General features: G+C 39.3%; 3 protein-coding genes across 4 annotated transcripts; 2 read left to right on the top strand and 1 right to left on the bottom strand.

Moving 5' to 3' along the window:
• Nucleotides 1–24,143: 24,143 nt before the first annotated feature.
• ca8 (carbonic anhydrase VIII) lies at nucleotides 24,144–36,486 on the bottom strand. The gene is made up of 9 exons (XM_081373869.1): nucleotides 35,926–36,486; nucleotides 34,829–35,020; nucleotides 32,091–32,215; nucleotides 31,426–31,521; nucleotides 31,174–31,236; nucleotides 31,045–31,093; nucleotides 30,528–30,640; nucleotides 27,440–27,610; nucleotides 24,144–24,951 (listed from the first exon to the last, which is right to left on the bottom strand). Exons 1-8 carry the CDS (start codon nucleotides 35,996–35,998, stop codon nucleotides 27,476–27,478), a joined length of 846 nt encoding a protein of 281 aa, XP_081229995.1. The 5' UTR covers nucleotides 35,999–36,486; the 3' UTR covers nucleotides 24,144–24,951; nucleotides 27,440–27,475.
• Nucleotides 36,487–44,932: 8,446 nt separating this feature from the next.
• On the top strand, nucleotides 44,933–58,881 carry rab2a (RAB2A, member RAS oncogene family). Its single transcript, XM_081374026.1, has 8 exons — nucleotides 44,933–45,291; nucleotides 49,403–49,474; nucleotides 51,504–51,571; nucleotides 54,063–54,145; nucleotides 54,273–54,365; nucleotides 54,901–55,012; nucleotides 55,928–55,996; nucleotides 57,417–58,881. The coding sequence occupies exons 1-8, from the start codon at nucleotides 45,246–45,248 to the stop codon at nucleotides 57,510–57,512; spliced, it is 639 nt and encodes a 212-aa protein (XP_081230152.1). The 5' UTR covers nucleotides 44,933–45,245; the 3' UTR covers nucleotides 57,513–58,881.
• Nucleotides 58,882–59,720: 839 nt separating this feature from the next.
• chd7 (chromodomain helicase DNA binding protein 7) lies at nucleotides 59,721–128,483 on the top strand. Of its 2 annotated transcripts, none has more exons than XM_081375277.1 (38): nucleotides 59,721–60,014; nucleotides 86,746–88,727; nucleotides 98,605–99,023; nucleotides 103,414–103,549; nucleotides 103,871–103,996; nucleotides 104,102–104,167; nucleotides 104,952–105,007; nucleotides 105,337–105,451; nucleotides 105,989–106,072; nucleotides 106,238–106,375; nucleotides 106,503–106,624; nucleotides 106,765–107,008; nucleotides 108,783–108,959; nucleotides 109,967–110,110; nucleotides 110,210–110,486; nucleotides 110,985–111,195; nucleotides 111,348–111,543; nucleotides 111,714–111,881; nucleotides 112,097–112,276; nucleotides 112,482–112,592; nucleotides 113,235–113,440; nucleotides 114,567–114,766; nucleotides 114,865–115,024; nucleotides 116,640–116,729; nucleotides 117,167–117,270; nucleotides 118,719–118,848; nucleotides 118,997–119,054; nucleotides 119,155–119,215; nucleotides 119,307–119,643; nucleotides 119,733–119,941; nucleotides 120,754–121,542; nucleotides 122,022–122,179; nucleotides 122,544–122,771; nucleotides 122,923–123,327; nucleotides 123,404–123,601; nucleotides 123,711–123,851; nucleotides 123,944–124,048; nucleotides 124,909–128,483. In XM_081375277.1, exons 2-38 carry the CDS (start codon nucleotides 86,922–86,924, stop codon nucleotides 125,959–125,961), a joined length of 9,408 nt encoding a protein of 3,135 aa, XP_081231403.1. In that variant the 5' UTR covers nucleotides 59,721–60,014; nucleotides 86,746–86,921; the 3' UTR covers nucleotides 125,962–128,483. The 2 variants fall into 2 exon arrangements, with proteins under 2 accessions (XP_081231403.1, XP_081231404.1); XM_081375278.1 differs by having other exon boundaries at nucleotides 123,714–123,851; nucleotides 124,909–128,262.
• The last annotated feature ends 15,696 nt before the right edge of the window (nucleotides 128,484–144,179 follow it).

Genomic DNA, 144,179 nt, shown 5'->3' with positions numbered 1-144,179 from the left:
AAAGTCGGATTGTGCCTCTTCTTGGCGCTATAATAGAACAAAACATAAAATTGCCATTGACTTCAATACAGTATTGTTATATAAAATGTTATAATTTATGAACACATTAGCATGCCTTGAAAAAAAAAAAGTGATAACGAAATTTCCAAAAATTCAAATAGCTTTTGAATAAATTTTCCTATTGTAATGAAACTGGTCTTAATATATTCCCTGGGTTATGCCGAAACCATAGATATCAATTTTGCCATAGTCAGCCAAACTTCCTGTCCACCATCTTTATTTTCTTTAAAACCTACTTTTTCTAACTCCTCCTAGACCGTTTGTCCGATTTCCAGCAAAAAAAAAAAAAAAAAAAAAATCTCCAGACTGTGCCGACTAAAAGTTATGGATTTCGTGATGATAGACTAACTGTTTTCGGATACTGCAGCATCAAAGTTTAGGCATGCTGCCAAAATGACTATTCAGGCTTTATCTCTGCAATGCCTTGACATATTGACACCAAACTTTGTATGTGTCATATTATTGTCACCTCACTCTGACCACACCACAACAATTTCGTAACTGCGCCACCTATTGTTCGAAAATGGTAATCCATTAAATCATATTTTTCTTTACTGTTTATATGATTTTTCAGCCATTTCGCCTAAGATTCTCTTTAAATGTCTTTAATTGCTCATTGTTGCAGTTGGTCTGACACTCCCAGCCATGCTGGCATGATTTATTGTCTGCTTCCGTTGGCCCTGATGATTGCTGCTTGCAGCTATATTTATATTTTTATTTTATAACTGTATTCTTTTTATATTATTCTACATATCCCAACTGTATCATTGTGCTCTAAAACAAAAAATATTTGTAAAATATTTTTAAAAAATGCTTCAAGAGTTATAACCCAGTCTGTCTTTTTACAAATAGTCAAAGTACTAAAGTTCTAGCACAGGAGGAGAGGAAATATACTGTCCAACACATCCTAAACGTCCTGCAGATCATTCTGAAATATCTCAGGTCTTTATTTATATTGAAAGGCCTTCACAGTTTTTCAAGTACTTTGTACCTTTCCAATCAGAGAATTGTAATCCTAATGCTTTCTCTTTTTAAAACAGACAGAAAGAGAAACTGTGTGGTTTCACATTCCTCCAGCATTTTTAATAGCACAGTGCACTGCCAAAACCAAAATTGGTGCTTTACTTACATGCCATTGGGTTCAACTCAAATGATGTCCAAAGGCTGTCCTATATACCTCACTGTATTCTGCAATTACCAAAGATTAATATATGACTTCATTTTCCTCTTTTCTTTCTCAGTAATTCTGGGACCAGAGCCAGCAGCACAGTTTCCTTTTGACTCAAAGACATCATTCAGTCTCTGTTTACACTTGTTTTATAAGGGAAAAAAACCTTCTCAAAGCAACCATCTCTGCATTTTTTCCTGCTCTCTAACATAATTAATAGAAAATTGCCTCTATCTATCATATGAATGTAATCGCATTTGTGAAGGAATTTTTATGAAGATAAATACGGGAATAATTCACAGTTGATCTCAAGGTCAGTCAAAATGACTTGGAGGAAACTTTGTAGGCAGGTGAAATTGTCCTCAATTTGCGTTGAGGGCTTTGTCTCATGGTCATTTTCAGTAGCCATGCTTGTGATATTATTACAGTAGACAGAAACATTATGGCCATGGAGACCTGTAATTGTATACGACAGGGTGTGTTTGTAACACAAGCTTACTTTGCATTAGCCGGAATCAAAGCAGACAGCTAAAGGTGACTTGTTTGTAACCAGTAAGATCGAGACTGTAACTGATTACTGAATTCAATACATTTTTAATTGGGTGAATGTAAAAATATTCAGATATTTGCATATGCAAAACTGCAAGACAAAGTGATGCTATCATTCACTCTACATTAAAGGGGCTATTATAGCCTATATAAATATATGTATAGCCTTTATTCAGAAACCCTTGTTATTTGCGACACTGGTGGCCGTTAAGTGAACTGCAGCCAGCAACTAATTGCTCGTGCTCGCAGTCTCGCACTCGGGCACACGTGACAAGAACATAATTCACAGCGCAGTTCTTTTTCGTTTTTTGCTTAGAAGTAAAAGAAAGTTGGAAATACCTTTGCACCGAAATATCGAGCATCCAGACGACGTCTAGGCTCAGGCTGCTGCGAGCGGTTTTTTAGATGAATGTGTAAATATGGGCCGCGCGCTTTCCCCTTAATAACTATATAAACACACAACAAAAATGACAGCTGTGAGAAAACAGCATGTAAGAAAGCATCTGATCATACCGATGTGGATATGTTTGCATGAGCTCTGCAATTTACCGGCGTCGTGTGTCGACAGATGAGGTAATTACAATTACACCGTTATGGTAATTTGTGACTATAGGCCTAGACCTGGGTGGAACTATAATTTGACTGAATCACTTTTCTGTGCATGGCACATAGGCATTAGCCTACAGTACAGAATAACTATTTTGGCATTATCATGAACATTGTATACAAGCATGCGTTTCATGTGTCATTGAGCGGAAAAGAGGCTCTCGGGAGCTTACATAAACGTCACATCCTTGATCCTTTTGATTTTACCGGCAAAAGCGTCCCGTCTCCCGAGTCCTTCATTCTATCTACAAAAAAAAAAAAAAAAAAAAAAAAAAGCTAATTATATAACCCCATAACTAGTCTGGTGGTACACTACAGTCTTGGACACTGCAAACTGTAAATACAAATGAATAGGCTCTATGCACGAACGCTGCTGACATATTTCCGGTAGGATCTCAGCCGGCGTCTTTACTTCCGCATAGCGCAATTCACTTTAATAAAATTCATTTTCTCAGAAACGGAGACAACGATTTTAGAAACTGATTCGCTAGTCGGATTTCGCGTGATATGAGAGAATACTCACCCTCAAAGTTGTCGATGTAGCTCGAAATTTTTAATTTAAAGAACTTCTCTTTCTTACTCATATTTGTGACAGTTAACTGCCTCACAATATTGTTTACATCATTCACGTTAACCGCTGGAAGTTCTTGTAAACAGAGAGTGTAATTTGCCATTATCTCCACCTAATGCAAAAACGGCTTCTGACGCAGCACCGGATGTAACTGGGCGGGCTGAGACAAAACGCGGAAGCGATCGTGCATAGAGCCTATTACCACGGTAACCAGTTTTAATCGAAATACCATAATTGCTACAATTATCTTTTACTACTGTAAAACAATAATAAATGGATATTCGGATCTCCTTCAAATTTGTGTAAGATGCTTCCATTTTTCAAACTGTGTATTGGAAATCAAATAAAATATAGGCTAGGACTATAGGATGTCAAAATTAACTGAAAACTGCTGTGTAGTGTCTATTGTAAAAAGCGCTATACAAATTAATTTGAATTGAACTCTAAATATATTTCTTAGTGGATAATGTCGGTAGGAAAATGATTAAACTTGATACAAAGTATTTCAGCGTTTACCATATATTTGAATCATTTTGCATTGGGCTCATTACGATAATATAAAATATTAAAAACAATTATTTAATTGTGCAAATAACATCTTGTCTTTATAATATTATTCTGTTTCTCACACAGACTGGTTTTATACTTAAAAAATATAGAGCTTTATATTTGATGAAGATATATTTCCCCTTGGGAAATGTTGGCATAATAATTTATTCCAATTTGCAGGTTTCATTGTGGTTTTATTTTACCAAATGTTCATCAACATCAGCAAAACACTCAAAGGCTCATTCTAATCATGACACAAACTAGAATTTTCTGAAATTTAGGGTAAAATTAGCTTCATATGACAAAAGGCACTCTGTATCTTAATTCATAATATCTGCTCAGCCTAGAATGAGTAGAATATATATAGTTAAGCAGTTTTTGAATGAGGAGCAGAGACTGAAAGGTCATGTGCATATATGTCACCAATTCATTTCAAAATGTCTAGTTTTATTTGCTAGCTCTTACATGTTTTTTATTTTTTTATTAACTGATCATTTAGGACATTATCTGGCATGATGAAGCACAAATTAATAAATACAACTGGTGCATTTCTTTGTTATGATCATCAGCTAATCTAATTGTCCATTATTCTTGAACTCCCTTTATACTGATTGCACAACACCAAAAGCAGTTTTATTTACCAGCACATGGTTAGTGTTCTCAGACTATGACTCAAGTCTTCTGTTTATTGCTCAGTGAAAAATTAATGAATTCAGACTGATTTCAACAAAAAAATATTTTTTACCATTACAATAAAATACAATAAATTAAGAGCCAGCATTCAGACAGCTGTTATTGTGTGCTGTCAAAGGTCCTATTTTCAGTCTCCACTCTCTTAAATTTTCTCTAACTCTGTCTCTCTCTGCCACTCTCTATAAAACTACTGCACACTGATGTACGCGTACATGCATATATCATCTCAGTGTTTGAATAGGCTTAGTCAGAAATGGAAATGAGTGAGTCAGCATTGTGCAAGAAGCTGTTTTTGAATATCAGTGAGGAGCGATATAAAGAACATTAGCATGTTGAGGGAACATTGCAGTTTGTCCGAACGGACTGTGTCTCTTGGAAACAGAGAAGGACAAACTGCAATGCGGCTAGGGTTACGGCTGTTGTAGAGTATATTTTGAGCTCTGTTATTTTTCAAAAAGTGAATATGCTTGTGTTATGATGTATGGAAGTATCTCTATAAAAAAGCTATAGCTGTCAGACTATAAAGCAGACTCGGAAGTGTGCTCTGGTTAAGCTCCAGGGCCTACGTTTTATTAATTATAACTTGATTATTTACACAATGGAAAAATGGCAAGAAAAGAAGTCTTTCAGGCTGGAAGCTAACCTGAGATCAAGGGCCAAAGTTAGCCATTGTTCACTGGGGGATTAAGAGTTAGCTTACATTAGGATGTCAACTTGAAGTTAATTTTGATACATTTGAACCATCAAGTGAGATTGATTTATAGTGAGACAAACCTTTTAGTTGCCATTAACATTTTTGAAGGAACTAATGCAATTATTTAAAATCCACCCCTATGTTCAATTCAAAATGACTTCTAATTTTCAGTGTTCAAATTGTATATAGTAAAATCAAATACAGTAATATATTTTAAAATATAATTAATTTCTCTGATGGTAAAGCTGAATTTCCAGCATCATTACTCCAGTCTTCAGTGTCACATGATCCTTCAGAAATCATTCTAATATGCTGTTTTGCTGCTCAAGAAACATTTCTCAATTATTATCAATGTTGAAAACAGTTGTGCTGTTTAACTCCTTAAAAAAAAAAACTTACAGACCCAGATGAAAATGTGCAGCCAAGATTTTTTTTTTACTATTGGCATGGAGCTAGACAGTGATAGTGGGCCAGAATCGCCTAAAGGAAGTTTGCACATGCTTGCAAGGAACAGAAACCTAAACATGTGAACAAAAGTAAACAGTAGGCTATATAGTTTGTTCAATACGCCTGCTTTCTGTCTGTCAGTGAGGTACTTACAGTAGCTCTTGCTGTATTGTGAAGTGCAGGTGCTGCTGGGCATCTTAAGTGCAGAATGGTCCCATTAACATATTCTAGCAATTGCGTGATGGATTTATAGTGTAAAAACAACAATCACACAATTTTTTATTTTTTTATTTACTAGAAACCATAAATGTTTGGCTATAAACATAGTCCAAAAGTCTGGGTCCAAAAATATATTAGCATACTGTAATTTGAGTAAACATGTCTTTGGTAATGTTTGACTGTTTGAAAATGTACTTAGTTTCTCTTTTGCGTCAATGGCAGCAGCACTCGAACCGCATGAACTCCACAAGTTTGTGTAAAACCTGATGATCATGTTCTCCGGCGTGATTTGAGAACGACCCTAAAAGAATCTTGTGCTTCACTGGACTCAAGAACATCTGACCTTTTGAGTTCACGTCAGTTGACGTCAGTCACAAATTTGCTTAAATTTGCTTAGTGACCTAGAAATAACAATCTTCTTCATTTGACGTCATAGCTTTTCTTTGTTTTGCTTTTTCACTATCCTAAAATGTTCTGTTTATTTCTAGGTTTAAATATGAAATAGTCCCACAATGCGGTCTCAGGCTTTTGGGCCTCGCTGTATATCATTTCTGAACGTCCATGTCCATGGTGATAGAGTTGACAGCTATGAAATTATGAGATCATGCAAAATGACCTATATTGCATTGCTAGTTTGTACCACATTCATTTAGCTCGCATCCATCCTCTTAAAGCTACAGGGAATAAAAGCTACAGCCTCACCTTATTAGAAGTGCCATGTACTGTATATGGCATCTGTTCTGGAATCTGCTTTAAAAAATGAAGTTGAGAGAGTGCTGAGCTGACGGCACTGCGAATCTGTAAACACCAATGTAAATCAATTACAACGGGAAAAACACAGTCCCATGTATAATTTGATCTGATTATGCTGTTGACAGCAGCGGCGTAATGATTACTTCCACACAACAGAAGCAAGGCACGTTGCAGGCTGTGAGATGTGAATGTATTGTATTATCAGGCCAGAAAATCTTTGATTTGATTTGTCAAGTTGTTAGGGCACCACTAGAAATTCAATTTGATATTAATTAAAGGGAAATGGAGAAAGGGGAAAAATGAATGTGGTAATAGCCTGTGACGACTTCAGAAAAAGAGTTCAGGTGCGTGTGCTTTTTATGTTTGAGATCAATATTAGTGTGCTCGTTTTGATGAGAAGAAACAGTGTGATTTGATCAGTGTAGACCTCAATCTCTTCAGCTCTTTATTGCTTCTGGAGTGATTGCACTCCCACTCCACCTGGGCTCACTCTGGCCATGCATCTGATATCCTCTGTTCGGAATGTTATAGAGCAAACAATGTAAGATGAGTTTTTGGATTTCAATTTTTACCTCTTTTTTTTCTCGGTGTGTTTCTGTGATGGAGGGGGTGGGGTGGAGTTGCAATGCGGAGTGCTTGTATAATAGAAAAAAAGAGTAAAGATCAGACTGGCTAAATTTTGATAAAGGAATGATTTGCTGGGATGTTTTGTGCTGCGTTCAGACCAGCTGTCGTGAAACAGCATATTTCACTGATCAACAGTGAGTCTATTATATAAAATGTTTTTAATCTTTTGTCAATTTAATCTTGTGTTGGTGCAGCTCAAACCTAAAAATAAAGAGTAGGCCTATAAACAATGATAAACTAGTCAGGCTATCACCAGACCAAGCTCAATCTTTTAAGATTGAACATTAGTCTGGGGAGTCTGCTCTGTATTTTCTACTGCACAAGAGGTGTGATCAACGGGCATAGTTCAAATGACTCTGTACACAATTGGATAGTCTTTCAACCAATCAGACCAACGATTCAGGTGACGTACTTTGCAGAACGACGCAAAAACTCCAGGCAGGAAACGTGTCAACAAACGTGTTGGTTTGTAGCATTGATCAGCGGTTGCAGAAGCAGCAATGGCATCGAGCGATTTTTGCAGGTTGTGCAAAAAAAAAAACATAAAAGTGAGTGGTATTTACACCCACTCGAGCGATTTGTTTCCTAAACTAAAGAAGCCATTGAGCATCGTCGAGAGGTTAAAAGGAATTGGATTGGATTAAACCCGCCAATAGCGCGCCAGGTGGATAAGCCAGTTTGTGATTGGTCCTCGTAAATTTGTAACGGAAGCAGGATAGAAGAATGTACAGGTTTCCAGCCTGAGCTGCAGGGTGAAATCAAATCGCCGACAGACCCCATTTTATTTGCTTTATTATCAGACTCCTTTGAAACAAATTGTTCGTAGCTTAAGGCCTGTTCACACCGGGACGAATTTCGCGCGCGATATTCGCCGACGTTTATTGCCTCGTAACTAAACAAAGGGCGCCAATGTGAGTGTGCACACCGACGCGAAAAACGGCACGCGTAAAAGCGTCATTTTTTAAAAAACGCCTCAGGTTCGTTTTTTTGGTTTGACGCGCCGCGTCAAAAACTATCCGACCAATGAGATTGGCGCTTTTGCTCACGTGTCTGGAGCTTCTGAAGTTACAGTAAAACACAACTTGGGGGCGCTCAAACACAAAACGGTCTTGCCGATCACACATACGTAACGGCGAAGAAGATATATGCCGAGTAGCGTCTAAACACTGCCGGGAAGAAATAAGACGAGTAAGATGCAAGGCAAGATGAATGTAGAGCTGCTGGTCTCGTTGGTGTCGGAACATAAAGAACTGTGACAAACGCGACAGCGACTACTAAAATCTTGATAAAAGAGAACTGTTATGGAGTGGTATTAAGCGCCATCTAATGTCAGGGAATGAATTTGCATGTTCACTCGGCTCATCGTCAGCGAAAATCGCTTGGGTGTGAACACAAAAAACGCATTGAAAAACGCTGGCGAATAACGCGCGCCGATATTCGTCCCGGTGTGTACGGGCCTTTACTCTGAATAGTTTATTTCTACAATAGCATTGATAACTGAAGATGTTATCTGCTTCTGCTTTTGCTTTTGCTTTGGTGTAATGATATACGCACAACACTAGGCGTCAGTATAAGTTCAAGATAATGCCATATTGGTCTGTGCAACTTTAACAAAAAATACTGGGCTTATACTATTAAAGTCAGCATTTAATGGAAGTTGCGATAGCCTTTTCTTTCTTTATTGTGATGTATTTCAGAGTGAAATGGCTTCTCGAACAAGAACAAATGTAGGGCGGGGCCAGGGATTTGATTTTGTCCATCAGGAATTGATTTGATGGTTGTGGTTTGCTATTACTGTGATGTCGTGAGTGACAGGTTGCCCCGCTCTCAAGCCAGTAAACACGTCATTAGAGAAAAGATAGGATTTTTATTTTAAAGATTTGATGGTGACTTTAAGCTTACTTTCTAAGAAAAATATGGGCTGAATTCAGAATAGCATACTAGCATACAACTATTTCTGACATATGGCAAAAATAGTAAGAGTAGTATGCTAGTATGCTATTACAAATTTAGCCATGGTCTTGAGGCTTCCAAACCCAGACGTGCCTATATCTGAAACATCTTTTCAACAGATGGACATCTAATTATGTGTTCTTTCAACTTCTTTCAAATTTTCTAAGAAGGCTAAGACGGAACATTGTTGGGCACACAGTAGTTTGACCAAACAACATAAACATTCCCTGAATGGATTTGTTTTCATGAACTTTATGACCTAGATTTTGCCAAATCTTATTTCTATCTCAAATATTTATCTTCACTCAGTGAAACCAGCTTGCTGGATTCATTGAAAACTACATTCTTGCATATCACTCAGTTTTCAAACGCCTTATGTTATTGTTACTGAGATAGCATTGGCATTTATAGACTGAGAGAGTGGAGAACAAGCTAACAGTATAATTTTTGATAAATGAGGAAACGTCATACATAACCATTTTTAATGACCATTATTTACAAGCGAACAGAGAGCCAAGACTAAATCCAAACTATGATGAATTGCTGATCAATACACTGATGACAAGCCACCAGAGCCTCGGACCGTAATGGGAGATTGTGTCTGGGCTGAATATGTTCAATCAAGCTGTTGTCTCACAGTAAATGTTACTATACAATGCATGTTATTTGACTTGGCACAGCTAGCTCAGTGTGGCATGTGGTTTGCAAAACACAAGGAGGGTTTTATAAGGGGCAGCTGTGATTACATTCCTCTCTTCCATTCCTTCTCATTATGAATGTGAAACAGAATACAGCCCAAGCATAACTTACAGCACTTACAGGAGGTGTGAAACTCCACTAAGGTACAAACCACACCAAATAAAATATACATAATGCTGGTGGAGTTTCGTAGTCTGGCTCTCCTGTGTCCAAAAGACTTGTGCTGACTTCTCAAAATGAAAGGAGAGTCTGTTACACTGAAGCCATGTAAATAAACATGAAGATTTCACAACATTGACTTTTTCAAGAGGCTGAGAGCTCAGTGAAGGACATGACACAACCTATAGATACATGTGCCCATCATCTATAATATAAAATCATAAAAGGCTGTGTTATATTATAAGGAATGGAAGCCCATTTCTGCCACATAAGAAAAAACATGCTTTGCTAAAATCTAATTATACAATTTAAATTACAGGGATAAAGTCATAATTAGGACATGAAAGTTGAAATTATGGCAAGACATAATTATGACATAAAAAGTAAAAAAGAAAGTCCCATAATCATGGCTTTGTCATCATTTGGATTTTTTGTGTCATAACTATGACTTTTATGTTCTAATTTCTACTTTTTATGTCATAATTTAGACTTCTTATGTCATAATTGTGATTTAACCCAATAAAGCATTGGTTTTCTAATGTAGAAAAGGGCTTCCATAATAAGGAAATTGCCTGAAACAACTATTTTTTTATAACAAATATACAAAGATTATGATTATCAATAGAACAAATGACATAATCAATTGCTAATTTTTCAGTTTGTTACTTTTCCACTTTTTTTTTAAATTGGCATACCTATCCGGTGTTATTTTAATAGCTTTATGATTTACATGAGGTTCGGTTCCATTAACGGTTCTCGCACTTGTATTCTCTTCTTTAGCCGTTGCAGACATAACAATGTACTAATCTGAAAGTGTTCCCATCACCATTCAGCGCAAAACATACTGTTCAGCAACCAATGTCTGATTCTTCACTGAATGACTCCTGTGAGCCGGTTAATTTTAGTGAATCAATAACATACAGCTTCACCAGTGAAGTCCTATCCCGAGCAAAATACTCCTATGAACTGGTTAGTTTAGTGAATCAAAAATATACAGCGCAACTAGTGTATTTCTATCTGCGAACAAATGACTCTTATGAACCAGTTCTTTTTCATGAATCAATACGAGTTTCTCAATTTATGTTAATTACTGAACCCTAGTCATTCATTTCTGCCTACATGAAGCAACTGATACTGTGTTATGTTAGACTTTTGATACCTAACTCAGTGTGGCTAATGACTGGTTCTGGTTGTTTATATAACCCAAAACCTGGATTATCAGTCATATTGTGTATTTGCTTCATGATTCTGTTCGTATGTTTATACTATCTGCCTTTTACAGCATCTTTGAGCTCCGGGAAAGGCGCTATATAAATTAAACATATTATTATTATGTGTAATTAAAATACACATATAATGAGTTTTATACATGAATGAATAAAATATGCCACCACATTTCTTTGTTTTTGTTTATTTGTTTTCATTTATTATTTGTTTACATTTTTCACATGAGATGATCACATAATTTGTCACTTCTTCCTGAATAAAATTAAAAGAATCGTTAATGGAACAATTAAGGACCAAAATCATTAAGAGAAATTGGATTCAGAACAAGAATGGTTTAATTGGGATATTTATTAAGAGCTACTAAGCTATTGTGGTTTTAGTGGATGGATGAATTGTTTTGGGCACAGATCAAAACGGCTTCACCTCAGGCACTTGGCATTTTAGTTCTCTATTTAACGTCTTGAGTCTTGGTGGTCTGACAGTGGACTCCTGATCAGAGGTTGTTATGAGCTAATCAGCAGGTTCAGTGATGCTCGGTGGGTTCTGGAAGCTTCAGCTTCAGGAGAGAGGACACATAGTTCAGGAAAAGTGGAGAATCTTATACCACTCTAATAGTCCTTTGATTCCACTGTCACAGCCCACTTGAGGGGCAACAGACCTAGTTTGCTCTGATGATCTCTTTCTGCTGGGTCATTGCCTCTGTTAGAGTACGGTTTGCAGTGACCCCCTTTAGCAAGGTCTTGTCAAAACCCCATCATTTTCCAGCGCTATATATGTTCAGACGTTTCGAGTTTGAACTTCATTTTAATTTTTAATGTAACATATGCCCAGAAACATCAATTATTCCTGAGTGATGTTTAATCAATGCACTTCTATGACAGTTGAAAAATCAATATTGATTATCCTCTAGTTGTACTTAAATGACCACTCATTGGGTTTAATTATGCCTGACTCGCTTTCCAATGCTTTTCCAAACCGCTTTCCTTCTTTAATGAGGTATGGTAACAAAACGAAGAGTCAGTTGTGACTGCTATCTTATATCATTTATCTAGAGAGGATTCTAATCTGTATGGGAACGTTAACATGAAGCCTGCGAACAAAACCTGAGCCTAAGTAAGTTTAGAGTGTGATGAAATTCCAAACTTGGGAGGCTCCATGCAGCAAATTCCATCGTTTCGAGTCTCTGTCTTTCACATTTCATCATCAACACTTGTGTCACATTCACCAATTGAATGGGACATTGTCCTCCCCTCAGAGCCCAGTCTCAATAACTGCCCATTTTCTGGGTCCCTGCCCTCACACAATCACGTATCAACTCCAATCTGTCCACATAATGCTCTGCTGCCTGCCTGGAATGGCTGCTAAAACCTAGTGCCACTCCATTTGCATCCACTGCTACTGGCCATGCTGGATGCGATTCCTTGCGATAATAAACACCCCCCGTCATGATCGATTTTGTCACCAGAAGAAACTTGCATTTGCAGTATTTAAAAGCAAGGAGCTTGTGTGTCATGTTTTAACTATTGCTTTTAAAAACATGTGATAATACTTAGAGGCAGTGACCATACAGACCATGCAGCATGATCTTTAAATAGAAGTAGCACAAATTTGTATAAATGATGTCTGATCATACGGTAATATAGGACAAATGCTGAAGTATCTTTATGTAAGCTTGTCGTCTAAATAATGTTGCATGATTACACTCATCAAGTGTGCGAAAGTCAGCTGCCTGTATCTAAGCATATATAGCAGTAATATTCGTCTTAATGGCAGTTTTGTTTTCCACAGGCCTGACACTCCAAACAGGATTGCTAACATGACAAAGAGCCTTCTAAAGTAACTTTAGATTTAAAGATTGATAGTAGATAAGTGGTGGATGTCAAGAAAGAAGAAATCTGCTATTTGCTTAAAAGGGTCTTATACTCGTTGTGGAAAAAAAACATTTTTGCATTATACAACAGATAGTTCTGGTCCTTGAATTTGATTGGCCGGGCGTGCTGATATTTAGTTCAGTCAGTCTGACTCTGTTCAGTTCAGTGGTGGGAATTTTTATATTCTTTCTGGTAGTTAAATCATTACACCAGTAAATGATGAGCCTTGTCATCTTCTGTTCAAAACATTGATTCATTCTGGAAATGTATGAATCATTGAATCATTCATTCAACCAATTTTTTTAATAACCCAGATTAATTCAAGAACAAAACAAGTGACTAGGTTTGTTCGACTTGAAGCGGCGCTGCGCAGACCGATCGATCGGTGTATGACATCAAATGCAGCGAGGGAGAATCGAAAGCATACATCGCTCTTTAATCGCTCTCGCTGTAACTTAATGTCCTACACCGATCGGTCTGCGCAGCGCTGCTTCAAGTCGAACACATCTAATGTCTTTGTGAGTCAGTCTAAGTTTTCACAAGCTATTCATTATTTAAAACGTTGATTCATTCAGGAAATAAACAGGTAACTGCTTTTGTAAGTGAGTCATTGAATCATCCACTCAATAGGTTCAGGACGAAAAAACCCTCTACTGTGTGTTGCTCGGAGACGCGTGGTTCATTCTGTTTTGACGTCATTTGGAAATATTTTCCTCAGCGGAGCAAAAAAAAGACAAAGAAACTGGCAAAATTGCGACTAAAATGTTGGCCTAAGTTAATCAATATTTACTTTTTGCATATTAAACTATTGTTACTAAAAGCTGTAGTACTGAATATAAGAGCTCATGAAAAACTGCTTTAAAACAGAAGCGTAATGAATCTCTGTGGAGATTCTCTTTCATGTCTCATCGGTCCAAAACTGCCACCGATGTTCTTAACAGCCTTATTTGCAAACATATCTGATGGAGCCCGCAACTGTTACATTGCAACAGAAAAAATATTGTCTGAAAACATAACACCACTTTGTTTTTGTTTTGCCACTGCTAGATTCTGACAACTGTAAACTGCCCACACAATCTAATTGCACAGCAAACGGCAAAAAATGATTTGAATATTCTCAAACCGAATGTTGTTCTCTTTGGAGCCTGTGGGCAGAATTACAAGGCCATGTTCTTGTGCACCCCCAGCCCTGTGTTGTCAAGCACACTCAATTCCATTTGGGAGTGAGTGATCAATATCTCTCTCGTTCTTCCCTTCCCCCTCTCTTCTTCCATACTGCACATTTATATCTCCCTCATTGGCATAAAGATATGGACGTTATAGCAACCCACAGCTCATTGGTTAGAAATGGTAGTTATTTTTAGAGCAGCTTAATGGAACAATAGTCATTCCCCTCTCTCTCTCTCTCTCTCTCTCTCTCTCTCTCTCTCTCTCTCTCTCTCTCTCTCTCTCTCTCTCCCTCTCTCTCCCTCTCTCTTTCTCTGTTCCCCCGTCTCTCCTTTTCTGTCTCTCTCTCTGCACACATTCTCTCTTTTGGGCACAAAGGTCATGGTGAAATGGATTAGATTTTGTTGTTTGATTTATATCTGTTGTTATTATGTCTCTTTCAGAATCCAATTCCAGTAAAATGCTGATCTGCACCTCATGTAAATTTTCCGCTATATGCAGAATATTATGTCCACAAACAGTACAGAAACTATAGTGGTTTATATCTTATTTCTCTCTGTAGCCTTCTTTCTCATTAAAACACCTTATCATTAAATTCTTTTTTTTTCCATAATACTTCTCCTTCTGAGTGTCTGTGGAGGTGTAGTAGCCTGGGGCATTGGGGACCCTTGGGATTTACTACTCCATCCCAGGAATTTCTCTCTCTCTCTCTCTCTCTCTCTCTCTCTCTCTCTCTCTCTCTCTCTCTCTCTCTCTCTCTCTCTCTCTCTCTCTCTCTCTCTCTCTCTCTCTCTCTCTCTCTCTCTCTCTCTCTCTCTCTCTCTCTCTCTCCTCTCTCTCCCTCGCTCTCTTTTTTTAACTATGGTCCTTCTCTATTCACATGCAAGAAAAAAAAAAGAAACCAGTGATTTGATATCTGTGCTGAGGGAATGTAAAGGGACCCACTGTCTCCATCGTGGCATACAGTATATTTTTGTTGCTAAAATGAGTAGTACTGCGGACGGGAAATGCACCAGCTTTACAAGGGCGTTGAGTTGTCCCTCAACCTATGAAGCAACCATCTGTTTGGGCTTTAAGCTCTTTTGTATTAAAGCTGTAATAGCAAAAGGTCATTCCGGGAATGACATCAATAAACTTGTGAATTAATGCAAAACAAAAGGGAGAAGCGATACCTCTGTACTCGAGGGTACATCTGGGTCCACCTAATCTTCTACTATGGAAACAAATCAATTAAAGCCACTGCAATTATGTCTGATGTGTACAATGAAGAGCTGAATCTTGCCCAGACATGTTTTAATGCATAAACATGTTTAACTGGAACTCATAATGAGGTCAGAACATTCATGTAGCAAGTTGCACATCTTATTGTAGGCTATAGATTAAAAATCAGAAGTGAAACTCTGTGAAAATAGTCCCGTACTTTTCCGGTTCAAAATCTACAAGGTAAAACTTAATCATCCATGTCTGAAATCCAAGCACTATAGTGCTGTTGGCAACAAAAACAACAAATAAACTATCCATGTGAATATTGGAGGAGAATAATAGAAATGTCAAATGGAATAATCCTTTGTCATTGATATTTCCCCTCTGACCATGAAAGGTCATTGCAGATCACTCAATTAGATGGCCTGTGGCCTGAAACCTTTCTATCCTCCATTCGTACATAAAAACTTGCATTCTCAGAGCTCCCCCTGCTGTTTCTTAAAAGCAGCTACAAGTGTGCCATCAGCCCCCTGGTGCCAGGAATCATGTCAAACTAGACCACCAGAATAAAGCGGCACTTATCTGAGAACAAAATCCTAGCAAAATAAGCAAAATAAATCTGTGTCATCTTGCATTAAGTTTGTGTTCACTGGTACATCACACTAGAATGGCCACTTGAATGGTTTTTCTGGACCATTTAAAGAAAACACATAAAACATATTTTCCAGCTCAAATTTATATATTCTTTGCGTCCAAGCTGATAAAATGATTCCAGGTTACACACTTGAGTCATTTCTGTTCCCGCATGGAAGCACAATGTTTGATCAAAACAGGTTTGGGCAGATTTGGGACAGTGACATTCAGGCACTGTCTGATCTCTGCTCATGCACCCCCCTCTGTGTTCACAATCAGTTTGTTTACTTACAGGTATGTGGCACATAAAAGAGCTCTGGGCTATTCATACACATGCCAACTGTACAGAAGCGTATTGAGAATCTATATGTTTATTCAAAGCACGTCTTTGTGATGCCACTGAAGTGAGCAAAGTTTGAATGTGCATAGGCTTGGTCAAAGAGAACAATGTATAAAGCTTATGAGTGTGTGAAAGCGCTAGGGATGCACAATATATCGGTACCATAGTTATCAACTGTATATATCTATATTAGATATAATTAATTATTGATATTATAATTGATATTGATATTATAATTGATATTAAACTGTTAAATGTAATCTTTAGCAAATCTCAAAAATGAATATCCAATATTGTGTGTGTGTGATACACATTGGTACCATATCATTTATCAGCTGATATTAGAGATTTTACAAATTTATTGTTAAAGATTGAATATTTAATTCAATGCTTATTTCCCATATTTTTACATTTAGATTACCTTTTACCATCATCTCTCACTTAAATGTAATCTTTAATGCAAATATTTTAATAGCTGTTAAATATAATCTTTAGCAAATCTCAAAATTAATACCCATTTTCATACTACACATTGTAATAAAGTGATGCCTACATTTACAAAATTAAAATGATTTATTTTAGTTTTTACTGCTTTATCTTTTATTTATTTAGACAAATATTGGTCCGATATTTTAATTGGTCATAACATGAAAATAATTATTTTCAGAATTGAATCATTTGAATATTCATTTTATTATAGTATATACCTAATTTAATAGTAAAAACCTACTAAATAATCTATTAAAGCAAAAAGGTTTGTGTGAGGGTTTGGTTTAGGGGTATGATGACAAAAAAGCAGTAGCTCAGTATAAAAACAATAGCAGTCAATGCATAGGCCCCATCATGATAGAAAAACAAACGTGTGTGCATGAATGCACGCTTGTTGCTCATGTTTGTAATTCTGTTTTAGACTGATAGGATTTGTGAATGATTGTTATAATCTGCCTGTTTCAGGGCCAAGGGAGAGCTATTAACATATTAACATTTGTATCTTGTTTATTTTTCATGCTATAATTTCCCTCTAATCAAGTCTTAATAACGACAAGAGGATTGAGGAATTAGCTGTCTGATGGGCATTGTGCGAATCTTCTTGCTGATAAGTGGAGTGAAACGTTTCATTTAGCGTGACACACTAGGTTGACTACCTCAATTTATTATGGGGTTAGAATAGTTGCATTATTCCAAATAAATAGATTGAGATTTACAAATACATGTAAAGAGATTCACAAAAATGAAAACAAATTCACAAATAAATAGATTAAGATCCAAAAATAAATGTAAAGAGTTTCACAAAAATGAATACAATTCACCAAAAAGAAAAAAGTTTTTGATTGTAAAGGTACTTACAGCAAATAAATGCAAAGATGTATTTTTCAGCATTGCAAGATTTTTATTTGCATTATCCACTCACAAAACCCCAGTAAAACTGCAGTGATGCTGAGCCTCGCACTGTTACATCACTGATGGTCATTTCATTTGGGCTCATATTTGGTATTATACATGATATTATGTCCTTGTCACCGCGATTGTGCTTTAAAAGGCTAAATCAGCCATTGTGCCATGTCCTACATCGCGTCTACCCCGTGCGAGGCTGTCTACACTAGACGTTATATGAAGGACAAAGTGAATTTGTCCTTCATATAAATCAGCGCAAGTGCGTGTACTGTAGTAGGCTACTTCAGAAGAATGGGCATCCATTTACTGTCAGTGAATCATTATGTTGCGCTGCGCCGCATCACGTCCATTGTAGACAGTATTACTAATTGTATAATATAATGGGTTTTCTCTTTTCTTTTGACGCAAGGTGTCATGCCACTTGCGTCCGGTGTAGAGAGGGTGTTACTGATAATGATGCTTGGGATCTGTCAATATTCATAATTTGTGTATATTTTTTTCTTTTTTTTTTCTTAGTTTTATAAATTCTTAGTTTTTCCTGATTCACTGATCCTGATGGAAATATAAAGAAGCCTTAAACTCCAATAATCTTTTGGACACATGGGTTTTTAACCACACAAACAGCACTTTTGTGTGTGTTGTGTGGAACTCAGTTTAAAGGAAATGAATACATAGAATATACAGTGCCTTTCAGGGGTGCAAACTGCAAGCCAAACGTGATTGGTTGTAGCGAGAAAGTGCTGCGACTGGTCAGCGCAATGTGGTTGTTATCTGATTGGTGGAGTCCCCTTATTTGTGGATTTGTCTGCACTTCTTGACACTAGGGTCCCTATTTTAACGATCTAAGCGCATGATCTAAAATGTACGGCACAAGTGTGTATGGCAAAAATGGTCAGCGCACCCGGCGCATGGTCTAAAGGTGTTGTCCATATTCTCTTAATCAGTAATCTGTGTGTTTTGGGCGTAACATGCAATAAACCAATCAGAGTCTCATCTCCCATTCCCTGTAAAAGCCGCTGGATTGCCGCTGGATGGCGGATTTGCTTTTTATATGGCGGAATTTGCAAGCGGAAAAACTGAACGCTTCTCTTGCGAGGAAACGTGCGAGCAGACTACCTACGGGACAAAGTGTATGAGCGTTGTGGACCTGCCTATAGGCGTACATTACTAACGCGCTCTTTAAATAACAAAAAAAATATTGCGCCATTGACTTTAGACCAGGTTTCAGTTGGTCAAGGGCGTAGTCAGTTGCCTCAAAATAGCAACGTGCCAACAATGCGCCTGAACACACCTCGTTTTCAGACCAGCACGCCCATGGGCGCACAAATGTGCTCAAATGCATTTGCTATGTAAACAATGTGGCGCAGGACGTGAAAATGATAACTGCGTCGGGCTTAAACTAGCAAAAAAAATGCGCTGCATTGCACCGGGTGTAAGATAGGGCCCTAGAAGTGTCAAAATCCACAAATGAATGTGGGGATCCACAAATGCACAATAATGCGTGTCAGGCAGGGTTGTGTTTGTGACATAAACATATTTGTATTTTTATTAATTTTTGTGAAACTCTTTATATTTATTTGTGGATCTTAATCTATTTGTGAATTTGATAATTTTTTTGTGAATCTTTTTACATTTATTTGTGAATCTCAGTCTATTTATTTGGAATAATGCAACAATTCTAACCCATAGTTAACCATTCACCATGATGTCAGAGCATGACGATTTGCTCATTGAGTGTGTTTGAAGATGAAAGGCTCTCTCGTGCACTTCACCCACAGCTTTAAATGTGGAGCCATGATATGCTCTCATCCTCATTAGAGATTTGATGATTCTGCTCTCTGATGTGACACTATCATCTTTCCATAAGCGATAGAGTGATTTTAACAAATACATTTTTTTTAAACTGACCATAGTGGAAATGAGCGCAATTTAAAAGCGTTGCGAGGTTCAAGACACAAATATAGCACTATGGTCAGAAAAAGAAATGACAGACAACAGCAATTGCTCATTAGAAGTTCTAATGAGCAATTGCTGTTGTCTGTCATTTCTTTTTCAGACAGCTGAGGGCGCTGTAGCGTGTTTCAATCGACACATTTCAAAATACAGCCGTCTTCGGTTGCTATAATCTGATAACACCCATCTAAAAGTCATAAAGTAATCTGATAACTACATCTGTTTGTTCTGTTGACAAAATACAGCTAATTTGGTCCAAAGTCCAATTATATGTCTTTCTTCTGTGGTAAAACACATTTTTTGACCCACAGCACCTACATGCCTTAGCAGTACAAATGTGACCCTCACAAAAATGAAAAGTGATGGTAAAACCATTGTACTGCAGTACTGGTGCTGAATTATTATCTTATTTATGTGCTATATTACTTTGGATGATACTGTGATATATGTATATATATATATATATATATATATATATATATATATATATATATATATATATATATATATATATATATATAATATATATATATTATTATTTTTTTTTTTTGGCATAATTTACACAATAACATGCCTTTTGAAAGCAAACAAGCAAATATAACTTTAGACTGAATTGACAGATGTGGATCCTCTTTATTCAGAAGACAAAACAACAGACAAAACAAAAAAGATATTCATTATACTGTGTTAGAAGCTTTGAAGCCGCTGTGTGGATTTGCAAATGCTAGTTGCTATATAGGTGATGTTAACATTTCCTTGCGGACCAGTAGAATAATTAATACGATGAAAATATAAATTCAGTCAGTTTGCAGTTTGCATGTCAACGCCTTAAATGACAACATGCTAACATCATAATGGCAGATACAGTCATATTTTTGCTGTAGTGTTGTTTGTAGACTGGAGTATGTTGCTCAATTGAAGCAAATGTTCAGTAAAGTTCCTTAAAGGGATAGTTCAACCAAAAACCCTCCAAGTTGTTCCAAACCTGTATGAGTTTCTTTCTTATGCTGAACACAAAAGAAGATGTTTTGAAGAATGTCACTAAGCAAACAGTCGTTGGGCTTTGACTTCCTATTGACTACTATAGTATTTTTTCCATACCTTGGAAGTCAATGAGGCCCATCAACTGTTTGGTTACCCATATTCTTCAAAACATCTTTTTTTTGTGTTCAACAGAAGAGAGAAATTCATACAGGTTTGGAACAACTTGAGTGTAAGTAAATGATGACAGCATTTTCATTTTTTGGTGAACTATCCCTTTAAGTGCTTTCCAATTTGAATGATGAATCCAGAGTGTCAGGGACAGGTGTTTCAAAGAAATCACTGACAAATCAGAAATGGTTAACTAAAATATTTGTTTCATTAACTGAAATAGCTGAAATAAATCAAGCCTATTAATATTAGATAAAAAACAATAATTAGAAATATTACCTTGGCAAATAACTGTAATAAGTTTAAGATGAAGTAAAATGACTAAAAATAAAATAAAACTGAAACTAAATAGAAAAATAAAATGTATTAAAATTTAAACTAAAATTACATTGAAAACAGAAAATATAAAAATAAACACTGATTCAAAATATTAATAAATACTATAATAAATAAATACTGTAATTTTGGTGCAGGATGATGTCAAAACCCGGAAGAATAATACGCCCCTGGTTTCCTTGAGATTTTCCTATAGGACTGTGGCTACATCTGAAATTTCATAGGTGTGTAGGTGAAAAACAGAACGTGACAAAATAAGTATGTATGAATTCACAGTACTAAGATAAAAAGTGCCTCAAAAAATGAACTTTTGCCTCTTGTTAAATTTAATTAATTAAAATAAGCAAAAGTAACACAATTGTTTAATATTTTGTCACAACTTAATTTAATTGTGTTCAGTCAACCTAATATATTTAAAACTGAAGTTTACTTAATTTGTGTGAAAACTACATGAATCATTTTTTGTTGACAACTAACTGGGCAGTGGATCTGTAGCCTAGTTCCCAGCATGCTTTGCAAGGGACTGCATTAGGAGTGTAAATTTAGAGATTAAAGTGTTATTTTTTGTGTTTTTCTGTAAATGGAAAGATGTTGTTAGTTAATGTTAGTGTTTAATATTCAGTTATGTTAGAAGACTTTCTGTAATGTTTTTGAATTTTGTGGTTACCATTATGCAGAAGAGTGGCAACTGTGTTTAGTTTAGGGCTGTGGGCACTCAGTATACACTATACATGCATTAAACCTCATTGCTGATTTGCATAAGAAATATTCAGTATTACTCTGTAAAAAGTGGTTTTAATTAAACTGAACACTAGTAGCTCATTGGATATAACTGTAGAGTCAAATTAGCTAAAATTATAATGTTGGCGATTTTGGGCAGGGCAAAAATGACATGTAGTCAACCTGATAAAACTTTATCTAGCAGGTATTACGGTGGCCGAGAGAGCTCAACGCGCTGCAAATGAAGAAAACACATGCAAACAGAAAAAAAACGCATGCAAACAGAAAAAAACGTATGCAAACAGAAAAAAACACATGCAAATAGAAAAAAACACATGCAAATAGAAATAAACACCAGCGAATAAGAAAACATCTTCATCAGTTTTACAACTCACGCGCGTCCCAATACTCACAACACAACCAAATACGGAAACGCGCTGCAATTACAGAAACGCGCTGCAAAAGTTCACAACACAACCAAACAGAAACGCGCTGCAAATAGAACAGAACACAACGGAAATGTTTCTGGGGAATCCAATAAGTGACGGACGGACGGCTCGCGAGCTTTACCAGAGAGACGCGGGCTCTGGCTTTACCTATGCCCTACTCTCTTAAAAGGGCAGACGGCAGAGCCCTTGAATTGGGCACTTTGGAGGGAGCGGGGCACTTGTGTGCCATTATGTTGATGAAGGGAGCAACGAAAGACAACGTAATTTCCTCATTATTTTCACCTGGGATGTTCCCATGACAACGCAGCGCGTGTCCATCAGCTGAATAGCTGTTCTTACCAGAAATATAGTATTAATGCTGTTAACATAACTGTTGCAAATAAATATACATTTTATACAACAAAGTTTTTAAAATATGTGTTATATCTTTGTGTGAGTGTCTCAACTTTAAAACTTGCCGTCTCATATTTGGACCTATAGCTACATTCTAACATTTCTTACGAAACTTATTTTAACATAACATGACAAAATGTGTTCAATGTAACTGATGTATAGATTAATGTCTTTTCCTCGTTCTTTTTCTCTATCTTTTTTATTTATTTATTTATTTTAGTCTTCAGCTCATTGTTCTTTTTAGTATTCTTATGACATTGAACATATCGCAAATACATTTTGTATATTGTATACAAAGTTGTATGTCATAAACGTGTCATCTTTGTATGTTTTGCAAAAAAATATAAAATAAATAATAATAATAAAAGTAGACAGCTGTAAGCACGTCCTAGCCGTCCGTCCGTCACTTATTGGGTTCCCCGGAAACATTTCCGTTGTGTTCTGTTCTATTTGCAGCGCGTTTCTGTTTGGTTGTGTTGTGAACTTTTGCAGCGCGTTTCTGTAATTGCAGCGCGTTTCCGTATTTGGTTGTGTTGTGAGTATTGGGACGCACGTGAGTTGTAAAACTGATGAAGATGTTTTCTTATTCGCTGGTGTTTTTTTCTATTTGCATGTGTTTTTTCCTATTTGCATGTGTTTTTTTTCTGTTTGCATGCGTTTTTTTCTGTTTGCATGTGTTTTCTTCATTTGCAGCGCGTTGAGCTCTCTCGGCCACCGTAAGGAATGACTAAATGAATTCAAGTTTATACAACAAGATTACAACAAATCATTTCAAACAAATTAGATTTTGTTGGAAAAATGTAATTCATTTTTGTGGAAAAGTTTTCCTTAATTTAATTAAGTTCGTTCAACAGCTTATTTAGTGAGATTCTGAAGTGTGCATATGATGGACACTTTACTATCCCATGAGGCCACAGGAGAGGATTTATGACTGTCAGTGAAGCGACAAAACTGACGCTGGTAGGTCACATGATAATGACAGCATGGCAGATGTAGTACTTCCGAATCACATTCATACTATATAGAACATACTTTTTTTAGTGGGTGTGAAGTAATTACTTATTCAAAATAAGTACCTACTCAAGAGAGTAGGCTATGTGGGATTTTGGACGCAGCCAATAACTTTCCTACAACATAAACTGCACACACACATTGCAAAAACAAGAATTTTGAAGCAGTTATGTTTATTTTTGAAAACGTATTATGTTTTTAATAAGTTACTAAATAAGACCTTTTGGGGTGCGAGAGTGTGCAGTTTACGTAGTAGAGCTAAGCGTTAAAAGTATCGTCAAGTTATGTTTCCCACAGGCTTAATGAAACAAGTACGCCCCCCCCCCAAAATATCCAGTGAGAAATTACAGTGAGAATTTGAAATGACACTGATTTCTACTGTAAATGTCAGGCTGTACCCTTACTTCTTATATGACAATCATTATGATGACAAGGGACTTTTCAAGGTATGCAAAAGTAATACTTTTCACCTGAACGTTTCCCACGAGAACAGAAGTGTCTGTGGCTTGTCAGGTTTCATAAATAATACAAACACGCATATCTTTTAATGAATCATGTTTCCTTTTTCTGCAGGACTAGATGTTGAAAAGTTGTTTAAAGCAAGATAATGACAAAACAAAAGACCAGATATTGCTATCTGCAGAGACAGAAGCACTAAATCTGCAGATGTGAGCGGTAACAGCAGTCTCCACACAGACTACAGACTATCAATACAAATCTAAAACAAACAATAAACAGAGGCTAATACACCCTACAGTCCTTCATATTCTGTTCATTCAACACAGAGCAGAAAAGCACCCATGAAGCCAATCTTTGTGTCTTTAATCAGTTCATTCAACAGCATACATTTATTTCAATTCTAGTATTTAAAAGCCTTCAATGTACAGTCATAAATACCTTCTAATATGACTAAACTTATTCTGTTTATGTCATTATGTTGTATCATATTATCAGAAATAATCAAATATAAAACTGTAAGGAATGGGTCTGCCTACATCATGTATCAATCATGTACATTATGATCTTCCTAAAAAGCCACATTTATAGGATTACACACATTTGTTAAACTGCAGTGTTCTAACAATATTCATCAAGTGTTAATATGGTCCTTCACTCCTTAAAAAAGCTTAGCACACTCTTCAAACTGACTGGCTTTCTCTTTTTTTACATGAAATTCAGTATAATTTTGTTTCAAATGAAAGGTAAAAGCATCATCTGCACACACCAGGGCCATACTCAGGAGGACATTCAACTACAAAATGTTGGCCATGCACATCTACAGGAAGTGATGAACTTTCACTTTAGCCAGGACATTGTAGAGCCCTTGTCTCTATTTCTTCATCATATCTAATTTCTGAAAGATAAAAAATGGTTTAGATCAAACTACATGCATGGAAGTAGTATATTTTTAATACAGAGTGTAATATACAGTATATATAATGTATAATAAATACAATAACAAAGCTTTTATCTTCTGCTTTTGGCTTGGTTTGTGGTCTGAACCTCTCAGCAGACAGCATTATTTCAAGTTTCCTATGCAGAGTGTAAAGACAACAGCTATCATGACTGGACATGGGCATTAGCTAATTTTTTTTAACACTGTCTAATGATGATGTTGAGTAAAACCAGTACCATTTAACCTCCCACACATGCACAGAATAAATCCATGCACCGGAAGAATGCACAAATACAAAAACATTGTGCAGTAAGTGTAATTTTTTATGCACAAATAAATGCATTGTTGTTAGGATTCAGTAGATTTGTCTAAATATGTTCACAATTTTACTTTTTAGCCAAGAATTTATTTTCATTTCGATTGATCACTACTGACACTACATTGAATACCCTCATTCATAAGCATGTAATTTAGCCTAGAGACATGAAATGAAAGTAAGTGTGATATTGTTGTAGAGATATCCCAGATAGCATACATAACCTGGCCTCATCTTGGCCAACTATGACACTTATGGCTCAGTTCTGGCAGCGGCAAAGCTCATATGGGCCGTATCTGGCCCATACACATCAAGCTGGTTTTAGTGTGAGTTGTGGCTTGTTGTGTGTGGCCCAGATGTGGCCCATGTGACCTTTGCCTCTGCCAGAAATGAGCCATATGCCATAGTTGGCCCAGATGAGGCACAGCTATGTATTCTATTGCCAGCCACACTCAGTCATCACCACCATTCCATGCGGCGGCCCAGAAGAATGTGGGAGATGTGGGTCACAACTGGGCCAGATGTCATTTGCTATCTGGGATGACTGTGGTCACCAGTGACTCTTTATGACTAACATGTTCGGGCAATTTTTTTTTTCTAAGGGTTATAACGTTACATTCCGACTTAGACTTTTTTTGATCCAGTGTACAGCAGGGTGGAAATAGGAAGAGAATAAGGATGTGTGGACCCTCACTTCTCATTCCAACTGCACATTGCTGATTTGTGAGGCAGTCATGTGACCATTAGCTATCCATTACATCTGAACAATATCTCACTGTGACTCCATCAGCCTGTCATGCATGTGCTCTCTGTTGCTTAGCACAGAGGAAGTAGTGTGTTCAGTGTGTGTGTGTGTGTGTGTGTGTGTGTGTGTGTGTGTGTGTTTGTGTGTGTGTGTGTGAGAGAGGTGGGGGAGATAATTAAAGACAGTGGTAACAGTGATGGTAAGTGTGTGTAAATGTGATACTATACATATGTACATGCACCAAAAAAAGCATGTAGCATAAGTGAAAGCAGTTTTAACATTACTAATTTGTCTAGTAAGGAGACCTTTCAAATTTAAAATGCAGTTGGTGAAGTGACTTATAATTGTTGTTGGCTGACATCAATTTTACTGCTTAGTACTGATTCAGCTAATTTACATCCTGACTTTAGTCTGATTTACTGGCAGTTCATGGCCATGGTTTGAAGACGATTGCAAGTTGCAACATACTTGACCTAGTTGGATATTTTTTATATAAAACGTAGGAAGTGGGAAATGAGGTTTACTCTATATTTGAAGGTTTTTGTTTTTTTGTTTTTTTTGTTGATGTTTACAGCTCATGGCTTCAGGTTATATGAATGGTGAATGGTGAATATCATTATTTCACTATCATCCCAAACAAACTAAGGAGAAAACTTGAATGACTGACTGAGAGTGTAGGATCCTTCTAATCTTTGCTGAAATTCTCTGCTAGAAATGCTGGTTATTTATTAATAAAAGTTACATGATAAAGCACTTAAACCTTTTTTAACAGAAGTGTAGTACAGAAGCACAGATTTGCCAAAGTAAAACTTTAGATTACTCTGGTTACATCTTCAGACTCTTTTAGTAGCATTGCATCATCATGGCCTAAATTATCCTGCTCAAAATCTCATTTCAAAATGAATAATATGCAGGCAGACCCAGGTGTGCCCTGGGGAGCCCTAGAAATAGACCGATCTATACACAATGCTGCAGAAGGTCCTAGATCAGAAGGAATTGGGTTACTGTATTGCTCTAACCCTTGCAGCACTCTATTGTATAGTGATGCTAATACTGCTAAGAAAACTTGGCCTATTTTCATTAATACATTAATGGACACTAAGCATGAGCGTTTGTACAGTTATTGGTCAGAATGATGGTCATATGGAGATGAATCTTCCGTTTTCTATAATTTTGGAAGTAATAACAGTTTTGCACTAAAATCCAGGTGGGCTCTTCCCCTAATCCAGACAATGAGACATTTAATCAGCTAATGTGAGAAGCCAAATCTAACTCCTCCTTTACAAAGAGCAGCCAAAGTCATACGTAAGCCATGGTATTATGCTCAAATGAGGGTGCTCCGCTTGAATAAACAAAGAACAGAATACAATCTCCTGTAAATTTACCCATGGCAGATTAAAATGTATCCTGCTGTGGGGGTTTTACTGGAAGGCTGCCCTGACCACCCTGTCGCTCAGGGGCTGGGTGGGTCTGAAGTTGTCCCCCAGCATCCCGTCATTGCCTTCTTGAAGCTCTGCTCCTTTAATGTGGGACCTAAGACGACGAAACTCCTCAATCTGTGGCAGAAAAAGAGTTTGGGTTAGTTTACATTTACATTTCTCCATTTGGCAGATGCATTTATCCAAAGCAATTTGTGTGTGTGTGTGTGTGTGTGTGAGAGACCTACATTATGACGACCCACAGTGTGTATTCAGGTTTCAGGCCATGTCCTCTACATCATGAGGACACGCTAACGTCCTCATAGTTCAAATAGCTAAATAATATTGTATTAAAATGTTGAACGTTTTTTGTTTTGGGGTAGGGTTATGATTGGGGATAGAAAATGTCATTATCTCAGTATCATTAGCTAAGTATAAAAACTTAGCCTGGATGCCAGCCGAACTTAGCCCCGCCCACAACATTTGAGGTCGGGAAGTTCGGTCTGGAGCAACTATGCTCGAACCAGAGCTGTTCGGACCAATCAAATTGTCAGGGCGGGCTTCATAGGATGATGGACAGATGATCAACAGTAGTGTAATCATCCACGTCACCAAAGAGCGCTTGGGTTGAATTCGTTTACAACAAAGATGACTGGCGCTGGAGAATTGAGATGTGTAGATTCCGCCATCGCGTCTGTTATAGAAGATATCGCAGAGCGCATTAATTTTAAAAGAGGAACAGAGAACCGCGATCAAGGCATTTGTCGATTGGAAAGATGAATGAAGAACATACGTCACTTACTCCGTTGCTCTGATTGGTTGTAGGTCTATCCAATTGAGTGCAGAGGCATTTTCTTTCCTGGTTCGGTTGAAACGCCCCTTAATCACAGCCCAATACGCTCTATGCACGAACGCTGCTGACGTATTTCCGGTAGAATCTCAGCCAGCATCTTTACTTCCGCATTGCGCGTTCTATAGCGAAGTGTACTAGCGGCAAAACTTTCATAAAATTAATTTTCTCAGAAACGGAGACAACGATTTTAGAAACTCATTCGCTAGTCGGATTTTGCATGATATGAGTGAATACTCACTCTCAAAGTTGTCGATGTAGCTCAAAATATATAATTTAAAGCTCTTCTCTTATTACAATATTGTTAACATCATTTACGTTAACCATTGGAAGTTCTTGTAAACAGCGAGTGTAATTTGCCATTATCTCCACCTAATGCAAAAACGGCTTCCGACGCAGCACCGGATGTAACTGGGCGTGGGCGGGCTGAGACAAAACACGGAAGTGATCGTGCATAGAGCCCATGGTGCAGTATCAGACTCATATTCTGACTAGAATCTGAGTATGATGACGTCAGGCTAATAAAAACCATTATGCCTGTGGAATGATGATAAGTGTACCATTTGCCTTAGTTTCAGCGCCTGTCATTATGATATTGTTCCTTATATTTTAGTTTAGGTTGTAAAGTGTAAGGAATATCCCACATCTGTGTCCACATGGTTTAATCTGAAATATACACAACCCTAACAACAGCAAGAGTCAGACTGTGCTTCTTGCAATTCAATTTAAATGTATAATGCTTGGATGCTTCCATTCAAAATGACCAGCCAACTGGTGGAAAACTCCATTCCTTTTACTGGCCAGTGTCACTTTTTGCTCACATTTGGTGTGAGTGTTGAATTTGGACCCCGCGTGTGAGCTCTTTTAGAAACATGAGGAGTATTTTCTTATCTTGTCTTTCTCTAATGCTATTATTGAAGTTATAACATAAACAGGGTCATATCAGTACATGTACAAGTACAAAATGGGGATACCACATTTGAACTTAATCCAAGAAGGAAACCATTTATAATTTAATATAGTTATGTTATCAAACACAGACAAGACCCTGACCCATTTTCATGTTGTATCTTTGCATCATACTCAATAAATGACTGGCCTTTACTTGAAAGACTCTGCTCTGCCAGTCATTGAGATCAAAGATAATCTAAGTTGCAAACAAAAGGCATAAATCGTTCTGCACCTTATGATGTATAGTACTGTGGTAAACCCCAGTTAGTTCTAGTCACGTCAAAGTTGGTTTCTGATTTCCCCTTTTGTCTATTCGAATGAATGAGTCCTTTAGCAGACCCTACTCTGAAGCAGGAGCTAAATTAGTTCCCCCAAAAGGAGTTCCTAGAGCTAAAATCGATCCTAGTTCCTGTGGTGCAAACACACCAAAATCCGGGTACTTCTGCCAATAGTTCTAGGAAGGAACCTTGAAAAGGTTCCTCAGGTGCGAAAGCCCCTTATCATAGACTTCTTTCAAAAACATTATTTTTAATTTTTTTTTATTAAATTACATTTTTTTTTCCTTTACATGCAATCTGCAAGCAATCAGATCATTACTGCAAGACACAAGTTGATTGGCCTCTGCTGATTCTGCAGCCAATGGCCAATGAGATTGCTTGCTCAACATTTACAGTGCTATGCATAAGTTTAGACACCCATGCTAAAGTTGACTAAAAAGAGGAATAAAAAAATCATCTTTTGGAAATTGAACTTAATGCCTTAATTAAAAAAATTAGGAAAAATCCAACCTTTAAGGACACCAATTTTCTTTGTGAATGAATAATGTATCATAAATAAATAAATGGTCTAAACTTATGCATAGCACTGTAAATAGTCTGGTTCATTGATTTCTATAAGGTAGTCCTGCGGCGCGAGTTCCTCTGAAACCCTCCGCCTCCCCCAGCTCCACCTGCCTAGATCTGCTATGGGATTTATGTATGTATATTTATGCAGCATCTTATAGCTCACAGCAGCGTGCCTGTGTATCTATTAGCAGAAGCAAGTCCATATTTACTCTGCAGCAGCAATAATTAACAGCAGCAGCAGTGTAGCAGATCAAGTCCACATTGCCATATTCTATAACATGCTACAACTATTCAGAGAGTTGTCATAATTAAAAAATATAAATAGCCACCAAGTGAATGGGGTTTATTAGAGATTTATCATGTATATCTGAGTAATAATAATATTTATTAACAGGTGTAAAGATGTTACCTGCATCTGAGAGATGGTAAGGGGGTAACGGTAAAGAATCCAGATGACGTTCTCACTACAGGGTGGTGTGGTTAAAGAGCCCTCATACACCCAGTAATCTCTTAAGAGAGGATCTAAGGAGGTACACAAACCAACGGAGACAGTCAGATACAAACGGATAACCTTTAACTAGGATATCATGATGTATTCAGAAAAGATAAAAAATCACAAAATGCAAAAAAATATACAGGTGCTGGTCATAAAATTAGAATATCATCAAAAAGTTGATTTATTTCAAGAATTCAACTTAACAGGTGAAACTAATATATTATATAGTCTCATTGCATGCAAAGTGAGATATTTCAAACCTTTATTTGTTATAATTTTGATGATTGTATGAGTCTATATAATATCTTAGTTTCACTTGTCAAGTTGAACTCTTGAAATAAATCAACTTTTTGATGATATTCTAATTTTATGACCAGCACTTGTACAAATATCAGTATGATAGAATATGAATAAGAAATAAATCATTTACCAGGCAGTAATGTGTTGGGGTTAAAACATGGAATTATTTTTGTCTTTCCCTGTACACACAAAAAGGCATTTTTAGTCACAAGCGTAAGTGTCATATTTTTCGCTTTAGTAAGGCAGCTCTTCTGATCACCTTGTACTGCAGGTCCTGCAGGACGTCTGTGATGGCCTTCAGCCCAAGATGTTCCTTCCCAACCTGCATAGAACAAAAAATTGAGCACCAGAGTCAACTGAACATAATATACTTCAAGATGACCAGAGACATACATTTGACTTTGCCCCTTAAAAGGCTTTCTATGTTTACACTACTAATACCATGTTTATTTACCCAACGTGATTGGGGATTTTTGTATTTGTCATGACCTCCAATATATGGGGTAGATACCTGCACAAATAAGGCAATGATGAGAATGCCTTTTTTCTTGCCCATGGCCTCCTCCACGCTGTTGAATAATGTAGAGTTCCAGTGGATTAGATGAAGCTGTGAGAGATATTTATTACTAATTGAGGGATCTGCAATAAACTGAACTCTACAATCAACATATAGCTACAAAGTATGCAACAATTATGAAGGTGATTATTTTATGCCAGTTCCGTGTCCTGTTATAAGACTGGTTTGACTTGTAGTTGTGCCAACAACTTGAGGAACCGCAACATGGTAACAGGTTGACAAGCATGGTGACACATTGAGAACAGGCCCTTATCTTTCTCATTATGTACAGAAGACCAGGAGTTGGAGAGCAGGTGACAGAGACGGGTGATTTGAATAGATGACTTGATGATAAATCCTTCATTGGAGCATGTGGTATTGTTGTTTTTGACATGAACTGAGGTTGCCATTTATAATTTGTTTTGTTGCTAAAAAAAAGGCTTATTGCTTATGCATTGTGAATACTGTTAATAGGGGCCCCGAAGTAAATATGTGCTGCTGTCTATGTGTGCAGTGTGAATGAAACATAATTTTTTTTAGACATTAGGAAGTATGAGTGACTTAGAGGAACAATAAGAGCAAATGCTCAATATGGACAGAACTGGCGGAGTGACACTGACCTCCATAGGAAAAGCCTTGAAGTTGACAGTGTGTTCAGATCCCCTCTGGTTCTCTTTTCCCCAGTGGAAGCGCACCTCACTCAGTTCATACTCATGGTCACTGGGGAGAGGACCCCCAGTCACAACTGAGACAGCATTCACAGGTCACAGGAAAGGGAAGAGAACAGGATGATTTGACAAACAATACAGGTTTCTCACAGACATCAGATTTATGTCTTTTAACCTCTCAATGACCTAGAAAAGCAAAACATCTTATAACTTTTTTTGTGGACTTTGTCAAAGGGCTTGTTCACCCCAAAATGAAAGTTCTGTCATTATTTACTCACCCTCATGTAACAAATAGTGGTTGACTAATAAATCGATAAATCCAAGCTGATATGTCGGCCGTTATTTGCCTCCTTTTTTTTAAACTAGAAGTTCTTCTGTATTTGTGAAAAATACTATAATAGGATTATAGAATCAAGAAGGTGCTAATATATAAATCTTTTTATTGAACAGATTTATTTATTGTCAAGTTAATTTTTTTCCCCCAATTGGATTAATTTGAGAATGATTTATTTCAAATTATTTTAGTGCATATTATGTAAATGTAAAATAAATATAAATTTGATTGTTATGCATGTGTTATTCACCATTTTAAATGAAAGGGATATTAAGAGGTCGACCGATTGTGGATTTTACAGATAATGATGACCGCACTGGCCGATAACCGATAAATCAACTGATAGTTTTTAAAAGGATACAGAATGAAAACCAACATAACACATAAAATAGTGCTGAACTTTATTACAAAAATTCAAAAACAGTACTAAACCATGAAAATGTACTGTATGTTTTAAATATAAAAAATATGAATATATTAATTATACCTTAGTTACCTTAATTATACATAAGTTCAAAGTGCATTATCTAATGTTAAGAAATATAACTTGTAAAAAAGTGTTAGTAAATGTTGAAATTAACAATGACCAATCCTTTTATTAACTTTAGTTAATGCTACAGATGGTTTCTTATTGTAAAGTGTTACCATTTCATATAATTACAAACAGTCATGCTTAAAGATAGCCATCTTTACATCTACACAAACACCATATAGCATTGAAATTAGACATAGTATGCTCACACTGTATTTGCTTCTATTTTAGAACACTTGATGGTTATCTGATAAAAATAACAAAATTATGTATTACAGTGACGATGAAAAAATAACTGAAATTGAATGTTTCTTATTTGTTTATATGTTTCTGTCGGCTGCATGACAGTTTCTGGGCCCTATTTTAACGATCTGAAACGCAAGTATCAAACGCGAAACGCAAGTAACTTTGTGGGCGGATCTCGCGGATCCGACACAAATCTAAAATGGGTTGGTCTGATGTAGCTACATTACTCATAGGTGTGGTTTGGGCGTAATGTGAAATAAACCAATCAGAGCGTCATCTCACATTCCCTTTAAAAGCAGGCGCGCTTGTTCCATGGCGGATTCCTATTATAATGGCGGATTTGCCAGGCGCACACCAGGAGCGGTTCACAGCCGAGGAGACCGACGTTCTCGTCAGGACCGTAAAAGACATAAGTGACATTGTATGGGGATGGGAGAAACCCACCCAAATTAGCTTTGGTTAAACAGGCGTATAATAATTTGGGTAAATGTGTAAGCTAGATTTATGCCTATTTTTTCCCATCTTCATGGACACCACAATGATTTCCCTCATGTGGAATATTTTTCCTTGTAATTATGTATGGTTTGCAAAAATGGGAACTGCTGCCTGCGTCTGTGTAGATGAGAGAAGCAAAGTGTATGCACGTTGTGCATATTATGGCCAAGCATGCGCCCTTAAAATAGCAGAAACCCAGAATTGTTTTCTGAAACTGCAAAATAGCACCAGGGAACGTTTGCACTGGAACACGCCTCCCCTTTTCGCTGAACCGCCCCCGGGAGCACAAGTTCATTCCTAAATTTACCGATGTGCGACTGTGGAGGGAGAAGTCCGCGGTGCGTCGGGTGCAAAATAGGAATGATACATGCGTCGGTGTACAAAGTCAGTTGCGCTGGGTGCAAGATAGGGCACTCTGTCTACAATTTGCTTTCTCAAGTCACAAACTTTAAATATGCAACTTCGATGGAGAACGAATACATTAAAGCGACCAGCTAAAAATAGACAAATGCATATAGATGGTAACAATCGTGACATTAAACATTTGGGTCGGGCTTGTGTGTGTTTTTGTCACAGTTTTAACCGCTTGAGGTAGACCTACTAGTGTTAGCGTCCTCTCAGCCTTGACAACAAACATACTGCTGGTCTCCACTAAAGCAGCATTTAGTCAACAAATTAATTACTTTATTTATAATGATATGAAAACATGCACTGTACTGTATAGCCTACATACCGTTTCATTGTCTGTTTTAAATTCGTATCTTTAGTGTCCTGCACTGTGCAGCGCGGAGACTAACGTGTCAAAACAAACACTACGAGGCCTCAGTGATTTTATTCACTGTTTTTATTCACCTCAGTTATTTCGCATCTAAAGTCCGCTCTTACTGTATAATTACAAAGGACTTTTCTGTCCTTTTTGGAACTTGAAATTTTTGTTAACTATCAACTTTTTTGGTGTTCCAATGAAAGAATTATGACACATAAGAGTTGTGAATGACTTGGAAAAAATAATGGCAGAATATTTATTTTTAGTGAACTATTCCTTTAAATTTAAATACAGGGATACCTTTCAGCATGCTATACCTGATTTGGACTTGAGCATGATCCTCACGGTGTGACCGTCGTTAATGACTTCACAGTCCCTGCAAACGACATAGTTGGGGTTAAGCCCCACCTCCAGCAGCCGCGGGTCATAGCGGGCCTCCCTAGAGTTAAGGTTTATGGGGGACTGGTACTCTCCATTTGCCTCAGGAAACAGAAGACCCCATTCAACACCTGGATTCATTCACAAAAGACAAAAAAAGTTGATTCTATCGACCATTGAATGGTGATAGCTAACATTTTGTTTTAATGCATTTATCAAAGAACACTTATCTCGCTTTGAGCATACGATAACACTGTCCTTGTTCATGACCCACTAGACCCACAGCCTGTTGCTCAACCTCGAATTAAACTTTGTAGCTATGAAATATTTGCTGGTGCCACACAGATAATACAAACAGTGGTCCATTTTTATGTCCCAATGTTGAAACTAAATAAGGACAGCTAGATCTCCAGTGCCTCAGAGTCATTACTGAGGGGCCAACAGGAATAGCAGACACAGGGGGATACAGGATGTGCTCATTCCTCTGCTGTTTTTCATATCACCCTGTGTGTATGTTTTACTCTTCTCTATGCATTTGCTTTATCATCTAAAATTGCACTAGAAAAGTAAATGTGTTTCATTGCAGACTAACGCTACTTGAAATAGTACAAATTGAAGCTTAGAAAATTGACTCTTCACACAAAAAGAAACATCTTGGTCTAAATACAATTGAAAAAAAAAATTCCTCTGCTATTTTCACATAATAAACAATTATACAATTATGCTTTAAATATTTTTATTTATGCACTTATTTAATAAAAAATACATTTTAAGTTAAAAACATAGTGCAATGATTCACTGTAAAAAAAGTTGTAAATTAGAAGTGGCAGCATTGTTGAAAAAGGGACAGATCACAACTATCTAGTATTGTCTGTGTATTTAAAGACTCAGCGGTGTAGAAACTCCATAAATTCACCATATCTATATATATATATATAGGCTAATTGAGACAGGCTTGTTTATCATGGGTGTGACGATAAAGTTTCATGTTTCACAAAGAGGAGGATATGCAGTGATTCTCGGACTAAGTCCTTACCTTCTTCATAGCCCCATTCCAGCTCATCCTTGCCAGGGTAGTTATCGGTCTCTTCAATAACATTATCTGCCATGGCAACTGAATTTCCTCTATGGCTTTCAGAACAACTTGCGTTCTGTCCTGAGCAGATGCCAAAAACTAGTTCTTTCTGGCCCGGTTTTCAGGGTAAAGTCTTCCTTGTCGTTTGCTCACTTCCCACCCAAAAAACATGAAGAAAGTGGTCTATAACAGTACAGGTGGAAGTGATTGAACTCAGCAGCTTCAAAGACACAATGTCGTCCACGGTGAGATTGCAACCAACAGAAAACACTTGTCATTCCATTGAAAATTATGAGTTTTCTTCTCCTGTTCTCTTCCAGAAAAGTTGTCCACCCTGTATCAACTTCAGAGCACACCAAAAGTAAGTTCACAAACTCATTCTGTTAGCTACTACAGCCCACACGGTTCCCCCACAAGTCATCTGATTGGCTGCGTGCAGTGACTCTTAAGCCTCTGATGTAGCACCATAGAAACAGCTCAGCAGTCTGTACTGGTTTACAGTCAGGCCACGGGAAGCACAGTGCACACAGGCAGGAATGCTGGAGTGATGTTGCTCTTGGACAGTTCCTCCCACAATGGAGGAAATGGGTGTGGTTAAAAAAACACCCACCAGGAGGAGGGTGAAGAATTAAAGACTGAAGAGAGGAAAGGTCTGTTATTGTTTGCTTGGCACATTACTGATAGGGTTTTCAAGGTAAGGATGAGAGGCCCATACGGTGCTTTCCCCTGGCTTATAGTTGTGTTCTTCCTGCATGTTTTTTTCCTGGTCACCAGCGAAACAAGATGACCTTTTTAGCTAATTTTAATAAGTTTACAGGTGACCGCATAGTTTTTTGTCCGCATAGTCAAATTGTATCACTCTCCTCGGTTCAACAATGCTTAGATATTTTATCAGCTGGACAAATGTATCTTATGCTATCATGAACAATTTGAACTAGATGGATGTATGAAAGTCTCCTGATTGCACTTATTGACCCAGATAAAAAAAGTAACAACTGGAGGAGATGAACATTATGGTGCATTGCCTTGAATTCTATCCTAAGAAACTACTTTGACCCTAATTTTCTAAAATTAAAGGCAGCACATTACACAAAAGTGCAATCACTACCTAATTAATTATAAGTAGGTCGTTTTACTCCCCAAAGCTCAGGGACAAGAACAGGGTTGTCACGTGACCTCAGCATCCTCTATATTAAATCTATATTTCATCGGATATATCGGGAAATATGCATTCACTGGCATCAAAACATAAGCTCTTTATCAGTGTATCAGATGATGTGGGTGGTTTGGTGTTGAGCGATCCTTTGAATAATTATTCATGAACAATAGATGTCCTGTTTGAGTCCAGGTTCAGCAGATTACAGCACTGTCCTCTAGTGGGCATAACAAGACATGGCAATATCCTATGAATGCAAGTGGATTGGTATAGAAAGCTATATGATAAAAGCAGTGTGCTCATTTTTGACTTGCCTTCAACCTCACTTATGGAACGAATGGGGGCAAATAAATCTACTCTAAAAAACAATGTCATAGTAATAAATAATGTCTAAGATGTATGCAGGATGACCATCAGGATCCAGGCCTACTCGGGTTGGGATTCTCAGGCTGGACACTTGGGAGGTGTTTTATGATTGTGAATACTGTATATGATTAAAGACAAGAAATTAACAGTAATAAAATGTTATCAATATATCACTGCTGCAACAGGTCCAGTTGATTTCACAAATGATTCATTAAATGCAAATTGTGAACTGGTTTAATCAGTCAATTAAAAAATCGGGTCAAAAAAATATTTGTTCTCAAATCAGGCACTGATATTGGATCTCAGAGCAAAAATGTATTAAAAATATTTAGAATTGCAAAAATAACAATTTGTTGACAGTAAGTGTTTAGTGGAATATAAGTTACACACTTCACCTTTAACATAAAACATTTCAGACAATGGGATGATTAAATGTAAAAGTAAGTCAAAGGCACGGTACAGAAGTCTATATAAAATTTGCAGGGGAAGTCCATTGAAAGTCATTTACCTGAATAGTTCATCAGTATCTAAGGTCAAGCTCTTTCTCTCATCTCTGATATCTTAACCAATTTTCTTTAGGGTAAAGCTCACGTGGTATATTCCTCTCATTAGCTCATTATATACAGCATATGCATTACAAATCTGGCACAAAATATTAATTTAAATGGAGATTGGTAACTGAAGCTTTGTAGACATAAGTGGGCTGCCCCTTCACCCGTGAAATGGTTTTGTGTCCCTCCAGGACCATCCAACTCTACACCACCACTGTGGCCCAAATAGCACCATTGGCACTGGAGTATGGTTAACCATGCACTTTGATGCTCATGCATGCTCATGCCCATGCAAACTGTTAGTATTACTTCATTGCTGGATATGAGGATCGCTACACTTCACATTTATCCATACAAAAAGTAATGTTTATTAATTGCTACTGTATACTAAAAGTATTTGTCTAATATGTAGGGCTGGGTATCAATTCAGATGTTCCCATTCGATTTTGATTCGCAAGCTCTCAATTCGATTTTGATTCTCAATTCGATTTCGATCCCCGATTTCGATTCTCGATTCGACTCAATGAATATAGATTTAATACAAATCCTATATTTAAAAAAAGAACAGTGAACATAAGTTTACAAGTGGTTAATTAATAAAAAGAAATTAAGAGCCACAAACCTGTATATTAAACTCTTTTTATTTTAGGTACACTTGGGGTACATTAAAACAGAACCCAACTCTATATTTTAAATGCATACAATAAATAGACAGGATTTTGATGCAAGATGATAAAATTGATGCTGAAAATTGGACAAGTCAGAACAGTCGCGTGCCTTAATCAAACAGGTCAGGTTATTTTATGTTTAAGATTAAACATGTATGTTTTAGCTGTAACATGGAGGCTGCAAGCCTATGAAGAGTTTAGGAAAACTAATACTGACTTTTGGAGATAAATGTGGAAAAAAATCAATTCGTGGCCTTTGAGAATCGATTTTGAATCAACCACAATTTAAAAACGATTAATCGAAAAATCTGTTTTTTTGGCCAGCCCCAATAATATGGATATACTCAGAGCCGATCCTGACCTCTCTGGGGCCTTAAGCAAAGTTCTGTTTAGGGGCCCTCATACCTGACCCGTGAGCCATGAACCATTTGCCACTGCCACACAGTCACACCTGACACCACAGTGTTCCCACTACAATCCCTCCTTTAAAGGGTAACTCTCGCCAGAATGCAACAATAGGCTCTTTTTGTTAATTTACCCGAGGCAAACTTTCATTTAAAAGCATAATTAGAATGGAAACACCACTTTTAAGTTTGACCGTATTTCCGTTTTAGGTTAAAATGCCTTGTGAATGGGTGTGTATGGGAGTGAATGGGGCACTTTTATGATAGCATCAAAAATCACTAGTTTTAAAACACTAAGGAGGCTCGATACAACATGAAACTTTGCTCAAAGTATCACCAGGGCCTCTACACATGAACTCGAGCATTGAGAACATTGTTTGTGTACACAGAGTTTACTAAAAAGAAAGATTTTGAACAACTCACTGTGGCTGTGTCCGCCGGCATTTTGACAGTCAAAAATAGTCGATTGCCGAATGCGAATGAACCGACTCTGAATTTTAGTATTGTTTCTTATATGAGGATCCTTTTTCAAATACAAGGTCAGTATTGATTTCCACTTACGAGAAAACAACAAATTATCCGTGAATTTATATTGAACTAAGCTTTAGGAGCTTTCCATCTTTAGGCCGGCGACACACTGGCTGCGTGGCTACTAGTAACAATGTTCTCAATGCTCGAGTGTAATGTGTAGAGCCCCTGGTGATACTTCGAGCCAAGTTTCATGTTCTGTCGAGCCTTCTTAGTGTTTTAAAAACGGCGATTTTTGATGCTATCATAAAAGTGCCCCATTCACTCCCATTCACAAGGCATTTAACCTAGAACAAAAATACGGTCAAACTTAAAAGTGTTCTATTCTAATTATGCTTTTAAACGAAAGTCTGCCTCGAGTAGATTAACAAAAAGTCCAGGTTGCATTTTGGCGAGAGATACCCTTTAACTAGTTCTTGTGAAAATGTAATTCCTGATATCAGAAGACATTGTTACTAGTAAAAAGGTCATTCTCAATATCAAGAATTCACATTTTAAATAGTACAAATTGAATTATTGATATCAAAAATGCATATCCTGTGAATGAATAAAAGCTAAAATGGCGCCATAGCATGTCACTGTGTTTTAAATGATTAAAAGCAATTCTTGATACTTGATGGTTATTATTTACTGAGGGATGTGCATCCATATTGACCAGAATCTCCAGCCAATCAACATTTTAAATTCAATGGACCCTATAAATCAATAGTCAATGTCAATACATTGCTTTCCATCTTGCATTAGTGCAGAGTTGTAACTAAACCTTGACTGAGAGACTAGATAATTATCGTCTTGTTTTAAAACTATGAGGAGTGCCATCACGCCCATATTGTACTTGTCCAGACACAACAGATGTTTCTGTTGGAAAGTGCGCGTTTCATTTCGTGCATGCGCATATGAACGCATGTTAACGCACGACACGGTTATATTTTCAGAACTGCAGTTTATAAACAAACACCGTTGTCCTTTGTCGTTTATTAAACATAATAAATCAACTCACATCAACTTAACTTTAGCTTACTGTTCTTTGCTGACATCAAACTTGGAGAGGAGAGCACACAAGTCTACCTGATAACTGTTGCCGCAATTAACTCTCATGGTGTGTTTTTCTCTCTCTCTCTCTCTTTTCATGACCAGAAGGATATTTCCGCTTCATTTTTTCTCATCGATATTGTAAACATTGATTGACGCGCTTTGACACGAGGGGGAGTCGGGGCATTGAGTAATTTGCGGGGCCCGACGCAACTTGCGTGAGGCTGATCGGCTCTGGATACACTTACGATAAAAAAAGAAATGTAAGGTTATGGTAAATAAACAAAAAAAAACTGTGTATGTGTCCTTGTACTTTTCCTGAATATTCACTGTCAGAAAATTGTACCTTAGTGGTATCTTGTCACTAGGGTGGTAACGGTTAGCGTTAGGGGGTTTGACAACTTGCCTTATACCCACTAAAAGGTGCATATTAGTACCTTAGAAACCTTAAAGTCACAATGAAACAGGTTGGGACTGATATTTTCTTCTGTATTGTGACGTAGGCCTACATTCTAGTGTAACGCAATAAAAAAAGTAGGGTGGAACTACACCATTTGTTGATTGAATTTCGAGATGTGGTTGTTGCACTCAAAATGGAGGCAGATGAACACAAGCTTTTAGAGGCAGGTTTGAGCAGACTAAATGGGTGCTTCTTAGTTCAAAGACTTTGTCATAGTAGCAGCCTAGAAATGAAGCCTTATGTCAACAAGCACTGACAAAGGCCATCTCAATCTGAAGGATCCTTGGAAGTCTGCGTTTCATGTCCTACATACGGCTTATTTTGAAGAATGCATCGGGTGTATTCATCCCCCAGTCACCCACAATCCTTTGCACACATTCCAATTCACGATAAAGAATTAGTACAAAATTAAGCACTGAGCTCGCCAATGTATATCAAGACAAAAAAAATAATATTTTGGAGATGGTGTTATGTTTTCTTTTGTTTTGTTGTAAATTAATCACTTAATGCCAAACTGTCCACAATGTAAACCACTTGGAGACCACGGATGGTTGTAATTCACTGTATTGCATTAATAGTAAATCAGTTAATCAATCTATTTAACCATAGATTAAATATGTCTCATTCTAAAGTGATATACCAAGTATTGTGTCCCATACTCACCCATCGAAGTGCGTATACAAAGCAGTGAGTTTTGAACACACATGGAACAGTGGGCAGACATTTTTTGCTGCGGCACCGTGATTGGGGGTTAGGTGCCTTGCTCAAGGGCACCTCAGTTGTGGGTATTGAGAGTGGAAGAGAGCACAGTACATTCAACCCCACTTACATTTCCTGCTGGTCCTAAGACTCAAACCCACATCCTTCAGGTTTCAAGTCAAGTCAAGTCAAGTCAAGTTTATTTATATAGCGCTTTTTACAATACAGATTGTTTCAAAGCAGCTTTACAGAGATAACAGGAAAATAATGCAAAAAAGTTTGAAAATAGCATCACAGTCCAGCTTAAGTAAGTTCAGTGATGTTTCATTTTTGTTTTTAAAAGAGTTATTAATTAAGTTAATTTATATACTGCACTGTAAAAAATTATTCTGTGGCTTAGTAAATATTACAGAAATTTTTAACTTTATTAACTTAATAAAATCTCTGTATATCGTTTACTTGATTGTTTGAGTTAAACATACCAAAATAATTGAGTAAAAATCCAACAGTTAATTTTATCTAAAATTTACAGATATATTTAAGTTTTTTTCAATAAAATAATTTAGTATTTGACTAACCAATTATTTCTTTATAATATACTTAATATATATGTGAAATTTCTATCAAAATATTTGAGAATGTTTAATTAAACTGATCTGTTTCAAGAAACAAAAAAATTACTTAATTCAAATCAATATTATTAATATATTTAACACGCTCTTAAAATTGAGTAAGTTTACTCAATTAAAACAATGCCCCCCCTCCCCCACCCTCTGACGTGACGAAAACTCGACGGTTGGAGTGAGCGCGGGCTGTTTGAACTCTACAGTCTCCAGAACAACAGCTCTCTTCTCAGCGTCGCAGATTTGGTGCATTTTCATTGTGAAATTCAGGTTGGTGTATGTTTTATTTTATCTATAAAATCATTACTGTGCTTTAAATCATATTTAATGCAAAACAACATAGCCTACAGAGGCGTAATTCGACACCTAAACGAGACGAGAGCCGCGTTTGTCTTTTTGCGTGATTGAAACGCTTTGCATAAACACATGACTGACTTTCATAATGATAATGAATATAATTATTATCATTTGGATGATAAAATGTCCTCAGAACTATCACTTTTTGTTTACTGGCAGGTTATGTCAGTCGCTCGCAGTATATTTCGGCTGTGCCTCAGACAGTGACTGTGAGTGAAATGCAGGACGGCGGTATGAAGTTCAAAGTTCACCCGCAGAGCGCGAGTCTGTCTCCGGCACGAGGACCAGCGCAGATTCGGTGGATATTGGATAACAGAGTGGTTGATTACACTTGAATTTGGCTACCTGAATGTTTAAATATTTCATTTTTACTTGTTAAATAAGTTTAAATGCAGGCAATATTGTATACATGAAAAAACAGTCTAAAATGTGCTGTATTGCTGTACTCATTGAAAATAAAGGCCAATGTAATGTATAATGGTGGTTGTCTGGAGTACTATTTTTACAAAGGTTTAGAGAAAATAAAAAAGTTAATATTACTCATTTATAAAAACAGTTAATATTACTCATAAATATTGTTTTTTTAATGTTTAAATGTTAAATTATTTCTACTCAATTTTATTTGTTAATGTACCAGATGCAGTTACTCAGATTTACTTAATTTTTTTACTTGCATTTACTCAATTCATACAGTATATTTCATTGATTTCACAGCTTTAAAATTTACTAAATTTTTTTGAGTGTAAAAATGTTTCACCAATAAAATTGAGTAAATAATAGTTAAACTTTTTACAGTGTGTATATATAGCCGCTCTGGAGTAAACCGTGATGTCATCGTCCAGCTCAGTTCAGTTCTTGTATAATAGTGTCAATGCAGGCAGATCAATATTATTGTTGAATATTAAATTGAATGTTACATTTAATGTCCCCAACTTAGCAAGCCAAGCCACTGGCAACAAAAGTGGAAAAAGGCGACAGTGGCAAGGAACCAAAACTCCATCAGGTGCCAGAATGGAGAAAAAAAACCTTGGGAGAACCCAGGCTCGGGGGGCCAGTTCTCCTCTGGCCAATGAACGAACAGTGTATGATTATGATTCAAGCAGCATTATAGGTCAGAAGTCAGATTGGTTTGGAACAATCAGAATATTATCCAGTTCCATCTCGTTGAAGATCTGAGTCACGCCGGTATGGGGATGGGTTTGTTGAGGATCAGTGCTGATGGCTGTCGTGTCGATGAGGCCTTCACAGAGGAGAGTCTAGTTGACACAATCTCTGCTGACACTTCAGGGATGCATTGTGGTCGTGTCTAGGTGCAGGTCCTCCATCTGGTCTGGGTACGGCCCGGATCCGGCTGACTACATCATGCGTTGTGGCCGTGTCTAGGTGCAGGTCCTCCATCTGGTCTGGGTACGGCCCGGATCCGGCTGACTACATCATGCGTTGTGGCCGTGTCTAGGTGCAGGTCCTCCATCTGGTCTGGATATCTATTAGCATAGATGCCATTCTTCTTATGATGTAACGAGTACATTGGGTATTATAGGAAGTGTCCCCAATTCCGGCTAACCTAATTTATGCAGCCTCTAGTGTCTAATGCTAAGAAGGACTCTAGCCTACAAGCCTCAGAAGGACTGGACTAGGAAAGTCGACCCATTAGGATTTCTAATTCTAATTCCTTCTAATTAAGAAGCACCTGTTGATTGGAGAAGACCTGCATGCGTCTATCGTTTTCACTGTTCTGACATTTTGATTTAACATTACAAAGTCCCAAAAAAATTATAAATAAAATGAAATGCACAGATGAATGGTTAACAATAAGATCTAGCTATATCCATTTAGAAAATAATGCATGTTTTTCATTTGATCTTTTATGCCAACTTACTAGGCTACTATGAAACTTTTTAGGGGTAAATATGGAACGAGGTATCCCTTAAAATGTACTGCTCCAAGGACAAGCCATTTTTGCTCATTTTTTTTCAGTGAGTGCTCAAATTTGGTTGATTAATATTGGAGTTAAATGGGATATTCTTCAGCTTTGCTTTTTCAACATTCAGGAGTTCACTCACGATCACTTTTCGAGAGGTCAATGCAAGGTTTGAATATTTAGAATGATCATTATTCCTCTGTAGTGTCTAGCGAACAATAAAACCTTAACGTCTAATGATATAATTATCCGTCGGCGAACATTGACCTGACACATAGCGGTTAGGTGAGCGAACTTCCGGTGAAGTCCACAACCTCTTCTGTTCTGTGTGCGTGGCGAAGGCGGGACGTGTGACGTAGACCGGCTGGAGCTCGAGGTGTTTATTGTTCCTTCCCGTCGAGGAGAGAAAAGGGCTGGCTTAGCGGAGGCAAATATCACACACGCTTTCTCTGCGGTTTTAGCTTCAAGGAGCCATTTTAGTAAGGCCAGCACAGGTTGATACAGGACCGGTTGGCCATGGCGTACGCGTATCTCTTCAAATACATCATAATCGGAGACACGGGTAAGCAGCGCCAGCGAGTCTGTTATTTCCGCAGTGTTGGAGTCAATGACGTGGTTCAAGCAGAGGCGCGAGGGGTGGGAGCACTGACAGCCTGTGTTTTTACTCTGCCTTTACCTCCATCAGCCTCGTGCTAATTCTTATCACTTGCATAAAGTTAATTCCTAATCGTGTGCTTCATGTCACGGCAGCGGTGTGTGGTTATGAGGCTGCCACGGTCTTTTGTTTTCCACTGGGTGGGGGAAGCTAGCAGGCAAGCTAAACGTTGCTTCATATCAGCTGTCTGCCTCAATAACAACAGCAGCAGCATCTCTGCTTTCTATTAGCATGAGATGTTGAGCGAAAAAGCAACATGCTGTGTACGTGTCAGTACGTCTGGCTCAGTATTCGCTTGCTTTGCTTACATCTTTTTCTAGTCCAGTTAAAGGCCACAACCTGGCTAGTTAGCCAACATCGCTAGCAGCTATTTACTCTCTGAAATGGCGTTGGCCCAATTGCGTTTTATCAGAATATAAAACATTTAATAAGCAATGTCTATAAGATACATGACCTTGTTTTATTACTCAAGTCCCACATTTATCGGTCAGGGTCATACAATGTGTGTTTTTGATGCTGGTATCCCCGTATATTTGTGGCCTGCTAGTGTTTTCACCAGATTTCTGTCACTGTAACGTTAGGCCTTTCCCCAAGAGATACGGCAATAACAGACAATGTATTTCTGTCTTTAAATGCGTTTATCTGTCATTTAGTTCTGAACAGAAGTTTAACTTTACCCAAAAAACTAATATTTTTCCAGAAATACATTAATATAATGCTGAGGAGGAAGCTGATGCTTAATTCAACCCAGCATTTTGCATCCACTCAATTCCAGGGAACGTGCTGCTTTTTTTTTTTTAAATATATATATATATATATATATATATATATATATATATATATATATATATATATATATATATATATATATATATATATATATATAATTAACATTAAAATTAAGTTGATCCCATGCACTTTGTACATATATATTGTCACATTGTACTTGTACTTAAAATACATGCATGCAATTACTTTCTAGCTCTGTTTTCTAGTTATGTATATAATTACAATTATAGATATATAATTACACTATAGACCAGTGAACTTACCTGTATCCCATCTAGATAGTAGCAAAAAGTGTTTTGTTATACAACATGAATGCAATAAGTGCATTGTACCTAACATTTTTTTTTCAAGTACATAATCGTTAAAGAAGCCTAATATAAAGTGGGACTGGGACCATTTTTGTCTTCTAAATAATGCTGTGATTTACACATAATTTAGTGTTTTACATTAGCTCTAGATTAAACTGTAGGACCAATGTTGTATTGAGGATTTTGTTGCACTGACACAGTATTAAAACCATCATAAGACATAATAAATGCATCTTGAATCTGGGGGCTTTTATGTTGCAAATGTAACCTTCAACAAGCTTTTCATTGACAGACTAGGTAAGTTTGCTTCGTTGACTGTGAAGTGTCTTTTCTGCCTCATGTGGAAATGCAGCGGTGGTGCTCTACATTCTTTGGAAGACTGAACCTTGTAGACTTTATTCTTTTTGCAAGTACAGAACAGAAGGGACAGTTTTTTTTTTATTATTATTATTATTATTATTAAATTAGTGCATTCACATAAATGCGAATTAGTTTTAGCCTACATTAAGTGTCTGGGAACATGTTATGATAGTCTCATCTCTGAGTTTGATTTCCTTTTTTATTTAAACATTGTCTGTGTGTGCGCGTGCTCACTGGGACTGCTAACATACATGAGTTAAAGGTGGTATCAGTGATTTCAGGCCCAAAAATATTTTTATCACATTCATCTAATCTTTCCTAACGATCCGCTAGCTGCCCGCCCCATAAGCATGCCGTCAAAAAAACGCGTCTCTGTAGGCAGCCTAGGCTCTGAGATCTGCACACAAAAACAAATGGTTTAGCCAAACACTCAAAACCAAAACAAATAGTGTTCCAACCAATCACAGACAGGGGGAGGGTGTTGTGAGGACGCGTTTTTTTGACGGCATGCTTATGGGGCGGGCAGCTAGCGGATCGTTAGGAAAGATTAGATGAATGTGATAAAAATATTTTTGGGCCTGAAATCACTGATACCACCTTTAAAGTGATGGTTCACCCAAAAAATTTGTTCCAGACACTGAGTTTCTTCTGCAGAACACAAAACATAACCAAACAGTTTTGGTGAACATTAACTTCCATTGTATGACCAAAAAACCCTGAGACATTTCTCAAAATATCTTTATTTGTGTTCCACAGAAGAAAGTAACTCATTCAGGTTTAGAACTAAATGAGGGTGAGTAAATGGTGAAAGCCATTTTTCGTTTTTGAACTATCCCTTTAACTGTCTAGGCCTGATCTAGAATAGTTTGTAGTGTACCATAACATCTGATGATCAAGTTTGTTGTGGGCCAAATTATTTCAACATCTTGCTCAACACTTCCACATGCACAGTAGTTTTTCTACATTTTGAATCGGGCCTTGGGCTGTTCTCAAGACAAATGCAACCATCATATAAACTCCACAATGCCTGATACATTTCATAAGACTTTGAACAATATTAAAATTGTGTTTGTCAGACTTAGTTTGGTTATAAAAGTGATGTTAGTATGTGTAAACAGGCTCATGCCTCTGCACGTTGCTCAACCCAAGTCAGTTGATGCTCATCTGAAACTTGATCTAGCTAGTCAATACTAGGCATCATGAGACTGCATCTTGCCTTGTGTTCATGATTGAGGTATAAGTTTGCACTTGCATTGTTAAAACTTGCACAAGTTTTGTTTGATTTTTTGACAAACTATATTTGCAGTTATTCATCAAGCAGACACTTTTATCTTAAGTTACCCACAAATGAACAAAATAAGCATAAGTGGTTAGTTTAAATATACAAGTAAACCAACTATACAAGTAGTGCTACTTTACATTTCTCTCAAGCACTTCTATGCAAGTGCAGAACAGCAGAGAAAGTTTGCATTCATTCATATTCGCTATAAATATAAGTTTTAATCCACTTTAAATGTTGGAGAACTTTGATTAGCTCACCCCTGTGAGTTTGATTTCAGATGCTTACCATGACTATACTGCCATAAATATAACAGTACAGGGTTAGATTGAAGCAGTAGCATCTAGCTGTTACCACATTATTTATGTTGTCACCATTATTCACAAGAAGACAATACATGATCAGCTCACAAGTATTTTGTAAAGCTGTTTTTCCCCCCTCAGTTTAGTTACTTAATTGTTCTATAGGCTGTGTAGTGTTTGCTGTAGGTGAGTCTGCACAATACACATTGTAATTTCATCATTGTTGTGTTGTCTCCATACATCTCTCTTGTGAGCGCTCTTTGAATGCTGCTCGCTTGCTTGGCAACTGCTGTTGCTCATGGTAACGCCTCCTCCTAATGTCATAAGCATTTAACCTGTTTGTGTATCATGGCAGATCCTCTAATCTCATTTTGGTGGACGGGTTTTAGTTATGCCAATATAAAATGTCTTGAACTGATGATTTTACTCAATTAATGTAGTTAGTTTCATATAGAATCAAGTCCATGTAAACTAGCATGTGACATTTTGAGTAATGCAGGTAATAGTTTAAAGTGCGGAGAAATATATATATATATATATTTATATTTATATTTACACATTCACTTTACACTGTGAATAATGAGAAGAAAATTGTATATGAGATGTCTTTGTTTTTATGTCAATCCATCAGGTAACTAATCTGCCTTAATGTAACTGATAAATTACTTGTCTTTTCTATTTGTCTGATATTGATCTTAATGCATGTGTTTTGTTGTTCTCATTCATCTTAGCAGAAGAAAAATAAGATGGTCTTACAATGGCTTTAATTAAACCGTTTATTTATGCACATTGTTGGAAAATGAGGTGAAAAGGGAAAGCCAGTTTTGGCTTCACTACAGAAACGACCTTATCTTTTTTATATATATATATTTTCAATTAAATCCTGAACAAATGATTTTGATGTAATGGGATACAGCAGATGTATAGACCTGAGGCTAATTGTGGCCATTCACACGTGACCCTCTGTGTTTGCTTTGCAGGTGTGGGGAAGTCGTGCCTATTATTACAGTTTACAGATAAGCGCTTTCAGCCAGTGCACGATCTCACTATCGGTAAGGCTCTTTTAACCCAACCATATATTTTCTTATTAAATAAAACTGCAGGAATGGGTCTCATTAGCACAGGAAACAGACTGGTGTCAGTCTCCTTCAAGTGTTATACTTTATAAAAACACATAATAGTAAAATTTGTTTTAGGTTTGAAGCTGCACAAATCTGGATAAAATGACTATCACGTTGATTTTTTTAATTTATTTTTTATGGCGATCACAATTCTCCCACAATTTTAAATAGACAACTAAACAAAATAACATGTCATTTACTAGGTTCTAAAACGTTAATTGCTGCATTATATATATATATATATATATATATATATATATATATATATATATATATATATATATATATATATATATATATATATATTAGGGCTGTCAAAAGATTAATTGCGATTAATCGCAACCAAAATAAAAGTTTGTGTTTACAAATATATAATATTATATATTAGGGATGTCAACGATTAATCGACGATCGATTAATTGTCGATAATACATTTAATCGATAGAACTTATCGATCATCGATTAAGCAGGTCTTCATGCGGGTTCGCGGCGTGCTGCTCAACCGCGAAACATGTAAAGCGAGCGCGCCGGAGTTATGTTTGGGACCATTTTACACCTTCATCATCATGTAAGTTTGCGTGTGCATTCGCAGCCTTTTGTTTTGTTCAAATGTAAGTTGTAATACTGTTTATTTTGTGTATGCCTATCTATATCTGATTTATCTCATATTGGATGCATTTGGTAAAGAACTCTGTAGTAAAGCGTCAGCTTCAGCGCGCGCAGCTCAAACGGCAGTGCACGACTAATAATGACTATTGGGACTGTAATATTACATAACATTATAAAGAGAACAATATTGTAATAAAAAATTGTGAATTATTTGGGTTTAGTTGCCGTGTCGCGTTGCTTCAGGAAGAGCGCGTCCACAAAAGGAGTAGTTCTGAATGAATGGCACGTAACTTAGTTCAAGTTCACTTGTGCATGAATTTGCGTCATTTTGTGCAGATATAATTTGTAATATTGTTTATTTTAAATATATCTGATTAATCTCATATAGGATGCGTTTCTTTTAGATAAATAACGTGCTAGCAAAGTGCTCCAGTTTAACGGTTGCAGATTCATTCAGCGCGTGCAGTTGTTCCAGGAAGAGCGCGTCCACAACCGTCACACATTCTAGCGCATATGAGGCGGCGCTGGTGACGCGTTGTATTAGTAGTTATATTTGATTATTAAATAATTAATTTAATTATCAATCACATCGAAACATTTTACAATCCTACTAGCCCTTTTATTTAAAACCATTCTAATCGATTTGGTGAGGAACATTAGCATTTGCAGACCCTGTCATGCTGTTGGCCATATGCCACTGCAGTTGACGCATATCGCAGTATTAAGGCTAACGATTAATCGATTAATTGATCGTTAATTTAAACGACGATCGATCATGGGAATTTGTGAAAATTGACATCCCTATTATATATGTGTGTGTACTGTGTATAATTATTTTGTATATATAAATACACACACATGCATGTATATATTTAAGAAATATTTGCGTACATATACTGTATATATTTATATATAATTTATATTATATATAAATATATATATTTTTTTTATATAATATAATATATATATATATATTTTTTTTTAAATAAGTTTGAATGAATAATTCAATGACTCGCTCATAAAGACTTGACTTGTTTCATTACTGGATGAATCAGTGTTTTTGAACGAATCTCTTGAATAAATTTAGCATTAAGATCACATAGGTATTTTAAAAATCGTGCAGCTCTTGTGTTTGAGGCTCCATCCACTCTATATGAGCACATTCTTCACAACCTGGGTAAATAAATGTATTTAAAGATGCCATTTGGTAACTATTGCCAAGTTTTTTATCACTAATGCTTTAAAATAAAAGATCTGATCCATGGTGTTGATGCAAATCTGAGGTGATCTGTTCACTGCTGTGTCGTCGCATGAGTCATGAATCAAGCTCTGCCTTCATTTGTCTTGACAGGTGTTGAATTTGGAGCGCGAATGATCACTATAGATGGCAAACAGATAAAACTTCAGATCTGGGATACGGTAAGATTACAGTCATCTGATTTTTCATGCATCTTATTTGTGCAGAAAGCACAAGTTTGTTTCTATGTGTGATCATTTAGGTCAAATTCATGGCCTTAGTAAATGATATGAGTGTTACCATGCCTGATATATGAAACTGACACAGTTGAGACAGTGTTGAGGGAACATGTGTTTCCTGATGTGGCAGATTTGGCCATACAATGATGCTAACTCAGCAATATGCCTGAGGCTGCTCATGGGAGCTCAGTTCTGCTGTCAGGTTGTTTTGAGCCAGTCACATGACATCGAACCTAAATGTCATGGGACTAATGATTCTAGAGACAGTAGCATGATAATTCTTATTGGCACCAAAAAGAAATTCATACAGGTTTGAAACCACTTGAGGGTGAGTAAATGATGAGCAAATATTTATTTTTGAGTGAACTATTCCTTTAAGAGCCCTCCAAAAATATGTACTACAAGTAAATGTTGCTTGCAATGGGTTTTTTATTTCTCTTCTTCAAAATCCATGGATATTTTTTAACTGCTGTCAATAAATGGAGATGCTCTTTGCAGCCAAATGGTGTAGTTATGACACAAACCAGCAGGGCATCCCTTGCTTCATCCACATGCTCTCTTTTTCTTAAGCCCTGCCCTTCAAAGAAAGGTCAACAAGCCTGATGTCTTGTTCAAAATGATTGACAGGGCGAAAGTGTTTTTAATTAGTTTTCTAATTTCTAATGTTTATAATCCTGCCGTATGCTGGTACTTTTTTCTTTTTCTTTTCTTTTTCTTTTTTGTTGCAGTTTTTAGCTATGTTGCACAGAAACAGGTTTGTTTTCATAAGATTCCTATTTCACTCATATCTGTTGGACATTAATGCTAGTATGTAGAAGATTTATACTGGCTTTAATGTTTAATTTAAAGTCTCTTATGCATTTATTTGATTACAGTAAAAGCAGTAATATTGTATAATAGGATCACAATTAAAATAACTGTTTTCTATTTTAATATATTTTAAAATGTATTTTTATTCCTGTGATGGCAAAGCTGAATTTTCAGCATCAGTCTTCAGTGTCACATGATCCTTCAGAAATCATTGAAATATGCTGATTTGCTGCTTAAGAAACATTTATTTTTTATATACTTTGATGAATAGAAAGTTCAGTAAAACATTTTTAACATCATAAAGGTCTTTTGTCACTGTTAATCAATTTGATACTTATTTGTATAATCTTACTGACCCCAAACCTTTGAACAGTTTTTCTTTCTTTTCCTTTTTTCCTTATTACCACTGCAGTTCTTCATAGTGAAATACCCAAACTAAATATTTTGTTGAATTGTGGAGACTTCATTCTGTCTATTAAAATATGCCGCCTTGAATAGGACTTGATTTTTAGAAGCATTCCTTGAAACTGGGGGTATGTTTGTTTTATTTACATAGCTTTTAAAACCTTGTCTCAATTGACTTGGATCATTTATTTGCCAGTAATATTGTTTACAATATAGCAGCAGACTTGTTTAATCTTCCTCATGTAGGAAATGCAGTCATGAAATGTTAATAAAAAAAGTCTTGGCTGCACTTAAACACATTGGCCAGCAGAGGGAGACAACATATCAAAGGCCACGATGTTTTCGTCATAGCCTCAGTATTTGTTGTATATATCAGATGTCTTGTTTTTTCTTTTCTTTTGTATACTCTCTTAATAGGTTGCAGTTCTCATAAAGAGATGCAGTTATGCATGTGTAAAGAATAAATGAAGAGACATTAAACGTTAAAAAAGGATGTTTTCCTGTTTATAGCCAGTTTGTAAGGGCGAGGCTGTCTAATGAAAAATCTAATGTTGGAATAATTAGAGGTAATCATGCTGTGGGTTTTTTGGTCTGGCTTTGAAGTGATGATGTCACCTAAATTGTACTGTGTTTAAATGCACCATAAATAATTTATTTCAAGGTTATTTCAACAAGCTCTGTGATAAAATGAGAGAAGATGGGGATGAGGGGGTGGGTGTTGGATGAAATAACAGGAGAAATCTGCATGTCTGGCCTTCCTGTAACCTTTCACTCCAGCAGATGGCAGGCATAACAGTGTCATTCATCATTTATTCACAATGGGCTCCATTAACTCTAATGTTAACAGCTGCCCCGGGGAATGGGTTATTGAATTCAAATACGTGCTCCTGGCTTATTTGCCGGCTGTCAAAGGGGCTGGGTGGACCAGAGGCCATCTTATACCATGACACGCCGTTGAATGGTGGCCGTACGCTGGGGGCCGGTAGATTTGAGAGGCGTCAGTGATGCTCCAGAGAAGCGTTATGGGGTGGAGGGTCTGTGCATGGGACGTCACAGTGGTCTTCAGAGCTGGAGTTCCCAGGGCAACACCAGCCTGGAGGAATTGTGGTGAAGATGGTTTACGCACAAAGTGTATACCCTGTGGACATTGTTGGCACCTCATTGTTCCTTATAAACAGGCTTTTACTGGTGGCATAATCCCTGTGTCTTTGTGTTTCAGGCCGGACAGGAGTCCTTCCGCTCAATCACCAGGTCTTACTACAGAGGTGCAGCTGGGGCTCTGCTAGTTTATGACATCACAAGGTGGGACCAAACTCGTATGACTGCCGTATTCTGTTCTGCTCCACTATCTTGTCATCTTAACTACAAAGATTATTCTTGTTTAATTCACTGTTTGTTTTATGTGTTGATGTTTGTTATATATTTGCAGAAGGGACACTTTTAATCACTTGACAACTTGGTTAGAAGATGCTCGTCAACATTCCAACTCTAACATGGTCATCATGCTCATTGGAAATAAAAGGTCAGTGTACATCATCATCATTATTATTTCTATTAGTAGTAGAAATAGTATATTTATATTATTTATCTAGTACATATTGACTGATTCATTTTATATATAATACAGTTTAATTACAGCAAATGAGATGTGAGAAATAAGAGTACATAAATTCTAAAATGACCATTTGGATCTAAACCCTGGTGTAAATTGGACCGGTTTACACCACATTTACTCAATTAATTTAAGTTTTCCATTTTCAGTACATTAATGATTTTAGTTCTTTTGAACCTTCTATTAATCAAATGATCCTGAAACAAAATATATAATAGTTTCCACAAAAATATTAAGCAGCACAACCATTTCCAGGATTGATGATAATAATAAGAAATGTTTCTTGAGCACCAAATCAGCATATTAGAGTGATTTCTGAAGGACACTGAAGATAGATGCTGAATTTCAGCTTTGCCATCAGAGGAATAATTTACATAAAATATATTTGTAAATTTAAATTAAATCTTTTGAAATAAACAAAATCTGATTTATCTCCTCATGCCAGTGATTTGGAGTCACGGAGAGAGGTGAAGAAAGAGGAAGGAGAGGCCTTTGCCAGAGAACATGGACTGATCTTCATGGAGACTTCTGCAAAGACTGCATCAAATGTAGAAGAGGTAAAACAGCTCTTGTGTGGCTCAGAGGTCTTCAGTGCCTGTGTCGTGATTTATGTTTGGGTTCTTGTGCGATAACATGTGCACATACATGCATATAGATAACACCCTAGGGACACAGACTGGGGAGAAAAACATTCGGATCTCTGCGGTGGAAGCCAAGAAGCTAAAGCAGGGCTTAGAGCTGGCTTTAAAAGAGTGGGGATGTTAAATTGTGGAAGTCCCTCCCCCATCCTCCCACCCGAAGTCGCCTCAATGATTAATTTGTCTCATTAGTGTCGTGTGAATTCTCCTGACCCTTCCCCCACCCCTTTATGACGTTTCAATCTCCTATTTAAGGTTCATGCATATTCATAGATTCCCTGCCACACACACATCCGCAGATACAAGCGCACACATCTGTGGCACTCGCTCAGCCATCTCTTTCTCTCTCTGTGGTAATTGAGCCACAGAGGACTGATAGCTCTGGAGGACTGATAGCTCTGGAGAGCTGAGAGGCAGTTGCACCAAAAAGCAAAGCAGCTCTTTTAATTAGGCTACGAAGTGCCGGTGGCAGGTCTTAACACTTTAAAGGTGAGCCATGCAGACGGCTGTGTTTATCTTCTCTGGGTGACCAATGTGTGCTCAACTCCAGTAATAATAGACACCATCACTTGCAGCCAGATGGGGGCACCAGCCTTCAACTGTAAAAACCTTGACAGTTTGAACACTTCAAGTTAATCATATCTGTTTTATGTGACTTGTTTATTCATGAATTATATTGATCCCAGTATGCAGTATTGTTTTGATTCCAGTATTGGTTGTTTTGCACCGTCTCATTTAATTCACTATGAATTCTGTATGAGTTTATCATCTTAAGCAGTTAAAGAATAGCATTTTAATCACATGGATAAAATATGGTATTTTTTTGTGTTTCAGGCATTTATCAACACAGCCAAGGAGATTTATGAAAAGATCCAGGAGGGAGTCTTTGATATAAACAACGAGGTAACCCATATGACAAGGAAGCACATTCTTTGTTTGCTTTTACAACTTAAAAGTAATTGGGTCAAGAGGACTTCCTGTTGCGTTACACTGAAATCCATTATGCATGGTCTGGTGGGTGGATTCAGAAACTACATTTACAAACTATTTCCTGGAAGGTGAATTGTGTAATTTTGTTAAAATACTTGCTACTTTCCCTACTTCATACACAGAGACAATGTTCTGTAGGATTTTCATAGGATGAATCCTCCCAAAATGAAACATTGTGGCTCTGTGACCAGTTTAAGCAATGGTGTGAGTTTGGGGTTAACCAAACTATAGTTTTGTTATCTTTTTTTTGCCAATTTAATTCAGTTTAGTGACACTAGTGGCATATAAATTAAGCACTGCACCTTTAACTTTAGTGAAAGCTTCTTCTATATTACAGACAGTTTTTGCATCAGTAAATAGGTTTAATAAAAAAGTAAAGTCATATACTAGAGTCTCACATTGGATGGTTGGTGCACTTTGTACTATGGTGATTGTTTTCCCACAGTAGCCACATTGTTGTCCTCAAATCTATGCAAATTCAGATGTAATAGCCAATGTAGCATAGCAGATATTATTGTACTGGTTTGCACATGATGCAGGCATTGTAACAGCCCATAAAATGTTTAGGACTGTAATGGTGGTGAATACTTGACAATTACATAAACCCATAAGACTGAAGTGAGAGGAGGGAGCAAGGTTACAATGAACACAGATCTGCTCCAGGGAAAGCTCCACACAAGCCCTTCAGTTTCTCTCTACTGGCTGGTAGCCAACACACAAATTCCTCACATTTCGTAAGTTACAGCTGGTTGAATGGAGGTGAGCCCAGTGCAGCTATTTTATTGGAGTAGTTTTTATAAAGAAAAAAGTTAAGGCACAGCATCCAAACCACATCAGCTGATAGATATCCTGGCCAGGAACCTCAAGGCTCACATGTGAGCTCACCCCAGATCACTATAAATCAGATTTGGCGCAGTGTGGAGTTTCCTGAGAACGTTACGAAAGCATAGCTTCGCTACGGCATGTCTCTTTTGAACACAAGCCCGCTTAAGGGAAAAGTTGGTGCGGTGGATGCCTTTGTGTGATGAATGAAAGTGCCACCAGCTTGGGTGTGTGTGTATTTTTAAAGCTCTGGCAGGTTTCCCTGCGTCTCTCTGAGTTACCGCTGGAATAACACTCCAGAGGTTCTCCCGCCTCAGTGCTGACAAAAGCGGCTCACTAATTCAGGCCTACAGGGGCTGTTGTCTGCTTAATACAGCGTTATACAAAATCACCATAATTCCTCATGGATTCTTTTTACTTATGGAAGCAGAGGTTCAAATTGTGTGGTCTCTTGTCATCTGAAATGGAAATAAGTGTTTAAATGTCTTGCATGTTTTATTTGTGTGTGCAGGCTAACGGAATCAAAATTGGACCCCAGCATGCTGCCACCAACTCCACGATGGGCGGCAGTCAGGGAGGACAGCAAGCCGGAGGGGGCTGTTGCTGAGCACTACCCTTTACCCCCCAGTCTCCTTCACACCCCCCTCCGCCCCTTACGTTTCTACTGGACTGGTCGGGCTCACTAACATTTTCTTAACCTCCCACAGCCCAGGCCCCGGATTCAAATCATATGTTAGATGGCTGTCCAAAACAAAAATATTTATAAAGTCCAGGTCCTCTTCAAACCTCCTGACAAACTCCTGAAGCCTGTTTGGGCTACAGAAGACATTATATGGTTACTAGTAAGGAAAAAGGCAGGAGCTTTGGAGTTATTATGGTAAATATATATTCATGTTTGTTTCTCAGCAAATTGTTTTTGTTTTTGCCCTTTTGACTTCAAGCTGAACTGTATTAAACACTACAAAGTCATCTATAGTATTTTAATCAGTTTATGTGGGTGAATTCAATGAAAACTGTGGTGAACTCAGAAGTCAAAATAAAAGGAACGTAGAGCTGGTCTAAAAAAAGAAACCGCTGTTATCAAAGTGAAGAAGTTAAAAGAAGAAAAAAAGCAGGACTGTTTTAAATCTGTATTTATCATTCACATTCTGTATATATAGTTATCATTTCTTGCTTTGGTGTACGTTGACTGAGCTAGAATTCTGTACTGAATTTGCTTCAATTCTATACTGTATGAATAGAGCTTGAAACTGCAACAGTATTGCGATATTTCCAAAACCTCTTTGACACCATTTTAAGGTAATCTTTTACTTCATTTATTTTAGTTTGGTCCTGCCATCTGCCTTGACCCCTCGTAAACGTGCCCCCGATCCTCTTCTCTGTATAGAAACTCTGGCTCTATATACCTATTTTAATGCCAAATTTGTGTTTACCTGTGTTCTAAAATCATGGCTCCAGATATGGATCACCTCTCCAGAACTAGATCTGCTGTTTGCCTTAAAAGATTTTGGGACGTCAAAACAATAACATATTCATGTTACACAGGATCATTTCAGTGATTACGTGCAGTCGTATATTGCATATGATAACGCTAGACTCACTTATCCATTAGACAGACACTCACGCATACATGCCTGTACTTATATATCCATACAAGTCGTCACATATGCATGCATTAGTATGCATATAAATATATCTATTTTTTTCCTCTCTTCAAAGTTAATTTTCTCCGATGCAGTCCGCTGTGTAAAGTCAGTGCAGATCCACATTAATTTAGGTGTCTGAGTGATTGTGTAAAAAGACTTGCTTTCTCTTGGCACTATGTTGTTAATAGATATATGGTGAACATCTTGTCTGTTGTGAAAGGGGTGTGATAAAGCCAAACCTGGAGTAACTTTGTGACCCTCGACTTTATTTGCTGTGTTCTCAAAATGAAATGCTATCACGAAAAAATATAATAAAACCTTCTAAACTCAGTTTGCTTATGTGCGGTTTTTATACAAAGCCGGGACTGGCTCTGTGTTGGATTGCATATGAATAAAGCGTCTGTTTAAGATAAAATGTGTATTTTGCTGTTTTCTTGCCATAAATGTTTGTTTTAGTTTAGAACATGTGTAAAATCATCCGATAATACATGAACCACAGCGTGTAAGGACTGATGATAAATCGTCTGTGAATGCGCCAGAGGCATGTATCAAACCCGAAAGTGCAGCAGGCATATACATAGAAGAACTGACGTAAAGAGGCAGACCTGAACATCCGGGCTACAGACGCCAACAGGGATTGGTTGTTTTACGATTCAGGTAAATTCCGCTTGTATGTGTATAGTTTGGTAGTGTATGATTAGATTATACCCATAATAGTACAGTTGTGAATGGAAATTTCCTCAGATTCAAGAGGGCAAACACAGCATTTTTAATTGTCGTTTTTAATCCTTCTAATGTTTAACTGTGAAAGACAAAATGATTCACAACATTCCAGTAATAAAAAACATGAATGCTTCATGCAAATATTGTGTTTACATATAGAACTGCGGTACAGTGTGATCTCTACATGAGTTTTTCCAGTCAGCATACAAAAAATCTTTAAAACTTTGATACGAGATATCAAGTGCATAATCAAGCTTTTCACTAAAAAAGACTTCGATGTAACATGACGAGAGCTAAAAAAAAAGTTTAAAACCCCGAAATATGATATGTAAATATGAAATATCGATTTTTAAACGACAATCTGCAGTATCGAAACAATACGTAATGTTTATAAAGACCTGGAAAGTAAAAGAAAAAAAGCGCTTGCGTCACAGCCCGGCGAGGTCACTCACGCGCACGCATGTTTATCCAGTAAGTCATGCACGCGCCCCCTGCCTGTGGAAGGTGAGCGCGAGTGTCTAGAGGAGAGGACACGAGAACGCGACTGCCTGGATCGATCGGATTAAACTCGAATTGAGTGAAATTAACACAAAGGAGAGAAGCAGAGTCGGCGAGGACGGGACGCTGAGACGCCGACAGCATTTGAATTTCGACAGTTATTCACGTACTTAAACGGATTTTCGGGATAGATGAAGAGGAGTTAATTGGTGAAAACCCTAAACTGACCCGCGTTGAGTAGGGTAAGGAATAGTCTTTCTTTCTCATTATACAATATGAATCAACCAACTTTATCAGTCGCACACAAACTTATCGGGTAGTTCCTAACGTTTTTAACGTTGTTGTACAAATATACCCGTACTTTCATTGTGAGAAAACTGTTTTTGAGTGTACATTTAACTTGTTTTGTACCATGGCGGTACCCGCGGTGTAAACTGTGTTTTAAAACAGCGAAAAGTTGTTTTAATTCAACTTTCCAGAGGGAACACAGAAGCCGGAGGTTAGTTTTTCGTTTCTTCACATTTTAACTTCTCGAAGAATCTCAAACTAGCTCGAGCACATGCTAACATTAGCTCGTTTAGCTCACGCGCACTGCATTGTATAGAGCCGCACGGGTCCCTATAGGAGTGGAAGCGAGAAATGTGTTAGTTAAATTGTATACATGCCATTTCTGTTCGAGCTCTAGAAAAACACTCACATCCTTTACATTTCTCACGAATTGATGAAAATATTTTTTTTCAAAACCTCATAAAGTAAAGCGTTCGTTAGCAAGCTAATTGTTGAGACACGAGGTGGTTTGAGCGTAGAGGTGAGTCATTGGCCGAGCTGAATGAGGGAGATCCCCGACCCCTCGTATCAACAATTACGCTCAAAAATAGTTTTCACGTGCACGAAACTGCACGTAAGAATAGCCATGAAGTGTTATGCTTGTGGTTTTCGCTTATAACATTCGATTATGCCCGAAATAGTATGTGGAAACAGCAAAGCGAGCAGGAAAGTGCGCTCGTCCAAAGGACAATATAGATACCGGGGAAGGTTGCTTGAGGCCAGATGGTCAATTCCTCGTTTCCTTTATCTATTCGTTAATAGAAGTCAAAAACTTTTATGTATTTCATGAATCTCAGTTCATAGATGTTGCTTGTGTTCTGGGTTGGGGGAATGTTTTATTTGTATCGTTTGGTCGGCTGTGAGAGGCGCATTGGAGAGTCAGGCGTGCGCTGAGGGTAATTAACGTTAGCTAGTTGGAAGTGGCCGATCTGCTGTGAGAGACGGACAGCGTCGACTTCATTGTCTCACGACAAGCTAACTTGCTAGCTGGACACAACTCATCTCACATTTCTTTTGTCCCCTTTCCCCCCTCAACAGGTAGAGAAGGGGTTTAAAGGGAGGAGGGATCGGACGACACTTTATTTGAGGGGAACTGAAAAAAATGCACCTGGTTTATCTTTGGGGGAGTTTCCGTGTTTTTTTCAAAAGTTTACGATTTTGTTTATTTCGTACTATACATAAAGTCGAATGGGTTTTATTATCCAATCTCCATATTAAAGAGACACAGAAAACGTGAAAAGCACCTGCTTCATTTACAGCGTTGTAGAGCCACGAATAGGGGAAACGCTAATTTATAATTTATCATGTAGTGTTTTTATGCCATTTTAACACGTATCTGTATTTTGTCGTTCAAATGAACTAAAACAATTGTCGTTAAAATATTTAGTGTTTAAAAAGTTCTTTAAAACACTATTTTAATCTTGAAAGTCTGACGAAGAATCGTGTAAAGATGGTATCGTCGTTGTCTCTCTCTGCCTCAAGTCTTTAACCCAAGATGGCAGCTTTTAATGTGTGTCGGTCCACTCAATGAGCAGATATTATGAAGACGGTATGGCGGAGCATATGTGAGGCTGCTTTGTAGTCGCTTTAGGCTTTTCATCTCGCTTGCCTTTTCTTGTGGTTGTCGGGGCTTGTTCACTAGTTGCATCAAATCGAAAAGTCAAGTGCTGGTTCCTCTTTTGTCCTCAGAGAAAGTTTGAATCCAACTTGTTGTCGTTTCAGTACACATTTGTGTCTAGTGTAAAGTCGCTTACAGTGCATACCTTCGCCCATATACTGCATTTGATCTGTGAGAAAACATTATTTGTATGAGTTACAGTCGCAGTTCATGGTCAGAGAAATTCTTGTCGATTTAGTCTGCTCAACTTTTTATTGAACTAACGAGATTTTCGATAGCAACTTGCTTGTTCTCCTAACCAATTTAAGAACTTTAAACTAACAATAAGGGGGTATTTATTTCTTGTTTTGTTGATATCTCAGCTATATTTAAGTCGTTTAGATTAGTTCTTATGCTTTAGTTAATGAGATATAACATTGTACATAACCTAGTTTTGTGACTAAATGCAAATATGGCATATGATGTCTGTTGCGTCCTTTGCTAAATGTATTTTTAAAGGGATAGTTCACCCAAAAATGTAAATTTCTCACCCTCATGTCATTCCAAACTCGTAAGACTTTCGTTCATCTTCTAAAACACAAATTAACTTTTTGATGAAATCTGAGAGCTTTTTGTCAACGCAACTGATGCTTTGTTTCAAAAAGTTCATAAAGAGATTCATAAAACTTTCATCAAAAAGACCTTAATTTGTGTTCTGTAGATGATGGAAAGTTTTACCGGGTTGGAAGGACATGAGGGTGAGTGATTAATGACAGAATTGTCATTTTTTGGGTGAACTAACCCTTTAAGTGCATTGCATGAGATATACAAGATCTGGTCAGCAATGTTTACCAATTAATTTGAATGAGTATTAGTGTTGTTTTGATAGTGAAATCCTTTACCCTGGCCTCCAGACGCCTACACACTGCAGTTTTAAACCTACTGTAATGTCCGTGGATCCATATCTTTAGTATGTGCCTGAATGAAACTCAGGGGAGGGAAAAGTCTCCTGTGTGCCTTGAAACAATACAATGAACATGAAAATCTATGCCATAGTTATATATTGCAAAACAGTGAGCATGGATATGTTTTTAATTTGTAACGATTTTGAATTAGTGCAAACCATCCTGGTACTAAACTAGCCGGGGTCTGGCTGTGACAAATTTGGAGAACTTTGGTAGAGTGGGTCAGGCACCCCCTGCTTTGACACATGTGCACACAAACACTGATATTGGACGGTGCTTTCAAAGCTAGTATTTCAGATATCTGACAACATGCTTTCAATCCACGCCAGGAGCAGCACCGCTGTGTGCAGGCCCTTTCCCTCAACCCCTCCTCTCTTGCCGTGGGTTAGCAGGAGGGCTGCAGTGGCCTGTTGTGCTGCAAAACAAGCAGGCTTTTTTTCCCCTTCTCGCTGACCATCCCCCTCTTCCCTGCCACACAGAAGATGGAGGAACCGTTTCAGATGAATAGCTTGGAATGGATGAGTCCTCTAATATTCAAATGAGAGGTTCTGGCAATGGATGAAGATTTAGATATTTTAGTTTTTCTAAATTTAGGGGCCTGCTGCATATGAATTTATTTCAGTTTTTTTCTCTCTGAAAACCTTATTTTTTCAAAAAGTTTCTATAAACTTTGCTTTTATATGGGCAGCAAACCAAGTGGTGCAAAAATAATGTATCTGTACCATGATCTGAGCCTATTTGTTAGTGCGTGTTTAATCAAGCCTTTCAAAATATCTTTAAAAGCTTTCATAATCACATCCGCTGTTAATATTGTCGTGCATGCAATTCACTGTTTGTGTGTCATTTCCCCATTTTTTTTTTTTTTTTTTTTCCTTTTTTTTGGTCAAACAAAGCGGCCTTTTTCCACTCATACAACAACTTAAAACTTGCTTTTTTTCTGTCATGATTTCTTAAAGCCACACATGGTCTGAATTCATAGGCTTTTCATTAGTGGATTTAATGTAGAAATTCCCTTCAGGTCATTTCTGTGTCCCATGTAGCTACTAGGCATGTGCCGGTATCAACTTTTCATGCTGCGATTAATTGATTGAGTTTTTACCACGGTATACGGTATTATCACGATATTTTAATTGCTCAAGAGAAATGAATGGATTGGTGGGGGGGATGTAGAAAAAAAACTACTAATAGTTTTTTAATAAAAACATTACAATAGTGATTGTCAAAACATTTGGTAACTAAATAGAATTTTACACAATTTTCACGCTTTCAATTCTTGGGATTTGATTTCAATCTTGATTCAGTATTGACTTTTTGGATAAATATTAGGTAGGCTACAGTAGATAGACGTTAATTTTTCTCAAGAAAAAATATATCTCACATAATGCTTTAAACATACAGAGAGCCCTGTCAGCTGGTATTATTAAAGGTTAAAAATTAACTAATTAAATTAAATATAATTTGGTTTTCATTGTAATAACAATTATGACACAAGTAAAAATATAATACAAATGTAATATAGTGCACATATTGTGCAAAATACTCCTCTCTATAGCTATTTTTTTCTAGTCAACTAACGTGTTGGTCATTAAATGGCTTTCCTGAGGTAAATGTAACGTTCTGTGACATAATTGTTCACCTGCAGTTTTATTAACCTCTTTCCGTGGTTGAAAAACACTGAATGATCGATATTATGTATGAGGCATACCTTTCGGTAAGTTGTAGCCTACTGTAACTTTAAATAAAAAGTAACAGATGATCGCTTGAACTGAGGCGCTACAGTGATCTGTCAAGTCACATTTACAAGCACCAAAACAGTATTTATTGTCTGAATTTCGTAATAAAATGGACAGAACATGAGAGCTGAGAATTGTTTTCATACCATAATAACCTGCTCTGTCTAGTCTGTCGGTCTCCGTGTCCTCTTTGCTCCGCGATTTTTCTCTGCGTGAGAAACTGCATGTGGCGCGAGAGCGTTTGAAAAGTGTAAATTGCGTGAGTCTCACGCTGAATGCGTATTGACAGCTCTGCTTTTAGAAGGGGGATAAATCGTCGGCAGCGTGCCTCCTTCCGCCATGCTTCTTCTCCATGTGAGGGTTGTTTACATTAGACTAGAGTGCGCACTGCGCCGCATGCACACAGTGCTAATACATGTGGGGATTGTTTACACCAGAGCGCGCACGTGTTTCGCGCAGCATACGCAGTGTTTGTTTAAGCGGTTGATGGAAAATAAGCTAATACGCGTTCTATAAATATAAATTCTGATCTATTGTTTTTCACGGTATTTTGAAGTGCCCACGATAACAATATCGTGCATTTTCATTACCGCGATTTATCGCATTACCGAATACCGGCACATGCCTAGTAGCTACAGGCAGTCATCAGAGCCTCAGGATCCTTAAATTCATCAGAGCTGAGGGAATGTCAAAATCAGTGGTACAGTAACGTTGATATGATGGTTATCATGAGATTAAGACTTTCCATTACTTCATGTAGTATTGATATATCGCGATATAAAATGTGACAGTATGTATCTGGGATGTGAACAGTGAAATGTGAGTTCGTTTTATCCAAGACTCCGCTCACTGTATTTGAGGTAGGCCTATAGCCTAATTCACCCAAAAATGAAATTTCTTTCATCGCGTACTCACCCTCATGTTTCAAACCTTTAATATCTTTGTTCATTTTTCAAACACAAATGAAGAGTTTATTTATTTATTAGGAAACCTGAGAGATTTCTGTCCCTCCATTTAAAGTCCATTCCCTTAACTTAAAAGTTTAACCTAAACACTTAAAGGGGTTAAAAGATCCCAATAAAGGCATTGTAATCAATCAAGCAGTTTAATCCAAGTCTTCTGAAGAGATGTGATTGCTTTATATGATGAACATATTTACTGATGAATGCACATACTGTAGTAAACACTGATGTTTCAATATGTGTGACGTGCAAGAATGACATGAAGTCAGAATTAAATGTTTGCTTTTAAGCCTTTAAAGTTTGGGAATAGTCATTTTGAAACATTTTGCGATTAGAACAGTGATTGTTTGCATTGATCACCTGAAGCGCATACACGCTGGAGCCTTAAAGTGAAAGCATGAACAATTTAAAACACCATATCATGTTTTTCGTTTTAGTGGTATGATTATTCAAAACATTGTCGATGACTTATTATTATCATGTAAGTGCTTTAATAGAGGGAGATAGTGGTGGGAGAAAAAATCGATCCATCGATGCATCGCGATTCTCTCTCCAACGATTCTGGATCGATTCTGAGAATTTCAGAATCGATTCTGAGCTTAGTTTATAACCAGATGTGCGATGACGCAGAGTTTGCTTTAGAAACACCCGTCTTCTGCTTGCTAACAATTCCCCACACACGTACCTTCAGTAAAATAATATTTAATAAAGTTCGGAAAGGTTGAAACGAATGATAAGGACATTCACAGGCTTCATTGTACAGGATGCGCTGTGAGAGACGCGCATGTTACACTTGAAGTGTGCTGTCTCGCGCGTCGATATTCTCCTTAAAAATGCTCTACGAAGTCATCGTTTATGTGGTTTGGAATGCAGTGGACTTATATAGTTAAAATATGAACCTCGCTAACAGAAGGCTGCTTTCAGTTTCAAATGCTGATGCGCGCTTTGTGTTGACTGCTCGCGCATGCGGCTGTGCGACTCCGTTAAGTGGTTTAATTTACTTGTGCAAAATGAACGTAAACACAGCAAGTTATGTCTTAAGGGATTAAACGGTGAGGACAAACCACATTACTACTTGTATTTACAAAGAGATCCGAGCGTGAATGCAGCTAAATAGATATCTAAGATATCTCAGTCTAATAAGATGTCAAAGTAAAAAACAAAAGTATGATGAAAATAAATCACTCACAGTTCTTGAATGGAAAATGTTCAGATAATCTTAAATACTGAAAGCACTCTTCTGTTTCTTTGTCATTTGTTTCTATGCTTCTCTTTATTATTTGCTATTTATATGGTTTGAAGTTATATTAGTTTAAAATTCTTAAAATAAAACAGTTTTAATGTTTTATTTATTTTATTTGTAATTATAAAAAAAATAGACTACTTAATTACTTATGTAAAGTAATGAATTAATGGGGGGGGGGGGGGGGGGGTAGATAAAGAATCGTTCTGGAATCGGATCGTGACTCCCAGAATCGGAATCGGATCGGATCGTGAGGTGACTGAAGATTCCCACCTCTAGAGGGAGAGTCTATTACAGAGATCAACGAATTACTGCATTATAACTAATGACTAAATTACAGAGCTTGTGCCAACATATCCACATCGCTATGATCAGATGATCTCTTAACTGATGTTTTCTCATTGAGAGGAGGGATTTCTTTTTTTTCTTTTTCTTTTTTAAGTGGCCAACCACCACCAGCATTTGATCATTTTCACATTATTTTCATGGCCCCCAGAATATTTTGTTGTATGAATATGAACATGCAATATATCAAAAGAAAGAACAGACCCTCTACTTTTAAACAAAAAAAAGTTTCATTCTAGCTTAATGCATTCTTTTTTTTTTATCAACACTTGAATGTGGGTAAGAAGCAACATTTTGAGCAAAAAGCTGAGAAAATCAAGTTTTTAATCAAAGACTACATCCCGATCTGATTCAGAACGATGATCAAAACCAGATGGAGTAGATCGAGTCTATCAACTCGTGGTGTTGCACACTCGTATAGCCTACCTCATCCTGGGTCGACATTTAATTTGGTAAAATTAGGCACATAGTAAATTTGAAATCCGGAAATCAACACCAATAGTTAGTTTCACCCACAAAGTGTTTGTTCAACACTTTCAAAAGTGTTGCCTCTCGCAACACCGACACAGTGTTACAATATGACCACTAAGAGAGTAAAATATTAACACCAATGCTGATAACAACAACACTGTTACAGAGCTGGGTACAGTTTTGTAGCAAACACTGGCAGAATTAAAATTTGACACTGTTCTGGTGTTGACCTAACACTTTAAAAAAAATGGAAATCACAATCTTCTCAACCTTATAGGAGTCAAAAATTGCACCATCCTGGTGTTGATAGAACACCTTTTTACAAATAAAAACAACACTAAGGGAGTTTTTCTTATTAGGGTTCTGCATTACCTACTTTAAAGAACTGTAAAATAAACTGACATCATTTAGGCTAATCTGAAAATAATAAATTCACTTTGAAATAAACACTTCACTCTATATTACTCTTTCAAAACTTTATTTCAAAACAATCCAGAAAGTTAAATTGTAACCGTAGTCTGGGATCATAGTAGAATTCTGTTCATTGTAAAGTTAAAAATAAAGGCAAAATGCAAACAGTTGTTTTAACAAGCTAGTTTTTTTTTTATTAACTAACAAGCCCATTTACATCATGTTAACTTTTAAAATAAATGAAGGCACAATATAGGCATTTCTGTCATCAGAATTATATGAAAACTGCTTATCAGGTGGTCTGTAATACTTCGAGCTGACCTGTACATGTCAGTGAATGTAAGTCCTGTGTCAGTGAAGTTGATTCAGTACCTTCGACTTTGCAACAGTACAGCAGTGCTTGAGTCAACAACATTCAGCAGATGAAAAACAGTTGCAGGATATGAGTGGATCAGCTGTGTCCAGTTGCTAACAGTAAAGTTCAGTGCATAGTTGTTTCACAGAGCAGGAAAGGCTGTGCAGATCCAACTTTCTCGAAAAATCCTGGAGTGCTGGTTCCCTAGACAACAAAACCAGACCAATTACAATCAATACAATTTGTGTTTTATAAATACAGCAAGTTTATGGTGGAAAAAGTTCAACCATCTTAGACTTTCGTGACTCAAACAAGAAACTGTTTTGTTAGATAAGACTTCAATTTACTGATTTCCAAGTAAATTAAAGACTTAATTCATCCTAAAATTTTAATTTTGTCATTTAATAATTCACCCTCATGTTGTTCCAAACCAGTAAGAGTTTTCCTCATCTTCAGAACACTTAAGTTATTTTTAATGAAATCTAAGAGATTTGTCCCTTCATCGATAGCCTGCTATTCAACTACCACTTCCAAAGCCACGAAAAGGTATAAAGGAAATCATAAGTAATCCATGATGTGACTCAAGTGGTTTAACCTCAATTTTACGACAATTTTAACTCAACTTTATTTACAAAATATTAATCTTCAATGCACGTTCACGCAACATCTACTCTCGCATCAACAACACTTAGGCTACATGTTCTGAACGACATGAGGGTGACTAATTATTGACAGAATTTCCATTTTTGGGTGAACTAACCCTTTAAGACTAAGGCCCCATCCACACTACTGCGTTTTCGTTTAAAAACAGACCTTTTGCTACGTTTGCACCTCCCATCCACACTAAAATGGCAAAAATGGAGAAGTTTAGAAACGCTGCCGACCCGTTTTTCGTTTTGAATTTTAGTGTAGACGGGTCGAAACGAAGGACTTTAGAAACGATGACGTAGTAGAGGCTCATGCTTGGCTCTATGATTGGGTGTCATCAGTCATGGCGTATATCTTTGCTAACAGCTGTTGTGCAAGTAAATTCTGCATTTTACAATGCTATAACTGCCTACATGCGCCGGAGGCAAGCTATTATTCCAGCGATCTGTGACAATTCCCGTGTGCAGTGGCGGTATCGACCGTACATGGAGCGTCGGTTTTGGGTTAACCCGGGAAGAACCAGCGCATGGTGGGATCATTTTATCAATGAAGTTGTGTTTACACCGGCACGCGCATGCCCAGTGTTGGTGAATGGTCACGTGATCCGCGTTTTCAGTCGTTTTAATGTGGACTGAGACCAATTCTAATACACAGCTAAAACGCTGGTGTGGACTGAGATCGTATTCGTTTTAATTCTCCGTTTCTAAACTAAAACGCAGTAGTGTGGGTGGGGCCTAAATTAAGATGTGCACCTTAAAGGGATAGTTCACCCAAAAATGAAAATTCTGTCAGTAATTACTCACCCTCATGTTGTTCCAACCCCGTAAGACCTTCGTTCATCTTCGGAACACAAAATAAGATATTTTTGATTAAATCTGAGCGCTGTCTCACTCCTCCATAGACTTCTAAGGGACTGAAACTTGCTGGCCCAGAAAAGTTATTAAAGAGATCGTTAATATAGTCCAAGTGACCACAGTGGCTTAATCTTAAGTTTATCAAGCGACGAGAATACTTTTTGCGCGCTAAAAACAAACAAAAATAGCGACTTTATTCCACTATTCATTTCCTTCTCTCTGGGCCTCGAGAGTTAACGTAGTGTTTTTGCGCAGCGCGTCAGTGTTGCACGTCGCCACGTAGGCTCACTATTGGCCGACGCTGGTCATGTGTGTGACGAGCTGCGCAAAAACACTACGTTAACTCACTCGAGGCCCAAAGAGAAGGAAATGAATAGTGGAATAAAGTCGCTATTTTTGTTTGTTTTTAGCGCGCAAAAAGTATTCTCGTTGCTTGATAAACTTAAGATTAAGCCACTGTGGTCACTTGGACTATATTAACGATCTCTTTAATACATTTTCTGGGCCAGCAAGTTTCAGTCCCTTAGAAGCCTATGGAGGAGTGAGACAACTCTCAGATTTCATCAAAAATATCTTAATTTGTGTTCCGAAGATGAACGAAGGTCTTACGGGGTTGGAACAACATGAGGGTGAGTAATTACTGACAGAATTTTCATTTTTGGGTGAACTATCCCTTTAAGAAATCTCACTAAAATAGTCAGCTGCCAGAAGAATTTTTGTTCACTTCTTGTGGCTTCGTGATGTTGGGGGCAGGTGATAGGCAGAGATTTCCCAATCAGTTGAGTCTAAAATTAAACAGCAAGAAAACATCTACCTGCCAAATCATGAAAACAATTGGTTTGAAAACTCATTTTAAGTAAAAAGGATTACTTTTGTAAAATAATTTGACTGGACAAATTCAAAATAAGCGTTATGAAACAGAGAAAATCTAGTTATACCAAATAGAAACAAAGCTATGATTATTTTTTTTTTGTGCCCATGATTCTCTCATATGTTATGTTAAATCTTACAGGTTCTTGTCTGTACAGTCTTTAAACACCAAGCCTGGTGCCCCTTAGCCACTTGGTGCATCATAGAAATGCTCCTAGCAAACACATAGCAAAATCAATACATTTAAACATGAAAGCATATCCAAACATCAACCAAAAGTTAATCTGATAAATACATTTTGCATAAATGTTTAATCTGAAAGAATTACCCATTCTAAGAAAATTGGTCCTCCAAATAAGGAACTAAAGTGACAATTGCACGTGCATTGTTGGTCCGCAGTTTGTAGAGTTCTTCTGTTTTTCAGTTATACGCTAGGTGTACTGGCAAACGAGAGTAAAAGATAGTTTGAGGATAAATGCATACTTTTATGATATTTGGACATCACAAATATTGTCATAAAACAAATATAACATTATAAAACACGTATTGTAAATGAGTTAAAACACTTGCTCTGTGTTTTCACTGTTAAAAGCAAACTCTGTGTCTGCACTGCACCACGAGTCAAAGAATTATGTAGGGCCTAGTCTTTGAGAAAGGTTTAGGCGTGCACATTACATAAATATTGTTATAAAACAATATAATGCCATGAAATACAAGGTTGTAATTTAGGTTAAAAACCCTTACATTCTGAGTTTTCCCTGTTAACGTTACAAGCAAACCTCCTCGTCGCCAGCTCCGTATTTAGGCCTAGTCAAAGTCGCCTTTGAGAAGTTTCGGCTCGTTTAAGCGCGCAGAGCATTTAAATATCGCTATAAATCAATATGTTACGAAATACTTATTGTAAATTAGATAAAACACTTTCGTTGTTTCTCTGTTAAAAAGCAACAAAAATTCCTCTCTGAGAGCGGTTTAGCCATGCACAGCACATAAATATTGTTATAAAGCAATATGATGTAATAAAATGCATATATAAATACGATAAAACACGTGATATCTGTTTTCCCTCCTCGTATGCCTTGCATCGCGAGTCAAAGAAAATGGCGCCTGTGAAAAGTTTTAGCTCGAAGCTTGTAAATGTCCCGTATGTAACCTAATTACACTCTGTGTTTAGATTTAACTCTACATATTTTCACCAGCCAGAGGGTGCGGTTTACACTAGCAGTGTTAATCCCTTGAAATTCAACACCAGAAAATTAACTCTTTACACTGAGTCCTTAACACCAGGATTTCAACACTGGAGATTTTGCTGTGATATGCTGTTGATGATTGCGTTATTTTACATATGCATACGTCAGGATGTTAAGTGAATTCTTAGATTCAATGCGTTTGTGAGTATTGGATTTTATCATGGCTTATTTTGCAAACAACATGACTTGTTGATCTCCTTAGTGGTTTCTTTATAGTGGAAGCCAAAATGAGTCCAAACTTCAGCTCTGTACAACACAGCGGGAGATGGTATAATTCTATCATCTTTTGAGCTGAATTTGCTAATGTTAACGCTAGTGATGCATCTTTGTGGTTCTCCGTGTCAGAGTTTACATTCTGAGATAACTGTGCCCAGGGTCCGAAATTAACACCCGCCAAGCGCCAAATGCGGGTAGATTTTCCGTTTGGCGAGTATATCTCAAAAGGCTATCCGCCACAGTGGCGGGTGAATGTTCATACCAAAATAATAAAATTGTCAGCGCGCACGCGCTCTTCTGCCTCCTAACGAGCAGAGAGAGAGAGAGAGAGCGCGCGCGCGCACTCACTATTCAGAGCGGACAAGCGTCAAGCTTCCCCGTACTTTTTGACAAGCGTCCTTGACAGGGCGGCCAGAGCTTCTTTGTAGCTCAAGTCGGCGGCGGTGTGTACGTACAGTTAACGCTCTATCTGTTGACGGTGCTGAGGAAAAAGGATATGTGAAGCTCCCGCCACTGGAAGAAGCGGTCGCCGCCCATTTGTGTCCTGCTCATCAAAGCCGTGCAGAGCGTCTTCAGCACTCACGGATCGTGCATACTCCGCCGCTGGCCAGGCTGCTTCTGCTTTACACACCATGCATGGCCGTTCTTTTCTCGATAAAATTAGTTTTCTCATAGCGTTTGCAACGCAATACTCGTTCCCTTATCTCTCAGGGAACCGAGGTTACGTAAGTAACTTAGCCGAGTACGTTCTGCCTTCCCTTCCACATGAGTCAGGAAACAAAACAAAACAAAAAAAAAAAATGATTTCACCCCAATGAGAGTAATATTTCACTATATATATATATATATATATATATATATATATATATATATATATATATATATATATATATATATATATATATATATATATATATATATATATATATATATATATATATATATAATTATTATTATTATTTTATTATTTTTTTTATTATACATTTCAAATTTTGCTCTGGACACTTTTTTATGTTTGTATTCAACATAATATGCCTACCTTATTATCTCAATTAAAAGTACTGAAATGAATGTATATGTCACAAAAAAAGGGGCTGTTTATTATTTTGGCCGGTAAAAAATATGCTTGGCTGGTGGATTTTTTCATCTACCAGTCCCCGTGGCAGGTGAGCCAAAAAGTTAATGTCGGACCCTGACTGTGCCATATAGCGATCCGGTTTAAAACGAACATAAAGCCACTGAAACTAATCTTGGATGAAAAAAAAAGAAAAGAGCCTCAAGCGGCAAACGAACCGAAACTTTGCTTTTCATTTATACACGGACCGAAAAAACTGACAAACATCCGGCTTCTTTCTCAACTGTTCACTTTTGACATAAACAAGAGGATATTGCCAGGATGGGTACTTAGACGAGTATTTTGACAATTTTGTGTGTGTGTCCGTTCAAGGGCAAGGAAACGCGAAAGAGGAATCAATTCGGTGTTCGAGCGCTGTCTGTGCCTCTCTCTCTCTCTGTGCGCATGCTTTGGATGCGTGCGGAGTCCCGACTTTCTCCTCTTCTTCTGGTTTAAAATTGTTTGAATGTGTAAATTGGCAAGACAAAACACGTCCAAATTATAAACTTTTCACTCTGATGATTAAATTTAGCAGTTAATTCGCGAAGCACATGCGTGCCAAACCGTGGGGCCTGATCCGTACGGATCACGGATCATCTGCGATCCGTTCCCACCCTAGTTGTCATTGTAAATACTTTCACATATGACCACGGAGGAAAATCGGAGAGGGTCACATTCAGCATACAGACACCGACACAGTCATTTTTTGTATTTATTTCAACAAATGACAGCCAAAATCAAATCCATAGAAGCTTTTGAACAGTTTTGAAGGGGCTGCGTGCAAGTTCTGCTAATTCACAAGCCGAGTGAGAGTCACACTCTCATGTTAATTATGTTAATTATTTAATGTTAATTATTAAACCAAACAAAATACAAAAACACTCAGCAATGTGATTATTTTGAGTGATAGGGATTAATCATCCCTTTAAAATTGCATTTTAATAAATTACATTTATTACTAGATTTGCTATCCGGCGTCTTTCCATCACCTCATCAACCTGCTACCCTTAGTGTTTTTACACGTAGAAAAAGCGAAAACATTTATTACACTGTCCAGTTTTCTCCCTGAATGATGTGAGTTCCTATAGCAATTCTTGATTCATCATGAATGACCTACAATGGCGACATTTTTCACAATCACGACAGAAAATCAAAATACTGCACGATATAAACAAAACAGACTGAACTCGACACATCGTGACAGCAGCTTCACATTCTCTATATCTGTATCCTCGATTGCAGGCAAGTATTTAAATTCAGTAGAAAAATCATTCCTCTTCATAACATAAGGATCACGTCCAAATTATGTTGTGATTTTCTGTTTGTACCTTTCTAAACCAGCACAGTATGGACTTTCCTCCATCTCGTCCATACTGCTTTTCACTTCCTGCCCTCCATCTGAATTTCGCCCGTAGTCAGAATCATGAATGCGTCAGTCTGCAAACAAGCTATTTCCACTCACTAATATTTTTTTCACACATTTTGCTTTTGATTTTATATTATGAAATCAAATGATAAAATATCAAATCAAGAAATAATTTTGTCAAAGTTTGGCACGTTGTTTTATTGAAGTATATGAGAAGTCAATTTCTAATGAAAAACAAACTATTATTCAAACTGCAACTGAATTACACCATAAAGAGTGCTCCTTTTTATAATCACTGAAGTGTCAGTAATTTCAGTATGATACTAAAGAACAATGGTACATTTTAATAAGAGTAAAATATTAAAATTTTTCACTATAAAAATAGTTTTTGCACGTTATTGTAGTGAAGTTAATTTTATCTCCATCTTATCTCGAACTCACTGCTTTAATGTCAAAAGTGCATTTCCAAGAAATAAACATGTAGCTAATATTAGTAACTGTACTTAATGCAAAACAATAGTAGTTTTATGATTAAATTACCTTGATGATTTAAAAAAAAAAACCCCAGCGCTACAAGATCAGGTGCTGGCGCCACCATCTGTAGAACACACCTGTGCTACTGCTCTTAAAGGGGTCATCGGCTGCAAAATTCACTTTTATATGGTGGTTGCATATAAATGTGTCTTTGCAGTGTGTGGACACACCACTATACAATGAAAACAATCCATTCACTTTTTTTTTTTTATCCTCAAAAAGCCTAAACAGTCTCAATATATTTCTGAGCAATATGTCATATTGCTCATGCTCCGCCCACGACCACTGACGGCCTGTCACGTATAAGCATATTTCCCCTATTAGCATATTTCAGCCATTTCTACTGTCTGCCATGGCAGCACTTTGTGTCTTGTCAACACGCCCCAAGGAAGAGAGGGGTGGGGTGAGCAGTTGCTCATTATCATTTAAAGAGACATGCACCAAAACGGGTCGCTGTGAACAGAGCTGTTTTTGAGGTAAAAAGGGATTTGTTTTACACAACCATTGAGGAATTTTAACCAAAGTATGTTACAAACTTTACATGGAGACCCTAAAGAATCATACCAACTTGTGAAAAATGGGCATCCGATGACCCCATTAAATGTTAGTCTGGAGCCCTGATCTGGTTAAGCTTCCTCCATACTATGCCAGTGACATGGGTGAGATTATTTTGCTTTAAAGCCTTTTGGCTGTGTGTCCACCAAAGCATTTTTAGCCAGCTGAAAATGCTAGGCGCTCTGCTGAAAATGCCTAGCTGTGGGTGCTTGAGAGCGTTTCGGCAGCACAGCATTTTTTTTTTTTTAGTATAGACACTTATGATACGGAATATCCGCGAAAGTGTTTCTAGTACCACATTTCACACATTTTGTTTCTGTGTTGATTCTATATTAAAATGTCGATACAATGCAACGTAGCCTATTTTCGCTTGCTCTTGTTTTAAATTTTGTTCCGTTATTATGCTTGTTGTCATCCGTTGACAAGCAGAATGTGGCGGTTGGTCGGTGTGGTATTGGTCCTGCCCCACCTCCTCTGTGATTGGACAGTTGGGTAAAAAGTGACAATGATGAGTGATCGGCGACCTGTAAAAAACGCAGAGCGCTCAGCGTTTCAGCGTGAAAAAAATGCTCAGCACCTCGTTACGCTCATGGCGTTTTGAAAAACGCCAGCCGCATGAAAAAAAACGCTTTGGTGGATACACGGCCTTACTGTCGTCTTCTGCTAGAGGAACAGTGGAATTTCATGGCTTCTTGCCCCAGCTGACCCTGCTGCAAGTTCTCAGCTGGTACTCAAATGCCAGAGGCAGACTGGGTGACAGCAGGTCTGGAAGTGAAGGTCAAAGTTCTCTTCCTCTTTTTTTTTTTTTTTTTTTTTTTTTTTTTTTTTCTACCCCAAATCCGCTTTCTCTGTGATTGTCTGTGACTTTTAGCGCACTCAAGCTCTTGTTTTTATGTGTGACTGAAATGTTGCCATCTAACTGTTCCTTCTAATAGGAACTGCTTCATATTCAAACTGTAATGATTGTTGCATGACATCATATCACGCACGGATTGCACTGCTCTCCGCAAGCAACAGTTTTTTTTTTTTACCACATTTGGGTAAGCTAGCACGATAAAGTGTGAAGGAGGGGAAAAACTCATCCATTTAATTACAGCTGCATTGTGTAAAGGAACCAGTTTACGCAAATGGAGCAGCTCTACGGCCCTAACCCCCGCTCACTCTCCAGTTACCCACCCGTCGCATCCTGTGTCACCCTCACACTGTCTTTGTGCTCAGTTACTTGCCACAGATACACCCCCTCCAAACCCCCGCCCATGCATATAATGTGGAGGAGCACACACATAAATTATGCCCAGCTGCAGTTACAGCTTCTAGTGGGGGTTGTTGAAGAGGGGAATGAAATAAAAGGAATGCTGCTGGAGAGCATTTGTGCAAGGAGCTTGTTTTGAGTGCAGCCCCTCCTTTTTGCTATGATGCACACCTCGTATGTTAAACTTAAACTCAAGAGACAAACCACAGGTGGCCATAGACCTGCCCTCTCTTAACAAGGTTTTAAAGCTCCCTGTGAAATGGGAAAATTGGGGAGGTAGGATTGGTTAATCAGTGACGTGCTTGCCGAGTGCATTAAAGAGACTGTCGGTGTTAATGACTGCAATCACACGCACTTGGTGGGCCTTTCCTCCCCCACTTTTTTTCCCTTTAGTCTTTTTCTGTGCTAGTATCACCGTGCATTGCTCTTTTGGCAAGGCCACATTGGTTGGTTTGGTTTCAGGAAAAAACAATGCGGGTTGGTGCTCTGACACAGATGGCTGAAAACCGGCTCAGACTGCTTTTATGTTTATCGCTAGTGTCAAAAGATGATTGTTGAACGATTAATGAAAGAGAGCATGAACTTGTTCACCTTTATAAACATGAGCTTATTGTTAGCATCATCTCATAAATACTGATGTTTTGTTGGCAGTTCTGTCACTGAGGGATTTTGCTGTTTTTTCAGTTTTTTAGTTAACCAGATCTCTCATATATTATTTTATATTAAGAATCAAGTGACCTTCAATGTAACTTTAATGCATGATGAAAAGTATGTCAGTGTGACCTATAATGTTCATCAAATATGTATTCATAGTATAAGGCTTTATCAAACATTAATGGTGGTTTTGTTTATCCCATGAATGCCCCATGCACCTCCTATATTTTGTATGAGGAATGGAAAAAAACCTCAGTGAACTACTCGTGTAGCCATGACATCTTATAATCTGTTATCAGTGCGACTGATTGGCTTTCTTACATTGTGTAACTTAACTGTTATGAAACTGATTTTGAGGAAGATGGTGAGTTGCACGAATCCCTTCCATTCACACGTAGCTGGCAAGAGATGTTACCTATTTTGTTCCTCAGTGAGACCTTTCTCATGTGTCTACGGTCTCTATAAGTATGTTTGTATTAGAGCTGCATGATTGTGGATGAACTGAGAATCACAATTTTTTGTTGCAAATTGAGATCACGATTCTCCCATGATTCTGAACGGACAACTAAACAAACTAGCATGTAATTTACTAGAGGTTCTGACAAAAGTAAATTGCTGCAGTTTATGTAATTTTTTTTAATTTGACTTATAATTTAAAAATCAGTTTGATTTGTGTTGTCAAATTTCGATGTGTATCCATTAGGCTTGTCAAAGTACCGGTACTTCGGTACCAAGTCGGTTTTGAAATTGAGAAAATGTGACCAGCATATATACCAGCATTTCCGTAGTATAGAGTACCGGGTATATTTGATATACCCAGTAATAGGCATCTGCTTTTAGTTGCTTTTGTGTTTATCTAAAGCTAAGCGCAGGTCTCCAGGCTAACTTTTTTTACTAGAGCACTGTAGTCGATATATGACGTGTGGTTTCATTTAACACACACACACACACACACTGAAGCACGATGACGCTCGTGTTTTCCAGCCTCTGCCGTCTAACTATATGAGAGCATAAATGCATGAACTTAATCCCCAGAGCCACTCTGAGAGCCACTTCATCAGCATTTTACCGTTTCATTTGAGAAAAAACTATAGTTGTCATGCACGCACAGAAACTCAAGTCTTCACGGCAACCCGTCAAAATAAGTTATATAATAGCTATTATAATAATTGTAGTAATAATTATAATTATTATAATAATTATTATTATTATTATTATCATTAGGTGTGCATAGAGTAGGGATGTCAATTTTCACAAATTCCTATGATTGATCGTCGTTTAAATTAATAATCAATTAATCAATTAATCGTTAGCGTTAATGCTACAACAATGGCATAACAGCATGACAGGGAGTGCCCAAAACGCTATGTTCCTCATTATCCACAAAATTAATGAGAGAGGTTTTTAATCTAAATAAAGGGCTAATAGGATTGTAAAATGAGTTGATGTGATTGATCATTTATTAAATTACTTATTTAATAATCAAATATATAACGGCTAATACAACGTGTCACCAGCGTCGTCTCTGTGTGCTAGTCCTGTTGTGGAAGCGCTTTTTCTGGAACAACGCACTGAAAACGGCAACTAAACCCAATGAATTCACAACGATTTATTAAAATAGTGTTCTCATTAATGTTATGTAATATGACAGTCCCAATAGTTATTATTAGTGGTGCATTGTTGTTTGAGCTGTGCGCGCGCTGAAGCTCTGAATGAACACTGGTAAACGCACTTACGTTCGATAAGTTTTACCGATAAAATTTATTATCGACAATTAATCGATCGTTGATTAATCGTTAACATCCCTAGCATAGAGGGTTGCTTATTTTTCACTTGATCTCTTTCATAAACAATGTTAACTTTTAAATGGCTTGTAGTCTTCAAATGTTTATATATATTTACTTTTAATGATTATCATAAATAATAAAATAATAAAGACTCGAGATCCAGAGAGAAGTAAAAGAAAAGTGGAATAAAGTCGTTATTTTTGTTTGTTTTTGCGCACAAAGTATTCTCGTTGCTTTATAAACTTAAGATTGAGCCACTGGAGTCACTTGGACTATATTAACAATGTCTTTAATACATTTTCTGGGCCAGCAAGTTATAGTGTCCATAGGTCTGCAGGAGGAGTGATCCAGCACTCAGATTTCATCAAAAATATCTTAATCTGTGTTCCGAAGACGAACAAAAGTCTTACGGGGTTGGAACAACATGAGGGTGAGTAATTACTGACAGAATTTTCATTTTTGGGTGAACTAACCCTTTAAGGATTGGCCTTTCAAGCAAAAATCATATTCGATGATTGTTCGAAAATCGCACCCCTCCCCCACATGCTCACCGGTAAGACTGCGTTGACTCAAATCCCGCTCCGACATTAAATTTCTCAGTAGGCTACTGTAGGCTAATATATAGGCCTACGTGTTGTAGTCTAGTCATTAAAGAAAACGCATTTAGTTTCATATTTATGTTTAAATAAAATAATAAAATGTTTTAATTTGCAGACATGATTTTGACCACTTTTTTTTGTAGAAAGCCTTTTAAGTGAATTTCGTTTTGTATAAATTGTATCTTAATTTTAATCGGTTTCATCAACCAATTTAATAAATGAGCAAATATAGCAGACAATATAATAAAGACACGGAGGCGCCAGCGCATGAACTGGAGCTTGTCTCATAAATGAACTGAAACTCAGCATATAAGGTACTTGCCTCACAGACCTGAGAAATAATCTATTGAAAGCTTGAAACATCTTTTAAACAAAACAATTCAAAGTGAAAGGAAACAGACTGCTATCTGCTTATATTATCTGAATGAAATGTGCATTTCTCTCTATAGGCGCATTCACAATACTGCAAAGATCGCGAGTCAGCATTGTCGGCTTCATCTTTGCAGCCGACACTGACACAGAAAACACTTGTTTATTAATAAACAATTAATGTCTCTTTGCTATATTTGACATTCATAATCATTTTTGCTTGTTCTTTGTGACAGCTTTTAGGAGCGTTATTGTCATCGCCACCCTCTGGTTACATGAACGCTGAGATGTTATTTTAGACAATAATTGCACAACCTCTTCGATATTCTATAATTAAGTGCTCTGACTCATTCCAACCAAATATTGAAATCTGTGATACCAGTCTGGTAAGATTGCACAATTAATCAACTTTATTATAGGCTACTAGGCCTAAATCGCTCTATTTCAAATGGTTATAAGGCTATTTCTCATGTTGACAAGCGTGGTTCAAGACTCAATATAGAGACCATGATTTTTCCTACTAACAGAACTGTTTGCTAAAATAATTAACAAATATTAATGTTTATCAAATAGGAGTTCAAATTGCAGGTTTCCTCCACAGTCAGGTGAACTGATTAACACTATTTTCCGTAGGTGCGAGTCGCTCGCAATCATGAGCTTTGTTTTGTCCAAATGATCGCATGGTTTTCAGCCAGTTTGTGCAGTTCAAAGCACAGTCAAGCACAGTCAAAATTATCACATTTTATTTAGTGTCAAAATGATTGCATTACTATTATTATTATTATTATTATTATTATTATTATATATATATTTTTTTTATTAATTCTTTTTTGTCAGCTTGATCGCGGGATTATGATGAATATTAGTGTTTTAACAAAGAATTTGTTTGGAATTTGTATTTATAATTTTTATATTATATAAACTTAATCTTTAAAACGTTATGGACGTGACAGAGCACTGAAGCATCGTGACCTCTTAATTATAGCCCTTATAAATTCAACAGGCAGTGTTATGACAAAATGAGTAGTCTATATTTATTTCTCAGGCATGCCTCAATCTTTCTGCAAAATGCTTAGTTAAAATATTTTTAAAAAGGGGGTCTTTGATCCCTCTTTTGAAAGAATGCAATATGGTTGGTTTTTCAAATTTTATTTTGGCATTTCTGCTCACCTCATATGTGGTGGAAAAACAAGGCAATTTTCTTAATTTCTGATAGCACATTAATACAGTATATTGCAGACCTAAATGGACAACTTAAAAAGGGTTTTAATCTTTAGGTAAAAACTTAATTTTTTCATAGTAAGGATGACTTTTGTGTGGAATTGCCCATAAGTCCCTAATGCAAGTGCAGGTTGGCAGACACCGATTGAGTGTGTGACTATGCATTCGCAGAAATACGATCACGTCAGATAACTCGCACATTCTCAAAAAATGGTCGCAGTCTAGAGCCCTGGCTACAGTTTGCAATTTTTTTTTTTTTATTACGGTTTACTTGTCGTTTTTTTTTTTTTGTGTATGTAGTTCAACGATTCAAATAAAGCCTCCCTGTGCTGTGTAAGCTACTACAACAAAATTGTGGCAATAGAATGATGGCGGTGTATATTGCAGGTTTACCTATTGTATCAAAAATGGTATCGAATATCGATATTTTCAAAGTATCAAAGTTGAACATTCCAGTATCGTGACAACACTCGCTCATAAATACTTCACTTGTTTCATTACTGGATGAATCAACATTTCTGAACGAATCTCTTGAATTAATGATTCAATGACAGATACGTTAAGCCTAATTAACTTCACCACCAAATGATGTAATGAATACAATTGTCATTTAAAGCACCAAGTTACTTTAAAAATATGGTTTGCTCGTAGGCATCATTGATCAACAATAAACTTTTATAGATTTTACTTCTATGATTAAATTGAATATTTGTGACAGTTGGCCTCTTTAGCCACTTTTGCACCATAAAGCTGTAAGTGAAATCGCAACTCACTTGTCTGTTGCCTGGCTACCAGTTTCTCTGTAGCTGCCTAAGCGCAATATTTGAGCGACGTGAACACAAATTAATAATAAAATTAAAAGAAATATCCGAAGAAATTAAAAGAAATATCTTGCGTTACTAAGGCAACGACTGGCGCATTTGTATTACATTTTAAAGAGCTCTGTTATCAGCCCCACAGTGGAAAATGAAACCATATCCTTACCGGCTAGCCCGGATCGGCACGGAATGGAACGATTAAGCAAAGAGAACGGTTTGGCCCTGACAGTGGAAAAGCATTTTTTGTTGTATCTTGATCTGAGGTGCAGATATTACAATATGCAGATTTAAATATCAAAGCTGATTGAACACTGATGATAATATTGATGCAGAATAAATTATATTTACAACGCGCAAACACACACACAAAAAGAAATCCCTACAATTTTTTTGCACGGACAAGTAAATGGCAGATTTACTTGTCCAAAGGACAAGCACATGTAAAGGCTTAATGTCGAGCCCTGCTTCAAATATATTTAATTGCTCTTTTTGTAACATGTAGCCTATACTTGAATACAGATAAACTCTAGCTTGACTAAGCAAAAAGCAGCTGAACTTTGATTATAACTGCTTATCTAAACTGGCTGAAAAGTATAAACTGACCAGCAGATCACATGATCAGCACAGTGTCTCTTGAATACTCCAGTTTTGCTCCAGTTTAGCAATTGTGGTGATAACTTACCCATGAGTGGACCTTTATTCAGATTTATTATGCATCACAGTAGTCTCACACTAAACCACACTTTTCACATGCTCTAGGGTTTTTGCCCTATGCAGTAACTTGAGCTATGAAACACTGGTAATGTTAAAATTGAATGTTGTAATGTTACTAAATATTTGTTACTTGCCCAGTACATTCTTTCTTCTTGACATTAAATTACGTTTGTACGATTTTAAAATGGATTATGACTCTTGAATGGTCTTATTCCTCATTATTCACAGTCTTGGTGTGGCCGGGCATGGTGCAAACATATCAAAAAGGCCTTGCTGCTTGTAAAGTGGTCAAAACTGTTTGATTTTATAGATTACGTTCTGTTATCTCTTTCAGTAATTTTGACAAATTTTCCTTTTCCCAGGCCTCTTGTTTCTTTTCAGGATCAGAAATGGAAAATTATTTGTGGAATTTTTATTTGTATTTTTTACACCCAAATCCAGCATTGTATAAAATCCAAATTCTTGACTTTTTTTGGCCTCCACTAGTGAAACTATGGCCTTGAGGCTTTTATCGTAGAGGATACAAATATTGTAGACGGCTTAAATGTGTTTTTGGCTTGTCAAGGCCATTTTCGCAACATTACGTATGTTCATGGTTGTGAATGGCTGCATACTCCCTTGTTCTACCCTCCGGTCAGGGGCAAGCCTGGCCACCCATTCGCTGCAGTTACGTTATGAGTTAGGTGTGTACGTCACGGTGCTCTTGCTCTATGGCTTGTGCTCCTCCTGAGGGGTGTGGCACTTCAGAAGGAGCCGCTCTGGCACTCTGCCACATCTGTCACTCTCCAAAGAGAATTGGGTGAACAGTCAGCCTGCTGGCTTAGACGCCAAATCTGATCATAGGGATTCAAATTTGCAGCTTTTAGCATGGCTCTGTAGGATCTCCCACCCTCCCCCACCAGTGCTGCAAGAGTAGCGAAGTACTCTGTTAAATAGGGACTGATTTATGGCTGTGGTGTTGAGACTCCTCTTCCTGCTCTTAACTAGAGTTGTGAGGAGATTAAAGCGGTGGTGCTGTCACCAACAGGCATCTCTCATCCTTTCGATCACTCCTATTAAGGTTAGCTGTGGTCGAAATTGTTAACTTCTCACCATCTTCAGGGCTTCAGGTCAAAAAAAGTTAAGGAGGGTTTAGTTATGTCTGCCCCAAAAGGATCCCATCCTTGTCAGTTAAATGAATGGTTGTTTGTGCCAGTCTGCTGATTTTGGTGAAGTGTGTAATAGTGCAGCATTCATTTTTTTTTGTGTGGTTTGTAATAGTGACTATATACTGCAATTGTTGCCCTACAGGTAGTCTTGACACCTCCTGCCACGCTACACGACCACTGCAAATGTGAAGTTGTCTAGTTTTACTCATTTACTCCTTTGTCCCCCTGTTTATGACCAGAAAGTTTTTGTGTCTGTCATTTGTTGTTGTAGTGATGTATAACAATTAACTAAAAAACAATGCTGCAAATATTCTGGACATGAAACTTCATAAAGGATGTTTAAAATGCAACAAGCTGTAGCTTGTTTTAGTGACTTTGATCCTTACTGTGCGTTCACACCGCCGCCGGTGAGGGTGTCAGTAGGGGTGTGACGGTTAGTATATAACCGTGAGACCGACGGTTATAGTTGAACACCGTCATTACAACTCTATAACCGCCAAAACCGTGTTATTAAAATATTTTTTACAAACATTTTTTATCATAGAGAATGTTTAAATACTAATTAAAAACAATTGTTAACAGTCTTTGTTATTAATGGTCTACATCGTTTCCAACTGTATTTGATTCTTTGCCAAGTAGCCTACCCCTTGACCGACCGCCAATCATTTGAGATAGAAATAAAAGCTATGATATAGTGATGTGCCATCATTATGAGATTTATTAAACAAATGAAAAACATTTGCAATAATAAACATTAGCAATGAACATTTGCAATTGGGAGACATGGTTTTTACCACTTAATGAAGTTTTGTTTTGTAAATCGTCAGACATGATTTTTACCACTTCATTAAGTTTTGCTTTGTAGAAAGCCTTTCTTTAAAGCGAATTTCGTTTTGTAAAAATTGTATCTTAATTTTAATAAATAAAAAGCAAATATAGGAGACAATATAATAACCGTGACATGAAGGCTCCGATGCGCCGCGTTCACTTGCATTGCATTGTGAAGTTGAACTAGAGCGCATCTCATCGTAAATGAATGAAACTCAGCGTAGGCCTATGCCTCATACATTAGCATTAAATATCTTTGCTGCTGCATCCTTTCTAGAACAGAAAAGGGCTTTCTTGCGGCTCGCATCAGCAGAGCATTGCATCGTCCATAGACCGCAAAACAATCAGCGGATGGCGGGCGGGTGGAAATCTTTGCTTTGAAATCTGGTCAAAAACGTTGGTGCGGATGATGAGTTTTGTGATGCGGTTGCGGATAAACTAATACCCCATCCGCGTATCTCTATTGATGATAACATTGAACACTACACAAATATTAATTTTATTCAAACTAAGTTGTCCTATAACAGACGAACGTCGCACTTAAGATTAGCACTTAACCATGAACACCACATAAATGCCTTTTAATTGGCTTATTTCATTAGCAAACATGTTACTATAGTTAAGTTCTTTCCATCGATCAATTTCTTTCACATTTAAAAGATTCCATGAGGTTAACTTATACCGTACTTGGTTAGTCTGCAAAAATAATGATCAACATGCTTGTTTGCTTTGCGGCCCCTTTAAATAAAGTTTAAAAAAAAGACCAAGCATTCGATTTGCGTCAGAGCGTCCACAAATCTTTCTACGGCGTTGTTGGCAGGGCGGCGAGAACGAATTTTGCTGCTCTTGCCGGCGGCGGTGTGAACGCACAGATTAGGCTGGTCAGTGTAGATTTTCACCGGGGTAATTTTAACAGCCATGTGGAGAGGCCTAGAGAAAGAGGGAAATTGGGGGTTGGGTGAAAAAGGGCTGAAGGAGGAACCAAATGGGAGGAGCTTGGGATGGAACTTTTTTTTTTTTTTTTTTTGTAGAGTAGTTGAAGTTGAGGCGATGCATTCCTTGCCACCCCCCACATGTTCACATTCACTAACTTGCATATACACACATGGAGGTAGTTGTGGTTGAGTAGACCATCTAAGCAGGCTGCATCTTCCCCCACCCTAGCCTGGTTTGGCACATCTACATAATTCCCCCACTCATCTGATTACCTTGCAGTTGGGACGAGCTGCTTAAGTACATGATGTGCACATGAATTTACACCCCGCTCATACTCAAATATTCCAGAAACACTCACAAATGCAGGCGGCAACAGGGCTGGTTTTAAGTCTTGGCTTCAGCAGGTGGGCTGCCTGCTTGTGTTCCTACATCTGCTTGCATGGTCTGGCAGCTGCTGTTGTTTAACTACCACTGCTTCTGCTGCTGCCTCACTTTAAACTCCTTTGTTCTTTCCTCACCATCAACAAATTGTAAAGAATGAATGAATTTAGGCTCTGTGTGTGTGTTGGCCCTTTTGTTTGGGAGCAGAAGGAACAGAGGGTGGGGGTTGGGATCAAAGGTTGGCAAGGAGTCAGTTACAACTGATTTAACTGCACACAAAAAAAAAACCTCAGTCTCACCACCCTTCAACTGCTCTCATATCTCTCAACAGCTGTGACTCACTGGCTGAAAATTAAATAAAGCATGGTTTAAGTGAACAAAATATAAGAGGCTTGCTCTCACCTAGAGCTATTTGTGTTAATACTCCCTCTCTCTCTCTCCCTTCCTCTCCAGGTCCTGTAACCTGACTTTGCCTGACGCTGCGTTCTCTGAGAGAATTAAGGAAATATGGAGTGACATGCTGCAGATTAGTTAGCGGATTAGCGGCTTTGAGGACATCCACCTCTGTGTGAGCACACATTCCCTGTCCTGCTTCTGAAGCTCGGCTGCACAGCAGGAGCACTGCAGCCATGGCTGACCCAGGCATGATCAACCTCTTTGGAGATGATGGGAATCTGTTCTCTGATGAGTTGGAGGGCCTGGGGGACTGTGGCTACCCCCAAGGTCAGGCAAATCCCATGAGTCAACAGATGCCCCATGAGCACCAAGGCTACGGACAGCTCCCCTCTTCTCTTCACCTCTCCTCACCTGCTGTCCCTGGACAGGCCAAGCTTGGCCACCATTTTGACCACTTTAATCAGTATGAGCAGCCCAAAATGCATCCAATGGACCAGCAGGGTGGCCGGTTGATGGGGAATGGACCAGTAAATGGCATGTCCTCCCCTCATTCCCGCTATCATGGTGCTCCGCCAAGTGCGGGAGGGACAGCAGGGCATCATGTCTACCCGGGTGCACAAGGAGATGGGCGGAGCCAATCATTCCCAGATGGTGGAAATGTGTGGGGTGCTCAAGCGATGCAGGTGCCTGAACAAACTAGACCACCTTTCCAGCAGCAACCTCCACAAGCCTCCTCTCATCAGCATGGCCCTGCTGGACCACAGGGACACACCCACCAAATGGGCCCTTTTATTGGTCGTGGTGACTATGCCATTCAGGGTCACAACCAGACCCAAACACCTCCCAGAATGAACCACTTTCCACAAGGCCTCCCTCAGGAAGCCAATCATTTCATGGGTCACATGGGTATAACTCAGAATCCCAGCATGTCGGGGCCCCCCATGCGTCACCCGGCACAGCCTCCTCAACAGCATCAGCAACCCAATCAGCAGTTTCTCCACAGACCCGGCCAGGGTCCGGGTCATACGGAGTCCGTCGCCAGCCATAACCCCCAGTTCCCACAAAGCCCATCACGGCAGCAGCAGGTCATGGGTGGAAGACCCCACCAAACCATGGGATTTAACATGCACAACCAGCAAGTCCCTTCCAACACTGTAAACAGCTCAGGGCAGTACCCTCCCTATCCTTCGTACGGCAACCTTAATCAGGGATTAGCCAACACTTCAGGAATGAGTCCCAACTTGAGCCTTACCACCAGCAGCAACAGCAACCCTAATGCTCCTGTGACCCAGGTGCAACGCTACCCTGCCCCAACGGGGCCCCAGCGCTACCCCACAGCTGGGGCTCAACAGGGACCAATGCACCAGCAGCCCATTCATGTGAACCAAATCAACACCCAGCCTATGCATCAAGCTCAGAACCAGTCTACAGCCCAGCAGAAGCTGCAGCAACAGCATCTACAGACTCCACCTCAGGGATCATATGCCTCCCCTCCTTCCATGTCGCCCATGAGGAACCTGGCCACCCCTGCAGGCACCCCACCTCCCCAGCAGGGCCGGCCACCCAGTGCTGGTTTGGGAACCGATGTTGGCAGCTACCCTGTCGTGCCACATCAATCTCAAGGCCCAATGGCTCATGCCCAGAGAGGAGCCGGCCCAATGAATGCAGCGCAGCAACATCCTCACCAACAGCTACCATCACATCCCTCGCACCCACATCCTCCTCCAACCCAGATGTATGCTGCTTTGTCACCCAATCACAGGGCCACGAGTGCTCAAGGAAGAACTCCAGCAGGACTGGGTGCAAACCACACAGAGCCACTGGGCCCGCAGGACCAGAGGTTGCTTGCTCAAGCGCAGCGCCAGCAGCTGCAGACGCCCCCATTGCCTTTCCAGCTACAGCAGGTGCACACCCCTCCCTCTATTCCTCAATCACAGACACACCTAGGTGCACACCATCAGAACTCCCCTCCATCTCAGCAGGCATGGGCACCTCCTCGCCAGTCACCTCCACCCATGCAGAAAGTGCCTCACATGCAGGTGAGTTGTGGAAATGAAGCATGCGTTCCATTGCCATTAAAAGTCTTTTTGAAAATCCATGTGCATGTGGGTGGCAGAAGGCCCATTTGAAGGTTTCTCTTGCCGGCTATGGTGCCGCCCGTGCCCCACAAGTGTGGAAATGGATTTTTACAGCTGTTTGTTTCCTCCTCGCTGCATATCCTGGCCCTCCCCAAGACACAGGCGCCACAGTGCTAATCTCCTAACCCCTACCCCTCCCCCCTTCCCACTCTGAAGGGGAAATGCTCCCTTCCTGCTCGCAGTAAGCATCATTCTCCTCCCCCGTCTGCACTCCTTCCGTTCCCCTCTTGCTCGCTCTCTGTCTGCATCATTTCTGTCTCTCTCTCTCTCTCTCTCTCTCTCTCTCTCTCTCTCTCTCTCTCTCTCTCTCTCTCTCTCTCTCTCTCTCTCTCTCTCACTCTGCACTCTCTGTTTGCTTTGCCTGTCTCGGAGGACTCATGCGTGAGTTAATGGTGTACAGCAGGATGCGTCCTGTTGGGAGGGTGGAGGGGGGGAGCCAGTGTCACGTGCTTCTGATACCATTAGCTTGTTTTGCTCTGAAAGCCTCTTTCTCTAGTGACCCATTCACACACAATGGCTGCTGTTATTCCAGCGTACACATCCTGCACATAGCATTTTTGTCTCTTTCTCACTCATACCACCATTGACAGCCATGGCTCAATGTCAGTGATGGTGTCTCTTTGGTTGTGTGCTGATATTAAAGTTTTTTTGGTTGACATTTTAAGATCAGTCAGTATTAATTCATCCACATCACTTGTGACCTAGATGAAATGCATGTCCGGATCATGAGATGCCTAATACATAGTCATTTGATCCTAATATATATTTTTCTCTAATATGGTGTGATTTGATTTAAAGTGGGCATGAATTTTCACCCTATTTTCCTAATATGTTACTGATCTTAGTGTAAACGATACATCTGTGCATACTTTTCATAAAAAATAATCAGTTTTGACCTCATAGTTCTTAATCAAAATGTCATAACTCGATGCTGAAACGACAGATTTTTTTCTTATGATGCATGTCAAACCAAACATTTAGTCTACTTAAATTCTGCCCATTTCTTACAAATGACTGCAAGCTCACTATCAGATCTGTCTCTGCTGATACATAGAACCAAGTCCCTGCCCTACATTTTTGTCTTTTTCGATAATACATTTTACACGGATGTACACAATACGAAAGAAAAGATGTCACCACTTTCATATATCTCCTTTAAGTTTTAGACCAGCTGAGACCATGTTAATTTTATTTATTACAGGTTACCTTCTCTCATTTCTAAAACCTACAATGGTGGTTGTAAAATATTTGGGCAGGAATCTAAAATGCATTCATAACCAATAGTCCTCTGTTTTGTTTCTCCCATACTTTGTCGTCCTATACTTGGTTGAAGTTTGAATGAATTGAGTCATGTGATGTTCACTCTTTTTTTTTTTTTTTTTTTTTTTTTTTTTTTTTTTTTGCTGAATGCTTCGCAATCAAAGATATATAGCCCCCCTTTGCACTGCACTGTGTTCACTTCTTGCACTATTAAACCCCAGTGCTGTGTTTTCTGATGGAATATTAAGAGGTTTGATGAGAAATAAAAGAGAGCGTGACCTTTAAGTAGAGCTGTGCTTTATCTGAGGGAACAGACTCTTCATTGTGGCTCCAGTCAAACTGGTACCAAGCGCAAGTGTTCACAGCATCACACTGGGCTTTAAGAACTAAAATAGAAGTGCAGATGGGAATGCATGCATGAGATGTTTACCGTGGCTGGGCCTGTCTTGATGATTACTATCAACTTTTCGCACGATATATGGACATGACCACGATAGGGATGGGACGATTACCGGTTTCACTATAAACCACGATAAAATGTACTGACGGTTAGTAATATCGTTTAAAATTTAATTATCATTAAAACCGTGTTTGATTATCGTGATTTTTAGATCCTGTTCAGCCAGCAACAGTCTGACGCAGGCGCAGCGCGCAATGTTATTATTATTATTTTTTTATTCAAGAAGGAATTGCGGAAGGCAGTGACCGTGCTCGGGAGATTTTTCAGCCTTTTAAAAGAACCAATTCTGAGGTGTGGTCATATTTTGGCTTTAACAAAAGTCCTGAGGGAAACTTAATTGAGGATGATCACTCTAGCAGAACATGCACAAGAAAAAGTCGCTGCAATAGGGGGAAACTTCAGATCTGCCGAGTTGTCTTGTGTGACCATTACCGACTGTTGTATAGCGAACGCAAGGCAAGTTAACTTTGACCTCAATACCAAAACTACGTCTGGGAAATAATTGGGCATAAAATGTTGTTTTAAGTTTAACTATTTTATATCAATCACTTGAAATAAACGTGAAGCTTCCGCAAAGAAAAGTTCGCAGCGGTAAGTGGCTTAGCCAAAGACGAACGAACAAGTTCAAACAAGACTATTAAGAGTGACATTTAAGGGATAATAATTTATATTCATTATACACTTATTACACCGATTTTTTTTTTTTTTTACCACATAATTACGGGGACATTGAATTGAGATTAATGTTTTAAATCTTAGGCTACCTGTTTATAAATCCATTATGTACAGCGTACAAAACAATCGTTCAGACAAGATGATCACAACAATATTATCAAACTCTGTAAACAATAAATCAACTCTGATTTAATTTCCAATACAATTTAAAACGGAGACGCGACGGCAAGTTGTATTTGAATGAAACGAGAGAGCGCGTCCATTGTGATACATGTTGTAACGTCTGTCAGAGAGTTTGAAGTCTGCCCAGATGAAGAATACAAGACAGTGCAAATGAACTGTTCCACGAGACTTTTATAGATGTTTTCTCTGTTAAGCACACTCTTCACATACATGTCGAAGAGCGAATGTTAAAAGGGAAAAGAAAACACTCTAAAACACGCTAAAAATCAAAGTGGAAGTAAACGCATTATAATAAAACGGTCCGAGCGGTCATCTTCCTCTGCGTGATCAATCTCACTCACTGTGCTTGCGCGCTCACATAAAAACAGCATGCATACAATAACGTACGCCAAGTGGCCGTTACAATGGATGTGTGCGGTGTTATAATGCGTTGCTATTGACGACCGTCATAAGGAAGGAAATGCTTTAAAAAGTGCATAGAGCTGCTTGTTTTATTTGTTGTTTGTTTATTTTCAAATATAAAACTTGTTGAAATGTCTTCAGTGTGAGCATCAACTCTTTCTGAACACTTTCATCTCGTTTTAACAAAACCGTGATAATATTGATAATCGCGATAATTTTGGTCACTATAATCGTGATATTAAATTTTCATACTGTCCCATCCCTAGACCACGATAAACTTTGGTGACTATATATTGCCCATTTTGTTTACATGCTTGTTTAAATAATTAATTTCACGAACATTTTAGCCTATCACGCTGCCTCAGTTATCTTGTCTGCTATCTGAGGCGGAGGCGGGGCTCAGGCAGCTCTGCCCCACACACAACAGAGAGAGCAGACAGCGACAAGGGAACTGAGCATGCATGATTTACCGTTGTCTGTCATTCTTCAGGTCAAGTAATATATTTGTGAAAAACAGTTTTCCATCAGTTGTCAGAAGATCAAAGCGATATCTTTGTCGTAATATGCTTTCAACGGTTGAGGGAACTTCCCATGACTGGCGTCAATGCTGTTCAGTACACTGAATCAATGCCATTGATTTCTGAGAAGTGAAACATCAGCCTTCAGCGTTACCCATGTGACACGCCGATCGACAATTGAGCCTTGTGAAGTGGCACTCAGTTAAGTTCAACACCTGGTTTCAATCATAAATTAATCAGTGCTTTTAGGCGTATTATGAATGATTTAATGACTCTGTCATAAAGAGTCCCTTGCCGCCACCTACTGGCATCCAAATGTTACTGCACTGACTGAGCCTGTCTAACGCACGCAGAGATGTGCCAGTGCTGATACAGATTTGAGAATTGGAACTAACTGTAATAAATATAAATATAGCTGTAAGCAGCAATTATCAGGGCCAAGCACAAGAAGACAATAAGACATGTCAACATGGCTGGGAGTGTCAGACCAACTGTAGCAAGGAGCAAGTAAAGACATTTTAAGATGATTTAAGGCAAAATAGCTTAATAATCATATATACAGTAACTAAAAATATGATTTAATGGATCATCACTTTTGACCAATAGGTGGCGCAGTTACAAAATTGATGTGGTGTGGTCAGAGTGAGATGACAATGACACAAAGTTTGGTGTCAATATGTCAAGGTATTGCAGAGATAATGCTTGAATTAGTCATTTTGGCATCATGCCTCAACTTTGCTGCTGTGGTATATGAAAACGGTTTTGTCTATCAACACAAAATCAATAACTTTAGTCGGCACGATCTGGAGATGATACGATACGATTTTGGTGAAAACCGGACAAACGGTCTAGGAAGAGTTAGAAAAAGTAGGTATTGAATGAAAATCAAGATGGCGAACAGGAAGTTCGGCCAAATATGGCAAACTTAGTATATGTTCTCGGCCTGACCCAAGAGATATATTAAGACCAGTTTCATTGCAATAGGCTAATTTATTTAAAATATATTAGCATTTTTGGAAATTTCATTATACATTTTGACCAAAAGGTGGCGCTGTCTCAATCTTTACCATTTACCAGTACATTCTGGGCATGGTGCCGATGACTCATACAGAGTTTCATAACAACAGCTAATGCGTTCATAAAGTATAGCATTTTATATCAGAATAATGTATTGAAGTCAATGACAATTTCCTGTTTGGTTCTATTATAGCGCCAACAAGAGGCACAATGACATTTATGTATAAACATAAAAAATTACCCACACCGTACTTTGTTTGCATTTTCTTGCCACTTACTATTAATATGTTGACATTTGGGCATTAGCGTTAGCCAACGACCTATGTTTCCAAACTTCCTACCGTGGTTTCGTCTCGATCGGTCTACTGGTCTCGAAGATATTGGCAAATGTTTAAGCGCTAAATCACAACGCTACACAAACCGTAAGGCGAAACCTAGCAGTTTTGGTATCGTTGGACTCGGCAAGGATTCATGAATCTAAGGAGATGACTCCCGTGAAAATAAGTCAACCACACCCAGAGTTAAAGCATTTGAAATTTTAATTTTACCACTAGGCGGCACTGGTTCGAAACTTCTCAGGCTCCTTTAGGGCATCGTACTGATGAACTATACCGAGTTTTGTAACGATACGCGAAAGCGTTCATAAAATACAGCATTTTGGTACAAGATTCAAAATGGTCGATAAGGAAAAATTGGATATCATTCGATTCGGCATGACACGCCCTGAATCTAACGAAACCATGTTTATGATTTTTGGACAAACCAATCAGAAGGTATAAGAAAAAATAGCCATTTTTCGTATCTCCGGACCAGTAGGTGGCGCTGCGCCGAAAAGCAGCATGTAGCCTTAGGTCATGCTTGTGATGACATGTACCAAGTTTGGTCTGAATATGAGAAAGTGTTGCGGAGATTGACTTGCGTCTGTTTTTGCAAGCGCAGTGTAAAATTAGTTTGCGCGGTGTTCGAGAACGGTTTGATAAATTGACATGAATTCCATAACTTTGTCGGCATGGTCTGAAGATGATTTGGTTACATTTTCGTGAAAATCAGAGCAACAGCCTAGGAGGAGTTAAAAGTACTTTTTTTTTTTTTTTTTGTGGAAAATTCAAAATGGTGGAAAATTATGACGGTAAATGACGTCATAGGGTGCAATTGAATCGTCCTGAGCCAAGGTATCAGTGGAAAGAATTTTTTGTCTAGCCATTATGGTTCAAAAGAGGCATTGAGTTAGAGACTCCAAATCTTCTATGGTGACCGTTCAGACTGTCCTCTATATGTGTGCCAAATTTCATAACTTTCCCACAAGCGGTTCTATGGGCTGCCATAGACTCAAGAAAAATAATAATAGGAACGCCAACAGATACAATAGGTGTCTACGCTCTTTCAGTGCTTGGCCCCTAGTAATAGCCCAACAAGCTTATTTATATAGCATAATAATAATATGCGATAATATCGCATATTCCTTCACCATGACAGCCCTAGCCATGGCTTAAATCCAGTCATGCCCAATGTGGAGAGTGAACAGCCATGTTTATGATTCCTTTATTTCCTGTTTAGCAGTTCATGCAAGGTGCTAGCCTCTTGAGTTTCTCGGCTGACAGCAGCTGACAGCCGTCTTGGTGGTGTTGCACTCTCTCTGGGAGAGATGCAAGCAGAGCAGTACTTCCTAAATATTCGGCTTGTATAGCCAGGAAGGTATGGTTGTATGCTTGCACTTGCTGCTCTTTAATTTGCGCAAACTAAATGTTGTAAAAGGAAGTTGTGACAGAATGGGTAAAATGGCAAGTGTATGTTCTAGTCTCTTGGACAGCTTTTTGATATTTGTCTGAAGTCCTAACGTGGCAGGTTTTATAGGTGTCCTTTTATAGTTTATTACAGCCTCAAAGCTTTATTTGGAGTTTGGAGTAGTTAGCTGCTAGTAAGTAGCTTACAAAATCTAGGTGTTTCAATGCCATAAATTTGTAGCTCATTAGATTTGCTCTGAGCCAGAGGCAGACTGAAGTTCAGCTACAGTAAGTAATGAATCTTGAAGATAAAGTTTAGCTAGGGTTAGGCTCTGTGTCTGGGAGCCTGCTTTTCATCAGATGAATTGGGTGTTAACTCATTGGTTCGCCCTGCAAAAAGCCTGCCGTGCTGCGCCGAAGCTCAGTGCTCCTTCAGGGAGTATTTAGCTCGTCGAGTGAGCACTTTGCCTGCTAGATTAACTGACACGTCAGTCTTCCCCTCCAAGAGATGAAATCCTATATTGAACATATTGTATTCTGGACTGCTGCTGTCAAATTAGAAATGCAGAGAGCGCATGCGGTAGGCCTATTGTCATTCATGCAATTGATTATTGGGGAGGCTTGGCAGGAGGAGAGACATTTATCCGTTAAAGTGCCAGCAGAACACTCGCTGTTCCAGCTGCTCTAATGACCACCGTTGGACTGGGTGTTGGGCATTTTCTGTGACCTTGCCACTGTTTGGCATGCACTGTGCACCCTTATATCTCCTGCCGTTGTTTACAGGAAATATGTATTTCATCACCACAATGATGTGGTTTACAAAGTCTTTTGTTTTAAAGCCGAGTGCATGGTATGTAATACTCTAGACTAGAACCAACACATAACTTAAAAAGAATACACCGTTTCCAGATTGTTTTCACCAGGGCAGTTTTTTGTAGCATATTACATTATATTTGCTGATGTTTAAAACTGAAGCATTTATGAAGTATAGATATAATTTATTACCGTCATAATGCCTCAGTCCCATCTGCTACAGGGACTCTGAGAAACTGGACGCTTAGCTCAGCTGCCAACATGTTTCCTGTCAGTCTTTGCAATGAATGGAGAGTGGAATGGAGATAACTGCAAGGAGAAAGGCAAAACCATTGCTGCATTGATTCTGCTGAGCAACAACTAGCACTGGCACTAATGGGTGCAATAGGAATTAGATGAAGTAACATGGCATGATGTAGGGCTGCATGATTAATCGAAATTAAACTGAAATTGCGATTTGGCTTAGTGCGATTATGAAATCGTAAAGGCTGCAGGGTTTTTTTCCTCTGATTTTTAAATAAATGTATGCACAGCGTTAGTGAAGAGCAGGTCTGTGATCAGTATTAACTGCTGCTCCATCTCAAAGCACTGCAAGTTTGAGTTGCTATAGTGTGCATTTGCATATCATAACGTGCAAAGCAACATGCTTTAAACGTCTTCCCAAACTTGTAATGTATAAACCTGTTGTCCAACAAAAGGCAACATGTAATAGTTTTTACTCAGTCGAGTGTCAAACCTTTTGTGAGCTGATGTGGCTTCTTATCGTAGGCAGACAATGTATTATTTTATAGTATTCTATAGAACTTCTATCCCTTTTCAGCGCTGCACTCGTTGCGTTCTGTCTTCCGGTTTCTATTTCCACAGCATGAAGGTGAGATCTTACAGATGTATGAATGAACCGCTCATTTTAAAATCTTCCCGGTCCACTGACATTTATGGCATCTGCTTCAAACATTACAGTTATCATGATAACTTTCATTAACTCTACAATAAGTAAATCTACTTCACCAGCTTAATACAGTTTGCCAGTGATGCCCAATATACAGGGCTACCGCAAAAACAAAATTCTAAAGATGGCTGCGCAGTTGTTTGTCTGGCGCATGAGGTCTATAAAGAAATAAAGGCTATGTTGATTAGCATTGCATTAAAATACTTCATTCTTATGAAAATATCAGAGAAGCCTTGAAGAACACAGAAAAATCATATTGTCACAGTCGTGTGTTTATTGTCTTCATGTTCAATCATGAAGTGGAAGCATAAGAGGCTCATATTTAATATTAAAGACATGGACTCTCCTTTTAATGATTTAGCGTGATAAATCATTTTAAATTTATCCTTCTGATAAAAATTAAGAAATTGTCTCAGATTTTTATCTTAATACAATGTTTTATCATATAATATTTTATAGTTCAAGCTAGGGAGTTGCCAGGCCTGCAGTTTTTCCCTATTCTAAACATTGTTTGTACCACGCCTCTCATCCAATAATCGCAAATAGCTCTGTGCTTTATTTCTTCTAAAAAGTGTCATCTTTCAAATTCTGTCCCATTTTATCACGAAATTCAAACTATGAATGCCGTTTTGACGCTCTTAAATGTGACGTGACGGATCGCTGTAGCGCTTCAGTTCAAACGGCAGCCTGGAGTTGAGTGTCTTCTTCCACTTTAATACGAATTATATCTAGAAAAACATACATGAATATCAGAAGGTATGTTGAAAGATACAGTACAATTTTTTGCATAAATCTGTCTCATGTAATCACTCAATCTGTGTTTCAACCACAGAAATATGTCAATTAAACAGCTTTTGGACAATGTCACTTAATGTTGCATCTACCTCAGGAAAGTCATCCGATGTTCACGATGTGTTAGTTAGCTATAAAAAAAAACTCTAGAGAGAAGCTTATTTACGGTTAATAGTATTAGGGCTGCACGATGTATCGTTTTAGCATCGATAACGTGATGTGCGCAGGATGTGTGATGTCAAGAATAGGTATCTTAGTTGATCCGTGATTCATTATCCGTACGGACCAGCTGCTCCCCGACCCTTAACGCTTAATTAACTATTGTTAACAAATCAAACCATATCGTAAAGTGTTACAAACAAATAATTTACTCAGAACACCTCTTAAAATGATAATGTAAGTGTGCTTACCCCATTTCTTTTTTTTTTAGTAAGAGTGGTTAGCAAGATTTAACCTTAATGAACTACAGTATTTTCAGGTTATATATGACAATGTGTAGAAATTACCTAAAAAAAAATTATTTAGCCTAGTTTAGACTGGAGTGAGGTGAAAACAGAAAAAAGTGCAAAGCACGTTGTTGTTAGCTAGCTGTTAATTTTATTTAATTGTAGGCTATATGGTAGAAAATTAGACTATTAGTCAACTTTTTAATGCTACTTTTTTATTCTACTTTTTGATATTAATATGATTATATACCAAAATAATTATCAGGTCTAGCAAAGAAGGATTTTATCTTACAAAGCTATGAAATCCAGTGGTAAAATCACAGCTTTTTTAAAAAAAAAGAGGGCAAAAAAAGGATGTGTCTGTCGGCCACCACATGTATAACTTTGAAAGGTTTTGATCCACTTCAAATGTTGATTACTGTATAGTTCATACATACGCATGCGCACACACACACACACAAATTCTTTGTTCTGCCTTGATTTATATTTCTTCATTCTTAGTACTAACAGATCTCCCTGCTTTTCTCCCCTGTAAACAGCATTCTCCATCAGACCCTTCCCTGGAGATCACATCCAGTAAGGCACCTGTCTCGGGCCTAAACCTCCAACCAGCCAGCTGTGACATACAGCAGACGGAGAGCGAGCTCAAGCCAAAAAAGAAGAAAAAGAAGAAGGCCAAGGTAAGTGACGGCCAGGAGGGTAACGACATCAGTGGTGAGGCTGGTGGAGAGGCAGCTGCTCTGATTAACAAGGGAGACAGTCTTATGACTCACGTGGAACAGTCTGCCATTGAAAAGAAGAGCAAAAAGAAGCCAAAGGAGAAGGAGCCCAAGGAACCGAAAGAGCCCAAGACTCCCAAAACCCCGAAGACTCCCAAGACACCCAAAGAACCCAAGGAACCGAAGGAGAAAAAAGTGAAGACTGCCACCCCGAAGCCTAAAAGCTCCAAAAAGCCCAGGTATGTGAAATTTGAGTTTCCTGTAGCGTTCACCTTGCCTTTATAATTTTTTTTTTTTTTTTTTTTTTTTTTTTTTTTTAACTACAGGTTTTAAATTGAAAAGCCTCATGTGATCATCTGGTTCATTGAACTGTAGATATGTTTACTATGATTTGTTTTCTAGGACTATTACAAGCTGATATTGCTATATCAGAGTTTAGTCAGTTCAGAAGTGTCAGGGGTGTTCTGTTTTATTACACTTTTGAGACACAAGGAACTTGATATTGTCTATAGATTAAAAGACTTGAGCTTTTTTGCTTTGAACTACATGCGCTAAACCACAAACTTGACGCCTTTCTGACAAACCCTCCTTAGGTACCTGAACTTCATTCGGAGGTCTGTGAAGGGTTACTATCATCTTTGCTGGTCATTTGTTCTGTCAAGAGTTTGTTATATATGTTAATAACCACTGCCTAAAACATCATATTATCATGTATATCCACCATATATATCTGTCTCTTCTGGATACAGTTAACAATCATGGTGCTCATCACATTTTAAATGATGCCACATTCTTTTCTTTTTCTTTTGACACCCCCCCTTTCCATCCCCCTCAAAAAAGAAAGAAAAGAAAATGCATCCATCCTGAATATGCAGAGCAGCAAGGTTATATGGCCATTTTTTTCTCTCTGGCTGAGGTAGTAACATGATCCGACTGAGGAATGTGTCAGCCTTCCCCCTTAACCACCTCCTCCCCTCGCCTATCCAAAGCCCGTCACTCCACCGCCACGTCCCTTTCATCCAGAGGAAAAGGGCTGGGCCAAAGCAAGTGCATCTGCAGCAGAGTGCCAGATCAGTAGGTCATCTGAAGGGGGAGGAGGGAGGAAAGTGTGTGTGTTTGTAAAAAAGGAAAAGGGGAGGGGGAATGTCTCCATTCAAAATGGCACCTAATGCTAGTTAGTCCACAATGCTGTCTCATTAATCATGCCGGCCTGAATTTGACCAAATCTGCTACAGTACTGGATGTGTGGCATTGGCGAGTCCCTGTGGATAGTTTTTAAACTGTGGCCCCATTTCTAAAAAAGTGGGCTACATATAGCACATCTCACATTTGATGAGAGTATGTCATTCATTTCCCTTCCCCCATCTCCATTTGTTTGTTGCCTTTCTTATCAGCTCTTTTAATGTTTTCCTTGTTTAGTTGCTAGTTTCGATCATGGAAGTGGAGTACAGGAAACTAAGTTGGACATTAAAAATCTTTGCCTTGTATCTGTTGGTGTTCTTATCTGACAAAGAAAGTACAACTATAAATAGTAATTCTCAGGCCGCACCCAGAGTAAAATGTGAGCGTCTGTGTACCCAGGTTTGTTTTCCATATATACACACACAGCCATCAAACACTTCAGAAAGATCCCTCCTCATTGCTGCATTGCATGTGGCTCTTTCCCCCCACGAGAAGACTGTTTTGCATTGCAAATACACACCTCTCACCTTCAATTTATTGGCAGGTTCCCAAGCAACTACTGCAAAGCCCCCATTTTAGTTGGTGGGGTTTTTTTCTAACTGCATAACCACCTAACCTGGGTGGGCAGTTCCGTCGGCCCTTTGATTCTTCATTTCATGTCAAAGCAGAGTCTCTTTTTTTTTTCTTTCGCATATTATCTTAGCTACATCCTGTGTGCTCGCATACAAAAACCACAACAGTCGCGGTTGCATAGGAAGTGCTGCAATGTGTGTACTTAAAGCTCTTTGCTTGCGGGACCAGCATGCCTGTTTGCTCGTGAGTCTGACTACATCACCTTTATGTCAGCCTGCCTGCTTATTTGTCCTGAAACAAGTGCTCCACATTGTCATCCCCCCAGGCTCCAGTGGGGGAGAAAACTTGAATTCTGTGACTGAACCTCAAAGACAAAGTGCAGAGAGGTGGATGGCACAACAGAAGAAAAGGACCAAGCATCCAACTTTGTCCTTTCAGTTTATTTTATCTTCTTATACTGGCAGGCCTGTCCCACCAGAGCTTGGGAGTTTTCAGTTCCTGTGAATTCTTGGATTTGCTGCTTTGGTGATCAGACAGGCCACTGCCTCAAAAGACCGAGCGAGTGAGGCAGTGCGGTGAATGGATTAGAGAAGTGTGCCAAATGATAAATGCGCAGCCTCTGGGGAAACAAGCAAGAGTGAAGACTCACATCGCCGGTGTTACCCACTCCCATCAAAGCCTTCCACATTTAAAACAGAGCCTGCCCCCACGCTATGCACATGAAAGACGCTCAACGTTGAAATAACTTTTTTTTTAAGAAGGCTCAAAAAGTAGCTTGAATGGTCTCTTGGCAATTTAACTACCGTAAGATGTATGTTGCTTTGTTTTCGCAGAGGTACAACAAAACGCAAGTCTGAGTAACGCAGAAAGTGTTTTGTTTTGTGCACAGTTGCACTCTTAGTAAAAAACCAGCCATCTCAATGATGCTGCGGAATTCAACGGGTGACCTTGCTCTGAGAGCACAAGACACGACACTGTTGCTTCCCCCCGACTCTCTTCCTGTGTTGCTCCTCCACTGGGCCCCTAACACTTTCACACGCTCTTGCATACATACACTGTCCTTTTCCACCTATTATCACACACTCGCAATCCTTCTGCCGAGTCTCATTCTAGCCCTCCCTATCTTTCCTCTCATTCCACTGCACAGTTTGTGTTCCTTCTCTCACATATCTCAACTCACCCACTCACATCCTCTTTCCACACGTTCTCCCTCACAGTCCGGCACTCTCAGGCATTTCCCTTACCCTAATTCAGGCACATTTTAGTGTGATTTTAATTGCACCACCTCCATTGATTGAACTTGCTAGGCTAACAGGGCGTGTTTGGATCCTGTCCCCCCCCTTTTTTTGAAGTGACCTTGTTTTGTCTGGTGGTTCCTAATTAGCTTGCTTGCTTTGAAGGACACAGATGCCCGTTTTTATTTGCAGTTGTTAACTTGTCGTAGCATGTTCGTTCTCTGCGTTTTTATCTCCTTGTTTATGTACGTGTTTACGTTTGCGCCTGTGCGACACTGCAAAAGAGCTGTTGAGGGTAAACAGTTATGTGTGCGTGAGAGCAGCTGCTGTTAGAGAGAGCACCGTGCGGGGGTCCAGCTGAAGATGAGTCATCTCACTGGCGACGGCAGGTGTCCCATTAACCCCCTGGCCCTCTCTCCTCCTCCTGAGTGTCAGCTCTAGAGCTCATATAAACCTGCAGCAGGGCCTGCATCCTCCCCCTACTAATGCCAATTAGCCCCTCTCTCTCTGCCCGTTCATCTCAAAGACTACACTCGCCATGGCCCACCCCGCTGGCCCGTTCAACTGGATCTTCAGTGTATGTCCTATAGCAGCTCTTTGCCTTTTATGGTTCATAAAGGTCAGCCATCGAAAGGAAGTCTGTCATCCCTCCCCCTAAACTGAGTGTTCTTCCTGCCCTCGTGGCTTTTTTCCCTCCTGTCCCTTTTTTCTTTCTTCCTTTTGTATGTGCCTTTTTTTTCTCCTTATTTCTGGCTGTGTTTGCTGAGCAGTGACAGTATGAAACCCAAAGCCACAGAGCGGTGCGGCTGCAGGTGCTTGAATGAGTGTTGGAGAGAGAGACTCTAACTGAGGCAAGCAGATGGCTTTAGCCAGTGGCGTCCAGCCAGAGGAACAGGTGCGGGTCACGTGACCACCGGTTACCAGGGCGATTTGATTGCTCTTGGCGTGCGAATGAAAAGAGAGAGGGGGCCCCAGAGCGAGAGAGCGCAAGAGCCTCTAGGGCATTGTGTAATATGTGGCAGGGAAGAGAGTACAACTCTAAACTGGAAGTGGATTTAACTAGTTCTTGTCTTTCCTCTCTCATTCCCTCTTTTCTGTGTCTGAAACTGAACTTAGGAGGGAAAGGACCTTAAAGCATTATCCTTTTTTTAACCTGGTATGTCCGTGTGAACGCAAGGTACAAATGAAAAGAACTAAAGAGAAAAATACAAGAACTGTGGACAGCCTGAGATTTTCTTTTTATTTCTTGCATTAAAGTTGCTCATACAGGTTCGCATGACATTGTAATAGCAGTGTGAGATGTTAAACTCCATATAAAACTTCTCTAAACTGCAATTTTCTAATTATTTTACGATTATACATGTCGTTTATTCTGCAATTGTACATCTCATCTTCATTGAAACTACTTTTAAATGTTTATTTGTCCATTTACTATTTAATTGAACTGTTGAAGCTAAAGGTGCTTATATAAAAAATTATATATAAAGCATTAAACTTAAAGTTCTGGGACTGGTATGAACAGTTGCTATTTATTTTTTTACTAAAACTTCTCAGCGTGGTGGTTTGACTTTGACCCAGACAAATCTGTGGTTTATTGGTGTGACTGTTATATTAACCAAACGTCCCTGTTCACCCACAGTGCAAAAAAATCTGACTTCGAGTCCAGTAACAGCACCAAGAAAGAGGCAAAGCGCAAGAGAGAGCCCTCAGTCACATCTGATGTGGAGAAAACACCGCCACATTCACCTGAGGAGGAGGAAGATGATGGCGTTCAGGTAAACTTCATTAAAGTTTTCAATTTGGCTAATAAAAAATAATAAAGTTCTTATTGTCTCTAAATAAAAAAAAAGTTTGAATGCCGCCTTTGCTAGTAGTCGATATGGGTTTTTCTGAGACTAAAACCGATACCTAAAGATTGACAAGATAATGCTGATAAAATGGCACCTTTATCCTACTTAATACAAGTGACAGCACATCATTGTACACAAACATGGTCACAGTTGTTTTTATTCAGTTTATTGCTAATCTTTATCAGATTAAAAACTTGGTTTTATTTTTTATTTTTGTCATTTGTGTAACTTTTTTGTGATTTACAGAAGAGGCGATCTAGCCGGCAGGTAAAGAGGAAACGCTATACTGAGGACCTGGAGTTCAGAATTTCTGATGATGATGGAGATGATTCCCCAGGACCAAAGTCTCCTTCAACAACGTCTGAGCAGCAGGTCAGTATCATGAGTTGGAAAACTGCTGATGTAACCCACTGTTTGTTATGCATGATGGATGTTCTCACGCTGACTCTGTGTCCTTCATTCCCGTGTGTGCTGTAGGAGTTGCCAGATGCAGAGGGCCCTGTGGTGGAGAAGATTATGGGGATGCGCATTGGAAAGAAAGAGGTGAGCTGAGCCACCAAAAGCCTCTCACATGAGCTTTAACCGCTGCTGTCTGCTGGATAAGGGCAGATTATACCTAATAGCTGTCTCAAATCTTGCCCCAGACTGTGATGGTCAGGAAGATGCCTGAGTGGGCTGATATTGTTTTCGGCCTGACAGTTGTAGTATTAATCCAGTAAAGGCCGTTGCAGGTTCAGAGCAAAGCCTGTGTGAGGTTTTGAGATGAAGCCATGTAAGAATAAACTGTCTCTCAGCGTGTTTAATCTCAGACCCTTAGATGCAGGCTGTGACAGAGTGCAACGTTACTACTTTGAAACTGCTCCACAAAACAAAGCCTGGCCAAAAATAATACGCCGTGCATGGCTTTTAGTAGCGCAGCTGCAAATGGGCTCCCGCCCGAGGAAATGGTAGGTTTGGCGTCTGCCGTAGTGTTGTGGTTTTGGCAGGAAGCCAGGCCCTGGGTCAGCTCCCTGTGAATGGGGCTGTGTGTGGTAGAAGAGCTGAAGTGATTCATGACTCAGCCACACAGCGTACTACTAGCTGGAGAAAGAGAATAGGACGACGACTGCTCTATCTCTCTCCCCCCCAGTCTTTGTTGTCATACTGCTTTTGTCCTGGGGCATTACAGTTGAGAGCAATGCTAAAATACAGAGTTGTTTGTCACAGGAAATGAGTTACACTTGTGACTGTGATGGGTGGAAATTATGCACACTAGTGATTTAAAGGCTCCAAACGGTTTACAAACAAATGTGTTGATCACCAAATATTCCTGCTTCTTATTTCACAGTTGTCATCTGGTGAAGAGGTGGAAGTTGAGGAGTTTTATGTCAAATTCAAAGGCTTGTAAGTATCTGATCTAGCATGCCTTCCATCTAATGTGACTTTCTTGCATAATGAAGGTAATTGGAGAATAATTAGTTAAACATTAATGGAATTCATTTGCCAAATAATGCATACAAGCTACAAAACTATTAAAATTAGTTTAAAGATTTTCTCAACTATGTATAAAACTACTCATGCAGATGGATCATCACATGTTAAGTCACATGTTAGGAACACAATTTGTAAACATAAACGTAAACATGCTCAGTCTTGTTTATCTGACATGTTAATTTTTAAATGATAGGTCACCCATGACTTTTTGTTTTTTTTTTGTTTGTTTGTTTTTTCAGCTCCTACCTGCATTGTCGTTGGGCAGACATTGAAGAGCTGGAGAAGGATAAGAGAATCCAGCAGAAGGTTAAGAGGTTCAAGGCCAAGCAAGCCCTCAGTAACTTCCTTAGTGAGGTTAGCATCAGCCCTCCATTTTCCTTGCCATCCACCATTTTGTCTTTTTTTTTTTTTTCCCATTCTGTACCCCCCCCCCCCCCTCATTTTATGGCCCTCACTGATAATGGTGGCAGTATGTATGCGCAACAGTGGTGTATTGTGGTAGTATTATAGTGGCTTTTCGAACAATCTCATGCATGCTAAGGCAATAAAACGCCTCACTTCAAGCCCTTATCTCAGTTGCACGCAATCTCCCTTCACATGCTTAGTTCGGTTCACAAGTTAAAGTAATTCAAGCAGTTGCATTGAAACGAATGCTGAGACTTTCATTTCTGGTGTGCAACTCCACACTACCATTCGAAAGGGCTTTTCACTCTATCAAAACCAGGTGGGGTTTTCCCAGAGAGATTTATGCCACCCACATCAGAAAACTTTGAAATTATTCCACCTGGTAGATTCTCATTTAAAGTCTCATAGTAGTTGTGGCTCAAGCAGCAATGAAACCGCCATTCTTCAGTGCTCCAACTAACCAATCAATCACGTTCTTATTGACAGATGGATGATGAGCCCTTCAACCCAGATTATGTGGAGGTGGACAGAGTTCTGGATGTGTCTGAAAGCACAGATGAAAATGGAGAGGTATGACTTGTCTCTCTCATCCATTCGCTTCAATTAAACCATCTGTCTTTCAAAACAGCATGGATAACCTTGATTAAAGCTCTTACGAGAGCCACCCCCAGAAAATTTAGAAAGATGTGAGAACCCTCTTTTGGAAAACTGTTGTGTTGATGTGTGTTCCTGCAGCCTGTAACTTTGTACCTGGTAAAGTGGTGCTCCTTGCCTTACGAGGACAGCACGTGGGAGTTAAAAGCTGACATTGACCAAGGGAAGATTGAGGAGTTCGAGAGAGTGATGGCACGTGAGCCAGAGCCAAAGCGCGTGGTAAGAGCTGGCAGTCCTCTTGCCCTCTCTTTATTTTTATTTTGGAGTGCTGAGCTAGTGAGGAGAGAGGGCCACGTTCTTGCGGTTGCATGGAAACCACTAACGGGAATTGTTTTATTTGAAACAGGAGCGACCTCCTACCAGTGACTGGCAGAAATCCGAGAGTTCCAGAGAATATAAAAATGGCAATGCGCTCAGGGAATACCAGCTGGAGGGAGTCAACTGGCTGCTCTTCAACTGGTACAACACGTATGTATGCAATTACCCAGCCGTCCAACTGCACTGCTTACTCACACATGGACTGAATTTTTCAAGCTATTTAAATGCAGGGATGTCATGAATTGCTGCCGCTGCATGAAAATTTTCACTTTTTTTGTTTCTGCTCTCAGACGAAACTGCATTTTAGCTGATGAAATGGGCCTTGGCAAAACAATCCAGTCCATCACATTCCTCTATGAGATATACCTGAAGGGAATCCATGGTCCTTACTTGGTGATTGCTCCTCTTTCCACCATTCCAAACTGGGAGAGGGAGTTCAGGACATGGACTGAGCTAAACGTAGTGGTCTATCATGGTAGCCAGGCAAGTCGAAAGACTATTCAGGCTTATGAGATGTACTACAGAGACACACAGGTACATAATGCTTCTTTTGTCATTTGATATGCATAGATCATTTTATATCATTTAAGTCAGCGTTTCCCATCCAGGATGCCATGTAAAAACTGCATCAAACATTTTAAAATTGCTAAAATGTGTATAAAAAACAATTTATGTACCATCAATCTCAGAAGTCTCTAATAACAAATGATGCACAAAAATTTATAATAAAAACGCAAATTGTACGTTTTCGGCGTTCAATTGTGGGGGTTGCGCATGATTTCATTCCCATGCTTCATTCCCAGTGCGTACACATACAGCTGCCTCTTTTTCATGGCTTGTTCCGCTTGCGGTCAAATCACACGAAAATATTGTCACAACGTCCATCTTGCCGCGTATTCATATAAACACATCAGTTATGTCCGTGCTGTCAACGGTAATGCATGCGATTTTAATGTTTTTCAGTTTAACGCGTTAAAAAATATTTAACGCATTTAATGCAGCATCGGTTTTTTTCTGTCATCCTTTGGTTAGCGTTACATTATATGATCATGTTCTTCTACATGCAAATGCTTTTAAACCATGCAAGCGTGAAAAGACAAAAAGAGAACGCGCTGCCTGTGAATGTCCTGTCACACACACAGGACGCACAAAAAGACGCGCGCCAGAATCAACTTCTCTTTCGCGCTTGAACGAATAATAACACACAATTATGCCAAAATGTCTGTTTTGAGTATCCTCATAAGAGCAGTCTTCAATTAATTAAAGTCTTAAATGAACGTAAAGAGATGTGAGAAAATGGGACCCGTGTGAGATCCACATGTGCAGCAGTGACAGCAGAATCAAAGAACACAGGTAACAGAAAATGACTTGCTGCTCTTGACTAAAGAACACTTGTATCTTTAATAAGGATTAATCTATTTCATTTAATTTATGCAGTGAAGACTGTAAAGTGTTTGATAACTTTATTCGATTTCTGTATATTTCCTACCTGTTAGACAGGTAGGAAGGGCGCAGGTAAATGACATTTATCATGGGTTTATGTGAGGATTGTTTTAAGTTCACTTAAATTAAAAGTTGTTATATTTTTTGGAGCCTAATAAATGTTTAAAAAAAAAAAGATAGATTTCAATTATACTGTAGTGTTGAATGGTGATAATGTTTAAAATTGAAAATAAAATCATTGACATCAGCAGCAGTATTTGGTATCAGTGATACTGGCCTTCGTTCATTAAAAGATGCCATTAAACAATTATTTTAAATATACTGTGTTTATGTTGTTTCTACATTCATTTGGAGATTAACTGTGAAATTATTACATTATAAATTATATTTAAAAAAATTATTAAAGCTATCTTGTGCAATTTTAACAAAATAATCCCAATATAAAAACACAAATACACTGAGTGAGCAAACATTTAGGTGAGATTTGCAATGGTAATTGAGCAATGTTTATATATGAATAAAAGGCTTAATTAAATGTCGTCATGTAAAGTGATCTCTTCAGAAAGAATTACTGACTCCTAGTCTTTCAACTGATGGACAAAAAAAATTAGATATTAAAAATAGGCGTTTCTTCTATGTAGTATTGAAAATCAATACATTTCAATGCATCAAAGTAGTATCGTGATAACATTAGTTTAGGGTGCCACAAATTTTGTTTTAATTTTCAAAGGGTGCCGTGACTGAAAGGTTGGGAAACACTGATTTAAGTTATTGATGCTAATGTTTCACAAGATTTCTGCAGGACTATATACATAAGGTTGTGCATTCAAGAGCCCTTCAACAACCAAAATCTCTTTTCCTGCAGGGTCGTGTAATAAAGGGAGCCTACAAATTCCATGCAATCATCACCACATTTGAGATGATCCTGACAGACTGCCCCGAACTACGGAGTGTGCCTTGGCGCTGTGTGATCATTGATGAGGCTCATAGACTCAAGAACAGGAACTGCAAGCTGCTTGAGGGCCTAAAGATGATGGACATGGTTAGTGCTTCCACTTCCACCTAAAAAAAAACATATTTTTTATGAAAAGAACCTGCTGTAAATACAGCTATAACTTTCACTTTTACCAGATGCAGGGTTCCCATGGTGCTGAAAACCAGTAAATATTAGGGGTGTAACAATACAATATGGATCAATACATTGATCAAATTACTAATGATAAGATGATCGATGCAACATGTAAAAAAAAAAAATCTATTTTAAATCTAAAAGACAAAAGAGAAATTATTTCGGTACATGAGCACTGTGTGAAAAGTTTTCTTTGCAGACACATCTGTAGTGCACAGAGCAAGTTCTCTTTCGCTTCTTTTGTGCTTAAACAGACAAATACAGACAAAATACAGACAAAATTGTCAATTCCCCTCTTGGCTAATATATTCTTGTAAACAGTTGTGAAAAACGCATTTGATCTTAGTCAAGTCTTAGTGACAGCAGCCCAAAAAACCTACTGCCATCTGTTTTAATATTAATCAAAAAACAGAAAAATCACTCACTGCTTTTTAGTAGATTTAGCAGGTTTAATTTATACAGTGAAGACAATGCGGTCGATTGACTTTTTTGATAACTTTCTGTTGATGGACTGTTCTGTTTTTATTATTTATTTCACAGGAATGCTATATTTGTTAAGCTCCAAGTTGTTCCTAATCACCTTTAAGGGAGGGAATAGAATATGTTGCACATGTTGCTTGCCAATAAAGAGTTGTTAATTCATGATACTTTCTTATTGCTTAATTTTTTATTCTTAAATACATTGTTGTTAAGAATTTCTAACTAACCCCAGTGGGTTTATTTGAAGCCTTTTATATATCATGTAGTATTATTTATTTAGGTGATTTGTACTGGTGATCATTATCGGCCAATACTGCTTCCAGCGATCATAATCGGCCCCGGAAACCCTGATTGGAGCACCCTTATTAGTTAACATGGTGAAAGGACTTTGGAGGAGTTCATTTTTGTTTGTCACTTAACAAGACTCTTATCTTCCATAGGAACACAAAGTCCTGCTGACTGGGACCCCACTGCAAAACACAGTGGAGGAGCTCTTCAGTCTCCTTAATTTCCTGGAGCCAGACAGGTTTCCTTCAGAGTCCACCTTCATGCTGGAGTTTGGAGATCTTAAAACAGAAGAGCAGGTACGGAATATCAGCACTTGTTAAACCACTGTACTTGGTGTGTGAAACGTTTCAGAGGTGCCTGGATGTTTTCTAATGGATGTAATTTCCTTGTTTCAGGTTCAAAAGCTGCAGGGCATTCTGAAGCCCATGATGCTGCGCCGACTGAAGGAGGATGTAGAGAAGAATCTTGCACCGAAAGAGGAGACCATCATTGAAGTGGAACTGACCAATGTGCAGAAGAAATACTACCGTGCCATCTTGGAGAAGAACTTTGCCTTCCTTTCCAAGAGTGGAGGAGGTGGCAGCGGAGGTGGAGGAGGATCCAGTGTTCCCAACTTGTTGAACACCATGATGGAGCTGAGAAAGTGCTGTAATCACCCCTACCTCATCAATGGTGAGCAACAATATCAGATGTGAAACTCTACATGTGAAAATAAAATTGTTTTATTGATTTGCTAATGGTGTTTGTTTAAAGTCCAGCTGAAATCAAAATTGACCCTATTTACTTTGTTAGCGCATATTACTAGTCTTGTGGTGAAAAATTAATCCGTGCAAGTTAATACACAGAAAAAAATTGTTTGCCGTTGTAATCTTTAATCAAAGTCTAAAAAGTTACTTCCGGTCTGGAATGGCTGATGACGTAGGTTTGATGGCTTGGTTTGGGAAACGCTTAACCTCTCCTCTCAAACCGTTAGTCTGCTATGAGCGAGAGATGGAGAGGAGGAGCGCTAGAGTAAAACCCTGCCCTCTGTTCAATATTCCGTTTCACTGGGAAATACGTCACAACACTGCAGAAAAGTCGTTTGCAACTTCCGGTTCACGCGGACTTTAAACTGTATAACCATTTCTCCAGTCAGCCAGACTTAAATTTCATTCTTTTCTCTGTCTGTAGGAGCTGAGGAGAAGATAATGGAGGAGTTCAGGGAGAGTCACCCCTTAGATTACCCAGAGTTCCACCTCCAGGCCATGGTCCAGGCTGCAGGAAAACTGGTGCTGATCGACAAGCTGCTCCCCAAACTGAAGGCTGGGGGTCACCGTGTGCTCATCTTTTCCCAGATGGTGCGCTGTCTGGACATCCTGGAGGACTACCTCATCCAGAGACGGTAGGATGTCTGAGCCCACACCACTGCCAATAAATGGATAGAGAAACACTTTTTAATTTAATATGAAATCTCATTTGTCAAAAAAACGTAAGAAATGCAATCAACCAATAAAAAATGTATTGTTAATGTATGCTCAATTTCCTGTAATCTAGGTATCCATATGAGCGTATAGATGGCAGAGTTCGAGGAAATCTACGCCAGGCAGCTATTGACCGCTTCTCACGACCAGAATCTGACCGTTTCGTGTTCCTGCTATGTACCAGGGCTGGAGGCTTGGGTATTAACTTAACTGCAGCTGATACATGCATTATATTTGACTCCGACTGGAACCCTCAGAATGACTTACAGGTAAGCATAGTATGCAAGTGAAAATGTGCTGGACTTTCATTGGACGCCAGTGTATAACACAAAGAATCTTAAAGCTGCATTCCAACTAGTAACTCAGTTGGAAGTGCACTATTACATTATGCACCTCTTTAGAGGTGGTGTGTGTGACCGTTTTGTGCTGTTGCCTTCAGGCACAGGCTCGATGCCACAGGATAGGACAGAGCAAGGCTGTGAAGATTTACCGCCTAATCACCAGAAACTCCTACGAAAGAGAAATGTTTGACAAGGCCAGTCTGAAGTTAGGACTGGACAAGGCGGTGCTTCAGTCCATGAGCGGGAGAGAGAATGCTGCCAACGGGGTATGAACTGCACACAGCGCCACCATCTTGTGGTGTTTCACTGAAACAATATTCCAGATGGTTCATTAATCAAACATTCTGATGAGACTAATTTAGGTAGATGGTAAAAAAGAAAATCAGTCTATTCCATAAAATACCCAAGATGAAAACAGTAAGTTTATTGAGATCTGTATTTTGTGTTGATTATTCGTTATTCTTTTTTCTCTCCTTTTTAGGTTCAGCAGCTCTCTAAAAAGGAGGTAGAGGACCTCCTACGTAAAGGAGCTTATGGAGCACTAATGGATGAAGAGGACGAGGGATCCAAGTTCTGTGAAGAAGACATTGATCAGATTTTGCAGAGACGCACACAGACCATTACCATTGAATCAGAAGGCAAAGGCTCAACGTTTGCTAAGGTGATGACATTTAAAATCTTTCTCCTTTTTTGCCATGGCTGAGGTATTTATGATATTAATAAAAAAGTACCCACCCATCAATTTTATTGTGTAATTACAATTATATATGCTTACTACCCATTTCATCTTGCTCTTAAAATAGTGCAGCCTATAGGGTAATTGTGTCTGATCTCACCATTTACATTCATTTATTTTCCCCTACCAGGCAAGTTTTGTGGCCTCTGGGAACAGAACCGACATTTCTCTGGAGGACCCAGATTTCTGGCAGAAATGGGCAAAGAAAGCAGAGCTGGACCTGGATGTGATCAATGGCAGGGTAAGATGCAAATTAATGGAGGAAAGGAGCTCTCTTGTACTGTGAAATGCCTCACAGAAGATGTTGCATAAAAAGGAATTAATCTGTAGCACACTCTCTCTTGTAATCATGTGTGGAGCACTAATAGCTGACTATTCATTGTTTTGTTAATGCTAGAGTCATGAATTAGCAGCTTTTGACAGGTATCATGTTCATAATCCTATTTGACAATTAACTGAAGATGGTGTGAATTCAAATCTGGGTAGTTTCCACTGCACTTGGTCGTGTCACTCCTCATAAATATGCTATCTTGGCATAATTAATAAGGCTGATTTCCCCAGGCTAACAATGCGTGGAATGTAACCGTAATTGAGCAAAGGCAAAATTGTTTAAACTTGGCCATGGGAAGCATTTTCTTTAATTACCACTGTTCTTTGCTCTCAGGAGAATTGTAGGCGCTAAGCATCTTTAAACTGCATAAAGAGAAATGTTATGTCTAAAAAAAAGTGCCGTATTACATTTTCTGCATATGTCCATGATTAGAGGTCTTCCATCTTGCCATCTAGCAATCACCTATATCATGGTGCTGAACAAACAGAATCCTTTTCTGGTGTCTTAAACACTTGAGGGAGTGCTCTTACCCCAGATCATATCTCTTGTCAGAATAATCTGGTGATTGACACTCCTCGGGTCCGGAAGCAGACTCGTCACTACAGTTCTATGAAGGAGGATGATTTGATGGAGTATTCAGAACTTGAGAGTGACTCTGAAGACAAGCCCATTCAGAAACCTCGGAGGCCCCAGGACCGAACCCAGGGGTACCCCCGCAGTGAGTGCTTTAGAGTGGAGAAGAACCTTCTGGTGTATGGGTGAGTGCAGTCTGGAAATTGTCATATTTAAGCATTGTTGTTGGTTTTAACATCTTTTTACTCTGACTATGCTACCCTGAAAATCTACTGAGATCACAATTGTGCTATATCAACATCTTGCACTTAAACAGTCCCTGGAGGCTTTCATTATAATTAGTTGCCATTTAGCAGATGCCTTTTGCTCAAAATCAACTATACATGACTCTGTAGGGCAACACAGAACACCCACTGGGAAAAATTTCCTACATAGAAACATTCAAGTTAAAATTAGTGCAGGCATCTAACTTTTTCAGTCCATGTCCCTCATTAATAGATTTCCATTTCCCTCAATCGTAGCTCATCATAGAAACCAGCTTTAGCAGGAAGTCCATCCCAGTGCCATGAGATGGGATATTCAGCTTCCAGCTTTGTTTTATCGTCATCCAAATTCCCCTTGTCTCGTTGTGTTTTCCATTTGGAATGAGAATATCTGGTAGCTCACAGCCCACCAGTGCAGTGGCCGAGTTTGTCACGCTTGCTTGTCCCGGGGCAGTGGCAGACACGGCGCTATCTAACGCGCACAGTTAATTAAGCACCAGGCCTCAGTGCACTCAGCACTAATCATGGCTGGCTGCACACACCATGTCTGACCAGTATCTTTTTTTTCCCTTTTCAGTCAGACGCGTCTAGACCCCTGGGCTATACGGCAAATTAGATCCATCAAGTCTGAGAGCTTTGTCTCTTCTGAAGTTTTTTTATAAGCAGTGTAGGGTTGTGAAATCAGAGCAGACCTTTCCCCCTCTCTCTTCCCAAAAAAGCCCTTTAGGCCTGTGCTTAGAGAGTGCTTGAGTACTCCATCAAACAACAAGGGCATTGGGTCTCCCCATGGTCATGCACCATGCCAGCAAGACAGTGGTGGTGTCCCACCTTCTCCAGTTTGTGAGAAATGGTACAATCATAGAGTAATACTATTCTTAAATGGTCTTGACACTGAGGTTTTTTTCCCAGACAGTAAAAATTTACTTTGTGAATTGTTTTAACTAGCTTTGTCAGTGACATTTTTGTGCTTCTTTCCAAAATTATACATAACTCTAGTTCAAAAAGGCTTGAACTGAGCCCTGGCTAAATTCTCTTCTGTTGTGCATAGCTGGGGCCGCTGGGGTGACATCCTGTCCCATGGACGCTTTAAGCGTCCGCTAAGGGAGCGAGATGTAGAGACCATCTGCCGAGCCCTCCTGGCCTACTGCCTGCTCCACTACCGTGGAGATGAGAACATCAAGAGCTTCATTTGGGACCTCATAACCCCTACAGAGGATGGCCAGAGCCGCACACTGACCAACCACTCTGGTAGGACACTACAACCATGGAATTGCATTTATTTCCTCGATGAGCTCTCTTGCATTTACTTCTTCTTAACCTGTTAAATGCAATTTTTGTGGTTTCAGGTCTGTCTGCTCCTGTGCCCCGGGGCCGTAAAGGGAAGAAGGGGAAGCCGCAGGCTGCTCAAACTCACATGCCACAGGCTGACTGGCTTGCTGACTGTAATCCTGACATCCTCCTTCAAGAAGATAGTTATAAGAGACACCTGAAACACCACTGCAACAAGTATGTCCTTTCCCACCTTTACAGAAACTTCCAGCAAAAATAATGTAAACCTGTTTGCAGGTTTATGGTCTTGGGAAACCTGGAAAAACCAGTGAAATTAAAGTTGTGTGTATGTATATGTATATGTAACATTTTTACATGTCAATTACATTTTAAAGTACTTGCATTGTTAGAATTCTAGGTCAACGTGATAACATTAGCCACCCCATTGATGGTCTTGGAGACATTGTATAATTTAATATCCAAGTATAATATAGTATAAGTATAATTTAGATCTATTCAAAAAGATTTGTACCTAACATATAAATGGAAATCTTCCCAGCAATTTTTGTAAAATTTGGCCATGAAATATGAAAATACAAGTTTTGCTGCTGCTATCTTTTTTGAAAGTAACCTTTTTGACTTCCAAGCCGGATATCCTCAGAAGCAGGTGTATTTGAAGACTTTTGAAAAGCTTTTCAACTTGGAAAAAGTAATTGAAGCAAACTTGTGAATTAGCTTAACATGTTCAAAAGCGAGTTAGCGCTATTACCTTGTAGTGCAGATGTTTCACTAAGTTGCTTGGCTCCTCCATAGTTTAGCTTTGACTAATGAATGTCAGTTAAAAAATGGCCAGCTGTAAAGAATCTGGCAAAAAAAAAAAAAAGTCCCATCTTTCTGGCAAAGGCTTCTGCCAAATTACTCAAATAATGAATGACAGGCCATGAGAAATCTTTTTCTTCACTAAAATTTTTTTAAGATCACTCAATAATTCATCGTTTAGCTCATCAGGCAGCACATGATGATTTTGCCTCTTGCCCAACATGTCCATATTGCCCTGTGTCGCCGGCTTGTGTCTTTTGTTTTTTGAGGCCTCTCTGGTTTCATTTGATAAATAATTTCTGTTGCCAGGCCAGCATTGTTGTGTCCTGCCTAACGCTAGGCAGTGACAGAGAAGAGAGAGAAGGAAAAAAAAGGTTTACACTGCTGGCTCTGATGTGCATCCAGAGAAGGGGAACAGAGCAACAGCTGAGGAAACGTTACGAGACGATAAATGCGAGGTGCTTAGACCGCCAACCATCTGCTCGCCACACTGCAAACTTCTGCCTCTTTACTTTGGAGGCGTCCCGTTAGCACCTCCCCAACTTCCCTAACAGCATTAGGAAGGAAATTAAAACGAGAGGATGAAGGTGCTGGAGTGCATATGCGTGGGGGAGGGGGGAGAGGGTGGGTACGGGCGGCTCCCCAAGCGCAGCGGCGCGGTGCCAGGCCAGGTGCCAGGCAGACCTGTTGGAAGCGGGTGAAAGGCGGCACACACAGAGGTGATTATGTGCAGCCATCTGTCAGGCGCGGAGGCTGCCGCACAGCGTGGCTAATCAGCCCTGGCAGCATGATGGATGAGCCATGGCACATGCCAAAGAGCTGCTGCTGCCGCTGCTACTGCTGCTGGCACAGCTCGGAGCTGGCCAAACTTACTCGCTCTTTTGTTTTCTGCCTTCTCTTTCCTTTGTCCCTTTTTCCTTCCTTTCAATCTGTGTGGCACTCCATTAACCCCCAACTCATCTGTTTTTTTTGTTTTTGTTTTTTTCTCTCCTGCCCTTTTTATCCTCTCTCTTGCTCGCTCTATCTCTGACAGAGTGCTGCTGCGGGTCCGCATGCTGTACTATCTGCGACAAGAAGTCATCGGAGACCAGGCAGACCGAATCCTGGAGGGAACGGATTCAAGGTTGGCATCTCTCTCCATTCCCTTCCACTGAATCCTGCCTGCTGTTATCTTTCCTCTCCCTCCATCACTTTCTCCTCCTCCTCCTCCTCTTCCCCCTTTCTGACAACACCCCCACCCAGATGTGCATGCATTTATAATGTGCAAACGTGCTCGCCATGTTGATGATCTCAAGGACTCGACTGAAGCTCTAATGATTGTGCTCGCAAGTGCACAGGGTGAGATAAGCGAGCAGCTCAGATCTCCGGCCATAATCAGGTTGGCCCTAAATAAACAAGATGAGAAATGGGCCTAAATGAGATGTGGCTTGCTAATGCTTGCGTTTCCTACCAGATGTCTGCAGATAGACATTAATGCCGCTCTCATTAGATTATATGCCACTGTGGCCATCTCCTGGTTTTAATCACTCTTTCCTGTGTTTGTTTGTCTTTCATTTATAGTGAGTTGGATATCTGGATCCCACAACCCTTCCACGCCGACGTCCCCACGGATTGGTGGGATCTCGATGCTGACAAGTCCCTCCTCATCGGTGTCTATAAGCATGGTAAGCTCCGCCTCCTCACGGCTGCTGCTTTCCGACTGGTGCTTTTGCGGTGACAGGCGACAATAATTGCTAATGTTGACCTATTGTAATATTGCCTAGAGATTGATTGGTGATATTTTCCGAATGGCCGATCCTGCACTAGATTGAGGGTGGCTGGGAAAATGGATGGGGGAAAGAGCCGAGATCTAATCTATCAGAGGCAACAGGCACCTCTCAGCGCATTTTATTAACATTGACCCACAGTGTTAAGTGTTCTGGGAGAGCCTGCTAAATTCCCTGTTTGGGTCGTGATTGTTTTCTTTTGTGAAGCTACGGAGCTGTCACAATTTATCTTTTAAGGGAAAAGGGGCCAAAAGCAGTATTTAAAAAGAGAGATGGAAAGGAGTTTCTCAACTGCTGACTTTTAATTGTATAAAGTGTAGTAATAGTCACTTTATTTAATAGTGTGTTCTGCTCTCACCGCCGATATTAATCTTGATGTGAGGGGCTTTTAAGCTTCTCTCAGATTGGTCTTTTTCCTGAATGTGTGTACAGAGAGCTGTCTCTCCAGTCTCCCCTGGTGCGCTGCGCTACCTCGTTAACTCAGCTGGCCTCCATACGCACACACAGGAGCGTGTATATAACACAGGCTGCCTGTTCTTAATCATAATCCCAATTCAGTAGGGAGGTCTGGGGAGGAAACGGGGAGAGGAGAGGTGGCAGGCCTGGACTGCAGAGGAAAGAGTGATGGCCTATAAACCCCCTCATGATTACAGTTTGGCTCGGGGCGCGGCGGCAGTTAGGAACAATGTGTCACCGCATAAATCCTAATTGAAATGTGATGTTCTAGCGGGGGAGGGGGTGCTTGAGCCCCGTCTGATCAGCGGCTCAGCTGAAGTGGGTCCAGCCTGCCAATCGCCTCCCCTGTTGTGCACTGTAGGGATCCGCAGGCTCAAATCTGTTCTGCTTGGACAGTTTCAACGGGCATTTTCCTCTAGCTTTCCTTTTGTTTCTATCTTTTTTTTTCTTTCTTTTTTTGGTTTGATTCAATCTTCTGGTAGATTATAAGGTTATTGCAGCACATAATGTGTTAGCTTAGCCTGATTTTAGTTTTTCTCTGTTTTTGGGATTTTTTTTTGTTTTTTTTTATATATATATATATATATATATATATATATATATATATATATATATATATATATATATATATATATATATATATATATATATATATATATATATATATATATATATAATTGATTTACTTGTTATTTTTATGGCACCTTCTATATTTAAACAGAAATGTTAAAAGTATTTTTTTTTTTATTGTTTTCAAACTACATTTGACACACCAGTAATTTTTTTTTGCCTTCACATCACCAGGGGAAATAATAGTTCCCCAGCCCTCAGCTTACCCTGTAATTATGCAGTTTTTTTATGTTTGCCGCTGCTCTCTTTTCTTCCGCTAGGCTATGAGAAGTATAACTCAATGCGTGCTGACCCCACCCTGTGTTTCCTGGAGAGGGTGGGCATGCCTGATGCCAAGGCCATCGCTGCCGAGCAGAGGGGAGCGGACATGATGGCAGATGGTGTCGAGGGGTAAGTTTGGCCCAAAATCACAGCCCCAGCAAGAGGGACTCCTCCTGCTCTTTCTTTCTCTGGCTCTCTTCCTCTTTCTTTATCTATCACCCTGCTTTTCTTTTTTGCTGATTTTCTTTGTTTTCTCTCCCACTCTTTTTCACAATAGAGAGGATGAAGACCCAGAGTACAAGCCACTCCGGATGCCTTTCAAAGATGATCTGGATGTGAGTTTTAGTTTTAGATTTTAGTCTTGACTATTATACTATTATCTAAAATCAGTATTATTAGATTGCATTACATAACTTTTCTTTGCCATGTCCACAGGATTTTACAAACTCTCCACTGGATGATAAAGATGAAGGGATGGATGGTGAGGCTGGAGAAGGTATTTATTTCCCTAGTGAACAGGTGTTACCCATCATACTTGATTTTTACTTCTCTGTGCTCACTATCGGTGTCTGTTTGTCCACCCTCAGGTCCTAAGCCTGGTGAGAATGGGAAGGCAGGCAATCTGTACTGGCCTCCAGCCTCAGCTCTTACCGCCCGATTGCGCCGTCTCATCACGGCCTATCAGCGCACTCACAAGCGCGAGCAACTAAGGCAGGAAGCCATGACCAAACCCGACCGGCGCCGGCGCCGCCCACGTGATGACATCCTCGCCATGGTAACAGAGGGAGGAGCTTATGCTCCAGAGGGAGCAGTGGCTTTCATGGCTGAAGGAGGGCCCTTCATGGCTAAGGGATCACCTTACATCCCTGATAGCGCCGCCCTGCTGGCTGATGGAGCAGCTTATTTCAAAGAGCGACGGCAGAGGTGAGTTACTTCTAGATCTTCCATTTTGAAAAAAGTTCTTCTTTAGTTACGCATCACCTCATTTCCAATTATCAACATCTGTTTTCCAGATGGACAAGGCGTGAAGAGGCTGATTTCTACCGGGTGGTGTCCACATTCGGTGTGGTTTATGACGTGCACAGACAGTGCTTTGACTGGTCCCAATTCCGTGCTTTTGCTCGTCTGGACAAGAAGACTGATGAGAGCCTGGAAAAATATTACTACTCTTTTGTGGCCATGTGTAAGCGTGTGTGCCGGATGCAGATCAAATCAGAGACAGGTAAACTATTTCTGTATTTTGAGAGTGGGAATTTGTGCTATTGCTAAAAGCAATAAAAGTGTTCAAAGATTTTTATTATTTTCTTTTTGTGATTTCCTGCTTTTTGTTTTGGTTGTGTAGTCCCAAAAATTATTTTCTTAATTGTTCCCCCTAACCTAGTCTGCTTCCTCTACCTTTTTAGTAGCTCTATTTCCCTCTATTTATGCATCTTCATCCCTTGAAGAAACATGCTACCTGAAGAAACATGCACAATATATCAGAACCATATTGATAGATGATAAAAAGATTTGTTTAAATTTTTTTGCTTGATTTTATTAAACTTATCCTTCAATATTGGAGTTTTAATTGTGCAGCTCATTTCCCCTATTTTTACATTTAGATTACCTTTGCCATCATCCAGTACTCAGTTAATATAAAAAAAAAAAAAAAAAAAAAAAAACGAATTTGTCAATACTGTTAAATATTATATCAATTAATGTTTTTCATACTGGACATTATAACATTGTGATTCCTAGATTGATTTGTAGAATTTAATGATTCTTGTTTCTTTTTTTTAATCTATTAATGCTAAATAGTGTGTGTGTGTCTGTGTTTGTGTGTGTATATATATATATATATATATATATATATATATATATAAAGATATAAAGATAAATAGAATCACCATATCAGTTGTCTGCCATGAAAATATTGTTTACTTATTTAAATTGCACTGTAATTACATTATTTCTGCATTTTACATTTTAATGTTGCTTTGATTTGAATTTTCACATTTTCGATTATTTAACTGAACATCATCTTTCTGCTTGCAGAACTGCCAGACCCCACCCTCATCATTGACCCCATCACAGAGGAGCGGGCTTCACGGACGCTCTATCGTATCGAGCTGCTGCGGCGTATCAGGGAGCAGGTGTTGCCGCACCCTCTGCTGGAGGAGAGATTGAGTCTGTGCCAACCCAGCCCCGACCTCCCTGCCTGGTGGGAGCCCGGGCGCCATGATCGAGACCTCCTTCGGGGTGCCGCAAAGCATGGTGTCAGCCGCACTGACTACCACATCCTCAACGACCCTGAGCTGAGCTTCTTGGAGGCCCATAGAAAGTTCACACAGGGCAAGGGTGCTGAAATGCCCATCATGTCTGATCCCCTCACCCCTCTGACCCTGCTCAGAGATGAAGAAGGGAAAGAAGAGCATGGTGATATGATGGTGCCCAAAGTGGAGAACAGTAACATAGAGGAGGTCAAAGGAGAGAAATCTGAAGCCCTGTCTCCTAAAAAGGAAGTGAAGGATGAAGAGGAAGCAAATGATTTGAGTATTAAGCACGAGCCCAAGGAGGAGGAGATGGAGGTGGAGGAGAAAGATGCAATGGAGGTTAAGACCAAGGTAGAGCTGGATTGTCCTGTGGATGGTATGGCTGAGGTGAAGCCCGTAGATCAGGAGTCCGCAGATACACTCCCTACCCCTGAAGATAAAATCGCTCAGGATGAGAGTGAGCCTCCCTCGAACACTGAGACTAAAGTACCTATTGACAAAATCTCTGAAGAAGACGAGGAAGAAAAAATGGATGAGGATGACAAATCAGAAAAATCTTCACAAGCTGAAGGTGAATATTAGGCATTATTTAATGTTTTATTTTCTATTAAAACTACGTTTGTTACATCTCTATCTGAGAAACATGCCCAAAACATTTTTGTATGCTCCAAAAACATATTACACCAGTTTTAGGACGAGCTTCCATTTTTCAATTTAAATTACTTTAAATTCAAATGAACTAATACTTCAAATTAAATTACATAAATTATGCTAATTTCTCTCAATCATCTGTAATTTTACTTTGAGGAATACCTATTTTATTGGGAATTTGAAGCTCAAGTATGTAATTTCTGTGCCTCTACTGACACCAAGCAGAACTGTAAAACTTGTAATTGTTGTAAAACCCTGTATTCTATTGATTGAACAAAGATTATTTGGCTGCTCAAGCAGTTTTTACACTGATCAATTTTCATTGATCATTGAGCATAGATTTTGATTTTAAAATTTGTTGCAGTCTTGTTTGTATTGAAAGATCATTATGATTTGCAGTTGGAGCCGCCTCCGAGAATAAGAATTTTGATGAGGAGAGTAACGCCTCCTTGAGCACTGCCCGCGATGAGACCAGGGACTGCTTTAGTGTTGATGACGTCGAGCCGCCAGCCTCTCAGATGTTCAGTGAACGCTCACTGTTCTCTTTCTGGCCCAAGGTTAGTCAGACCATTTTTCCCTCTTCTAATCTTTTCCTTCCTTTTTTGTCAATCAATTTTTTTTTTTATATGCATCTAGTTTTCCCTTCTAGCATGTTGTAATATTGTTTGCTACAAAAGAGATTTGAAGGTAAATGAAGCCAAGCCCAAAGGAAAACTACGATGTGATGCTTAGTGAAAAGACTGTACTTAACGTTTCAGAGCTTTATCCTTTAATAGAGCATTATAAGATCCTTGGGACATGAAACCAGAGCTGAAATGGAGAAAATGAGATGCCCTTTATGTATCCTCTAGTTTATTATGCATGCATACACACGCACACGCTCGCTCACACTTGTGCTGATCTTCTGTGTTTGTACTTCAGGACAGGGTAATGATCAATCGTATGGACAACATCTGTGAAGCGGTCATGAAGGGCAAGTGGCCTTTCAACAGGAGGCAGTTCTTTGACTTCCCAGGCCTGTTGCCTGGCTACAGCTCCATGACAACGGACAGCCCCCTGCAGAGGCGGAGTCTTGGTGATCTCTCAATGGTGGGTCAGACCAGCTATAGTGGTAGTGAGGACCTCACCATGTCACCACAGGTCAACAAGGTAAGTCCCACCTATAACCCACCCTACTGTGCACTGAAACTCACTGTGGGTGCCAATGCACTTTTTGTCTTTTGTTTAAACATCGTTTATTATTATACAATAGATTTTAAGAGTTACATTGATTAAACACCCTGTCAATGTTCTTGTCCAGGATGAAACTTTAAGCCTGTCAGTACCTCGACAGCGCAGACGCAGGAGGAGGAAGGTGGAGATTGAGGCAGAGCGTGCTGCCAAGCGCAGGAACCTGATGGAGATGGTAGCACAGTTACGAGAGTCCCATGCCACAGAAGGCCAGACACAGGCCATAGACCTGACCAAAGCCCTGCACGGCGTGTCGTCCTCTTCCTCCTCCTCTGCCTTCCCTGGAGCCATGGCCTCCTCCGCAGCCCTGAAAGCACAGATGGAGCTGCTGCAAGCAGGCGCTTCCTCCAGACCAAGGGCCAACGGCTCTCTACATGACACTGAACTCCCCAACCGGAGAAAAAGAGGTCGCAGGAAAAATGTGGAGGGGTTGGAACTGCTCTTTATGGGGAACAAGAGAGGACCTCTCAATGTGGTACGTATCCTGTCAGGATGTGATGTGGGTGTCATGCCGTTTTCATGTAGCACATTGACTAATTTGTTTTCTACAGGAAAATTCCGATGGGACCAAAGCTTTTGTAGATGGGCGGGCACACAGACCCATGTCATCTCCTGCGCAGAAAGCCCCCGGTGAAGGCTTAGAAGAGGGAAGCCATCTTCAAGGAGAAGATGGTCCCAGCACTAAGGACCTACGGGAATGGCTGAGACAGCATCCCACCTACACTATGGATGTGCCTGGATACGTACCAGTGAGTGCAATTCTTTGTGGCTGTCAAAATTTTTTTTCTGTTGGCTGATGTAGGAATGTCCTGTGCGGTATGCTGTTTATCTTAGAGTTCTCTTGTTTTTATCTTTCAGAAGAATGAGGACCACCTCCTCTCCCAGTTCGCGAAACCCAAACAGAAAAGACACCGATGCCGCAATCCCAACAAGATTGACATAAACACGCTGACTGGAGAAGAGAGAGTCCCTGTTGTTAACATTAGGAATGGAAGAAAGGCAAGTATTCATTTTTAGAAATGGATCCATTTTGTTTTATCCCAAAATGTACTTTACACTTGCTGCAACATTTATAACTTTTATGACTACAGATGGGAGGAGCCATGGCCCCTCCAATGAAGGATTTACCTCGCTGGCTTATTGAAAATCCAGAATTTGCCATCGCCCCAGACTGGACAGATATTGTGAAGCAGTCGGTGAGTCTTGATTTTATCTAAATTGATACTTTTATTCAGAAAGAATGCATCAAATTGAATAAAAGTGACAGACATGTTACAAAACATATCCATTTCATATAAACACTGTTTTTTCAAACTTTATATTCATCAAAGAATCCTGAAAAAAATTGTTAGTTTTCTCAAATATTAAGCAGCACAACTGTGTGTTATTATTTTATTTAAACTAGTGCTGGACAATGATTTTGTATATATAAATACACACACTTGCATGTATATATTTAAAAAATATTTGCATGTATATACGGTGTATATATATTTATATAAAATTTATATTATATATAACACCTTTTTCTTAAATGTATGCATTTGTATTTTTATATAAAATAATTATACACAGTACACTCATATTATGTAAAAACAAACTTTTATTTTGGATGCAATTAATTGTTGCCCAGAACACATACATAGAAACATTTGTATATTTAATAAAATAAAAAAACACATATATATATAAATATATATATATATATGTATGTTTGTTTGTTTGTTTGTTTGTTTATTTGTTTATTTATTTATTTATTATTATTATTATTATTTATTTATTTTTTATTAAATATACAAATGTTTCTTGAGAACCTAATCAGCATATTAGAATGATTTCTGATGGTTAGTTATTTCTGAAGAATCATGTGACACTGAAGACTGGAGTAATGGCTGCTAAAAATAAAGAATAAATTACCTTTTAAAATTTATTAATATAGTAAAGTTATTTTAAATAATAACATTTCACAATTTCACAATGCTGTTTTTTTTTATGTGTAAAACAATCTAAATGACCTCAAACTGTTTAATGGGAAGTTATACTTTTTTGTTCCCAGGGCTTTCTCCCAGAGTCCATGTTTGACCGACTCCTGACTGGGCCGGTGGTCAGAGAGGAAGGCGTGCGCCGCAGAGGCAGACGTCCCAAATCTGAAATCGCCAAGGCGACGGCAGCAGCGCAGGCAGCGGCCGCAGCAGCAGCTTCCACATCCGGCGTTAATCCTTTGCTGATGAATGGACTGTTTGGCAGTATGGACCTGACCAGTCTTCAGGGCCTGCAGAACCTCCAGAGCCTCCAGCTGGCAGCTGGCCTCATGGGCTTTCCCGCTGCTCTCGGAGGGGGGGCGGACGGCAAGCATGCCGCGGCCATGCTTCCCCTCATGCTTCCTGGCATGGGCGGCCTCCCCAACATGTTCAGTCTAGGGGGTCTGTTCGGAGGAAGTCTGGCTGCAGCTGCGACTGCAACCAACGGTGCGTCTGGTACAGAACAGGCCGAATCTGAGGAGAATCCCAACCTGAAGACGGATGAGGAGACCAAGGAGGAAGGAGATGAGAAGGAAAAAGCAGAGAAAAAGACTGAAACGGAGTCTGCCGAGGCTACCAGTGACGCTGCCGCGCTGAATGCTGCTGCTGCTGCTGCCGCTGCTGCCGGCATGTCTACTAGTCCGCTGGCCTTCAACCCTTTCTTGCTGTCTACCATGGCCCCAGGCCTCTTCTACCCATCCATGTTTTTACCCGCCAGCCTTGGCGGCCTGGGCCTCCCAGGCTTCCCCCAAGCTTCCCTAGCTGACCTCCAGAGTGCTGTGTCTGGGGCTTTGGGGGCTGCCGGTGAGGACAAGGAGTCCGCCAAAGGGCCCAGCACAAATCAGGACCAGAATGCCTCTGCGGCTGATGTTGAAACTGCTGACAACACACTTGAAGACAGTGACTCAGAGGAGAGCCAGAACAAGACTGCTGATTCATCAGTACTAGATGATGACCTGGCAGGGCCAGTAGAGGAAATGGACTCCATGGAGGGTGGAATGGATGATGATGATGACGATGACGATGACGATGAGGATGAGGATGAGGACGATGACGAACCTGCTGATGAGGATGACAAAAGTGACTGAAACTGAATCAGGCCTTCTACCATTTCCCCAGGGCTGAGGAGACACACTGAACTCTGACAGGATGGTTAGTCCAGGTGTTTACATGCCAACTCAATATCCAAAACACTTTGGTTGTTTGGTTTTTGTTGACAGGTAACGTTAAGAGTAAAGCAAATGAGCTGTCTCTGTAACCATTAGCGTAGCCAGGGATGATGCGAACAGACATAGATTTGTGCGGATGTCAAAAGGGTGTCCCCCCCCCCCCCATGTATTTTTCTTTTTGTGTTTTTGGTTGTTTTGTTTTTTTGAAGTCTTTGGCACTGTGTGGGTGCCTTCTAGATGAGATGGAAATTTCCTGAAATATTATAGGAATTAATCGTTCCGATAGTGCTATGCTGCTCTCTTTATTTTAATATTATTTTGTTTTGTCTTTTTTCTCTCTTACTCTACTGTTGATATTGTAACAATGAGTAGCATCTCGTAATGTTCAGTGGTGTACAGTTTAACGGCATTAAGACACTCTCCGCTGCTGAGGAAGAATCGTGGTTTTCGTTGTACTGTTCTGCTGAGAGGGGCGGATGAAGTTCTCACATATCATAGCCTACACTTGGACTGTTCCCAGTCTCTCACACTGACAATCCAAACAGGTGAGGAGACCTCTCTACCTGTGGAGACAGCAATAACGAAGGCAGCTTTTGAATGTTCGATTTTACTCTTTTGACTAAACACCGGAAAGTGTGAAAAAGTGACATGAAATAAATTACTGCAGTCAAATTGTCTCATTGTATCCATGTTAATGCACTGGTGTAAGAATAAAATCAGGTACCTTTATCTATTTGAATGGACTTTTGTTACTTTAGCCACAAAGCTGAACAGCATTACCTCAATTCTAACTAGCCTTGAAGTTTACAGACATAAATGTTGTACATGTTTTTTTTTTCTTTTGTGAGGTTTTTTTTTCTTTTTCTTTTTTTTGAAACCATCATGTATGATGAACTGTAAATTGCTGCCAACTGTAGTAATGATGCTTTTAATAAAAGTGACTCTCAATATTCGCCTAGGAAACCAAAACGCTGTTTGTGTAGCTCTGTGGGGATGTCAAACTGCATCCTCTGTTGACAACTAACCTTTTATATATCATCTAACAGAATAAATTGTTAATTTCCTTTACTTTCACATGTGTTTGATCTGTTAAATTAGATTTATTTGAATTAATTGTAAAGGTTTTTAATCATTAGCACCAAATGTTTAATGCTATAGCAATGTTGAATTTGGGTGCAAAGTACTTGTTACAGACAGCACATTTTTAATTTAAATTTTTAAACAATAGAATTTCAAAACTGAACTTGAATGATTCCGCACTAGATGCCTCATACAGTAGCGCTGCATGACCTGGTTGCTGGGGAAAGAGGTTCCGACAGGCCTGTTTACTCTAGCCATCATAAACACCATCAGTCCTGTGGAGCGGTTGACATAATGCGCTCCGACAGGACGGGAGGACATGGCAGGGGCTCTCTGTCCGCTCCAGTAGCCAGCCATTATGAGCCTAACGCCTGGAACAAGGCTTTTTCCCCCATCTCTCGACAGACATCTTTCATAATTGCACTTTCCAATGAAGTGGCTCGTGAAATCCATAGGTCTCGTGTGCACCCAGCATGCAGCTCTTGGCGGGAGTTAGAGTTTGAGATTTGGACAGGAGGTGCTCATACACAGTTGTCAATGATGCCTTTTATTGTTGCCATTGAAGTCCTGAGGTGTTAATGTACGTTAATTGAGTTTTTGGATGTGGAATAACAGTGGACTGCTCTTGCGTTTGTTGAATAGATTCTTTGCTTCCTGTTTTTAATGAAGAGCGAGTTCTTGTGTCATCAGGGCGGTTTTGTGGCATTGAAGATCTTCTGTGGTTTCTAGTCATTATGTGCCATCTTGACACATGGCGCAGTCGCTCGCTGAGGGCTCGTCACCGCCGGCATCGTGCCTCCTTCACAAACCACTGACTGCTGGGTGTGAAGTCTGTCATTGGCAAGGAGGCAGGTTGTGGTTGGCCACTGAGCGTCAAACATGGCAACACAGCACAGTTCACTAATGCTGGGCACTGGGATTAGAGCTGGCAGCTTTCCCTTGGGAGAGGCCCTTTATCGGGAAGGTCAAACTGAATGCTTGGCTGCTGCGGTTGTAGACTGTAAAAGAGGACTTTGGCACTGAACCACCATAAGAAAAAACTCTTCATGAGGTGATATCAGAAAATCACCCATATGTATTGGTTTAACAATTTTCAGTGATATTCAATGAGTCAACTACTCCTTTAATTAAAAAATTTTTAATCACTATTTGAATCAGTGCTTAAAAAAAACTAAACCGGCATGTTTGCTATGCATTTCCAAAGTCCCTTAAAGTCAGTTCATTCAGTGGTCATATTTGTAAAACATGTTTATTATTTCTGGCCATGAACAGCACCTAACTACTTGAATGGGGAAAGACCAAACTCTGCTTTATCTGTTTGTCTAAATTACAGATCAACAACAAATAAAATCGGACAACACATAAATTGTCTTTCTCAACTTCTGAGCTGTGCATATATATATATATATATATATATATATATATATATATATATATATATATATATATATATATATATATATATATATATATATATATATATATATATATATATATATATATATATATATATATATATATATATATATATAGAGAGAGAGAGATATAGAGAGAGAGATATAGAGATATATATATATATAGAGATATATATATATAGAGATATATATATATATATAGAGATATACACACATACATAGATATACACACATACATAGATATACACACATACATAGATATACACACATACATATGTATATATATATATGTATATATATATATATATATATATATATATATATATATATATATATATACACACACACACACATATATATTATTTATTTTTCCCTCTGCTCAAATGTAATCACTTTACAGAGAAAAAACTATTTTTACATTTATTGTCTTTTTTTTTCCCCCAGGCTTGTCCACCTGCTTTAAAAGTAAACAAAAAAAGTGATTGGCCGTGTTCACACTGCCAGCGACACAGGCATGATTCCATTCATTTTCATGGAGGGCTGGTGACATAAGCGACAGTGACTATTATGTGGGCGTCAAGCGACGTGAGTCGCCCGTCAAAAATTCAGAAAAGTTCAACTTTATACAAGTGAGCAGCGAATTTCGCAACCACCAGGAGTGAAGACCGAGTTCCAGGACGATTTCACTGTTTTATATGATTTGACTGTAACCATATACATAATAAAATTATGCGTGAAAAAGAAATAGTAGGCACTAGGCAATCTTGAGGGGGCTGTTTACACAACACCGTTTTTAAAGGGGGGGTACAATGGTGTTTCATGTATTCAGAGTTGTTTACAGTGTTAAAGAGATGGATTCTCATGCTAAACATGGGCAAAGTTTAAAAAATATATATTTTGGACGAATAACGGAGAATTTCTGTGCCGAAAATCTTACTTCCGGGTTGGTACAAGTTTCGGCTGTTTTTTTTCCGATCGTGGATCTAATGACGTAGATCAGAGTGGAACTCCTTATATGAGCATTTCTCTCGGAAAAGCTCGCCCGCGCACACGTCGACCAGAGGAGAGCGAGACCGCGCACATCAACGCGCTTCAACAGGAAATCATCGGCAGCCAGCGCTGCATAGGATTTGTTCAAGAATGTCTCCAAAAAAGTGTGTTTTTGGATGTGAGGGAAAGCTTACCGTGTTCAGCTTTCCAAAGAACCCAGTGTTACAGGAACAGACAGTGGATGCAGTTTGTTTTTCCGGGGCAGCAACGGAGTGTAGGAAGTGCGGTTGTGTGTTCTGGTCATTTCAGTGACGAATGTTTTATTAACAAGGCCCAGGTCGACGCTGGATTTGCAAATCGTTTGCTATTAAAACGTGGAGCGGTCCCAGTGATAAAAGACCCCATTCATGTAAGTACAACTGGATCAGATTTCTGTCTTTTGCTGGAAATCAAGCACTACCGTTTGACTCTATAGCTCCGCCTCCATGAGCTCGGCTTTTTCCGGAGAGAATCGGAAAGCTGTATTTTCCTTTTATAAATATAATAAAACTAAACACTTTTTGGAGATATTAAAGATGCACTACTACTCAATAGGTACTCAAGATTAACACGAGATTAGGTGAAAGTGTACATGTTATGTACCCTTTAACCCTCCTATTACCTTTGGGGTCAATTTGACCCCATTCAGTGTTTAACGTCTCTAAATACATACTTTAAAACATTTTTTTTTGCTTCATATTAAAGACTTTTCCTAATTTAATGGGGACAACTGGGTAAACATAAAATTAACATGATGATAGGTTTTCAATGTTCTGTACGTACTTTTGTAGCATCGGTGTTCTTTGGGGTCAATTTGACCCCAGGCTCATTTTGCTGTATAAAACATATAAGAAATATCAAATTTTTTGTTGTTCACATTGGTGATTAGGCACAAATCCCACATTTATTTTGGATGATATTGAGGTCATTATAAGTTGAGATTTTATGATCTTCAAAAACCTTCCCTCTGCTTTAGGGCCCTAACCTAACATTACCATAGGCCTACTATTGCGAGAACCACTGATAGTTCACACGATATAGTGGAGGGGGGAATCATAATTCTCACAAGAAATTAGATATTTCCAGTGCCAATTATTTATTTCCAGGGAAGGGAAAACGATACTTGGTTACTCACGTAACCTCGGTTCTCTCTAGAGAGGGAACGAGTATTGCGTAAGCTTGCTTACGCTGCGGGAAAAGTCTTCTTTTCTCGAGATACTGAAGCCAAAAATTATCCTTAATTTCATATTTTGTCAACGCAGTGCAGCTGCGGGCAGCTGAGCTAGAGCGGCATACTGCACGCTCATTGGCTGCCGCGCGGCAACTGCTTAAGCCTACCAGCGAGCCTGGCGTGACGTCACGCCCAATGAGGGCGTGCGCGCGCCCTCGCGCGTCACAGCCCGCCAGAACGCAATACTTGTTCCCTCTCTAGAGAGGACCGAGGTTACGTGAGTAATCAAGTATCGTTCTCTTACGAGAGGTTCTCTCGTATTGCGTAAGCTTGCTTACCACGCCGTGCGCGCCTAACGATCACGTATGACACTTTATGAAAAGCATAGAGGTGAAATGACAGGTGGCCAGCGGTGCGGGCCAACACATGTTCATAAGCACACCTAGGGAACACAAGAACGGCACGGCCGGTCTATGCATACTGATACCCTGAGCGTGCAGCTCAACAGACAAGCTAATCGATAGTACAGCCTGCGCACATGAGCAGGACATGAACACGTCTAGACTGACAGAAGTTTAGCCTGCAGGGCGCGAACTTCCAGGTTATAAAACCTAACAAATGTAGAGGGGGACGCCCAGCCTGCCGCCATACAAATGTCATGAATGGAAATCCCGCTGGACCATGCCCACGACGAGGCCATGCCTCTGGTGGAATGAGCCCGTATCCCCAACGGACATTGCAGGTCTTTTGACGCATATGCTGCTGCAATAGCATCCACTATCCATCTGGATAGCGTCTGTTTCGAGGCGGCGCGACCCTTAGCGCGCCCTCCAAACGAAACGAAAAGCTGCTCTGAGAGCCTGAAGGCTGCAGAGTGCGTGACATAACACCTTAACGCCCTGACCGGGCAAAGGCGGTTAACACCCTCCTCACCGCCGGATGACGGCAGGGCCGATTGGGTAATGACTTGAGCCCTAAAGGGAGTACCTAACACTTTGGGGACATAACCGTGCTTCGGTTTGAGAATAGCTAACGAGACGTTAGGTCCAAACTCGAGGCACGACGCGCTGACGGACAGTGCATGCAAATCACCCACTCGTTTGACTGAAGCCAGAGCTAGCAGAAAAACGGTTTTAAGCGTCAAGTATTTCAACTCCACAGAGTCCAAAGGCTCGAAGGGATGCACTTTTAGGGACTCTAGGACCAGAGACAGGTCCCAAATAGGGACTGACGGGGGCCGAGGAGGGTTCATCCTCCTGGCCCCGCGCAGAAAGCGGGTAATGAGTTCGTTCCTGCCCAGTGAGCGGCCGCACGCCGAATCGGCGAACGCTGCTATGGCCGCGACCTAAACCTTGAGCGTGGAGGGGGACCTGCCCGCCTCCAACATCTCTTGGAGAAAGTTTAATACCTGTGGGACTCCACAGGACTGAGCATTAGAACCCTTTTCCACACACCATTTGCTAAACACCGACCATTTAGACGCATAGAGCCGCCTCGTTGAGGGGGCTCTGGACTGCGTGATCGTGTTAATTACCCCTTCTGGCAGATCAACGAATATCCGTTGATTTCCCACACATGCAGAGACCAGTGCTCTGGATGGGGATGCAGAATCGATCCTCGGGCTTGAGAGAGAAGATCTCTCCTCACCGGAATCGGCCATGGGGCTGTGTCTGCCAGTCTCATTAGCTCGGGGAACCACGGTTGGTTTTCCCAGCGCGGAGCTATGAGGAGCACTGCGCAGTCCGCCTCCCTGATCCTCGCTAGCACTTGAGGCAGCACCGAGATCGGGGGGAACGCATACAGCGGAACGCTGGGCCAGGTCTGGGCCAGCGCGTCCTCGTGTTTTGAGAAAAACCTCTGGCACTGAGCGTTCTCGCTCGCAGCGAAGAGGTCGATCTGCGCTTCGCCGAAACGACGCCAAAGCGTTTGGACCGTCTGGCGGTGTAGACCAGCAGAGGAAGAGAAGCAGAGAAGAGACGCATCCATGCACTTCGTAAATGTACGGGGTGCCAGGGACAGACCGAACGGCAGGACGGTGTACTGATATACCTGACCGTCGAAGGCGAATCTCAAGAATGGCTTGTGACGGGGTATAATCTGAATCTGAAAATACGCGTCTTTCAGATCGAGAGAGATGAACCAGTCCCCCGGGCGAATCTGCGCGAGGATTTGACTGGTCGTGAGCATTTTGAACGGTCGTTTCACGAGCGCTTTGTTCAAATATCTCAGATCTAATAGGTCTGAGCGCTCCACCCTTCTTGGGTACGAGGAAATAACGGCTGTATAAGCCTGCCTCGGTAACCAGAGGGTGAACTCGTTCTATCGCCCCTTTGTGCAGCAAATTCGCTATTTCTGCGTGAAGCAGATGAGCTGCATCCGCCTTCACTTGAGTCTCGACCCGGGCGCGAAAGCGCGGGGGGAGGCAAGCGAATTGAAGCGAATAGCCCTTTATCACTGTGTTTAGTACCCACTTCGACACTCCCGGAATAGCTTTCCATGCATTCGCACTCATAGCTAGGGGTCGAATCGCCTTCGAGTCCCGCCCGCCGCACAGCGCGGGACAGGGATCATGTGGCCTCCATTTACCTGATCATCAAGAACTTCAAGAATAGAGGTTCGGCTGCAGTGAAGAAGGCTTTAGGATGTCCCAGAGTGTCCAGCAAGTACCAGGAACTTCTCCTCCTGAGGAATCAGCTAGGGAATCGTGTCACCACCAGTGCAGAACTGCTCAATATTGGCAGCAGGTGTGGTGTAAGTGCATCTGCACGGCCAAGACTTTTGGACAACGACCTGGTGTCAAGAAGGGCAGCAAAGAAGCCACTTCTCTCCAATAAAAACATCAAACATTGTCTGAAATTCTGCACTAAGTACAAGAATTGGACAGCAGAAGACTGGTGCAAAGTTAATGTATCTGATTACAACATCTGGAAAATCGATTGTCCAGAGAAGAAAAGGTGAACGCTACCATGAGTCCTGTGTCGTGCCAACAGTGAGGCATCCTGAGACTATCAATGGGAGTGTCATATTGACCCCAAACCCATCCTTGATAAAATATATTGTATAATATAATAAATAAAAAGCTATTAAAACACCAAATTTTTTTTGATAAATCAGTGACATTTTATAGTGATTTGCTAATTTGTCCATAGTCGTGCAATAGGTATTCTGGATGTATAAGGGGTGGGGGTGGGGGGTTGTTGGTGTTTTATTTAAAGGGCTATTTAAGTAGTTGACAAAGAAACATAAAGTACCTGACTTAAACCTTTGGGGAAAAAAATCAAATTGTGGGGGTTTAAATTGCTGGGGTCAAAATGACCCCAGTGGGTAAAAGATGTTGGTAGATTTGAGGGTAACAGGAGGGTTAACTAAAAATGGAAAACTTTTCATGTGTTTTGGCCCGTTCATTTACACGACAACTGCGGTTTGGGGGTCTGAAAACGTAAACTTTTGAAAACGGGTTTCAAAGTGCAAGTATGAAAAAAATTATTGTCTACTACACATGGTGAATGTGAAAACGTTGACGTCAGCCAAAAGCACATTAGACCGTTTATATACTGTCTATAAAGCTTCCCCAGGCACCGCCATTGATTAGCAGACCATCACCTGCTGTTAGCATTCCATTGACTCCCATTCATTTTGGCATCACTTTGACAGCGAATAACTTTACATCTGAGGCGTTTAAAGACTCCATTTGTCCATTATTTATTCCTAAAGAAACACGAAAATGTATAAAAGGCCCCATTACCTTGTATCTTACGTTATGGCCCCGTAGAAGCAATTTTGGCAAAAATAGGCTAATGATTGTCATAAACACACAACTCTTTGTCGCACAGTAGAGAGATAGCCGTATGGACAGGAGGGGAAGCTCGCGAGCAACCGGGGGACATGGTGGCAAAATGACAAAATAATTAATCAGAATACTTAGCAAAAGCTGCTCCTGCTCCTAGCTCATGGACAGCTCCTATTCACACTCTCCGTCTCTAGAAGTTTCGGAAGGGAATGATTCAGATTTCTCTTGGCACAGCTACTAGAAGACAGACAGGTTGCTCACGTCACATCTACGTCGTCAAGCTCAGTTTGAGTCTGCGCAGTACGCTCAGCCATCAGGAAGTGAGTGCTTCTAATTGACTTCACTTGTCTCCGTTGAATCCAATGGGGTCGCTGTGTCCAGTTTACTGTCTATGCTTAGACCATATGGGCCAGAGAAGCGTGCAGCCATCTTTTGTATTTTGTCCTTGAACTTGCATTTTTGCGGTAGCTCTGTTTTTTTCTATGGCATTGCTGTCTAAGTGTAATTAGCTGGTGAAGCGGATTTACTTATTGTAAGTTATCATGAGCATTGTAATTTTTGAAGCCGATGTCATAACTGTCAGTAGACCGAGAAGATTTTAAAAAGGCTAAGATATGATGGAAATTCAAGATGCTGTGGAAATACAAATCGGAAGACAGAACACGAGTGCAGCCAACGTTACATAAGGTAGGCCTACTTTTGTTTCAAAAATGACCTTCAAAAATGACCTTTCGCGGATCTGTGAAAATGGGGATCATTTTGACAACTGTAAAACGCGAAGGAAAAACTTCTATTTTTAGTACATTGTTGTCGTGTAAACATATAAGCTTAGTGAGTTTGATTCATAAGTTTATAGTTTGTGTTGTTAATTATATAATGCAGTGAGCAGGCATCATTTGGCACTGCACTTTCTAAAGATAATTATGGCGCCCTATTTGAGGGTATAGGGGGCGATTTCGGATTCAGCCCTTGTGTGTGTTTTTTTTTTTTTTTTTTTTAAGTTCATAAGATTGATTACATTTTTGACAGTAGCCTATTGTTCCAGGATTGATTCATGGACGCAAGTCCGTTACGGGTCCGTTCTCTCAGAAGAAATGACCGGAGGCATTGAGGTGCGACTAATCAAAATTACTATTACATAATCAGCTAATTGGAGGACGCTCCCTTAACGAGAGCAGCTCATTAGCTATTGTGACAGGTCTGCAAGTCTGGGGCTCAGCGCACTTTTATCTAGCGCCAGCGATCCTGTATCTGTTGATCTGTTATACTTTTGTATGACGTTCATGTCATACTACATGCTCTGTTCAGCCGCTGAACTGATTTAATATTCAGCGAGAGCTGCAGGGTTTTAGTAGCCTAATGCACAGGAATCTGATCCCGATGACCTACAGTTTCCTCTTACAGGATTCCAGGAGATGTGTCACAAAAAGCATGGGTTTATAGGCCTATAGCGTCTATCCATCTAAACCATCCAGCCAATGAGCCAAATACTACTGTTTTCTTCAAATGTCAGGCTCTGGCCAGCTGATTCTTATTCTGAGCCAATAAACATGTCATTTCCAGCTGGAGTTGGTCGGCCCGCCTGTCTCTGCAGCTTTCCGATAAAGAGCGATTTTGCGGTCGCCTTGACGACCTGGTGCCTCGCCGTGATTGATCACAGTATCCCGCGCCGGTGACACAGGTAGGGGGAGGGAGGGACGCAGCCGAGCTCTAACAGATGCAGCGTCGATGTCCTTCTCCCCGGCTGAGGGGATTTAAAACTGTCACACGCTCTCACACCTCCTGTTTCCCTCGGAGACGGATGTGTCGTGCGTGACATTGAGGGCGAGAGGCAGAGCATCAATCGCAGGCTGGGTGATAAGTGTCATGCCGACTGCTCGCCAGGCCTGTTTCTCAAACTGCGCGCGCACACTTTTTCACGCTCTCACTCAGTAGTGCAAACAGATGTCAACTTAGAACTTCCGACAGCTTCTTGTGGAAAACAGCGAGGGATATAAAAATAGAAATATATTTTAAATAAATAGTCCTCCCAAGAATATGACATTTACTCAACCTCCAAACCTGTTTGAATTTCTTCTCTTTTTTTTACAAGAAACAAAAAATAATAATAATTTAGCAGAATGTTGCTCTTTTGAAAGTTAATGGTGACTAAATGTCAAGCTCCAAAAATGACCAATGAAAAGAACCATGAAAGAAGTGCATATTATACTATACACTATATTTGAAGTCTTCCGTAAGCTTTGTGTGTCTAAATTTTAAGTCGTTATTCATTGAGAATCCTCTGCAGCTCTCTAATCTTATTTAGCCTATACGTTCATGTATATTCAAATATGGGATCGTGTCAAAATGTCAAAGATTTCATTGGTTCTTGTGTGTCTGCTTCTATAATGTCATTCACTTTCATTGTATGAAAATGAGCAGCATGAACATCCTGTCTAACATCATTTTAACCACATGAGTGTGAGTAAATGATGGCAGTTCTCATTTTTTGGTAAACTATGGGTATGTAAAAACAGAAGATGACCTTCATGTCTACAAACATACTTGGAGGTCTCTTGATTTTGCTTGCTGGTCTGTGCTTGTCACACAGTTGAGATGAAGACTGATTATTCAGCACAGGTATGACTCATCAGAAGCCATATTGCCCAAAGCCGGTGTCTGTGAGCTGTGAGGCCCCAGAGACGGGCTGTATTTCACTGTGAAATTAAACGCTCCTGCGCTACACAAACAACCTCATTATGCCCTGTTCGCCCAGGAAGATTTGCTGCAGAATGTTTTGCCCAACTTCTGCTGATATGGGGGTGGAAGATAGGAATGCATAACTTAACACATGGCAGTTTCTCATCTCTGAGAGACATTTATGTTAAATCCTCAAGTCTCAGTGTGATTCAGTCTTAGATCGTCCTGTTATTAGATGAAAGTGTCTGACCAGTAAACAAGACCCCAAAAGTCAGTGGTTTTTGTGGGTTGTCTGTTCTGATACGGTTGCGGACAGCAACGATGCTAAAGGCTAATAATAAAATGAATCTATAATCAGAATAATGAGGATCAGAATAATAAACTCTCATGTTGTGCCAGACTTGTATGACTTTTGTTCATCTTTGGAACATAAAAGAAGCAATTTTTAATGAAACCTGATAGATTTCTGTTGGTCCAAACCACATTGGTTCTCATTGGTTTTGACACGTGAGAACCAATGAAGTTTGAGTTCGGTTGAGCTTCTGTTTACCACATTTTATGCTCGCTGACAATGTTTATATGTGTATAAAGGTCTACATTTAATTCAGAAGACTTGGATTAAACTTCTCGATCCATATGGATTACCATGGTTACACTTTATTTTAAGGTGTCCTTATTATTGTGTAATTATACATTTTAGTACTGAGTAATATTAATTTACAACATACTTACATAGGGTTAGGATTTGGGTTTGGTGTATGGTTAGTGGCATGTATTTAAGACCTTGTAATGTAATGTATTTATGAATGTTTTGAAGTGCCAGTGTTTTGGATGAATGGAGGAACAGAAATCTCTCAGGTTTCATTAAAATATCTTAATTTGTGTTTCGAAGATGAACAAACAATTTATGGGTTTAGAATGACATGAGGGTAAACAAATTATTACTATTTTTTTTTTTTTTGGTAAACTCCCCTTATTTACAGGTTGACCTGCAATGAAGACAAACTTGGCTTGTGCTAACAATGTGTTTTGTAGGGTGAAGTAGGCTTATTAGCTGCTGAGAGCATGCAATTCAAGAAATGTTTACAAACCAAACACTCAAACTATAAGGAAAATATAAAACTAAAAAAGTCAAATACTCATAAGTATACTTTTACACAATAAAAGTGGGCCAATTTAGTCCCAAGTAGCCTAGTATAAAAAGTAAACTTGCAAGTACTAGAACATTGATAGTACTTCATAAAGTAGCCAAAAATATACTTGAACTTAACTTAAGTAGCCTATACTTTAAATGAACTTAAAGGAGAACTCCGGTCAATTTTAACATTGAGCTCATTTTTTTTTGTCAATTTGGAGTGCTGTCAATACAGAGAACAACGACAAAAATCGGTGTTGCCTACACTCGGCAATCGACTACTTTGGACTTCAACCGAAAACAGGATGTAAATACAGGTATTGCGCTGGCTTAAATAACATCATTTTTATCCATTTCTTTCACATCTACTGCAGTCAGATTCACTCGTGTTCACTCTGAAGGGATCACTCACATGACCTGTGCACTTGTAATGACACATCAAGGATGTTAAGAGGCTAAAAGCAGGTTTAAATATTGCCCCATTGAAGTCAACAGGGTGCAAATTTTAAAAAGAGGATAACACGGTGTAGGCAACACCGATTTTTGTCGTTGTTCCCTGTATTGACAGCACTCCAAATTGACAAAAAAAATTAGCTCAATGTTAAAATTGACCGGAGTTCTCCTTTAAGGTATACTTATTAATTGTAAGGGTTGGTCACTGAATGCCTTTTCTGAGGTAAATGTTACGTGACATTGTTTACAAGCTATTGACATCTCTCCGCTGTTGAAACACTGATCGAGCATATAGCTTATATATAGATATATCACTTCGTGCTGCTGCGTCGCTTGATCTGAGGGCGGCAACAGCGATCTGTCACGCCACAAGGAGCACCAAAACGGTATTTGTTGTTTGAATATCGTTATAATATGGACAGAATTTGAAATCTGAGACTTTATGTTTCATATCAAAAGTAACAAAGCACAAATCTTATTGTGAGTTATTGGATGAGAGGCATGTTCTGTTAATTCATCAACTAAAATACAACATAGACTAAAAGATTGATTCTTGGAATTTAAAAATTGATAAAAACATAAATATGAGAATCGGTTAAAATCAAGAAATCAATATTTTTACCCAGCCCTTATATTTGGCTTATTTTCACACAATAAACTTTTTTGGGTCCGCAACTTCGTCAGAGTAGCCTAAAATATGGTCCCTGAAGTTAAACCAGTTGAGAACCTCGCTGCACACATTGTAATGTTACTCTTAAAACAAAAAATCTTAGTGTAGTTTTTTGTTGTCTACTACTTTTCATTTGACCCCATTCATCTGTGTTCTTGCGTCTTCTTCCGCTGTCTTTTGACCAAGTGAGGCTGGTTCGCCTCCAGCTGCATCTCTTATCAGCGCGGCGCACAAACCCAGCCGCGAGTCTGGGCCGTGTCTGTGCCTTGAGTTCTGGCTGCCGGCCGCCTGCACATAGACGCTCTTCTGAGACGGTTAAGAGTCAACATCCGATCACTAGCCAGCACTGCTGCAGATGCCACAAGTTTACCTTTATTTTCTCTCTGCATTTTCTAAAACAACCATGGTAGCAAAATTTCTTTTTAAATCACAAAAGCAAGTTCTTAGGAGTGTCTGCTGTGAGAGACATGTGGTTTGATGGCCTTCGAGGACTGGAACAGCAGGTGTCTGTTGCTGTGGTGCCATGCTGAGCAGTAAAGGTCACTTTTGATGGAGCTGGGTGCAAAAATATTACATTTTCAGTCACGCACACAGGGGTGGCCTATAGATATCTAAAGATAGAAGCGCAGGTCAAAGGATCCCAATACATATAATTGGCCAGACACAATCCTAATCTTAAAACAAACCTTCCTATCTCCTCCTCTGGTGAAAGATTCATTCATTTACATGTGTTACATACTTTACCTGCCCAAAACTCTAGATTACCATGAAAAAAGAGGCGCTCCAACCCCCTCAAGAGAGATTAGAAACTTAACTCCAGCAGTCATTTGGCCTGTGAGGAAGGACAATGCAGGAGGTGGTGGGGCTGTAATGTGTGGCACTGTGTCCTGCTGTTCTCCTTTTCGCCATGCTGACTAATGACCTTCCCCCCTCCTCCAGCCTTCGCCTTCTCCTCCTCCTCCTTCCACCCCTCCCCCCTTGCCCTCTCACGCGATCTCCCATCCCCCCTGCTCCTCTCAGGGGTGGAGTCCAGCCAGAGAGGCGTCCATCACAGGTCTTTAGATTAGCCACAACGCCGCTCAGGACAAAAGAGCTCCTCCCCCCACACCGGGCCCCCTCCCAATCCCAGTCCCCACGTCCTGATGGCTAATGGAGGAGGGGATGCGTCATGGACACAGAGAAGTTCACGGCTCTGCACTAATGCCACAGCGCTCCTCAGCAGATCAAGTGTGGATCATCTGACAGGCATGCATCTCTGTTTGAGATAAACATGCTCGGAATGACAAGCCGTGAAGCCTCACAATGTAAAAGAAGACGAGAAGTGACATTTAAAAACCACAGAAATTACAATGGCAAAAGCTTGATGTATGATACATGTTGATATAAATGTAAATGGCTAAAATGTTTCTGTAATCTTATTTCTTATAGGGACGCTATAAGAGAATTCATTAATATAATCAACTACGAAAACTGATCTACCAAGAAAAAAAGTGGTCAAATCAGACATCTAGGCCTGAGCTGCAAGTTAATATGTTTGTATGTTTATCTCTTTTCTTTAATATTTGTTATTTCTCCATGCTAGCATATCTGAATGAAGCCAGGCTGATGGTTTTCTTCCACGATCAAGAAAAATGTCTGAAAACACACTTGAAGTCAGATGAAACAGCCCATTCAGTCAAGCCACAGCAAGCACGTGGTCAGTCAGATTGAGAGTCGTTGTTGGAGGGACCTCTGCTGGAAATCAAATGTAGTTGCATATATGGACCAAATGCTCTAGCTTTTATACAGGACATTTCTGTGTTTGTAATAGACCTCGTTGTTTTGTAAATTTAATAAAAATGAATGGCTGATAAAAGTAAAATGAAGTGTTTGGTAATTGTTGTAAGCACTTCGAATGTCTAGTAAATTAAAGCAATTAAATAAATATTATCATTATTTAGCCTATACTCACCGTGGAACACAAACAAATATATTTTGAAGAATGTTTCAAAATGAATATGGATATGTCAGTGCCTTTCTCTCTGTGGTCTATCGTGTCAAACGATCTAATTTCCAATGTTGTTATTTGCTGTTGTCTGTTGACATTTTTGGTGGGACAAATTTCTGACTGATATTTTCTGAATTTCAAATTATCATTGTTATCTATTAGATTAATTTAACAAAAGTTGTCATTTGAAAACCTTGAGGGCCATCTGAATTCCTAGAAAACTTTATCTACAGTTCACCACACAATATACAAATTAGACTAGTGTATAATTTGTTTACATTAGTATGGTGGAAATTTATCACAGAGTGGGAATCTTCCAGATATTGACTGTCTGCCAGTCATATTCATAATTTTCATTATTTTATATAGCTTGTAATAAGCACTGCCTGTTTTTCCAGCACACCCTCTTTCACCCTGAGCCGTACGCTTTTCCCTGACACATCAGATTTTTGAACAGATGCGCCCCTTTGAACTAACGACCTCACCCCGCTGGCCAGGCATGCATGACTGAGAGATTCAGCATCTAGTTAAGCATATGTGGCCTACTTCCATGTCATTGGATTGTTCATCTTTGTCTTCATTTTAGTTTTAAAATTAAGTAGGGGGCAAAGCTATAGTCATAGCGCAGAGCAAAACCCAAACCGACACTCTAAAAAAAGATGGTTCTTTACACATAGTAGCCTAACAGTTCTATTTAGTACCGTATCGTCCTGAAGAACCCTTTATATGCTGAAATGGTTCTTTATTCCGCCTTTTTGTTTTTCAAATCTGTACCTGTCAAAGCCACCTCATTACTGATTTTCTGGAGCTTAGCTGTACAACCACAGTTACTACACAGACTGTCTCTCAACAGGTAAATGATTTCTTTCTTAAAATGTCTATAAATTATATCTTTAAAGGCACACTATGCAGTTTCCGTTTTTCTCAAACAGCGACCCCTAGAGTCGCAGTGGAGTACTTGTATTTAACGTTACTGTCGTAAATACCACTCACGCAGAGCCATCTCTGCACTCTTCCGACCACGCTTTCTTCGTTTTCTTCGTCGACTCTGCCATGATTCATATCTGAAATGTGCTAGTGTCTTCCATAGAGGTTCGGAGGCTCGGAGATCATTGCATTGAAATTTTGGATCTGTGGCCAGGCAAGTCCTCTGATCTTAAAGGGATACTTCAGGATTTAGCATTAAGCTTTGTATTAGTAGAAAACCTGTAGTATTTTCGAATTACCATGCTTTCCACCCTCATATCCCCCTGAGACGAGAGATTTATGTATTTTTTGTCTGGAAAAAATCTTCCGATGACGCAAAAATCGCTCCTCCGTGAGAGATACGAGACCGCCGCGTCTCAGTAATGACGCCACCAGCCTCGCGCCGTTCTCCCGCGGCCGTCAGCCTCGTCCTGCTCGCCACAGTAAACATGATGAATGGCGACTGTAGAACGCAAAAGCCGAATCCCGGACATTTTGGGCGATCTCGAAATCCCGGGCAAACTCGTCACGGAGTCTCACTAGTAGCCTAGCCTTGTTGTTTTCAACTGCGCGCTCTTACCGGTAGGCGTGGCTTGGGAGTGGCCTCGTAGGGCAGCGAAGCAAGTGCATTCTGGGAGTTGTTGTCTTTCATCCACATGAGCCAAAAATACATTTTCAGGATTTTCTCAGTCTAGAAAGCTCCAAATTAAAAAATAATTTCACATTTCTTCTACATAAATGACCTATTTTAAATACACATTCATCTTTCCAGAGGTGAAGTACCCCTTTAATTTCATAGAGAACCTGTGGTCTCAGGAGATTTGTCGCGAGAACCCCCCCCCCTCCCCTGTTAGCTGTTATATTAAAGGTTGTATCAGCGATTTCAGGCCCAAAAAAGGCCCAAACATAAAGGATCACATTCATCTAATCTTTCCTAACGATCCGCTAGCTGCCCGCCCCATAAGTGGGTTTTTTTTTACGACAGGGGTGGGTGTTGTGAGGTTTTGCGACTTTGCTTGCAGCCGTGCGCGAGCGCAAAACCTCACAACACCCGCCCCTGTAGTGATTGGTTGGAACACTATTTGTTTTGGTTTTGAGTGGTTGGTGAAACCAATTGTTTTTGTGTGCAGATCTCAGAGCCTAGGCTGCCTACAGAGACGCGTTTTTTTGACGGCCTGCTTATGGGGCGGGCAGCTAGCGGATCATTAGGAAAGATTAGATGAATGTGATCATTTATGTGTGGGCCTTTTTTGGGTCTGAAATCACAACCTTTAAGGTACACATCTTGTATAGTGTGCCTTTAAAAATTGTAACAATCATTTCCTAACAATTATGTCTTTTTCTCTTTTTAGTTTAACAGAACATCAGAGCAGCTCTGTTCAGTTAAGGATAATCATCTCTTCTCCACAAAGTAAGTAACAGAGATATGGAATTTATGATCCATATTGTTTGATTTTTTTAAATTATGACTTTATGCCTAAACATACACAGTCACAAAAAACATTAAAGCTATACCATGACTTATATCACTTTTTCCTTTTAACATGGTAAAGGGCTCATTCTGTCCATTTATGCTAATTTTGGCCTTCATGAACATAGTTGTTTTTTACATAATCAAATGGAAGAGACACAATGTAACTTTAAACTCAACTGTGTATTTCAGATGCTATCACGTATCATAACCTCATCATCTGCTGAGAGAAACTGTCACTCGGAATACACACATAATGAAGGACATAAAGACATCTTTATTTCACTGAAA

The sequence above is a fragment of the Scardinius erythrophthalmus genome (genome assembly GCF_964197995.2).
Source record: "Scardinius erythrophthalmus genome assembly, chromosome: 9".
NCBI lineage: Eukaryota > Metazoa > Chordata > Actinopteri > Cypriniformes > Leuciscidae > Scardinius > Scardinius erythrophthalmus.
The sequence above is the reverse complement of the archived record's forward strand: the minus strand, read 5'-3'. Positions and strand labels throughout refer to the sequence as shown.

Bases quoted from the DNA above. Each gene is read 5' to 3' on its own strand.
- ca8 (XM_081373869.1), bottom strand. From the start codon at position 35,998: ATGGCAGATAATGTTATTGAAGAGACCGATAACTACCCTGGCAAGGAT. The intron at 31,237-31,425 runs GTATCTACCCCA...TGTTCTATGCAG, and splicing joins TCATTGCCTTATTTGTGCAG to GTTGGGAAGGAACATCTTGG. The intron at 27,611-30,527 runs GTAACATCTTTA...TTTCTGCCACAG, and splicing joins TTACCATCTCTCAGATGCAG to ATTGAGGAGTTTCGTCGTCT.
- rab2a (XM_081374026.1), top strand. From the start codon at position 45,246: ATGGCGTACGCGTATCTCTTCAAATACATCATAATCGGAGACACGG. The intron at 54,366-54,900 runs GTCAGTGTACAT...TCCTCATGCCAG, and splicing joins ATGCTCATTGGAAATAAAAG to TGATTTGGAGTCACGGAGAG. The intron at 55,013-55,927 runs GTAAAACAGCTC...TTTGTGTTTCAG, and splicing joins CTGCATCAAATGTAGAAGAG to GCATTTATCAACACAGCCAA.
- chd7 (XM_081375277.1), top strand. From the start codon at position 86,922: ATGGCTGACCCAGGCATGATCAACCTCTTTGGAGATGATGGGAATCTG. The intron at 103,550-103,870 runs GTAAACTTCATT...TGTGATTTACAG, and splicing joins AGGAAGATGATGGCGTTCAG to AAGAGGCGATCTAGCCGGCA. The intron at 115,025-116,639 runs GTATGTCCTTTC...TATCTCTGACAG, and splicing joins CTGAAACACCACTGCAACAA to AGTGCTGCTGCGGGTCCGCA.